Here is a 106,698-nt window from a genome sequence, read left to right on the forward strand (position 1 = left end):
TTTTATTTATTTTGTTCTTTCTCCATTTATTACCGCTAATAAACAATTTGTATAGGTAAATTAATGACTGAACACTTAATGCATACAACGTATTTATTGTATGATTCCCATAAGTTATGTTGTTGATTTATCCACAATCTGGAATCATGCTTTCGAAATACAGCCAATATGTAAATATAAAGCATAAAATTAATATTGGTATATATACCAAATAATGCTCTTAAAATGAGATTGCACATCACTTAAATAGAGCAGCCATAATAGATAGCCTTAGTAGTAAAAGTGCCTTCTTAGAAATACAGTACTAGTTTTTACAGTGCATTTTAGGGAATATGTTTTATTGGCTGAGAGTGAGAAATGTGCTTCATTTGGAACAGTCTGCTGCTTCACATACAGACATTCACTAACTTGTTTGTGAACAAATATTGATGCCTAGTGCTAGGCAGCTCTCTTATTTGTAACAAGAAAAATAAAACTATCACTCTGATGTACAGCATTATAAAGTTAATATAAAAACAGAATTCCCAAATCCTGCTGTTAAAAAGCCATTCATAGCAGTTTTTCCCCCAAGTTCCATATTTGTAAATTAATAATTACTGTTATTTATAGCAAAAAGATCTGAATATACGATATAAATTATGATCTTTTGAATGATCTGGTTAGTCTTCTTAATGAGATTAGGCAGGCAGAATCACATTATAGTGACTGATGGTTGTCAAAAAAAAAGGGAGAGGGAATTTATGCTGAGGAATATTCAAAAACAGATTGTCACTGTCCTTTGATTTTTATCAACCTAATGGTTAACATTTGGGTAATGTTGTTAACAACCTGATAGCCCTTGAGCAAGTAGAAGCTACTCCCCCTAGGAACCTTCAACAGACAGAATGGCAATGCAGCACCCAGAGGGGAAAGAAATTTTCTAAATGTTACCAATTGCCTTTTAGAAGAAATGAGGCCATGCTTACCAGTACAAATAGTAGAAGAATGAGAGGAGATAGAAAGCTAGTTTACACCAGGCTTCCCTTTGACAATAAATCAAGGTATCTGCATTCATCACTGCAGGTGGATCATAGGCTAGTTCTGTGCTGTCTGCTGGACAATGAAAATACCTGAAAGAAAAGAGAACATAAGAAAATCTTCAAGATTCTCACTAAAATCAAGCCACAAGAAGGTCTTTAATTGGGTGTTCTGTTCCCAAAGTGCTTCATATTTCATTCTTGTCACAACCTCACAGACCTCTATGCAATGAGGCTAAAGTACAGGGAAGAATCTTTTCTATTTGTGCAAAGCTCTTTGCAAAATTTAGAAAACTCTCTTCTCACAAGTTTCTAAGTCCAAAGGAGAGTCTACACCACAAGACCACAAGAAAATTAACTCCCTCTGGGAAAGCCTGTGAGGCCACAATGAGGGATAAGAATAAGGTCTCTTGCATGTCATAGAGTGTGCCTTCTTTCTCTTCATACATGGATGAAGGAGCACTAGAATAGAATTATGAAGTTGCCTTATAATTGTTTTATTTGTGTCTTGTGACTCAATTTCAATTCCTGACAACGGTATAATCAAGTCCATGCAGTTTTCTTGGAAACATTTTTAAAGCAGTTTGCTACTGCATCATTCCTACAGCTGAAGAAGATGGTCTCACCTAGCCAGACAAGATTAGAACCTAATTTTCTCCATACCTAGTCTAGTACCTTAATGACTAAACCAAAATGGCTCTTTTGTTTTATGAAATGCTAGAAAAAATATCTTTCTGGTCCATTACAGTCTATGCTGTAAGAGAGCCAGACAGTATCTTTTAGTCACTCCTGGTATCTTTAACATATAAGTATAACATGGACTTTGTCACCAAGTCATGAGGCCTGACCCTATTCTATGCATTGCTCACTACATCAGAAGACAATGCTTTACATGCTGGATGTACCCATGCCCTTGATGTCCCCATGTCAAGTAGAAAAATTAACACAATCTTACAGTTCACAGCAGATACAGTTTTCTCTTCACAGCATCATCTCCATGTAAGAAAATATATTTATTACATTTCTACCTGTCTGGCAGCTACTCACAACACAAAGTCCTCTGCCAGGGAGGTAAAGGAGACAAATCTGTGAACACAAAGGAATCAAAATAGAGTTAGATTTACCTCCAAAAATGATAGAAAAGCAGGGGAATATTCAAGCCCAGAGTTAACCATTGTTGAGCACACAGAAACATTATGCAGAAAAGGCTATGGATGGAATATTCTGGCAACACTAACTAAAGAGAAAGGAAACAAAGAGAGAATTATAAGGTTAAAGATAAATTACATAAATAATTACCTTGCCAGAAGATCAGTTATATTTGCAAATCTTTTAGTCTATTACATCAGTTGGTCTACATATATTTGAAGAGTCATTGTATAGTATTGTGATTCTGAACAACATAAATCCTGAATCCAAGCCACATCTATCCTTCTCTCTATAGGTCATCCTCAACTTATGACCATTAGTTCAGCATTCATCCAAAGTTATGACAGCGCTAAATGAATGATGGTTACAACCAGCCATCCCAGTACTCCCGAATCACATGATTGCAATCTGGGTGCTTGGCAACTGGCTTATACTTACGACTGGTTGCAGCACCCCACAATCACATGACTGCCATTTGCAAGCTACATTCTAGCTTCCTGATAAACTCAATGGGGAAATTGCCAGGAAAAGTTGCAAGTCACTGAGGAAAGTCTTCCCATCCATACAACCAAGTTCCTCTGCACTTGCACCAGCTACTTGCACACCCCTGCATAATCTCCCCAAGTCTCACTATGCCTACACACCACTCATGCACCCGCAACACCCTCCCTAAGCCTCCCTTCCTCTCACTCTCACACATTTAGACAATTAACTGCCTAAACGACTCCAGGCCTATCGCATTAACATCTGTAGTGATGAAATGCTCAAAATACTGGTTCTCCAACACCTTAGGACATGCCTCCTGCCGGACTTTGACAAACATCAGTTTGCCTACAGGGGGAATAGGTCGACAGACGACGCTATAGCTACTGCTTTACATTCTGTTCCGAACCATCTGGAGAAACCCGGAAACTATGTCAGGATGCTTTTCACTGGCTACAGCTCAGCCTTCAATACTATTCTGCCAAGCATCCTTATCGAAAAGCTGACTGACTTGGATTTTCCCTCTTCCATCTGCGACAGGATCAGAGACTTTCTGAGGGACCAGCCACAAACAGTAAGGGTCGGGTCTGTCACATCCACCTCCCTGAAGCTTTGCACTGGCTCGCCATAGGGCTGGGTGCTCAGTCCCTACCTTTATTCACTGTACACGCATGATTGTGTATCATCTGACCCATCCACTGCGATCATTAAGTTGACAGATGATACCACCGTATTGGGTCTCATTACAGGTGAAGATGAAACAGCGTATAGGGGGAAGGTTCAAAAATTATCCTCATGGTGCCTAGATAACAACCTGCACCTGAACATCAGCAAGACAAAGGAGATGGTGTTAGACTTCCAGAAGAAAAGAGAGGAACCCGCCCCACTTTACATCGAGGGGGACTGTGTGGAGAGAGTTTCCTCCTTTAAATTCTACCTCAGCGAAGATCTCACCTGGGAAATCAACACAACCCAGGTGGCCAGAAAGGCACAACAGAGACTCTACTTCCTTAGGGTCTTTCAAAATAACAAAGTGGAACAACGACTGATGAACTCCTTTTACCGGTCCACTATAGAAAGCACCCTCTCACATTTGCATTATGGTGTGGTATGCTGGCTTGACAGCTGAGGATAGAAAGACACTACAGAGGGTGGTGAGTACAGCTCAAAACATCATGGGCTGTCCCGATACCACTAGACAACAGGGCCCGCTGTCTTAGAAGAGTGAGGAAAATTCTCAGGAATGACTCACACCTTGGTCAGCACCTCTTCACTCTCCTACCATTGGATAGGAGATATAGAAGCATAGCCAGCCACACCAACAGGCTGAAGAACAGTTTCTACCATGGGCTGTAAGACTCCTGAATGGAAAATAACTTCATGTCAACATAGTATGATACACTTGTGGGGCCGGCGCGTTGTGCAATAAGTTCACATGGTGCAATAAGTTTATGTGTTTGTTAGTAGGATTCATTGTGTTGGGGGGGATGTGCACGAAGGGAGGCTCAGCTAATCTCATTGTACACATGTTGTACTCTGACAATAAAGGTTGATTTGATTTAAAATTTAAATTTAAATTTGGTTTAAACATTCTCCCTTAATTATGCCATGCCTTCCCCTCTTCATGTTATTCCTTCTCCCTCCTGGCAACAGCCACCCCAAATCTAGCTGCACTCACCCTTCACCACTCCAGCCACCTCTGCACCCCCACATGTTCTTCCCCCTAGCAGCAGTCAGTTACTTGAATGTTGGCCTGCTTGTGAGCCACCTATGACTTGCTACTTCTTCTGGCTTCCCCAATGTCTTTGGCTGTGAAAAGCTGGCAGGAATTGCAAAGAGGTCCTCACCTAACAACCACTGCAATTCAGTTAATGACAGCAATTGAGACTGCAGTTACTTAGCCATTGCTAAGGGATGTAGCTGTACTTTACGACCTCATTCATTAGTGATGGAAATTTTGGTCCCAGTTGCCATTGTAACTATATGTATTTAACCCTGTATTAAGCTTATCTGTATTTAAGGACTACCTGTATATAAGCTAGGGATTTTTTTTCACTATTTAGAAACACATTAAAATGTTTAATTTTGTCTGTTTTGTAAGTAAGAAATTTACAATTTGTGATTAAAAAATGACATGATATCTGGAGGATAATCAACACTAACTCTTTCTTAGTAAAAATTAATTCTTTCTGAGTTTTTAAAAACAAGAACCGGAACACATAAAGATGATTATATCTGCATCATAAGTTCATCAGTTACATATCTGGCCTATTCACAGAACATGTACAAGATGAGGAATTAGTATCAAAACCTGAAGAATTTTGAATATATTCACAGCTTAATTTTTGGCAACAGATGAGCAACAGTGAAGAGAAAATTGGTTGCAAGCATGATAAACTGTACAGTATAGTGCTAGAGAAGCATAGCATCGCCAAGTTAAAAGGGACTATTTAGACTACATCCTATTCAGAACAAGAACTCAGATATGAGCATTGCTGTTCAGCCTCTACTTCACGGCATCCAGTAATAGGGAGCTAAGTGTCTTCTGTGACTCTCCACTCTTATACCTCTCTTTTTGCTGCTCAGCCAACTGTCCAACTGCAGCCGAGGAAGCAGTCTGTTGAAGCCACAAGGTAAAAATCTTTTGAGACAGAAATTCCCACCACTTCTTCACCCTTCCCTTTTCCCATTAAGAAAGATGGAGCAAGGAAATGTGTTTGGGAACCAACAATTTGAGGTTGCTGTTTGTTAAAGGTACCCTTTCCTGAAGAAGTCCTTAGCCTGGTTTGCTTGGAGACAGAGAGTTGTTCTCTGATTCTGATTTGCTGGCATGAATCTCAGTTTTGCCTCCTAACTTATTCCATGGTTCTGAATTCCTCTCTTCTCTCTCAGTGACTGATTTTGCACCTCCTGGTCCAGCCTGACCCCATATCTTGTTCATTTGAAATATGTTTCTATAGCTTGCTATATCTGCAGCATTTGTTTATGTTTGGGACAGAAGTGTTTACTGTGAAGAAAATTGGGTCATCTGCCAAACACAACCCAGCAGTGATGCCTGCATAAACAGTGTGTGACTTCACTTGGCCCACCTGGCAGCACAGCAGGTAGCAAGCTTTGCAATCTCTCAACAGGTGGCTTGCCAGCAGTATGTTCTGTGAATCAGACACAAATAGAAGATTTTCTTTTTTTTCTTCCAGGGGACCTACAAAAATCTGAGCCTTAGCTCTGGCTTAAATGTAATATTTTATAACATATCTATATTTTAAACAGATCCTTGAAAACAAGTAGAAAGTAGGGAAAACACATGTGCGTTACACAGAAACATGACCTATGATAATAAAAATATTTTTGGCCCTAAGTCAAGCGGCTTTCCATACCAAGCTTAAGAAGTCTACTGAAAAATTTATGCAAAGTTCCTGGTGTTCTTTCTTTTATTTCTGGTTAATTTCATTTGTCAGATGCATAAAATTTTCTACAGGTCATACAAAGATGACAGAGAGGAAGAGATGATATGGAGTTAACAGAATAACAAGCGAATCCAAGCACTAATTGTTATAAAAATATATAAAGGCTTAAAAGCCAAATGAAAGAGCTACTGAAGCAAACCAGAAAGCAAGTGATCCTGCTTGCATCTGTTAGCATGAGAATGATTTGGCAGTCTCATTTTTCCTCCATCCAGAGTCAGCCTTCAGAGGAGATTCAAGAGATCTTCAATTCAGCCTAATGATTTTTAGATAAAGTAAAATATTGGATTACTTTTTCTCTAATTCTCACAAGTTGCATCCTGAACACTTTCTAATGTTATCCTTCCAACAATCAGGGAGAGATAATGGCTACAAACATACATTATGCAACGCGAACAACATAAAACAGCTGAACAGCCACAAACTAGGACCTCTTTGGTTAGAATCCAACAATCTTACCAATACATTACATTCAGTACAATTCCCATAGTTCCAAGCAGTGGCGTAGCGTGGGGGGTGCAGGGGGGGCCGGCCGCACCGGGCGCAACATCGGGGGGGGCACGCTCGGACTTGCAGCTCTCTGCCCCTGCCTGGCTCACTCACTCTTTCTCACTGCAGTGCTGGCTGTGCGAATCCGATCCGAGCCGCCGGGTCACCGCCCACTGTGGAGGGGGGTGCCAGGCGTGCGGTGCGATGTGGTGCGGAGAGAGAGCGAGGGACTATCTGGGGGAGGGACAGTGCAGCGGCCGGGTGCTTGCCCCGGGTGCTGACAACCCACGCTACGCCACTGGTTCCAAGAGACACTCCATCTTAGATTGCAATTTGTTGCAAAGCTATACCAGCTTCATTTTTCTTTCTTTCTAATATTTTTAACCACAACGAAAACTTTCTGAAAATTCAAGTTTGCCATGCCTCTTACAAATCTTTGGTAAACTTAATGAAAATATTACCCGTTCAGTCTGTAAACCTGAAGGCATAGTTTATAGACTATGGATTGTTTTGTTCCCCAAAACCATTAATAAAATTACCATCCAGCTTTAATCTTGTCCTGTATAATGTAACTGGTATTGTGTAGTGGGTCCGACGCAAGAGAGACGCCAGCCGGTGTGTGAGTTCAGCTCTTTATTGGAAGGGGAAGTGAACTGAGGAATGAGGGCTACCTGGCCTCCTTATATACCTGGCCAGGTAAGCTAACAGCCAATGGGGTTGGCCCTAGGTTTCCTGCCGAAACTGTCCAGGCCAACGCCCCCTGATGGCTGTTGCTATGCAGATGCCTGCATACATAACACCCCTCCCCCCTTAGAGAAGACTCACATAACAACAACAACATGCAACTACTATAACTATGAGTATATATATAAAAAAAACAGTGGTGTCCTTGTGTGAGGGTCACTTGCACACATAGTCCGACAGGTAGGCTGGTGTCCTGTGTGGACGGGTGGATCGTCTGGGTGTGCTTGGCCCCTGGGCTTGGACCGTGGGTTCCTGAGGCCTTTGTGCAGGGCTGCAAGGAGCCGGCATCAGGAAGTCCTCCTCCTCTGGTCCCTGCCCTGTGACGTCCTCAGCTGGGTTGACCCCTCCTGGAGTGTGGTCCTCCTGTTGATCGTGTGCGTTGAGTTCAGGGACGTGTGTGACGCGCTCAGGGGCGTGTGTGACGTGCTCAGGGACTCTTCCTCTGAGCTGATCGATGTGTCGCCTTATGCGTCTGTCCCCCTCCACCCCTACAATGTACGAAAGGGGTCCTGTTTTCCCGACCACTGTCCCCGGAACCCAAGGATGTCCAGCCCCATAGTTCCTTGCCCAGACCAGGTCCCCCAGGTTGAGGACCCTGTGTGTGGGTGATGATGGCAATGGTGATGGTAGTGATGCTGGTGGTGATGGTGATGATGGTGATGATGGTGATGTTGCCCTACCGGTTTCGGCTGCTACCTGGTCTGGGTGTAGGCGGTCCAGCTTGGTGATGAGGTGCCGTCCCCATCGCAGTTCTGCTGGGCTCTTGCCGGTAGCCACGCATGGTGTTGTGTGTTGGGCTAGTAAAAATTTGGCCAGTCTATGGTGCCAGTCCCCGCTGATGATGCGCCGGAGTGCGTCTTTGGTCGTCCTTACCATCCGTTCGGCCTGCCCGTTGGTAGATGGATGGAAAGGCGCAGAGGTGGCGTGTCTAATCCAGTTCGCCTTCAAGAACGCCTGGAAATCAGCAGCAGTAAACTGAGGCCCATTATCAGACACAATTACGTCGGGGAGGCCGTGTGTGGCAAAGAGAGCTCTGAGCACCTGGATTGTCCTCCCCGAGGTCATGTTGGGGACAGGGACTACCTCTAACCACTTGGAGTGACTGTCCACCACTACTAAAAATAGTTGACCCTGGAATGGCCCCACATAGTCAATGTGAATGCGGGACCATGGCGTGTGTGTGGCCTCCCACCGGTGTACTGGTGCATGTGGCACTTCTGGCCTGGATCTCTGTCACGTATAACAGGCCTTGACCCGATCCTCAACCTCCTTGTCCAACCCAGGCCACCAGAGGTAGCTCCTAGCCAGTGCCTTCATCCTGACCACCCCCGGGTGCCCTTCGTGTAAGGAGTCCAATACCCTGGCGCGTAGTGCGGGTGGAATGATGACCCTGCTACCCCAAAGGAGGCACCCTTTGTGTGTGGAGATTTCATCGCGTCTAATGAAATAGGCCTGAAACTCTGGTCCCGGAGATTTCTCCTGCCACCCTGTGCAAACCCATGAGTGCACCCTGCCCATGATGTTGTCTGTGGCTGTGTGGCTGGCAATGTCCTTGGCAAGAACTGGGCGCTCGGGTAGTTCCTGCAGGGCTAGGATCTGTGTGGCTGGTGCTGGGTCTGGGTCGTGTGCGTCTAGGGGGAGCCTACTTAGACCGTCTGCATGGCCCATCTCCTTCCCTGGCTTGTGTACCAGCTTGCAATTGTATGCTGCAAGGAAGATGGACCACCGGAGCATCCTGGGGGACAGAATCTGGGGGGTTTGCCTGTCTGTGGTGAACAGGCCCAGGAGTGGTTTGTGGTCCGTGAAGACAGTGAACTCCCTGCCATATAAGTAATCGTGGAATTTCTTGATTCCTGCCACGATTGCCAGGGCTTCTTTGTCTATTTGGGCGTAGTTTCTTTCTGCTCCAGACAGTGTCCTAGAATAGTATGCTATGGGGACTTGTGCCCCGTTGGGCTCAAGGTGGCTTAGGACAGCGCCCACACCATAAGGGGATGCATCGCAGGCGATACAAATGGGCTTGGACTCGATGAAATGGGTTACTGTGGACTTGTCCGACAGCAATGCCTTCAGGGCCTTGAAGCTCTGATCATGGGTGGCCGTCCAGGCCCATGTTGCCTGTTTGTCTAGCAGCCTGTGGAGCGGTTCAGCGATGGCTGCCTTGTGTGGGAGGAATGTATGGTAGAAATTCAGCAGACCCAGGAATGCCTGAAGCTCTGCTTTGTTCTTGGGTGTGGGTGCTAGTTTGATGGCCCTCACCTTGGATTCTGTGGGGTGGATTCCCCTGGCATCTACTCTGAACCCCAAAAATTCTGTGGAAGGAACGCCTATGCTGCATTTTTCCTTTTTGAGTTTGAGGCCAGCTGTGCACAGCCTTGCCAGCACTTCCCTAAGCCTCCCTGCCAGTTCCTCTGCTGATGCTCCTGCGATCAGGATGTCATCAAAATAGGGGCAGACTCCTGGAATGCCCTTGAGTGTCTTTTCCATAACCTCCTGGAAAATGCCGGGAGCAACGCTGACTCCAAACTGCAGCCTGTTCACCCGGAACGCCCCCCTATGGGTTACTATGGTTTGGATGTCAGCTATTTCCCTAGTGACCGTGAGTTGCTGGTACGCCTGTGCAAGATCGAGCCTTGCAAAAATGGCGCCGCCTTGGAGGGAAGCGAGAACGTGGCTGACCGCGGGAACCGGGTAAGCGTGCGGGTTTAGGGCGCGGTTCACCGAGCACTTATAGTCGGCGCAGATCCTTATTTCCCCGTTGGATTTGAGGGGGGTCACGATAGGGTTTTCCCACTCCCCTCCATCTACAAGCTGTAAGATTCCCTGGGCCACCAACTTGTCTAGTTCGCGCTCGATTTTGTGTTTGAGCGCAAACGGGACTCGCCGCGGCCGGACCCTAACGGGGGAGACGTTCGAGTTAAGCTTGAACGATATGGGGGCCCCGGTGTACTTGCCTAAAGACCCGTTGAAGACGTCGGCAAACTCCCGGCAAACGGTCTCAATGGAGTCCCCCTGGATCCGATGGATCCCGGATACTGAGATTCCCAGGGCCTCAAACCAGTCCAGCCCGACCAGGCTGGCTCTGCGGCCCTCTACCACTACAACGTCCAGGTGCCCTTCGCAACCCTTAAACCCCACTGAAATGGTGGCCTCCCCCTTCACCTTGACCGGCGAATTCTGAAAATCGGTCAGGGTTAATTTAGTAGGCCGTAATTTAATCCGTTGCTTGCTCCGGCTAATTATGTGGTTAAGGGTCTCGTCTGAAATAATCGAGACCGCTGATCCGGAGTCAAGCTCCATGCTGCAAGGGACACCTTGCAAACGGATTGTTAATCTAATTTTGGGTTTGAGCAGCCGGCGGCTACCCGTGTGGTTAATGGCCAGCCGGCTCTCGACATAGCCAATTTTTGTTTTGGTGGGGGCCCCAGTACCTTCGAACGGCAGTTCCTCTGGCTGCAGCTCGTGGATCTCCTCTCGGGGGTGGCGGCTACGGCAGACGGCGGCTATGTGGCCTGTTTTCTTGCAGGCCCGGCACGTGGTGGACCGGAACTTGCAGAGGCTGCGCATGTGGTTCCCACCACACCCTGCGCACCTCTGGGGAACGGCAGTGTTGCTGGGAGGCCTGGGCCTGTCTGGGCGTCTGGCTCGCTGGTCGGGGGTCGACTTCCGCTGGAGGAGGTCGATGCTCAGGTCGTCCTCCTCTGTGGCCCCTTGCCGGTGGACGCTGGTTGCCTGGTTGCCGGGCCGGGTTCCCTGGCAGGCTTGGACGGCCCCGCAGGCCGCTTCGTGGGCTAGGATGGCGTCCTCGGCTTCCTGGAGAGAGACCTCCTCTCTTTCGAACAGGCGCTCCTGCAACTACCTGTCGCATAGGCCGCAAATCAGCCGGTCCCGTAGTCGCTCCTCCAAATTTGTGAACCTGCAAGCGACAGCAGCTTCCCGTAGGGCGGCGAGGAAGTCGGCGCCGGTCTCGTCAGGGCGCTGGTCCCTTTTCTCGAATTGTGACCGTGCGGCCACCTTGGAGCGCCGGGGCCTGAAATGTGGGTTGAGCCTGGCCACGAGGTCTCGGTACGCGACGGTGTTGATGGCCTCCTGGGGGAACAGGCTCGTGGCGACTTCCAGCAGCGCTGGTCCCCCAAGGCAGAGGAGGGCGGCCACCTTTGCACCGTCCTCCGATATCTGATTGAACCGCATGTACAGTTCAACGTGAGCCAGGTAACGGGTCCAGGTTTCGGGGCGGCGGGTCTCGAATTCGCGGGGTTGTCCGGCTCTAGCCATGGCGGCAGTTGGTCGTGGATGTGGCGCTTGGCGTTGCCGGTTCGGCTGGTGGTCATGGGGGGAAGAAGGAAAAATGCCTTTCCCTTCAGCTCGCGGAGCGTTTCCCCAGTGACTTCAGCTCTTGGTCGGCAGCAATCCCACCTTCGTCGCCACTATTGTGTAGTGGGTCCGACGCAAGAGAGACGCCAGCCGGTGTGTGCGTTCAGCTCTTTATTGGAAGGGGAAGTGGACTGAGGAATGAGGGCTACCTGGCCTCCTTATATACCTGGCCAGGTAAGCTAACAGCCAATGGGGTTGGCCCTAGGTTTCCCGCCGAAACTGTCCAGGCCAACGCCCCCTGATGGCTGTTGCTATGCAGATGCCTGCATACATAACACCTGGCTTGTATGGAATGCTACACTTTGCAGTTCTAAGTCTAGGTTGCAAAAACCAAGCATCAACTGGGATCTCTCCGACTCTTTGCTGTCACCGTATCATTCTCTAGATTTTTGCAATATGGTACCCTTAGGGGATTTTTTGTTTAGCTTTTTGTTTCTTTTCATGCCTAATTATATAATTTACCTAGCTACCCTTTAAAATGAGCTTAATTTTTCAAATATCGTTTTCTAATTTTGCAACTCAGCATGCTGGAAGTATTGGTTGAAAAGAGATGAGGGAATCTCTTGAATGACCAATTGCTGCTTCATGTGATAATCGTATCAGGTGTTCAGTACTGAAATGGTTTTTGATTACAATTCTATTCTGCCATTTTCTGAAAGCCTTTATTTAAAACTGCATTTTAAATAAAGCATTATACTAAAAGACATTCTCGTCTTGCAATCACTTAGACACTGCTAAACAATTGGTGTAGTGTTTACATCAGTGTAGTGGTTAAGGCAGCAAGCTAGAAGGGAGTCAATGAGTTCTAGTCCCACAAAGCAAGTGGGTGACCTTGGGCCAGTCATTTTTCTCACCCCTAAACCACTTCTGAAAAACCTTGGCAAGAAAACTTCAGGCAGTCTCTGAGAATCGGACACAGCTGAATGGGAGGGGGGAAAAACATTCTTAGCTTAAATTGTTTTAAAGTTGAGTAGCTTAGTTTGATAAAACTTTATCATTTAAACACTTTTTAATAATTCTTTATTATTTAATTCATTAATATTTTATCTTTAAAGTAATTAGTTATTAAGTTAATAATTATTTAATAATTCTCTTCTATTGGTACCTTTTAATAAATTTGTGGTCATAATTATTTTTTTTGTTGAAAAAGTGGTAGTTGTGCTGTAAATCAGTGCTGAAAAGCAATGGCCAATTCTTATAAATTATTGCCAATGCTTGGCGCTCATGAAACTATTCACTGGTTTATGACCTCTAAAAACAGAACATACTGGAGATGCTCTCGCCAAAAACAAAAATAGAAAGACAAAGTACAGTGCTTTAATCATGGTGTCAGCCTAACACTATTAATAACACTTACAAAGTAATTTAGTTTGAGGTATATAGACACCTAAACATTAAAAATCTGGATTTCTTTGTACTTTTGTGTTAACCTAATATTTTGACACTTAAAATGCACCTGACATCCATCATTTTCCCCCAGTTTTGATACATAATTGAACTAATGCAAAATGTTCCTAAGCATTTATACATCTAGTAGGCACTTGTACTTGATTTGATCTGGCTAGAAAACCAGAAACCTATGGTTTTATTTACTACTGAAAACTGTAGGAAAACTAAGAGAAAAAGTTTTTTCAGCTCTGAGAAAGGAACAGGAGAAAGATTAAAAAAAACCACCTCCACCTCTGTTTAGCATTAAATGGGGAGAGAAAATGTTAAACAGACCTTCAAGATCTTATTCTATTCTACAAAAATAAAAAGCATTGCTGGAATCTCTGCCATGCCTGTTTCTGGAGCTTGCCTCATCTTGAAGGGCTGACACTAGCAAACACCAACACCATGCTACAGGAACTCAGCCTATAGATGGTGGGCAGAATATATGTTATCCTTGCAGGTTAAGTGTTATGTACTGGGCTCTTAAAGAATACCACTGGGTTGCTGGAGCAGCTAACAGCTCTCCAGCAACCCAGACTACAAGTCTCCTGTGCTGCAATTGGCTATCTACAGGCAGCAATGATTGATTCAAAACTATTGGCTGCCGCCTAGGGGCTAGACTATATATTGTGGCTAGTTGAAGCCTTTTCCCCAATACAGTTTCTGCATGAAATAAACTATGAGTTACCTTGTACCTTGTACTCCCCCTTCATGGATTACTGCCTTGTCGTGGCGAAGGGGCTTGCGTAATTCAATGAAGCTATGAGCTATGCCGTGCAGGGCCACCCAAGACGGACAGGTCATAGCAGAGAGTTCTGACAAAACGTGATCCACTGGAGAAGGAAATGGCAACCCACTCCAGTATCTTTGCCATGAAAACCCTATGGACAGTACCAAAAGGCAAAACGATATGACGCTGGAAGATGAGCCCCTCAGGTCGGAAGGCGTCCAATATGCTACTGGGGAAGAGCAGAGGGCTAGTACTAGTAGCACCAGAAAGAATGAAGCGACTGGGCCAAAGCCGAAAGGACGCTCAGCTGTGGATATGTCTGGTGGTGAAAGGAAAGTCCGATGCTGTAAAGATTTTTTCTCCATAGGAACCTGGAATGTAAGATCCATGAATCAAGGAAAGCTGGACGTGGTCAAACAAGAGATGACAAGACTAAACATTGACATCTTAGGTATCAGCGAACTAAAATGGACAGGAATGGGTGAATTTAATTCAGATGACCATCAGGTATACTACTGCGGGCAAGAATCCCTCAGAAGAAATGGAGTAGCCTTCATAGTCAATAAAAAATAGGAAAAGCAATACTGGGATACAATCCTCAAAATGACAGAATGATCTCAGTTCGAATCCAAGGCAAACCATTCAATATCACAGTAGTCCAAGTCTATGCCCCAACCACCGGTGCTGAAGAGGATGAAATTGACCGGTTCTATGAAGCCCTACAGCACCTTATAGAACTAACACCCAGAAATGATGTCCTTTTCATCATGGGGGATTGGAATGCTAAAGTAGGAAGCCAAAAGATAACTGGAATAACAGGCAAGTTTGGCCTTGGAGTACAAAATGAAGCAGGGCACAGGCTGATAGAATTTTGTCAAGAGAATACGATGGTCATAGCAAACACTCTTTTCCAACAACCCAAGAGACGGCTTTACACATGGACATCACCAGACGGTCAACACAGAAATTAGATTGACTATATGCTCTGCAGCCAAAGATGGAGAAGCTCTATACAGTCAGTAAAAACAAGACCAGGAGCTGACTGTGGCTCAGACCATGAGCTTCTTGTTGCAAAGTTTAGGCTTAAATTAAAGAAAGTAGGGAAAAGCGCTAGGCCAGTCAGGTATGAATTAAATCATATCCCTGTTCAATATACAGTAGAGGTGACAAATAGATTTAAGGAATTAGATCTGATAGACAGAGTGCCTGAAGAACTATGGACAGAGGTTCGCAACATTGTACAACAGGTAGCAACCAAAACCATCCCAAAGAAAAAGAAATGCAAGAAAGCAAAATGGCTGTCTGAGGAAGCTTTGCAAATAGCTGAGGAAAGGAGGGAAGCGAAAGGCAAGGGAGAAAAAGAAAGATATGCCCAATTAAATGCAGAATTCCAAAGAATAGCTAGAAGAGATAAGAATGCCTTCTTAAATGAACAATGCAAAGAAATAGAAGAAAACAATAGAATAGGGAGGACCAGAGATCTTTTCAAGAAAATTGGAGAGATGAAAGGAACGTTTCATGCAAAAATGGGCATGATAAAGGACCAAAATGGCAGGGACCTAACAGAGGCCGAAGAGATTAAGAAGAGGTGGCAAAATTACACAGAAGAACTATACAAGAATGAGCTTAACGTCCCCGATAATCACAATGAGGTGGTCACTGACCTCGAGCCAGACATCCTAGAATGTGAAGTGAAGTGGGCCTTAGAAAAGCTGAGCAACAACAAAGCTAGTGGAGGTGACAGTATTCCAGCTGAGCTATTCAAAATCTTAAAAGACGATGCAGTAAAAGTGCTACACTCAATTTGCCAGCAAATTTGGAAAACTCAACAGTGGCCACAGGATTGGAAAAGATCAGTTTACATTCCAATTCCAAAGAAAGGCAGTGCCAAAGAATGTTCAAACTATCGCACCACTGCACTCATTTCTCATGCTAGTAAAGTTATGCTTAAAATTCTACAAGCTAGACTCCAGCAGTATGTGGATCGAGAACTACCAGAAGTACAGGCAGGATTTCGAAGAGGCAGAGGAACTAGAGATCAAATTGCTAACATACGCTGGATCATGGAGAAAGCTAGAGAGTTCCAGAAAAACATCTACTTCTGCTTCATTGACTATGCTAAAGCCTTTGATTGTGTGGATCATAACAAACTCTGGCAAGTCCTTAAAGAGATGGGCATACCAGACCATCTTATTTGTCTCTTGAGAAATCTATATGCGGGCCAAGAAGCAACAGTGAGAACTGGACATGGAACCACTGATTGGTTCAAAATTGGGAAAGGAGTCCGGCAAGGCTGTATACTGTCGCCTTGCCTATTTAACTTATATGCAGAGCACATCATGAGAAAGGCAGGGCTAGATGAATCAAAAGTTGGAATTAAGATTGCTGGAAGAAACATCAACAACCTAAGATATGCAGATGATACCACTCTCATGGCAGAAAGTGAAGAAGAACTAAAGAGCCTCTTGTTGCGGGTGAAGAAGGAGAGTGCAAAACTTGGGTTGAAACTAAACATTAAGAAAACCAAGATCATGGCATCCAGACCTCTCAATTCCTGGCAAATAGATGGGGAAGAAATGGAGGTAGTGACAGATTTTATTTTCCTGGGCTCCAAGATCACTGCAGATGGGGACTGTAGTCAAGAAATTAAAAGACGCTTGCTCCTCGGGAGGAAAGCCATGGCAAATCTAGACAGCACACTAAAAAGCAGAGACATCACCCTGTCAACAAAAGTGCGTATAGTCAAGGCTATGGTCTTTCCAGCTGCAATGTATGGCAGTGAAAGTTGGACCATAAGAAAGGCTGAGTGCCAAAGAATTGAAGCCTTTGAACTATGGTGCTGGAGAAGACTCCTGCGAGTTCCTTGGACTGCAAGGCGATCAAACCGGTCAGTCCTAGAGGAGATCAACCCTGACTGCTCTTTAGAAGGTCAGATCCTGAAGCTAAAACTCAAATACTTTGGCCACCTAATGAGAAGGAAGGACTCACTGGAGAAGAGCCTAATGCTGGGAAAGATTGAGGGCAATAGAAGAAGGGGGCGACAGAGAATGAGGTGGCTGGATGGAGTCATTGAAGCAGTAGGCGTGAGTTTAGATGGACTCCAAAAGATGGTAGAGGACAGGAAGGCCTGGAGGAACATTGTCCATAGGGTCGCGATGGGTCGGACACGACTTCGCAACTAACAACAACAACACCTTGTACTCAGGTTCGCGTCTTCATTCCTGCGCCAAAGAACCCGCTATTTAACATTAAGCCTTTTCATTAAAGTTATTTTGAAGATTGATATGTGATTAAGTTTACTTGACGTGAAAAGTTTATTAGACAAAAAGCAAAAACTTCCCTTCAGACCATACATGGAGGATGATATACTTTCCTTAGCTTTTGGGGGGAGGCTGGCATTTTAATTTTTTTCCCCCAACTCACTTATAGTAAAAGTACAGAAAGACAAACTGTAAGGAACAATATTTAACTCTTTATCTCTTTTTGGAAAGCTGAAAAGAGCTGGAAAGCTCTGGGTAGATTTGTGTTCTACTATTATTTATTCTACATTAAAGGAAAGGAAGAAAAAAAGGAAGAATTACTTCACCCTTTTGTAGCCCTCAGACCCAACTTTACAATTCAGAAAGGAATCCTTGTTTTTTTAGAGCAAGGAAAGAACTGGATTTCACTTTCAGTTCCTCTAGCTGCAGCTCAAGGGCTGTTAGCCTGGGTTCACTGAGAAACATCAGCTCTGAAGGAACACCTCTGTGAGGATAACAGCCAATTACCCTATTTAACAGCTATTAAGTGGTGTTAATTGCAAGCTATAGAGTACAAGCAGGATGGTTTAGAGAAAACAAGGGGAAGCAAGAGGACAGGATGATACAAGCATGGAGAAGCATTTTCAGACATGTGCAATGAATTGGAATAAGCTTCCAGCTGGGATGCACATATGGTGGCAGCTTCCTCCCAATGCAGTAGATCTTAAAATGCTGCAGAATACATCTACAAGAAATAATAGAATAAAATACTAATCTACCCATCTCTATTTCTTATTGGCAAAAATCTGGCATAACAAACATAATAGGCACGTTTCATAACATATGAGCATTGAGAACATTATTTTCACAAAGTTACTGACAATATTTTCAAATTTGTATAGGCCCAAATTTTACTGGAGCTTTTGTCATACTGTGCTGTTGCAAATAAGTTCTGCATGGACAAATCACAAAGACATTAGCTACTTCTGAATATGGGGTAAGTTGCCGCAATGGTAATTCAGCAATGCCCCATTACCAAAAAAAAGACTTCTTGTCTTCTAGGCAAAGCTTAATATTTTGAAAGTGATATTTACATCTAAAATTCTTATTTATTTTGTACATCACAGATCCATCTCCAGGAACCCTTTAAACACTAATACAAATAATTTCTTCAAAATCTATTCAAATTGTATTGAACACACAGAAAACCTGATGTCCATGACAAAATGTGAGATAGTTTTTTTAGGCCAGATTAGACCAACGCCTTTCCTAAGAAGTGCTGCAAAGCCTTGTTAGAACTGCTTTGGGTTGCTTGGACTAAGCAGCTTAATACTGTGAACAATGATTATAGAACATAACTATTTTTCCTCAATATATTCAACAGAAAATGTTAGTGAATTTCATGTATTAGGGAAAATCATACATTGCACAATTAAAAGCATTTTAAAATATCACTGAATTAAGCAGAAGCTTCTGACATGTGAAATTGATATAGGCTAGATGGATATATGAGTTGTATATTCATTTCCTAATTATATAATATATATCAGCTGGAACAAAAAAAAGTAAACTAACATTAATGGAAAAAACTATCATAAGACATAATAATGGATGAAGAAATGCTGCATAGTCAAGAATAAATAAGAAAAGTCTTCATTTACAATCCAGAAATGTTATCCATCCATCCATTGAAAAGCCAATCTTTTAATGAAAAAAAGTCCATGTGGATGTACTCCAGGTTTAGACAATCACAAGAGTGGTAATATCCAACAATAATAATACAGTATAGTGTATAAAATACATAGTGTGGCTATGTATTGCTTCTTTGCATCTTTCTATAAAACTGGAGACTACAACAAGCATCACTTTAAGCTTTTCAAGGAAATGCAGAAAAGATATTTAACAACTTAAAGAGAGGGGGAAATATCATTAGCACAGAATTTAAAGTCCAAAGTCTCTTCTCTGAATTTGCCATGTTCAATGATTATGGCTAACTGAGAATGAAAGGACTGCAGTTCTTCACATCTGAAGGTACCATGTTGGAGACAGAATTTAACTTCCCTGAAAATACCTTTAATACTTTGTTTAATGAGCCAGTCTATAGTAACTTTTCTAATCTATTATACTTGCAAGTGATTGTTTGACCTCTTTATTTGTGCATAAAATCAATCACATTATTTGAGAAAATAAGGCTTTCTTTCATTAATGGGCTTTTTCTTTGGAAGGGCAGAAGGTACAAATAGCTTCTGGTAGTAAACATTCAAATTATTACCCTGTTGGTGATTATCAGCTTATTTCCGCTATCTCTTGCCAGTAACTCACATTAAGTCTAATCAGCTGTTTGGTATTAGTTTTTTATTCATATTTATTTTGATACTGTCTCCTTCCTATCAGCTAGCTATTATTCTTCATTCAGAGATCTTTAAGAGAAGAAGACTCAGAGTATAGTCTTAAGTTCCAGGTAGGAATATATAGAAAATAGTCATCATTTATGTAATTTGAGCCCAGAGGTTTAAAAGTTAATTAAACAGTAAGGTATCAGTAAAATATTTGAATATTGAGCCTTAAAAATGAATTCAGTAAAATAGTCAAATATTGTGATATTTCTATACATACAAGGATCGGAATTGCGCAAGCCATGTGACAGTCTATGGAAATGAACATTTATTAATTTTTTAAAAAAACATTTACACACCCACCCATCTTTCAACCAATTCTGGGTGGCTCCCAATCAAAAATTAAAACGACATATAAAATATTAATACTATAAAACTAAATAGGTTAAAGCATTAAAAGATGAAAAACAACAAAGACCTTGTGCCAGGTCAGTCTTCTAATGTGCAGTTATCCAATCTTATCCCAGCTCTTGGGGAGAAAGCCAAGTCTTCAAAGCTTTATGGAAGGCTAAGAGAATAGAGTGTTTCCCAGGGCTAGACTTGCTAAAATTGGACTTGAAGACGCAACACAAGAAAAATGTTGATGCTTTTGAACTTTGGTATTGGGGAAGACTCCTGTGAAAACCATGGGCAGCCAAGAAAACAAGCAAATGGTTCATTGAACAAATCAACCTAGAGTGCTCATGTGAGGCACAAACATCTAGCTCTCTGGAGATGGTTTTAATCATGGGAAAGGTGGAAGGAAAGAGAAGAAGATGGCAAGCTGGATAGTCACAGTAGCAATATGTGTACTGTTAGAAGACCAAAAGGACCATGTTCAGCATGTAAAAAATCTGTTTATGTGGTCATTAAGAGTTGACAATTATTTGAGTCCCTGTAAAAAGTCAGGTGACATAAATTATTACTATGGCATATAATCAAAAAACCTCTAAGAACCTAAAAACAGAAGGTAAGTAAGATGCCAAAGAAGTTGATAACCTGCTCCTGTTACCTCACTATTTTGAACCTAGTTTACAGACTATTTTTAAGTATAACAATCAAATTGGGAGTACAAAGCACAGATAATTGTAGCAAAACTATCTCAGTCCATAGCTAAGGCTCAATAGTTCTACAGCTCTGAGCAGTCCCTCACAATCTCATTCATCGGCCTTAGCTGATAAAAGATGTTCTGTGCAATTGTACTTCCAAAGCTGAATCCAAGAATGTTGCTAAACTACATATCTGAACGTTTGGAGAGGGTAGAAAATGCTTTCAAGTAAGACTGAAATTCTTCTTAGTAAAGTTCCATATTACCTATATTAAATCTTGGCAGGGTTCACATATGGTAAAAATTAAAGGTTTGCTAAATCTGGTTTGTTAACTATGCTATTTGTATACCATGGTAGTTTATAATGATATGATTTGTACATCATAATAGAGGGTTCACGTAATCTGCTAAACTTGGTGTCTCTTGCTAAACTCTATGTCTCTTCCAGCTTTATTGGGAAGTTTCTCAAGTTTGTCAAGACAAAAGAAACTTCCATAATCTACCAAACATATTTTGGAAAATAAATACTACTTCTAACACTGGAATTAATGCTTGTCCTAAAGAAAGTAAGAAAAGCATTAAAAAGGTAAAGGTTCCCCTGCACATGCATGCTAGTTGTTTCCAACTCTAGGGGCCGGTGCTCATCTCCGTTTCAAAGCCGAAGAGCCAGCGCTTGTCCGAGGACGTCTCCGTGGTCATGTGGCCGGCATGACTAGACGCCAAAGGCGCACGGAACGCTGTTACCTTCCCACCGTAGTGGTCCCTATTTTTCTACTTGCATTTTTACGTGCTTTCGAACTGCTAGGTTGGCAGAAGCTGGGACGAGTAACAGGCGCTCACTCTGTTACACGGCACTTGGGATTCGACCCGCCAAACTGCTGACCTTCTGATCGACAAGCTCAGTGTCCTAACCCACTGAGCCACCACGTCCCTTTGAAGAAAAGCATACAGTACAGCTTTTCACAGGGGAATTGTTATTGTTTTAGAAACATCTAAAAGCAAAGCCTCTCAAGAATGAATTGTTTCTCTTTCTTCACTGCCACCATCCATTTAACTAAGGGGGAAGGGGAAGAAAACTGTTCTAATGACTCACCCAACAGAGGCAGCAAAGTATTCCATTTCTTCTCTGACAAGCTGCAGGACATTTTTCCCCAAATAGGCTGAAAATAAATTATTCATGTAGGAGGGAAGGATTTCCAATAACCAGCAAAGAGTGAACTGCTTGAAATTGAATTTTCAGTGTGAACAAACTTTGGACTGGTTATGGAACAAAATCGAAATCTTGGTGGAACCTAAGTAATATTTAAAGTTCAAATGCAAAGAGCACAGAACTGTACATAATCTGGAAGCATTTAAAATAATATAAAGTTCATCCCAACTGATGATCAATCAGACCCAGTTGCAGCTTACTATATAGATTGTTTAATAGTAGAAGAAAATACTAGCATTTGTTTTCACGCGTCAGTTTCCAAGATGGTCTTTTCATTTAAACAGAAAATGACTGTTAGCTTTCCTGATGAGAAAAATGGTCTTGAATAGTATATAACCATATACTTTGACTCAAAAATAAGTACTACTTGATTATTCCAACAAAATTCTATTTTTTATTTAATACTGTTCGACTGTCTTTAATACCATTTCCCCAATTCATCCATATTAGGAGAAATGATGATATATAACACAGAATACAGTAATTGTATTTATCATTATATTATTCAAGCTTATGTCTCTCTGTTCCATATTCCTTTTTTGATAAGAATTATTTAAATACTAGTAGCAACAAAAAACATAGGAAAATAGCCACAGATAACACACAAGTATATTTCTGAAGAATAATGAAATAAGTGAATTTTATAAAACTGAGCACACATATCAAATTTTATAAGTAACATCGCCAACTTCTGTTGTTTACTGAACATTTGTTGTTTTCCCAAAGCAGCATTAAAAAAATAATAAACACCTTTCAAACTCACTTTTTAAAAACATTTCTGCTGGTCCTCTAGCTGTAAAGTACACAGAGAAAAAGCTTACTGTGAATGTTCTCAAGCTATTTCTAGGGCAAGTGAATCCAAGCAACAACATGTACACTCAGAAAGGGAGGAGGGATTATGAATAGGGAGAAAAGAAATATTTTCTGGGCCATCATTAAGAAAGAGTCTTGCTATTAGGATTTGGGTCTCACACCTGGATCTGCAATGCTCCAGGGAGATGCTCTATTTAATATGTCATCTAGGACCTATCTTTCTTGCCTCCTGCTCCCCTCCTTTTTAAAAAACAAACAAACAGAAACTTATCTATCACAAACTGTAGCACCAGAATAGTCTCAATATTATTCTGAATATTATGGGACATTTGATAAAAGAAGCAGATAAATATCTGATGATATTCAACTACACTGGACTGATTTTAATGCTGTTGTTGTTGTTGTGGAAATGTGCATTAAAGTCTGAATTTATGACTCAATGGTCTATAAAATAACTGGGACAAATGTGCTGAAGAACCTACTCAAAGATTATCTTTGAAGGTTCTTCCCCAATAGGGACGCAGTGGCTCAGTGGGTTAGGATGCTGAGCTTGTCGATCAGAAGGTCGGCAGTTTGGCGGGTCGAATCCCAAGTGCCGCGTAACAGAGTGAGCGCCTGTTACTCGTCCCAGCTTCTGCCAACCTAGCAGTTCGAAAGCATGTAAAAATGCAAGTAGAAAAATAGGGACCACTACGGTGGGAAGGTAACAGCGTTCCGTGCACCTTTGGCATCTAGTCATGCCGGCCACATGACCACGGAGACGTCTTCAGACAAGCACTGGCTCTTCGGCTTTGAAACGGAGATGAGCACCAGCCCCTAGGGTCAGAAATGACTAGCACGCATGTGCCGGGGAACCTTTACCTTTACCTTTACCCCAATAAGGAAAGAGGTGGATTTTAAAAAATGTCTCCCCTTTAGTGTAGTAGCTATCTTCTTAAAAAGGTGTTTATATTTCTGAAGAAAAGTCCCCTGCTGCTAGTTTCCCGCTGAGAACCTGAATTCTGGCAGGTTAGAAATTACTACACTATTCTCCTGACTAAATTGCTCTTGTCTATCACTGATTAAACCTTCAGCTACAGTCAATCTCTTATAAATCAAATTATTTCTGTTTAACTATTACTCCATGATACAAATGGAAGAGCAGCACGCAATATCTGTATGGTCTATTTTAGAATCCATGGGTTTACAAAAAGATTCAGAAACACATGTTAAATAGTCTTGCTGTGCTGGAGCAAACTGATATAACTTTTCCAGTATCACTGGAATTTAGGGAGAAAGTATTTCTGAAGTTCAAGTCAACGTTGTTGTAAAAGTTCTAGAAGATTTTCAGGGAGGCTGGATGAGTTGTTCATGGGGACTCAGACCTTTCTGTCCAAGAACAGCCTTGAGAAATACATTGTTATGAAATTGCATTGCAACCAATGGATATTCTCTTCCAGGATATTGGCCAGTTGGAATAGGCAGCTATGCCACTGCTTTGTTCAGCAGCATATTTTAATTTAATTTAATTTATTAATATTTCTATACCGCCCTTCTCCCGAAGGACTCAGGGCGGTGAACAGGGCAAGAATAAAAAGACAGAATTACAAAAGTTAAAAAATAATTAAATACATGCCCACTAAAAACAATTAATACATAATAAAAAACCCCAATAAAATACAATAAAAACCCCACCAATCCCCCATCAGGCCAGGCCGGCTTGTTCGAACAAATATGTTTTTAGATCGCGGCGAAATATCTTATTGGAGTGGATGGCAAACAAAACAGAAAATAAAGCAAGTTTTTTTTATTTAAGATTAAAAGGTATTCGATTTTTGTCCCACCTAATTCACTAAACACTTTACTCATCCAATCAATCAAAATTTGTCTTTAACTGGCATAAGATATATTTCATTTCTTGTCACAGGGAAAAAAAACTTCTATATAACAAAGTTTCTTCAATGTTCATGTCATTTTTCACTGAGAATTGTTACAAGACTTGCATAATTAACCATAAAGGACTTCTATTTTGAAAATGAGCACATATTTTCCTTTGCTGCAAAAACAAATGTTGGTATCCATGCATTCATTATTTGACAGGAGTTTTAAGTTATTAAAATATAAATTGAGCAAACACTTGAAAGATCATTGCAGCTTTTCTAAGTACTACTTATTAATTAACCTTTGCCTCTTGGATCAGATTTTTGGTACTAGCTCCTGTTGAAGAAGGCTTTAATAGGTTTTCTTCTTATCACAAAAGGCAGAATCTCCACTGTCTTAGAAGAAAGTTTCAAATATGAAAAGAGGACAGAGTGAAAACCATGAATCTCATATTTGGACTATGATGAGAGCAGGCAAACTTCACACACTCCACCTCTCTTACTCAACACTGTCAATTGAAAAGTCCTATAGAGAGCATTTTTTTCTATTCTCATTATGTCTTTTGTCAGAATTTATCAAACTAAGAATTTCTCCTATGCTGTGGTAAGTAAAATTGTGAAAACACATCTTTCTACTGCCACAGTTTCAAATTTCCTTACTTGCTACTAGCTGACAATTCAGGATTTATATCAAAATAATACTAGAAGAAAACCAAACGAACAACTCAGCCATGTATGCCTAGCATCGTCTTTAAATTTGGCCTTTGTTTCAACTTTAAAAGTGCCTCTCCACAGAGAGCAACAGAAAATATGGAGATTTATTTATTTATTTATTTATTAAATTTTTATACTGCCCTTCTCCCGAAGGACTCAGGGCGGTGTACAGGGCAATAAATATTAAAACACAAAGTACAAAAGTTAAAAAACAATTAAATAATTTATGCCCGATATATACAATAGTTAAAACCATATTAAAAACCCAACCCCAAACCCATCAGACCAGGCCGGATTGCTCAAATAAATAGGTTTTTAGATCCCACCGGAAGGAGCGAAGGTCGGGGGCCATCCGGAGCTCAACCGGCAAGTGGTTCCACAGGTCTGGCGCGCCCACAGAGAACGCCCTCCCCCTGGGGACCACCAGTTGACATTCTCTGATCGGAGGCACCCTGAGGAGGCCCTCTCTGTGGGAGCACATTGGACGGAGGGAAGTTGACGCCGGCAGCAGGTGCTGCTGTAGGTAATCCGGACCCATAATCATGTCATCTTGGATATGGGAGTAAGGAATCACATGCAGCCAATGCATGATCAAGAGGACCCTGCTTATTTGTAGTTTCAAAAGCTTTTGACAAAGTTTCTTACTAAACAAAATGTAAAAAAAAGCTTGACACGAGATACAAGTAAATATCTCTTCACTCCTTAACCAAGCATTACTGTCATTGGTTAAAGAACAAATAGCAGGGAATGAAAATAATACACCATTCTTGCAAAACGGATATAAAGTATGAAGCTTTTTGCATAGGCATCTGTACAAATGCTTTTTAACTTGTTCATAAATAATCTAGAATTTTTGTTAAGTTTGTAAAAACTATGCAACGGCCTTTCAGGACTTTGCTCAGTTCAAACTTTAAGAGCTTAATAGCCTCCTATGAAATCATGCACAAATAGCAAAAATTGTTGTTGCAGCAAAGTAAGTTTGCTAACAGGAAAAGAGACTCTCATGTTAACCCCACTCACTGTGGCATAGTAGTGGAGGAGCCTTTCAACAGTCAGATACAGTCAGGTCCAGAAATATTGGGACATCAACACAATTCTAACATCTTTGGCTCTATACACCACCACAATGGATTTGGAATGAAACAAACACAATGTGCTTTAACTGCAGACTGTCAGCTTTGATTTGAGGGTATTTACATCCAACTCAGGTGAACGGTGTAGGAATTACAACAGTTGGCATATGTGCCTCCCACTTGGTAAGGGACCAATAGTAATGGGACAGAATAATAATCATAAATCAAATTTTCCCTTTTTAATACTTGGTTGCAAATCCTTTGCAGACAATCTCAGCCTGAAGTCTGGAACGCATAGACATCACCAGACTCTGGGTTTCATCCCTGGTGATGCTCTGCCAGGCCTCTACTGCAACTATCTTCAGTTCCCGCATGTTCTTGGGGCATTTTCCCTTCAGTTTTGTCTTCAGCAAGTGAAATGCATGCTCAATGGGATTCAGGTCAGGTGATTGACTTGGCCATTGCATAACATTCCACTTCTGTCCCTTCATAAACTCTTTGGTTGCTTTTGCAGTATGCTTTGGGTCATTGTCCATCTGCACTGTGAAGCGCCGTCCAATGAGTTCTGTAGCATTTGGCTGAATGTGAGCAGATAATATTGCCCGAAACACGTCAGACTTCATCCTGCTGCTTTTGTCAGCAGTCACATCATCAATAGATACAAGAGAACCACTTCCATTGGCAGCCATACATGCCCACGCCATGACACTACCACCACCATGCTTCACTGATGAGGTGGTATGCTTAGGATCATGAGCAGTTCCTTTCCTTCTCCATACTCTTCTCTTCCCATCACTCTAGTACAAGTTGATCTTGGTCTCATCTGTCCATAGGATGTTGTTCCAGAACTGTGAAGGCTTTTTTAGATGTCGTTTGGCAAACTCTAATCTGGCCTTCCTATTTTTGAGGCTCACCAATGGTTTACATCTTGTGGTGAACCCTCTGTATTCACTCTGGTGAAGTCTTCTCTTGATTGTTGACTTTGACACACATACACCTACCTCCTGGAGAGTGTTCTTGATCTGGCCAACTGTTGTGAAGGGTGTTTTCTTCACCAGGGAAAGAATTCTTCGGTCATCCACCACAGTTGTTTTCCGTGGTCTCCCGGGTCTTTTGGTGTTGCTGAGCTCACCGGTGCGTTCCTTCTTTTTGAGAATGTTCCAAACAGTTGTTTTGGCCATGCCTAATGTTCTTGCTATCTCTCTGATGGGTTTGTTTTGTTCCTTCAGCCTAATGATGGCTTGCTTCACTGATAGTGACAGCTCTTTGGATCTCATCTTGAGAGTTGACAGCAACAGATTCCAAATGCAAATAGCACACTTGAAATGAACTCTGGGCCTTTTATCTGCGCATTGTAATTGGGGTAATGATGGAATATCACATACCTGGCCATGGAACACCTGAAAAGCCAATTGTCCCATTACTATTGGTCCCTTACCAAGTGGGAGGTACAGATGCAAACTGTTGTAATTCCTACACCGTTCACCCGAGTTGGATGTAAATACCCTCAAATTAAAGCTGACAGTCTGCAGTTAAAGCACATTGTGTTTGTTTCATTCCAAATCCATTGTGGTGGTGTATAGAGCCAAAGTTGTTAGAATTGTGTCGATGTCCCAATATTACTGGACCTGACTGTATGTGATCCTCCTAAGCAGCTATTGCATAGCTGAGCAAATGAAGAAGAGGTTTCCCAGAAGCAGGGACAGAAAAAGGGGAAGACCACAACTTTCTCCTAATCCCTATGCAGTAAACCAAAAACGACATACTTCTAGGAGAAGGTAGAGAATCACCCAGAAATTAATAGAGTGTTACACAAATGCTCTAGGGAACCATGGAGATGACCTTGGTGAAAGCAGAAACTTTAGGAAAACATCAGGAGCCGAGGAAGTGTGCATTAAGCCTAGGCAGGTGGGAGAGAATGAGAAAAGGATTCAGTTATCCCCACAACTCCCTGGTATAAAAGGAAGGCCAGGAAAAACACAGGCAGGCTTGAAAGATTCTACTACACGTAGTTTGCAAGACCGTTCACTTAACAATAGTGCAAAGTTATGACAGCATCAGAAAAAGAAATTTACAACCTGTAATTATGACCCTCTCTCTCCCTCCATCTCTCTCTCTCTCTCACACACACACACACACACACATACACACACACACAAACTCACAATCACTATAGTCACCTGATCGCAATTCAGGTGCTTGGCAACCAGTTTTCACTACAACTGATGCAGCATTCTGCAGTCATGTGATCATTATTTGCTATCTTTGCCAATTTTCAGCAAAAACTTCAAAAATCTTCATTAAGGAAGCTATTTTTATTTAATGACTGACATAAAAATTGTCATAAATTTGTGTCCAACTCAACTTATAACCACAATGTCTTTGGGTCCCAATTGTGGTCATAAGTCGAGGACTACCTGTACTACCTGCTTATGATTTCAAATAAACCAGCTCTTCAACAATTCCTCTCCGAAAAAGGAGAGGATTTGAGATCACCCACAAGTGCTCTGAAATTTGCTTCTCATGAGAAGACTGCAAGGTAGCATCTCTGGTGGGTTTAGAGCTCTAGGAAATAAGGGAATACCCACCTTGCTCAAATCACAGTCAATGCTTTAAGAGGACACTAAGTTCACTTATATCTTTTCTAATCACTTTTAGAAATTGCTTGTTAATTGCTTTTCAGCTATTACAAACCTTTGAATCAATACATTTTATAGCAGAAGTCCCCAACCCCCCGGGCTGCGGCCCACTACCAAGCACGGCCCATACAGAACCAGGCCACGGAAGCAGCAGGCAAGTATGCATGCCCATGCATCTACACTTGCACGAGCAGTATGTGAGCGTGCAAGGCTCCATTTCTGCAAGTGTGCTAGTGGCGAGTGTCTGAGCCCATTGCTCGAGCAAATGGAGCTGCACATGTGCATGCACTCACCAGATGCTCATGCAGAACCAGTCTGACTCCCTCCTCTCCCCCCCCCACCAGTTCTCAAAGTCAGAGAGGTTGGGGCCTGCTGTTTTACAGCACCAGGTGAGTTTTATACATTGGTTAGAAAAAGAAATTTTACAAGTTTAAGCACTTAAAAAATGCTTTGGGGAATAAACAGCAAAAGGATGTTTAAAAGTTAGTTTTAGAAAGTTATAAATGAACTAAGGGTTCACATAAATTTAAAATAAGATTTTGAAATTAATTACCATGTTTCCCCAAAAGTAAGACCTACCCCAAAAATAAGCCCTAGCTTGATTTTTTTTGAGGGGTGAACCTAATATAAGCCCTAGCCCAAATAAAAACCCTAGTTTTGGGGCAAGGTGTACACCTACAAATCAAGCTAGGGTGGGGGTAGGGGGTGGAGCTTACCTTTGTAGCCAGGTCTCCCATGGATCAATACTTGCCTTGCCAAAAAAGAGCAGCTTCATTCTGCAGCTGAGAATGGAACTTGGCCTGCATTTCAGAGTAAGAGGCCTTTCTGGAAGGAGTGTGTAGCCGAGAACCGAGATATGGATTGAATATAGAGCTCAGTTCTTGACTGCAGATGCCTTCCAGAAAGGTCTTTGACTGCAAAATGCAGGCCGAGCTCCATTCTCAGCTACATAAAAAGTGGGCCGGCTGGGTGGGGCTGTCGGTGTCACCGCTGTGAGGTGATTGGAAAAGACACACACACACACACACACACACACACACACACACTCCTGAAAATAAGACCTGGTGCCTCTTTTGTAGACGAAAATAATAATAATAAGACCGGGTCTTATTTTCGGGGAAATATGGTATATGCATTATACAATCTTTCTCATGGGCAATGGTTGTAGGAAACCCAATATCAAGCACCAGAGAAATCAGGAGTTCCAGATAGTTCAAATGGATATAAAGATTTATTGGAAGTTTAGGCTCTCTACAAGAATCTGAACTACTAACAGTCAAAGCAATTTGGTGGTAGATAAGGAATTCAAGGTGGGCTGGACTGAGATCTGTTGTGGACTCGAAGGGACTCATGACTGATGATGTGTCTGACCCCTCCTTCAGGCTTAGCCTGGTCATCTCCTACACCCAAGCAGGAACATTGCATGTTGTTATGTTGCAAAATCTATTTTTAGAACAGAATGACCAATCAAAGCAGAACTATCATTGCTCAGAGTCATTGCTCGTGTTTATAAAAGCAGACAGTTTTTCACTAAAAGGTTATTTTTATTAACAGTTGTTATCCTTCAGTAATTAAATGCTGATGAGAACTTCAGATAATTTATTAAACACCAGTCCACACAACCACTGTTTTCCATAGAAAGGATAGAAAGCCTCTGCCTTTGGGTTAGCTTTGGGTAAAACAGGTTAAGTTGGGATTTTAATTTTAATTTTGGATACTTCACATATTTTCAGTTTTGTTTATAAATGTATTAGTTTCCTGCAGAGTCTCAAACAGAGGTGGTTTCATGGATAAATAAGTCCCAATCCTAAATATATTTAAAAGTAATAAGATGCATTAAATTCTATAGGTGTTGATTTCTGAATAAGCGTGCTCACCTGGACATAATGAATTAAAGAAGCCCTTGAATCCCTAAGCCAGGGGTAGGCAACCTCGGCTCTTTTATGACTCATGGACTTCCAGAATTCCTGAGTCAGCTGACTCAGGAATTCTGGGAGTTGAAGTCCATGAGTCATAAAAGAGCCGAGGTTGCCTACCCCTACCCTAAGCAAACATTAGCAATTCAAATAGTGAGATTGGATTTCACATGTGAAAAAGAATATTTGTAGCTCAGGCTGAAATGAGAGGTCCTTGGTACTCTCTGAACTTGGTTGTTAGCTTGTACAAAAAGGAAATAGAGCATCTATAGAACATTTTCCAACAAAATAGATACCCACACAACTTTGTCAAAAAGGGCCTGATCACTCAACCCAGAATTGTACAGCCAACACAAGTTGTAAAAATAACACTGCCATCAAAAACATCTCAGAAACCACCAACAGATTATTACGACCACATGGAAAACCCTTCAAATCATCCTAAGTAAATCAAAAGACTCAGCAGCCTCAGAAGTCAAAAACAGGAGTCATCTACAACATAAAGTGCAAAGACTACAACATTCACTATGGTAGGACAAACTGTTAGAAGACTAGCAGAACACATTCATAAAACACCAACTAGTAGTCAGAAGACATGATAAAAAGTCCTTAATTTCAGAACATATGGACAAAATTAACCATAGTTTCAAATGGGAAATTGTGGCCATCCTTTGTTGTTGTTGTTGTTAGTTGCGAAGTCGTGTCCGACCCATCGCGACCCTATGGACAATGTTCCTCCAGGCCTTCCTGTCCTCTACCATCTTCTGGAGTCCATCTAAGCTCACGCCTACTGCTTCAGTGACTCCATCCAGCCACCTCATTCTCTGTCGTCCCCTTCTTCTATTGCCCTCAATCTTTCCCAGCATTAGGCTCTTCTCCAGTGAGTCCTTCCTTCTCATTAGGTGGCCAAAGTATTTGAGTTTTAGCTTCAGGATCTGGCCTTCTAAAGAGCAGTCAGGGTTGATCTCCTCTAGGACTGACCGGTTTGATCGCCTTGCAGTCCAAGGAACTCGCAGGAGTTGTTGTGTATGTAAATAGTTAGCAATAAGCCATAGAAGATATTGCAAACACTGTGCAGCTTTGCAAGGTTTAAAGCGGGAAAATAAGGTGCAATCATTGGACGCCACAACCAAGGAGCGGGAAAACAGACAGTTTGTATTGGTTACAGTTCAAACGCTTTCTCTATAAAAGGGTTGCAACATTTGACATTTGACAGTTGACTTTGTGTATTCAATAAACTCGTTCAGTGTTAACCACTCTGAGTCCTCGTCAATTCGAACCAAACAACTGGCGACGAGGGTGGGATTGACAGAAGACCAGAGATTAGGAAGAATTGTCGTGAAGGCGGCAAAGTCTGAGCGAGTCACAGTCAACCGAGTGGCCGCGGCAGAATAGGAAAAAAATTCTCCGAATGGCGCAAATCGGGTCATTGAAGGAATTTGACCCTAACTTCCCCGAAGATTGGGAAGAATATATTGGTCAGGTCGAAGGATTCCTGTTAGTGAACGGAATCACCGACGACCGAAAAAAAGCGGCGGCACTTTTGACAATTTGCGGCACACCGGTCTACAGAGTCGCTGTCGGGCTGTGCCAGCCACAACCAGTCTCCAGCGTGCCCTATGCCGACCTCCTTGCAAAACTAAAGGTGCACTTTACTCCCCGAAGGTCCGAACTTTTTTGGCGGCGCATCTTCGAGAAGAGAAATCAGAGACCGGGGGAATCCATACAGAAATTCGTCGCTGCCGTTAGGGAAGCCGCAGTTCGTTGCAAATACGATAATTTAGAAATTAGGATTCGGGACAGAGTTGTGCTAGGCTTACGCGATGAACAATTACAAAACAGAATAATCGCCAAACCTACTGGCGATTTACAGGAAGTGCTCGACGAACTCCTAACGTATGAGTCTACCGGGTATCGCGACCCCCCCCGCAGTAGCATGGCGACAGCACCTGAAATTAACCAAGAGGGCTATGTGGACTGCGGGGAGGTGGATCAGCAGTGGGAGGAAGAGATCGCCGAAGTCTCCAGGCGATTTGGGAAGATGGCACCCAGACAACTTAGAAGCGAAGGGCCCGAACCCGGCCGCCGGCAACAACCCGCAACACCGCAGAGACCACCGACCGGGGCACAACGACCGTGGCGGGACACCGCAACCAGACCGCGCGACAACGACACCCAGAACCGATGCGGCAGCTGTGGCGGCAACCATCCCCGCGCTTCCTGCCGATTCCGCACCGCCAAGTGCAGGGCTTGTGGCAAGACCGGCCACATCCAGGCCATCTGCAGAAACCGCGTCCGGGACTCCCGTCTGAATGAAGTCGATGTGTGGCCAGAGGGTAAGGTAACCCCCAATGCTAGTGGCAAGGAGACCCCTAGATCCCGGGCGAAATTTTCAAACCCAGGGGAGGTGGCCCGAGTCAATCGGAAAAGGCAGGGAAGGGGGCACAATTTTCCGGACGGAAAATTAAAAATCACAGTCCTTCTGCAAGGGGTTCCTTGCAGAATGGAAATCGACTCTGGGGCTTCAGTGTCGATAATTTCCACTGAAACCCTGAAAAAAATTGAACAACTAAGTGGAAAAAGAATTCCACTTAGCCCAACAAATATTCAATTAATGGACTTCCAAAAAAGTCCAATAATCGTAAAGGGAAAGACCAGCCTTAGAGTTAATTTTAAGGGATTTAAGGGGGTCTTAGATGTGGTAGTTACGGAGGGGAATAGGACTAGCTTAATAGGGCTTAATTGGTTTCCTGCCCTGGGAATTTGGATAGGGGGAATAAATTCTGTGATTAAAAATAAGACCCTCGAATCCGTCTGCAAAGAATTTGCAGACGTATTCGATGGATCTCTAGGCAAGTACAAAGGGCCCCCCATTAATTTTAACCTAGACCCCTCAGTAAATCCAATCAGGCTAAAGGCCCGGAGGGTACCTTTTGCCTTAAAAGAAAAAATCGAGGCCGAGCTCGACCGGCTTGTAGGCCTCGGAGTTTTAGAACCCGTTGAGGGCGGTTTATGGGAGACGCCGATCGTCACACCCCTCAAACCCAATGGGGATGTGAGGATCTGCGCCGACTATAAAGCGACCCTCAACATTGGAATGAAAAAGCATGCTTACCCGGTCCCGACGGTGAAGCAGGTCCTCGCCACGATCCAGGACGCCGCCATCTTCGCCAAGCTCGACTTGGCGCATGCGTACTTACAGTTGACTGTTTCCAAAGAGGCTGCAGAGGCGCAAACAATTGTTACCCACAAGGGGGCGTTCCGAGTCCACAGACTGCAATTTGGGATTGCAGCTGCTCCAGGCATCTTCCAAGAAGTGATGGAGAGGACCTTAAAGGGCATACCTGGAGTATGCCCTTACTTTGATGATGTCCTAATAGCTGGAAAAGATGAAGGAATGTTAGTAGAGCGGCTGGAACAGGTACTGGGTAGATTTAGAAAGGCTGGATTAAAATTAAAAAAGGAAAAATGTAGCATAGGGGTTAAATCCACTGATTTTTTGGGGTTCAGGATTGACAAAAGCGGGGTCCACCCTACCCCTGAAAAAATTAAAGCAATAAAAGGGGCTCCTGAACCAAGGAACAAGGCTGAGCTACAGGCCTTCCTAGGCTTGGTAAATTTTTATCACACTTTTGTGCCACATAAGGCTGCCATTGCAGAACCACTGCACAGGCTTTTAGATAAGAAGACCCCTTGGCATTGGCAAGACAAGCACAAAGTGAGTTTCCAGACCTTAAAAGATATCCTTTCCAGTAGCTCAACTGTAACCCACTTTATAGAAAATAGACCAATCTACCTGGCGTGCGATGCTTCGCCTTATGGCGTCGGGGCAGTAATCAGCCATTTAGACACCCAGGGAATGCAAAGACCCATTGCTTACTACTCCCGCACACTAACCAAGGCAGAGCGGAACTATGCTCAAATTGACCGGGAAGCTTTAGCCATAGTGGCAGGAGTTAAAAAGTTCCACGACTACCTGTATGGCAGGAACTTTACAATCCTGACAGACCACAAACCCCTGCTGGGACTGTTTACCACAGATAAACAGACTCCCCAAATTATGTCTCCCAGGATGCTGAGATGGTCCATTTTCCTCTCAGCATATTCATTTTCCCTCCAATACCGACCAGGTAAAGACATGGGTCATGCAGACGCTCTTAGCAGATTGCCCCTTAGCACAACAGAGGAGGACCCTGCCCCAGTGGGACAAGTAATGTCCCTACAAGATATTCCTGATCTGCCCCTAACTGCTAAAGACATAGCGGAGGCAACCAATAAGGACCCCATCTTAAGGAGAGTAATGGCCTGGGTCATGAGCGGTTGGCCCAACGCCAACCCAGACGTAAAATACAGTCCATTTTTCCGAAGGAAGGATGAACTATCAGTTCATATGGGTTGCTTACTTTGGGGAACTCGTGTAGTAATCCCAGGAATCCACAAATCAGCTATTCTATTTGAATTGCATGAAGGACACCCTGGAATAGTAAGGATGAAGGCCTTAGCTAGGAGTCACTTGTGGTGGCCAGGATTGGACCAAGACATTGAGGAATGCGTTGCCAATTGCCATCTGTGCCAACGTTCCAGGCCTGAACAACAACACATCCGCACACATAAATGGGAGTTAGCTAGGAATCCTTGGTCCAGGATTCATATTGACTTCGCTGGACCTTTCCAGGGGTTAACGTTCCTTGTAGTGGTCGACAGCTACTCTAGATGGCTAGAAGTAGTACCGGTCAGTTCAGTAACGGCAGGCAGAACAATACAGGCATTAAGGGGCCTCTTTGCCACTCATGGGTTGCCGGATTTAATAGTGTCTGATAACGGGCCACAATTCACATCTATTGAATTTCAGGATTTCCTCAAGGCCAACTCGATTAAGCATAAGACTTCTGCACCCTTCCACCCCTCCACCAACGGATTGGCTGAAAGGAACGTGAGGACCACGAAGGACGCGCTTAAAAGAATTATTCGAGGTGACTGGCATCAGAGACTAGCTGAGTTCTTGTTGGCCCAACACACAACCCCTTGTTCGGCTACAGGGAAAAGTCCAGCTGAAATGAGGTGGGGAAGAAAAATCTTGACCAAGTTGGACAGACTACACCCCGACCGACTCCAACCAAACATTGAATTTGACATTCCTAACAGAACATTTGAAGTGGGGGACTTGATTTGGGCCAGGAACTACGCCCAAGGGGATAAGTGGATTCCTGGGGTGGTAACTGAAATCTTAGGTCCCTTATCATACATCATTGAGGGGGAAGGGAATAGGGTCTGTAAAAGACACATAGACCAGCTGAGGAAAAGATCTAGTGGGTGTGTGCCAGCTGAGGGGGACCAAAGCTCAGTTAGGGCAAACAGTACAGATAACATTAGGCCTGAAAGTGGTGTAGTGGTGGGGCAAGATGACATATTTCCAGATGCCCATCAACAACAATTCAGTCCAATTGATTGGGAAATACCCCTGCGAAGTAGGCCAGTGACAACTGAATCCCAAACACAACCTAATACACAAGGCAGTACATCTGAAGCCAGTAACCCTGAGCCCAGGTCCAGTAGTAACCAGCATAGTAACCAGCAGCCAAGCAGTCAACCAGGAAAAGGGGCCCCTAGCAGCCAAAGTAACAGATACCCTTCTAGAATACATAGGCCACCAAAATACCTAAAGGACTTTGTAAAGAAATGACACCAACTGGGGGGTAAGGGGTGTTGTGTATGTAAATAGTTAGCAATAAGCCATAGAAGATATTGCAAACACTGTGCAGCTTTGCAAGGTTTAAAGCGGGAAAATAAGGTGCAATCATTGGACGCCACAACCAAGGAGCGGGAAAACAGACAGTTTGTATTGGTTACAGTTCAAACGCTTTCTCTATAAAAGGGTTGCAACATTTGACATTTGACAGTTGACTTTGTGTATTCAATAAACTCGTTCAGTGTTAACCACTCTGAGTCCTCGTCAATTCGAACCAAACAGGAGTCTTCTCCAGCACCATAGTTCAAAGGCTTCAATTCTTTGGCGCTCAGCCTTTCTTATGGTCCAGCTTTCACTGCCATACATTGCAACTGGGAAGACCATAGCCTTGACTATACTGATTTTTGTTGACAGGGTGATGTCTCTGCTTTTTAGTGTGCTGTCTAGATTTGCCATGGCTTTCCTCCCAAGGAACAAGCGTCTTTTAATTTCTTGGCTACAGTCCCCATCTGCAGTGATCTTGGAGCCAAGGAAAATAAAATCTGTCACTACCTCCATTTCTTCCCCATCTATTTGCCAGGAATTGAGAGGGCCAGATGCCATGATCTTGGTTTTCTTAATGTTTAGTTTCAACCCAAGTTTTGCACTCTCCTTCTTCACCCGCAACACCAGGCTCTTTAGTTCTTCTTCACTTTCTGCCATTAGAGTGGTATCATCTGCATATCTTAGGTTGTTGATGTTTCTTCCGGCAATCTTAATTCCAACTTTTGATTCATCTAGCCCTGCCTTTCTCATGATGTGCTCTGCATATAAGTTAAATAGGCAAGGCGACAGTATACAGCCTTGCCGGACTCCTTTCCCAATTTTGAACCAATCAGTGGTTCCGTGTCCAGTTCTCACTGTTGCTTCTTGGCCCGCATATAGATTTCTCAAGAGACAAATAAGATGGTCTGGTATGCCCATCTCTTTAAGGACTTGCCACAGTTTGTGGCCATCCTAGATCAAGCCAAATCCAAAAATGCTACAGACTTCCTGGAAGAGGGGCACTCTGACATCTTGGCCATCAATAGACACATAGACATAAACAACATCTACATACTGTGCAAAAGAGACAATCAACAAGCCCAAAAGGGAACAAAAATACCAAAACTCCCTGATGAGCACTGAGAGTGCAAATGCACTAATAAAGTGGGTGAGGGACTTGGAGCTAAATCCCATAAAGAACATTTTTAAAAGTTGGAATATTTAGCTAAAGAAGAAAAAATAAGGGAAGATGTGGTAACTGAAAGTATAGATTTATTTTCCATAATGCCCAAGAATATGATAAGAATTATTGTTGAAATCTTTACAGAGAGAGAGAAACTCGAAATAAGGAGTAATTTCCTGACCACAAGACCAGTTAAAAAGTAGAACAGCCTTCCTCATGGAATCATGAATGTTGCTTCCTTAGAGATATTCAAACAAAAATTGGACATCTGTTTGTCTGGAATGGGCTAGGAAGATCTCCAAGATCCTTTCCAAATCTATAATATTCTGAGTCAGGGAAAAGAAAAATAGCCGTGTTAAAAGTCTTGCAATTATGGAAGACAGACCAGACAGACTGACAGACAGACATTTTAAAAAGAAGAAAGGCACACAAATATCTGACTATTAGAGGTGGCATGAAGAGCCATATTATAATGAGGTCAGATACCTTCAGGAGTTGTTAAAAGCTGCACGTGCCCTAATTTTTGTTTTATTAGTAGTGTGTTCTAATTTTGCTCCCCAAAGCTCTGCTACCAAACCATGAATGCCTCACAATTGCTAAGGAGGCAAAAAGAATCCCATTCAATCACTTCTTGAATTATCCTGTTTTCCTTTCTTCCCAAAGCAAAAAATCTCCACTGAAAAGCAGCTTATCAGCAAAGACAAGCTGCATTAAGCAATGTGTTTATGAAATATATGCTATCCTTTATTCCTTTGAGCATGTTGTTTCTATAGTTTTAGTCTATTTTAGCCAAGAGCTGCCATTTCTGCTGTAAGGATATTTAGACTCGAAAGAAATTAAAGGCTGATGTCAGCAAGACATCTCCATGCCTTGTGCAAAAATTAATAAAAAGATCATGGACTGTTGCTAGCTTTATAAAAATTGGGTCACAGCTTAAAACCAAAAGGTGGCTGAGCAAATAACAGTTACATTATTTTTAGAAGAGCTTTTGACTTTATCTCAAAACTGAAGTGATTGGTGGCACTACCTACAAGGACAAGAAGCCGCTTGAAGCCCAATGTAGAATGTTAGGAATTGAATCTTGGAGTACAAGCCACTATGAGACTACATTTCTTCAATAATAAAATAATGTAGAAGACTACACTTCTACAGAATTGTAAAGATTATCAAGCATATTGTGCAACTCTAACAAGACCTTACTCTATTGATTAAACAGATATAAAAATGTTGAGCATATTTGAATATACCTGCCTAATTATAAAGAATAAAGCTAAGAGACATTCTAAAAACCAAACACATAAACATGGATAGAATCTCTACTCATTTAATACTGGGTCTGCCATTATTTATATATATATATATTTAATCCCATTTATATCCCGCCCTTCTCCGAAGACTCAGGGCGGCTTACAATTTAAGCACAAATCAATGTGCTTAGCAATATTGAAGGTAAAGCATCCAGCCAACCAGGGCATCTTATCCCCTTCAATCCACCCATGCAGAGAACAGAATATTTCAAAAATAGATTTATCTAAATCCAATAAATTCTTCCACAAGTAGCAAAAAATTAAAACCCATAATGGGGCATAAGGAGAATGGTCTGTGCCCAAGGCAAACATCTCAGTTGGGGCAAAGCACCAAGAGTCCTTTGCATTTTTTCCTACCATTGTGTAGTTGTCTTGATTTTTAAAACTCATATATGAGTTTTGTCATTTGTCATTTCTTTCCTCCCTTCACAAGCAAAAGGAGGAGGCATGATGAAAAGAGAATAGAGCCCACATACATCATGAAAGTATAAAAATCCTTATGGCTGTGTTTATATACCCAATTTTTTACCATTTCTTTTAAAGAATCCTGTAGAACAAATATAATCTGAAGAAAGGATATGTTTTGTGGAACAAGGAAATATTTGCAAGCATATAGCATAATATTTTCTTGCAGTTTCTAAAGGTAAAAAATGTTTCTGATATATAAAATGCTCAAAAAGAGGTGGAATAAGAGTGGAGGGCGTACCACTTATTTCCAGTCATATTTGCATAGAACCTGGGTTTCCTTTCTAGCATGTTTAGGACAAGACACATGTGAATAAGAAAAAAAATCTAATCAGTGATTTTTTTAAAAAACAATCCAATTTATTTTTGTATATTTTAAATGTGTTATGTATACGATATTTCCTCCAATTTCCACACATTTTTTTCTCAATTTGTTATTAGAAATTTGGCATGTCGGCCAAGACTGTCCAATCTGTCCAAGCAATATGTAAAAATGAATGCAAAGGCATTTTCAAAAGTGCGAAGGGAAAGAGCATTCTTATACTAATGACCAGTGCTTTTTTTGTAAAATAAAAAGGTGCCGGAACTCACACATGTCATACAACCCGCCTTACCTACCCTACAAGGTTCCATTCAAAAAAGGTGCCGGAACTCCGTTCTGAGCGTTCTATGACAAAAAAAGCCCTGCTAATGACTAATACAGAATGGAGTAAAGGTGGATTATTTAACCAAGGTTAAAATAGATCTGTTGTTATCTCTGGTAATTGTAATGGACTTTTTGGTGATATCAGGACTGAAATGATGAGGTTTTAAGGATTAGTTTATAGATGAGAGATGTGATATGGGAAGAAGAGATCATCTGTTATATTTTAAGGGGAGGAGATAAGTTGAAAATTGTTTCTACTATGTATTGTGATGAAGGGAAGTCATTTATATGTTTCTTTTATTTTTTATACTATAATTTTATTTTTTCTTTCTTTTCTATTTTTCCTTTTCTTTTTCTTTCTGTACCTTCTATTTTTATATATTTTTGGTGTATTAGTTTTTATCATAGTTATTGTAATTTTAATAAAATTACTGTTAAAAAAAGAAAATGTATTGCTGCTCATAAGAACATGATGGCTTGCTTCACTTCAAGAAAACCAATCTGGATTAATTTTTACCTTTCTCAGAAGAAAGCAGATCCTTTCAATGTTTCTCAACCGCTCTCTCTGTCAAAGGAAAGTGGGAAAAGATGGAGTGAAACGGTACAATTTAAGAGACCTAAAATTGATCAACTAGTGTGAATCAACATACATTTTATCTGGTCTCAGAAGAAAGTCTATAGCATACTAGCCTCTGGTACAATTTGCATGGTACTGCCTTAGTTATCTTCTGAGATCATCTAAACATATTTAAATTCAATTATATCAAATGTTTTCACTTTTGCCAAGGCAACTGAAGTTAGTCCCAAATCTGAACCACAACTCTCAGCATATTAGAAACTATTCAGCCGTGATTGGATGATTACAAATTTTCTGCTGCAACTTTAAAGATAGCAATTGATTCCTGGAAATTCATGCATGAGATAAAATAAGGAGCCTATAGTTTCATGATATATAAGATGAGCTTGCTGCCACAGAGTGGACAAACCATGGAAGACAGAAACAAATAATGCTACTAAAGAACATTATGAGACAGAAGCAAAGTGTGTGTTTTGTGCAGGCACACTTTACCTTATACTTTCTCCTTATACTCTGAAAGTCTCACCTTATTTTCTCAAAATATGGTACATATGTAACAACCATCATTCTTGCATGATCAGCTGGCATTTTCATGCTGCCTTGAATTAGCTAAGTTTTTATTGCAGAGTTTAAAGGTAAAAATGTTCTCTAAAAGGAAAAAAAATGCTTCCTTAGGATGTACAGTTGGCTAAATAAGAGATCAGCAAAAACTTGAATTGTGGGTACTTTTCTAGAAACAATAGAATTGGTGTTATAGTTAATTATAATTATCAGACTTAAGCATACAAGATCTACTATCAATTACATCTTAAACTGGGTCATCTTGGGGCTGAGGTTTTACAGAATTGTTTTCCCATTACACAATTTGAGCAGATGTTACATAGCAAAGTGCAGGCCCATATGGGGGGTGGGGTGGTTACCACATTTCATTCAGTTGAGAGGTATAGCCCTGTGCCCTTTGAGGAAAGTTGCAAACCAGGTCACTTGCTTCACTGTTTTAGATGCGAGTGTGATCTGTGGCAACTTACGTTTAAAAAAACCCGGCGACTGGATGACTAAACACTGGGACTGCACAAAGCATTTGAAAGAGAGTGCTTTGCTAAGCACATCAGAAATTGCAAGGCCCCCATCCTCAAAATGTTGTAGCAGGCATGTAATTTGGAAGGCTTGTTCAGCTTTTCCTTGGCTGTCAACAAGTGTGTATGCATGTGCAGCTGCTTCATTTCATTGGTAATTCCAGAGAAAGTGTAGTCAGCATATGTACACAAATATATAGCTGCACAAGCTTTCCAAAGAACACAGATGCTTTACTCAATGAAATTGTGGTGCTTCACACAGCTTTAATAAACATCTGTATCTGAAATATTTGAGTGCTGCTGTCAGTCAGTGAAAACAAAATTGGGACAAAGGGGAGAGATAATGATCAGTGCAAGGCAATTTACAAACCTCACTAGTTTGCCATTAAATTATTTAAGTACAATGAGAAAGACAGATTTCCAACTGCATGCAAAAACTATGGGAAGAATTAACCTCACATATTCCCGCTTCTCTTTTCATTTAGTGAATACTAGACAATATGTGCTCACATGTCAGAATAAAAAATATGATGAGAAGATGCCTGGGGAGAAGTCTTGCCTGATTATCATGCAACAGTTTGAACCTGTTAGACCTGAGGAATTAGACAGGTTTCTCAGTACTGTAAGCTCTGCCACCTGCTTTTTAGATCCATATCTCACCTTGTTTGGCAAAGTGGCCTGGGAGAACTCTGTGAATGGGTTCTGGTGAAGGTTGATTCTTTTTTGGATGAGAGAGTTGTTCTTTTATCTCTTAAGAAGGCCTTGGTTCATGCCTCCTCAAGAAACCATCATTGGATCCCATCGTATTGGACAATACCCTCCCTTTCTTGGGGAGGGTGGTGGAGAAAGTGGCTGTGCAACAGCTTCAGAGGCCTTGGGAAAGTGGATTACTTGGATGCTTTCCAATCAGGAAAGGAAGGCTGAGTCAACCTCAAGCCCCTCAGGATCAAACTCCAGGCTATTGGGAGAGTTAGTTATGGAATATCTTCTGTAGGAAATTATGTGCAGATACTATTACATCTCTTTGTATTTATAAGGTCAGCTAACATACATTTCTCCTTCAGGCATGCACATCTAAGATTATATTATTATAATACTATTATAGTGTGTTACTCTCTCATAATCAATATTATTTTGCCTTGTTTTTATCTTTTTAAAATTTTTATTTCTATATTTTTATATTGTTAGCCATTTGTCAACATTCAATATTCAGTAAATAAGAAGTTATTATTAAATAATTGTATCTAGTTCATCCTGCAAGAAACTATGGTTTTATCTGACCTTCAAAGGAATCTTTCTCAACATTTATTTATTTATTTAGCTGTTTCTCAGAGTCTACTGAAGACAGTGGGGCCACAAATCCTCCTTGAGAAGTGCACTTATAAATTATGTTTATTTATATCACTTCTATAGAAAGTGTGTCTCCCTGAAAAGAATTACAGAGCATTCAGCTGCAGCATGTAACCAGCATTAAATACCTTAGCCAATTATAGATTGCATGAATCAGACTTTAGTTTATGGGATTTTATTGCAGGAACTTTCATTTCTGAATCAGAACGAATTATGTCAAGATCAGGCTCATTACATTTACATATTAAAATAAAAATCACTTATAGAGGGTTGGACAGGGAAATCAAAGCAATGGCAATCAGCTTGCATATGGTTGCCAAGAAAACTATAAGGGCCTGTCCATGAAGGCACAAGGAATGGTATTTTTCAATGCTTATTGAAGATCATAAGATCACATTTAACACTATATTTTCAAAATATAATTTTCATTAAATATTAGTTATTACTAAACCAAAGAGCAGTACTTACCGCATGTGTTGGGTTGCACTGGTCTATAGGACTCTTGAAGTCTGTCTTTAGCTCATCAAATGCAATTATCTACAAAAAGCAAGATTCAAACCATTATACTACTTTCAAATTTGTGCTTTTAACAATTGTTTATTCTGTCCTGATGTGGTGAAAATTCTTCACAGCAGCACACATGATACTGTCTGAATAAGATATTTTTTAGCCATAAAAGTCTTACATATAAACAGAACTGCTATGATACCAGTTAATAGTTTAATATAATATCACTTTAGTTTGCTCAATATTTTTGTAACAATGATATTGGTTTATATATTATATATGTTTTATATTGGTTTATTGTGGTATTGATAATAGTTAGGGCAGGGGTGTCAAACTGCTGGCCCACGGGCCAAAGGCATCATAGCAAAACCAGGCTCACCCCATTGCCAGCAATGGAAAAAGTCGTGATACGTCATGACTCATCACGTGACATTGTGAGTTTGACAACCCTGATTTAAGATAATATCTAGAACTATATCTTATTTTTTTATTCACAATGCAAAAAGATTTGAATCCTGAGCATGTATTAGAATCCTCCATTTACGTTCCAGGCCTTAAAGCTCTTTTTAATATAATTTGCACAGATATCTGAGGTAAAACTTTGGTTGTACTTGTTGTTTATTGGTCAAAATGTAATAAAACTGACTGCTATGGCCCTCCTATTTACTAATCTATATGTGGCATCATTGTAACTAAGGCTGATACTCTAATCTACATCTTGTATATCTATCTAAAAATTGCACACAAAACCTCAAGTGACCATAGCCATGATGGGCAATGAGGATAGTACCAACTGGCAGTCTAGCACAGCTATCACATATGTAAGATTGTGATATGAAATGCAAGAGGTATACACAGTAAATAACAAAATTAAGATATACAATGTGTGAAAAGAAAATAGTTTCATTGTGTTATAAAAGTAACAAAAAAGAGGAATGATGTAACAAATTTAACTGATGTTGGTTTGATTTTGGGGAACAGGATTGATGAATATAGGTATATCAGTGAAGGTGTAGATTTAATTATGAGTGAAAGGGCTAAAATGTATATAAGAGAGTATGAAATAGTGTATTCAAGTCTTGCATATACATAAAAAATTATCCTAAAGCATGTTTGGTCATGCTAGAAAACTGAGGGAAATAATGAAAGATACAAAGAAAAGAAATTGTGAATGCAGACAGATTATTATTACTGGTTTTGGGGGTATAATGAATCTGACAGAAAAAGTAACTAATGTGAAAATTGAATGACTGCAGAAAAAGGAAATACAAGAATCTGTATAAAAAGGAAATAGAAGAAATATTAGAAGAAATTTCCACAGAATGTAACCAATTATACATTTTTATTTTCTCAAAATTCTTATAGGATTTATGTGAACTCTGCAGGCGTTGATGGAAAGAATAATGGAACTCATTCATTAGTTTGCATTGTGCCAAAATCTGCTTTATTTATTTTTTAATTAAAAGAAACAGAACAATTAAAAGTCAGGTGCTTAATGACATCACAAGAGATTTTAGCAGGAATATTAGTGCCTATCAGGATTCTGTTCCCTACTTATGTTCTAAACCTTTGCTAGAACATTCTCCATTTCTTGTGTTCCTCATATATGAGGAGGCAATGAAAAGAGAGATGAATTGACTATGTTTATTAACAACAGCTTAGACTCTGACAAAAGAAGTTTAACATATTGCAAGGAACATGTCATTATTTACCATAACTTTTAGTAGACTCTTTCCTAAATAGTTAGCTTCTTGATTACACATCTGCTACATATAATGTATAAAGTGGCATCTGGATATCCTATGTTATATGCTAAAGTCCAATAGCAGACAAATTGTTGCAGGTTAATGTCCCCAGGTTTGTTATTTGAGCCCAAGAGGAATAATTTTCAAGGCATGATTTACTATTTCCATGATCCTATGGACCTTTTTCTGACATCCTGGCTTTGGCTTACCTATAATTGCCTGTACTTTAGTTTTTCCTGGTTTAATTATATCCTTTATTAGTAATTTCCTAGATATTACAAACAGATAATTTTTATATTTGAGGAGCTGGCTGTTTCTGATGAAGATGATGTTGTTATCCATTTAGCTGAGTCTGACCTTTGGCAATTCTATGGGCCAAGTTTCTCCACATCTTCTGATCTTGTATTATTTCTTTGAGTTTTTCTATGCTGTGGCTAGTGTCAGCTACAATGGTGTCCAGCTACTGTGTTCTTTGATGGTCTGGTTTCCTTTTACGGCTAACAGGCCTTTTCTAATATCAGTTTTATTATTTGTTTGTTTAAATTTTATTTATATAGCCACTCCTGTCATAATAATGACTTTGTGTGACTTAACAACATTTAAAAGTAACATAAAACTATGTAAAATGCAGCAGATGAGGAACCAAACCAAACTAGAAGAACTGAAATGGGGATCAGGATTTTAGTCTTTTGTGGCTCACAAAAGAATGTCATCCATGGTTTATGGATGCCTTCTATTGATTGTTCCATGATGCAATGAAACACTTCAGGAACAGACGTATTTAAAGGTGCACCAAGGATACAGCATATTAAAAGTACATAGGCATGTGTTTTCTTCATCCAGCATCCAGACTGAGGGGTTTTAATTATTTATTAATGGGGTTTTAGTTTAAATTCTGGGACTTAATTTAATCTTAGTTTTAATCGATTTCAACTTTGTATGTTATGTATTTTTTTTTATTGAAAAGTTTTAAAATACAGTTTTCCTTTAAAAAGCCCCCCTTCCCCCTCCCTCCTCCCCCCCTACCTCCCCCCCACCCCCCCTCCCTCCTCCCCCCCTACCTCCCCCCTCCCCCCCTCCCTCCTCCCCCCCTACCTCCCCCCCTCCCCCCCTCCCCCCCCGACTTCCCAGAGCTAAATACAAGGTATATATATATAAAAAAAGCAATCATAAACAACCATATACTAACAACTATAAATTCTAAAATCCATCACTCTCTAACTTATATAGGATAAAACAAACCTTAGCAATATTAAATATATATAAAAAACTAAAATAGAAAAAGAAAAAAGAAAACGAAAGAAGACTTATTCGAATGCTACATAAAACTTCTTAACCCTATACTTGTTCTGGATAAACTCAATCCATTTTCTCCATTCCATAATGTAACGTTCTTGCGAATGATCTTTCAAATAGGCCGAAATCTTCGCCATCTCTGCCAAGTCGGAAACCTTTAAAGTCCACTCTTCTATGGTCGGCAGTTCCTCTTTCTTCCAATATTGACCTATCAAAAGTCTTGCTGCCGTAACTAAGTTCAACATCAACTTAGAGTCCACAACTGTAGCGTCAACAATTATTCCCAACAAAAAAAATTGCGGACAAAACTTTATCCTCCGTTTAAAAATCTTCTGCATATTCCACCAGACTTTTATCCAAAAAACCTTAACCTTCTTACATGTCCACCATATGTGAAAATATGTTGCATCTTCATCACCGCACCTCCAACATTTAGGCTGGTAATTCGGATACATACTTGCAAGCTTTTTAGGATCTAAATGCCATCTATAAAACATTTTATAAAAGTTCTCTCTTAGATTTTGAGCTTGAGTAAATTTTACGTTCCTCACCCAAATCTTTTCCCACGTGTCCATTGTAATAACTTCCTGAATGTTTTGGGCCCATTTTATCATACAGTCCTTAACAAGCTCTGTTTCTGAATCAATCTCTATCAATGCAAGATATATCCGTTTGATATGTGCTGGTCCCTGATTTCTAATTTGCTTTGTCAAGTTTTCATCAATCATTGCAAATCCACTTTTCTGGTCTTCTTTCCACCTGGCCTGTAACTGAATATATTGAAACCAAGTTTGAACAACCTTCTCTTCTCGCAAGAGGCTATATGATTTCAAACACCAAACATTCCTTTCCAAGCTTAAGATTTCCTTGTACGTAGTCACATCATGTTTGAAACCAGCATGTATATTTTCTATTGCGTGTTTTGGAATTGCCCACAATGGTATCTTGCAGCTTAACTTATGTCTATACTTCTTCCAAACTCTCAGCAATGCCTGTCTTAAAATATGCATCCTAAACACAGTATCTACCTTCTTATCATACAGCAAATATGCATGCCAGCCAAACAACAAATCATGGCCCTCAAGATTTAATAACCTCGGTTGCATCAAATTAATCCAGTCACTTATTCCTACTAATGCAGCAGCTTCATAATATAATTTAAAATTAGGCAATTTAAGGCCACCTCTCTCACGAGTATCCTGCATAATCTTAAGTTTAACTCGTGGCTTTTTCCCTGCCCACACAAATTTATTGATACCACGCTGCCATTCCTCCAAGTTAGAATCTTTCTTAAGAATCGGTATCATTTGAAATAAAAATAAAAATTTGGGCAGGACATTCATTTTCACTGCTGCAATCCGTCCCAACAAAGACAATTGCAATTTTTCCCAACTCTCCAATTCTTTTCGAATTTTCCCCCATAATTTTTCATAATTATTTTTATATAACTTTGTATTAGAGGGTGATAAAATCACCCCCAGATATTTAACCCTTTTAACAATCTCAAATCCAGTTAATCCTTCTAAGAGAACCTTCTGTGAAACTGTCATATTTCTAGCCAAAATTTTGGTTTTCTGTGTATTTACTTTAAATCCAGAAACCTTCCCATATTGTGTTATTATCTCCATCAGGTCCACAACAGAGTTCTCTGGCTGGGTCACTGTAACAACCAGATCATCTGCAAATGCTCTCAATCTATAATTCTGATCTCCAACTTGTATACCCTTAATTTTTTCCGAATTCCGTATTTTAACCAATAATATCTCTAATGTTAACACAAATAACAAGGGCGATAACGGACACCCTTGCCTTGTGCCCTTCTCAATATTACATGCTTCTGTCAGGCTATTATTAACTATAATTCGGGCAGTTTGTTTTTGATATAATGCCCTAATCGGTTGTAAAATTTTTTCCCCAAAATCCATTTTATCTAAAACTTTCATCAAAAATTGCCAATTCAGTTGATCAAAAGCTTTTTCAGCATCTAAAAAGATTAGCGCCGCAGGGATCTGGTTGTTCCTTTCCAAAAACTCTAACACATCAACTATATGTCTCACATTATTTTTCATTTGCCTACCACTAATAAACCCCGTTTGATCCCCATGAATCACCTGTTGCAGAACCCTCATCAGTCTATTAGCCAAAACCTTAGCAAATATCTTATAATCTGTATTTAAAAGCGATATCGGTCTGTAATTTTTAACTTGAGTAGCATCCTGGTCTTCCTTCGGAATCAAAAAGATAAAAGCTGTTCTCCAAGACGGTGGCACCTTTCCCCCCCTCTGGATTGTCTGGAACAGTTCCTTTAACGGTTTTATCATCTCTAATTGTAAATTTTTATAATAGGCCGCAGTCAAGCCATCCGTGCCTGGTGCTTTATCCACCTTCAGTTCCTTAATTGCTGTAAAAATTTCTTCTTCTGTAATCAGTTGATTAATCCCCTCTTTTTGTACTTGCGTAAGAACCGGGATGCTAGCATTCTCCAAGTATATATCAATATCTTTTGCATTAATTTCCTCTTTGGTATATAAGTTCGAATAAAAATCCACAAAAGCATCCTTAATAAGATTCTGTTGAAACACAACCCTTCCTTTATACTCAATCTTATCTATATTAGAGGCCCTTTGTTTTTTCCTCAGTCTATAAGCTAACCATCTGCCTGGTTTATTAGCGTTGCAAAAAGTATTATGCCTAGCAAACCGCAAATTGGTCGCCACTTGATCAGCCATTAATTTATCAAATTGTCCTCTTAGCAGTCTAATAGCCTCCTTGATCTTCACATCCTCTGGGTTCAAAATCAAAGCCTTTTCTTTTTCCTTTATTTCATTCTCCAGTTCCTTCCTTCTAGTTTCCACTGCACGTCTATGTCTATTATTCATATATATCAACACCCCTCTCATATAGGCCTTGCTAGCATCCCAAACCATATCCATAGAGGTACCCTTATTCATATTAATCTCAAAAAAATCCTTCATCGATTTCAACTTTGTATGTTATGTATTTTTAATTTTTCCCTGTAAACCGCCCTGAGTCCTACGGGAATAGGGCCGTATACAAGTTTAAATAATAAATAAATAAATAAATCTGTGTCGTAACCTGACTGCATCTCTCTTTGCATTTGGAATTCTGCTAAGCATTCTATTCGTGCTGGGATGTAGCAATGCTCTCTTTGAGTCTATGTGAAGCGTATGTGTCTGAAGTGACTATAATATATGATTTCAGATATGTAGTTACTAGATATAGTTCTGGCTTAGCCTTAAATCTGTTGTAATCACATACTTAATATTTTGGGTCCCAGGCAATACCTTGGACTTCCATTGTGACCAAAACCAATTAGTTCTTCAATTTGACAAAATATTTTTTTGTTTCTATTCAGTACAGTTTTGTTTTAATTCTTCAGTACTGATAATTTTTTCATAGCATGTGCTACTGGTTGTGCATCTTAATTAACAATAATGAAACAACTTACTGGGACTCTAGAACTATCACAGAAAAAAATCTTCATGGATAAGTAGATATGAAGATGTCTGTCTACACTGAATGAGAAACAGGATAGACAGTTTGTAATTTGTAACTTGTCAGATTGTAGCCCCAGGTTGTTTCTTTGTGAATTTAGTAGTATTAATGCATTTATATTAATGCATTTATATTCATAGCCACCCAATGTAGCTATTGGGTCCCATTACATGATTTCAGATACATGCATAATATGACATAGGCTTCAATTTGTTGTAGTCACACTTAGCAATTAGATTAACTTGTACACCAGCATCACTCTTATAAAACAAGAGGGATATTGTTTAAACCCAGACTTCTTTCTGTCATCTAATCTTATCCACATTGTTTTGTGCATATTAACCTTGTGGCTATACTTACAACTTGTGACTCTTATAGGTATGCTTCATTCCTCTTTGGCCACATTGTTTACATATACTTTGCCCTGTTTTCAAATGTTTTTGCCTGTTGCTAATACCTCTGCTAGGATCCATGTTTCAAACTAAAGTCAAAATATATTCATGTATCTGTTACAAAATCTTCAATTGTCTTAGTCTCCCTTTGGAGGCATAAACTGCAGGTCAATCTATAATATATTTCAGATATCTTCATAGTATATAGTATACCTCAAATTTTGGCAATAGGGCTTTAAAGTTATTTCTTTCTTCTTCAAGAATGTGACTGTATTATACATTACTATATTATACATTAAGGGCATCAGTTCCACCAAACACTGTTTCAGGAAGAGTGCCATTTTCTTCTTGAACTACTGCATGACAGAGAAATACAGCATAAAGCACAAATACAATATAAACGTTTGTTGAAAATATCTTGATTGGCTTTTCACATTGCCAGTAATATATACTTCAATTCATAGAATAGCTGAAATACTTTTGGGGTGGTTACTACTCAGCTAACATACAGTATCTGTAATAGCTCCTGAGAAATGCTCCAAGGGCCTGCTGACCTTGCAGTCTCTGTTATTTGACTGTGGAGTATAGGTAGTCCTTGGCTTATGATCACAGTTGCACCCAAAATTTCCATTACTAAGCAAGAGAGTTGCTAAGTGAGTTTTGCTCCATTTTACAACCCTTCTTGCCACAGTTGTTAAATGAATCACTGCAGTTGTTAAATTAGTAACTTTGCTTGTCAGAAGGTTGCAAAAGGTGATCACATGACCCTGGGATACTGTAACCATCATATATACCAATTGCCGAATGTCTGAATTTTGATCATGTGACCATGGGGATGCTGCAATTGCTGTAAGTGTGAAAAATGATCATAAGTTATTTTTTCCAGTGCCACTGTAATTTCAAACGGTCACTAAATGATTGGTTGTAAGTCAAGGACTACCCATAATATTACTATTTTCTTTATTTTTTAGCAAGATATCAGACGTTTTTGCCAGACCTGGGCATCTAGCACACTATTGTTGCTGAACAAAGATCCAGCTTCACTTCTGAAATCCTGCATTGTCATTTATGAGGAGGCAATTACATAATCTTTCCTGTGTTTTATGCTTCTCTCCTCTAGTCCCCTGATTTGAGGAACTCAGCAACGCTATTTATTCATCCTTTTAATTTCTAGCTCTTGACTTCTACTTGTCAGCTTCATATATAATTCCATCTCTTACTTAGCCAGCTCAATGGATTTTTGCAAAATTTCTGGTTTCCATAGTAACTAGATTGCTTCCCCCCCCCCATAGATTTTAGTTTGTAGGTGGACATGTATAACACCTATGAACTTTTGAGCTTTTTCATAAAAAGTATTATGAAAAATTGACAAACCCAAGCATGGTATAACTTAATCCCCCCTCCCATTTTCAGCACAATTCAGCCTTTTAACAGATCTACCAGAAAAGGCCTTGAATAGCATCCTTCATCTATTCAACTTTCTTCAATCTGTGCCCTCCCAACCGATTAAAAATTGCAGGTGTTGAAGACCAATGCAGCAATTATTTATATTTTTCCCAATCACACAGCCTGACAGCAGTTCATAAAAACAGACCAAACAAAATGCACAGCAGTCATTAAAAAAAAATCTCAGGCACCCTCTAATCTTTCGTACAATCAAAACACTCATTATGTAAACGCTATGAGCAGAATAAAATTTTAAAAAAACCAAAGTAACCTAACTGCCACTAGTGTCCCAAAAGGTACTATCTTAACATCTTCTAAAAAAACTAACAAGTTGGGGACCAAATCAACCATGGGGGCAAGCTTTTCCACAATGACAATACTACCGAAAAAGACCTACCTAGCTTGATTTCCTATGGCATGGGGATCCTCCTATGGCATGGGCAGATGTTCTTGAAGGTGGAAAGTCCTGGATGATGTCAAATGGGGAAATTTTCTTTTTTGTCAATGCAATTAATTAATTTGTTTTTTTAAAAACATGGTTGTGGATAAATATTAGTCTCAGGAATACGCAGATGAGGAACATAAATCTGTGATACTCTTGGCACTGTCCCAACAAAACTATGTCTCTGAACTGACCATTTGAATTTTATTTTCATTGTGGAAGAATAATGAAATGCTAGCTCAAGAAAAGAGATTGCTGAACATAAGCTATCATTCCACTTGAAATTCTGGCTTGAAATGAGGGTTTTATACAGCTATAATTTCTTCCTTGTATTAAAATCTCACAATCTGATTTAATTCATATAAAGCAAGCTTTACTAATGCTTAGTCTATTTCTAAACGTAATTCAGAATGTCTGGTTGTAAAGTTTTGAAATGCTACAAAATCTCATTTGATTTCAGGGTTTAAAACCGATAGAAGAACCTTTCTATTTGAGTTAACACAAGTTGGAAAAACTATTATTTTCTAAGAAGAAAAGATTGTGTGGATTGCTTTCCTAGCAGATTGAAGATGAATAAAGGATAATATGCATTCCAGTCCTTGAGGTAGGAATTGGTGGCTTGTACATGTGCTTGAGTAACCTGGTTGTATGTCTCAATTATGTTATGGAATTATACATCCTATAACCATGGAATTATACGTGAAGCTGACAAGCGAAGTCAAGAGCTAGCAAACATGTATGTTTTCAAGATAGAGGAAATACCAAGAGTTCCCCCCAATGGGAAAGTGCCTCTTCCAAAATTTTATACCATTTCATTTCTGAGAAGCAGATTGAGCCCTCTTCTAGTAGTTCACCATCAAAATAGGTCCAGCAAAGGAATATATTATTAAAAAAACAGCAAAGGCCACTGCACATTTGCTTCCCTAAATAAATAGCATCAGATTCTATGGTGTCATGGGATTATTTACAGCAGACATGTCAAACTCAAGGCCTGAGAGCCAGATTCAGGTTATAATGGGTTTAGATCAGACCCTGGAGATAGTGAGGAGCTGGCCCCCGCCACCTTGGCCCTGCCCCACCCCAGCCCGTCTGGGTACTCTGTCTGGGCATGCTCACTGGAGGCGGTGAGCACGTGGGGGCTGGCAGTGCCTGGCAGCAGCTGCAGCTCATTGCTGCAGCTCATTGGCCCCTCAGCCTCTCATTAGCTGGTAGCGATGGCCAGCTGGATATGAGCTGGGGCATCCAATAAGCTCTGCTCGGCCCTGCCCCACATGTACCGCACTTGTGCACCTCAAGGCCCTGCAGCCCATGCAGCGCAGGTGGGTTTGAATGCTGTGGCTGTTGGGCTGTCCATTTAAGTGGTGGGTGGAGGCAGAGGGGTGGGAAGGAGACATGTGATCTGGCTCGTCAGATGCACTAGGCAGCCACCCACCCACCCCATCCCAGCCGCAGTGGCAGTGGGCAAGTAAAGGTAGACAGTGGGGTCGCAGCAAGGCAGCCTAGCCAGTCATTGTCACGGCCACATTGCGGCCCCTGTCCGCTGGGCCTCTGCCATCCAACTTCATCCTCTAGTTCTGGCCGCACACATGGGATGTGCCTCCCACCCACCTCTGATGATCCCAGTGAAGGGGAAGAGCAGAAAGTTCCCATCCCCAAGAGGCAGCTGGGACTCCTTTCCCTGCTCTGCCCTGTCCTGCCCGAGCCCAGCCCCAGAGCTGCCCTCTGTCAGAATTGGGATGCCATTTGAGACTTGCCCTCTCATTCTGCCTTCTGTCCCTCACCCATTGTTTGACCACGCCCCACCTACACCACACTTGTGCACCTTAGGGCCCTGCAACTAGGCTGCTCCACCCTGCCACGTGCCTCGCCTTGCCTTACCCCATGGCAGCTGTATTACCACCAGCAGTGGTAGCCCCATCCAGCAGGAGCCCACCCCCCCTGCTCTCATCCAGCCTGGTGAAGCCCAGCCTTGCCAAGGAGAGCAAGCATAGCAGCAGCCTCAAGGAAGAGATAAGTGCAGCTGGACGCCCTTCAGACAAGCAGGGCTGGGCTGGGCTATGGGGTCCCGGTGCCCTAGAAGCTCAAGGGCCAGACTGGGCAATTGCCATCTGCTACCTAGGGCTCTGGGCAGCTGAACGGACTGTCAACACTAACCAGGCACCCAGATTCCCCTCTGGTTGAGTCTTCACCCGGCCTGCTCTCTGCTCAGGCCGTGGCATTCTGTCAGTCCTGTGCTCCAAGGCTCGAGACTCAGTTGTCCTTCATGGGGTGGCTCACACAGTCGACTCATGCTGCCCTGTGCTCCTATCTCATCGTCTTTTGTCCTATGGGCCAGCCAGTGGTAGGGCTGGAGAGGGAAACGCAGCACTCATGCCTGATGCAGAGCCACAGCTTGGAACAGCTGGGTGCCTGGAGAAGGATAACTGTCTTCCAAGCCCTGGGGTGCAGGGCCAATGGAACGTCACAACCTGAGCAGAGAGGAGGCAGGGTGTGGACCTACCTGGAGGAAGATTTGGATGCCCAGTTAGTGTTGACAGTCCCCCAGGCTTTCCAGAGCCCTGGGCAGTGGAGGGCAAGCACCCAGTCCAGCCCTCGAGTTCCTGGGGCACTGGGATCCCGCAGCCCAGCCCAGCTTGGCTGCCTCAAGGGGGTGCCCAGCCCCACTTACCTCCTCTTTGAGGCTACTGCTGCTGTGCTCACTCTCCTTGGGGGACAGCAAGGCTCCTCTGATGGATGACACTTTGGCGCTTGCCCTGGTCTCACTTTAACCAAACTAAGGCTGTCCTTTTGCTTGAAGAGGCAAAATTCTCATATGTATGTATAATAAACTTAGCTGTCCCCTCTCTGGCTATACCTGGTAAGCTTTCTTCAGCAGATGAAATTCTACCACCCTGCCACACTCACTGCACATTGCACACATCCTGCAACCACACTCTCCCCAGGATCCTCGACCAGCAGGAGGAGGAAGAAGACAGCAAAGGTCCTCTGGGGGTAGAGGGGCCACTTGAATGCTACTCACAGAACAGAAATCTGCATCCCTACTTTTTCTAGTGTTTGAAATTTTAATTCAGAAATCTGGTAACTAAAATGACATACTGTTTAGATTAGAATATGTAGGGCAGATGGTTAAAATAAGCAAGAAAAGAACAAGTAGTATTGTATTCATGCCATGCTTACAATAGAACAAACAATTCTTCTCTTTATCTATCTATAAGAGCTTCCAGATATCATTTAGTGGTCAGTGGTGGTCCTCAAAATACTAAATATGAAACACTGTGTTACCAATGTTAAACCCAGTATTTGATTCTCTAGGAATAAGCAGAATTCAAACTCTACCTAGTATCAGTACTGTTTTAATACAGCATGTAGAACCCAGCATAAATGTTCATGAAAAGCTTTTATACAACACATGTCTACTTAGAAATAAACCTTACTAAATTCCGTGCAGATTATTTCCAAATAGAAAATTATATGATGGTAGCCATAAACTGTGTCTTGACATTCATACTTTTCTCTATCTGTATTTTTTTACTGTCACAAATCATCTGAGTTGTTAAGCAATTAGACCCCAGCATTTTTTTTCCCTAGGCCACCAAGTCAATATGCCTGTCAAATATTTTAAATGAACTGTATTCTCTAGAACAGGGGTGTCAAACTCAAATTCATTGAGGGCCGCATCAGCATTGCGGTTGCCCTCAGGGGGCCAGGTGGGTATGGTCAGGGTGGGCGTGGCCTACTGGGTGGGCGTGGCTAGAGTGCGTATGGCCTACTGGGTGTGCGTGGCCAGCTCTACATCGTTCGCGTGAAGGGTGCCTATGGGGGCCTGGGCAGGAGTGGGACAGATCTGGGGGTCTCTGGCAGAAGGAGGGTCTCTGGGCCAGGGCCAAGGCAGTGGGGGCCGTTCCCTCACTGTTTCCAGGATGGCTTCGTGGGCCACATGAAACCACTTTGCGGGCCAGATCCGGCCCCCGGGCCTTGTGTTTGACATGTCTGCTCTAGAAGCACTGGTAAGTACATATCCCAGTTAGTAATTCTGTACCTTGTTTCGTGATTCAGAAATACTTACAATCCTCTGTGTGGACCAGGATGGATGCTTCATTTTTTTTTTGGTCAGGAGACCACTTATTCATGGGTAATCTGCCAGAAACTGAAAACTGGCAATGGATGGAACTGAAACCAGCTTTAAAAAGCTCTAGAGAGGCACAAATCCATCTATCCTCCACTACACACCAAAACCCATTATCTTATGCTTTCACTGATGCCTAGAACTTTTAAGTAAATTGCAGGAGAACTTGCATAGCTTTTGTATGAGCAGTGAATTTTACACATGACTAAGGATTAAAATGGAAAACAAATTAATATAGTAGAACTTATATTTCTATTTAGAACATTCCTCCTCCTCCAAGTCTAGTTTTTCTTCTTAACGGTTGTCTAATACAACATACAGTTTGGTGACCTATTTTAAAATGAAACCAAGGGAGTTTGTCTATTGTTACTTATCTGCACAGGAAGAAACTGATGGAGCCTTGGTGGAGCAGTGGGCTAATGCCTCCTTAAGTAACACCAGCTGCCTGCAATTAGTGCAGGTTCGCGTCCCACCAGGCTCAAGGTTGACTCAGCCTTCCATCCTTCCGAGGTGGGTAAAATGAGGACCCAGATTGTTGGGGGCAATTAAGCTTGACTTTGTAATAATGCCGCTTGGGGTGTGTGTGAAAGCCCTAATAAGCAGGCATATACATAGAATGAAGGCTACTGCTAAGCTTGTAAGCCGCCCTGAGTCTTCGGAGAAGGGCGGGATATAAATGGAATTTTAAAAAAATTAAAAAAAACTATTGATGATTACAGCCACAATAATGTTCATTGCTGCATTTTAATAATTTCAGGATATTTGTTTTTTATGGAAAATACAGAATACTTAAAAATATGAAATGCCCACAGACTGTGATAATTTGCTTTAATTTGGTCATTTCTAACTTGATAATTTTAACAAAATGGCAAGAAGCAGAATTTTTGAATGAACATTTTTAATTAAGAGTAGCTGGTCATGGTTGCATACACCCAACTCACTTTTACTCCTGTAGTTTATATTTTAGAGGAGTATTATTTTCCAATAGTAGAACAAAATCTGAACAACTAGACAGTAGGAGAAAATAAATATGCCTTATTAAAAATAAAACAACTAGTCATCATAGGAAATGAAACATCTCAAATCACTTCAAATTCTCGGCTATCTCTGGCCTTTCACTGGCTCCAATTGACTAGTCTTAACCCAGTCCAACTGAATCATAATCATATGATATTTTAAAAGGAAGAAGATTGCTTGAGTTCTACAGTTTCATTCATGTAACTTTTTCATCCTAACTATTTATTAATTCCAAATTTGCCAAAAAAATGAACATATAAGTATTTGTATTTATTTTTACCATTTACCATTTGCCTTAAATTTCTTCCAAAAATTTTTATTAACTCTCTTAGAGTTCCTAGCATTATAGTCTCTACTCTTTATAATTCAGATTTTTATCTATTCTCCCACCTACATCCATTACATTTCTGTTTAATGCCTACATTGATGTTACACATACATTTTGCTGACATGAGTAACCCGTGTGGGTAGAAGAAAGATGCAAAAAACCTATGGATACTTTTCTTAGCAGGAAATGATAAAGTGTTTATCTAGCTGAATGCATTAGTAATAATTGACCTACAGAAAATTAAAAAGGAAAGGAAACCTATTAGGAAATTAAAACATACAACTCGAGAATTTTACACAAAGGGTAACTAACATATGGAACAGCAGAAGAACTGTGGGTGGGACCAAGAAAAAAAATACTTAAAGAGAAAAACAAAAACTGCTAGGAAGTATATAAGGAAGTAGAACACAGTTCTCCCTAAACATGGGCCAATTTTGTTATCTACTTTCTCATCATATTACTTTGTGCTATTGGGATATAAAATTGAACAGCATGTTTCAATTTAATGAAGTATGTTGGTGGCTGCTTAGCTTTCTTCAAATGACAGTATTGCTCAATGCCCTGTTTTTTTATTACATTTACTTCTATGTAAATTTAAATGCCAGTGAATCTGGGTTGTTTAACATAAAGTATTAAAAGCATACATCAAATCCACAATATTAAAAACTTTATTTAAAACAAGCCTACTGCTATCTTCCAAATTCACCTGCAGATAATCCTCTGGAAGAGGAAGTTGCCTCCTAATAGATAAAAGGCTAGGGGACTAGCTCTTCCAGAGAGATCTGCCTACTAATGAGAACGATGTTTTCTAGCTCTCTTAAGAACAACTGGCTAAAATAAAATATAATGCTGCTTTTGCTTCAAGGCAGAAAGGAACAAGCTTTCTTGCCACCTTCCTCATATCGACAATCAGTGTCTGCAATGTACCGTAACACTTTATATGGAGTTCTCTGTGCAAATGCAGATTCTGGAAAATTAAGGTCTTCACCCAGAGTCTCCATTGCAGGAGAGGCACTAGTAGCTGGATCCCTCTCCCTGCTCCCTCCTTGTTTGTTTTAATCTCTCTAATCAGGAAGCCATGGGTTAAATCCACAGGTAGAAGACCTAAGATCACAGCAAACCTTCCTCCCTTGAGTGTTACAAGTTCAAAGCCATTTAGGAGATCCAGTCTAGCTTGGAGCCTGCCTTCTAGCTTGGAGAAACTATGAACATTTTTACCCAAGAAACTATCAGTTGGATGATAACAACTTGTACTGACCAGCTTTTCCAACCCATCACTCAAAGAAGAAAGGTCCTTTAAACAGTACATCTTTTTGACCTTCCACAGATGCAGTGAGAAATTGTTCTTTTTGCCACCCTAATCAATGCAGAGTTGTTGAACTTGAGCTTCTACCTATGTGCAATAATATGAATTTCTCCTATACTGCCAGGGTTGCTTAAAGTATTTCTTCGTATAGGTCCTTGGTGGTCCTTGAGCTTGTCTGATTGTTGTTGTTGTTTTGCATACTTTTCATTACCAAACTAGGTGACACTATCAGTGCACATTATATTTCTTTATCTGCGTCATTTACCAGAGGTCTTCAGAGAACCAAAGAGTGGCACAGGATGGGTGGGAAGAGATCAAGACCCATCAACCCCAGAAGAAAAAAACAGGAGTCATCTACAACATATAATGTAAGAACTGCAACAACCACCATGTAGGAGAAAAAGGAAGAAGACTGGCAAAACGCATCCATGAATACCAACTGGCAATGAAAAGGCATGATGAGAATTCTTTAATTTCACAACATATACAGTAGACAGATTTAACCATAGTTTCAATTGGGAAAATGTGACAATCCTAGATCAGGCCAAATCCAAAAACGGCAGGGAATTTCTAGAAGCCTGGCACTCTGACAAATCAGCCATCAATAGACAAATGGACATTACCAACATCTATAGGCTATGGAAAGAGACAACCAGCCCAAAAGAGAAAAAGATTCCAGCACCTCTCCACCAGTTATCAGCACTCAGATCAGCATAGATTAACTCCAAGGTCAATAACCCAATCAAGAAACTGCCAAAGAGCCATTAGTAAACAACCCAGCCAAAGTATCCCTAAGACCAACCCCACCCAAACAGACAGGCAAGGCAGCAGAATATAAACTGACAGCAAACTAATGATATCCCCTAGTTAGGATAACGTCTGCAAGAAAACAAGCAAGCAAGCTCAGAGAGCACCAAGGACCCATCATTTCAACCCTGAGCTATAAATATTTTTCTTCATGGGAAGAGATCATTCAGGAACAATCCTATCTTACACCCCACTTACCTCTGTATTCCAGAAGTTAATTAGACATTCAACCAAATTGCCTTTCAGATTGCTGAGAAATCTTCAGGTGCCACGTGGAAAATTTTTGAATTCACCAGGTGCCTGGGAAAGGCCATCCAAATTGGCCCAACCACTCTGCAGAGGCTACTGAGTTTCTCTGTAAACAAGACCTGGTCTTTTTTTGCCTCCAAAAGAGGCAGTAGGACTTATTTTCGGGGGAATGTCTTATTTTTTCCACAAAACCTGCCTCGCCCAATGGTGGCAGCACCAACAACCCCATCCAGCAGGAGCCCGCATGGCCGTCGGCCCACTTCTGCAGCTGCTCACAGCCACTTGCAGCAGGATGCTGTGTGGGGGAGGGGATGGAGCTGCCCCAAGCACCCCAAAGGAACCCAAACACTTTTTATCACACGGAGACCGGAAGCTTTGTCTTCTTGTAAATGGGGCGCTTGGAGACGGAACAAATCATTCGGTTTCTAAGTGCCCCTTTCGCAAGCAGACAAAGCTATCAGTCTCCTTGTGGGCGAAAAGTGCACAGGTGTCTAGATCACCTGCCTCCCCCCACCTCTGCCTCCACACTTAGACTTAACTGCCATGTGCCAAGGGGCCAATGGGCTGCGGCTGCTGCCGGACACCGTCAGGCCCCGCATGCTCACTGTCGCTTGTGCTGGCCACATCCAGCCTCCTGGATTTATTTTTGGGGTAGGGCTTATATTGAACCCACCCCAAAAATTCAAGCTAGGGCTTATATCTGGGATGGGTCTTATTTTGGTGGAAACATAGTAGTAGCTCTAAGCTACCAAGAGGTCATGTGGAAATTATCTCTCTATGACAAGTTGTTGTTGTTATCTGCGAAGTCATGTCCGACCCATCACGACCCCATGGACAATGTTCCTCCAGGCCTTCCTGTCCTCTACCATCTTCTGGAGTCCATTTAAGCTCATGCCTACTGCTTCAGTGACTTCATCCAGGCACCTCATTCTCTGTTGTCCCCTTCTTCTATTGCCCTCAATCTTTCCCAGCATTAGGTTCTTCTCCAGTGAGTCCTTCCATCTCATTAGGTGGCCAAAGTATTTGAGTTTCAACTTCAGGATATGGCCTTCTAAAGAGCAGTCAGGGTTGATTTCCTCTAGGACTGACCGGTTTGATCGCCTTGCAGTCCAAGGGACTCACAGGAGTCTTCTCCAGCACCATAGTTCAAAGGCCTCAATTCTTTGCCTCTTAGCTTTTCTTATTGTTCAACTTTCACTGCCATACATTGCAACTGGGAAGACCATAGCCTTGACTATACTCACTTTTGTTGATAGGGTGATGTCTCTGCTTTTTAGAGTGCTGTCTAGATTTGCCATGACTTTCCTCCCCAGGAGCAAGCATCTTTTAATTTCTTGGCTACAGTCCCCATCTGCAGTGATCTTGGAGCCCAGGAAAACAAAATCTGTCACTACCTCCGTTTCTTCCCCATCTATTTGCCCCATCTATTTCCCCATCTATGACAAGAGACAAATATAAATATTCCTTAATATCAAATATCTTTTAACGTCCTCCAGTTTATAATGCCAGATGCAATGTCCATTAACTCTGTGGCCTATGATGTCGTGGACAAGCACAAGGAAGGTATGGCAGCCCTAAATTCCCAAACCAAACACAGGAGGAGAAAAACGCTAAAATCATGCTCAGCTTGGGTAAATTCATAGCTATCCTAGCATACAGAACAAGCTGGTCAGGAATAGATGCTGTTATGTAACTAAGATAATACTTCAATAGTATCATGAAGTGGGACAGCTAACTGATACATGGAAAAAGAGCCCTCCATACTGTCTCCTTTTGTCATATGTTCCACTTCATATTCATCCTTTATTACCAGTTGCAGTAATTGCAAGTCAGCCTTGCAGTATCACCCTATATATGTCCAATTAAAAATAAATGTCACCAAGTTGAGGCTTACTAGCAAATGAATATAGGATTGCAATCTGAAGCACACTCAGCATCCAATCAGAATGTTTTGTGATGGGACATTTTCCATGTCTCTAAGTCTAGAGAAATGGAGAAAGCTAGAGAGTTCCAGAAAAACATCTACTTCTGCTTCATTGACTATGCTAAAGCCTTTGATTGTGTGGATCACAACAAACTGTGGCAAGTTCTTAAAGAGATGGGAGTACCAGACCATCCTATTTGTCTCTTGAGAAACCTATATGCGGGTCAAGTAGCAACAGTGAGAAGTGGACACGGAACCACTGATTGGTTCAAAATTGGGAAAGGATTCTGGCAAGGCTGTATACTTTCACCCTGCCTGTTTAACTTATATGCAGAGCACATCACGGGAAAGGCAGGGCTAGATGAATCAAAAGTTGGAATTAAAATTGCTGGGAGAAATATCAACAACCTAAGATATGCAGATGATACCACTCTAATGGCAGAAAGTGAAGATGAACTAAACAGCCTATTGTTACGAATGAAGAAGGAGAGTGCAAAAGTTGGGTTGAAACTAAACATTAAGAAAACCAAGATCATGGCATCCGGCCCTCTCAATTCCTGGCAAATAGATGGGGAAGAAATGGAGGTAGTGACAGATTTTATTTTCCTGGGCTCCAAGATCACTGCAGACGGGGACTGCAGCCAAGAAATTAAAAGATGCTTGCTCCTGGGGAGAAAAGCCATGGCAAATCTAGACAGCACTCTAAAAAGCAGAGACATCACCCTGCCAACAAAAGTGCGTATAGTCAAGGCTATAGTCTTCCCAGTTGCAATGTATGGCTGTGAAAGTTGGACCATAAGAAAGGCTGAGCGCCAAAGAATTGAAGCCTTTGAACTATGGTACTGGAGAAGACTCCTGTGAGTCCCTTGGACTGCAAGGCGATCGAACCGGTCAGTTCTAGAGGAGATCAACCCTGATTACTCTTTAGAAGGCCAGATCCTGAAGTTGAAACTCAAATACTTTGGCCACCTAATGAGAAGGAAGGACTCACTGGAGAAGAGCCTAATGCTGGGAAAGGTTGAGGGCAAGAGAAGGGGATGACAGAGAATGAGGTGGCTGGATGGGGTCACTGAAGCAGTAGCATAATCCTAAATGGACTCCAGAAGATGGTAGAGGACGGGAAGGCCTGGAGGAACGTTGTCCATGGGGTCACAATGAGTCAGACATGACTTCGCAACTAACAACAACAACAAAGGCTAGGTACCAATTTGTGAACACTATTTTGTTGGGAATCTGGGAAATATTTGTAGTAGGTACATTAAGCACTTTTTAACATTCTCATCTGTAAACAGCGGTAATTATATTGGCATTTGTTCTTTAACCTGATGAAGCCAAAATGACAGAACATGGGTTATACACCACGTCGCAAGTTCTTTCGATACTTGCTTTGTGACATTGCAATGCAAATATATGAAGGGCATAGTTTCCCTTGCCATGTTATGATGTATGTTTCATCACTGCCACCTTGCTTCTCAACCCCACACAGATTTCCATAAATAATTAAGAGGACCCCTCTCCAACCCTCTAAAGCTCCAGGAATGCTAGAATTCTTTAAATAGTAACCTTAGAAATACTGCATTGGACAATATTGAAAATAGCTTGAAAGAGTCAGAAGAAGCAAATGAGAGATACAATGATTTTATATAATTTCTGATAAAGATTAACCACAAGACCAGATGATAAAGCTGATTTAATTATAAAAGTGTTGTTTAAAATAAATATATGTTATATTATCTCATCCTCATGTTTCTTGTTTAAAATGGTAATTATAAATTATTTTTAAATTTACATGGACACAGCAGACAAAAATACAAGAATAATTAAACAAATCATGTTATTGAATTTATTTGCAAATTTAGATTTTACTTACTATACATCTATATATATACTGTATATTCAGAAATGATTACTTTTCTTTAAAAGTAGTTTTTTGGGGTAGCTCTCAGCAGTAAACACTTTTGCTGCTAACAAGGTAAAAGCAGTTGAACGAAATGTGTTGACTGATATTCAAAACCCATTTACAAAAGACTTCTGCAACAAAAGAGCACATAAGACTATAAGAAAATTCATGGTTCATTTCAAATGCAGAATTCAAAGACTTTTGGAACATCTGGAACTATTTTCAGACGAATGCAGAAATCTGTTTATGGTAGAGTTGTTCCCAAGGATACAAGGAACTTCATACACTACATAATAAGAAGTCATATACATACTTATCTTACTTAATAACTTATGGCAAATGGGGGCAAGATGAGGGAATTAGATATATTTCAGTAGAGCTCCGGTTGCTGAGCTTCAGAAACCCAGATTACCTCTATATAGCAAAGATAATATTTTCTGAATATGTTAACTGTCCTCTAGTGATTGTTCATATTCTGAAGCCTAGTAATCATACTCCTAATTTCCATACATCTTTTTGCAGTTATCATTGTAATAATCCTAATTCAATTGTGTCAAAAAAAATTGAACCTGTTTGTCCTCGTATACAATCCAGTAGATACTGTCTGATGTTTCTATTTTCAGTTCTGTAGTCAAGCAAATGATACTGGTACCACGAATAAATTATGGCTTACAAACAGTATATAGTAAATAGGAACCATTGTCTTGAATAACAAATAGTTCATTTCAAGATTATAGCCATAAAGTAAAGCTAAACAGGATTATGCCATAAAGTTTCAGAAAAATAACATTTCTGAAAAAAAGATGTACTTTATTACATTTTTAAAAAATACTGGTTTTTTGCAACAATAGCAAACAAGGTCTTTCTAAAAAATGTTTTGTTTTGTCTCCATTGAATATTATTATAGGGACTTGGAAATCAAGTACATGATGTATTAGACAGACAAAATGTTTGAGCCTTCAATGTTTGGGCCATTGGCTTCATCATGTTGAAGGCTTTTTTTCAATCGGTCAATGTATCATGATTTTTTTTACTAAATTTGTGTTTTATTTTCCTCGATAGGGCTCAAGCAGTACAGGGTAATATCTGAATCCAGCCCACTATTCCAGCTGTGTATCTAATGACTGGAATTGTCCAGGTGTTGACTTGATGGTAATTCTCTATTGAGTTTGGTTTTTAAGATCTTCTTCAGTCACCTGACATATTCACTACTAACCTTTTTCTTGACTTCCGTGTTTGATGTTGTCTGTATTTGTAATGCTTTTCTTTATCCAGACACCTGATGTTATTTCCATAGGGCATTTTGATTCTTTTAGTTTTCACTATTTTTCCCCTGATAATGATAAGGGTGGCACATTTATCCAGACCAAAGTCCACTGCAATATCCTGGCTGTCTATGTGAACAGTATTAAGCAGCGATTGTATTTCAGATCCTGTTTTTCCATATAGCTTCAGATCAACTATGTACAGATAATGGGATAGCCTCACAGAGTTTTTTGTTGCTTGATTGCAAGCATCTATCTATTTAACTTTTTTCTCCCAATTTGTTTATTTAACTTTTTTATTTTAACTTATGCATGAGGCATAAAGTACAATGTAATATGTGTCCTAAAGCATCCTGTGCCACTCAAAATCTCTGGAAATCAATCATATACTATAAGCTTAAATAATAAATATAAAACCAGTGTATTTTTATATCTAATTATTGGAAAATAATCTTCAAACTCTTTCTGTTTTCTAACAATGGATTATTTAATAATAGCATATTAAAATATTATGGTGCATGATTTAAAATATTATGATTTATGATATGATTTATCATTTACCTCAGAATACAAATAGCTTTGACAGAAACAGGTTGTCAAAAAGAACCTTAACTCAAATAGAGGATTACTTCCAGTATCTTTTGGGTATCATCTTCCAAATGCCTATATACAGTACATAAAGAAATACAGTTGAATATATTATGTGGCTGTAATCATTGTGTGATAAAAGTTTCTCTGTTCCCACATTGTTTTAGGCACCACAAGTAGAAGATGAAATTATAAATACAATTATTATGCATTTATTTTCCTGATTATAAGAGTACAGAAAGATTAGCATTTTCTTCTCCTGCACTGCAGTTTTTCCAGGCAGGGAAAAGGTGTGTGGGTGTGGTAATTTCTTAGTCTTCTCTATACAGAATACAGTTGACTCTGTGTGGTTCTAATAGCTTTTATTCTTATGATTTGTATGCCAATATTTTGTAATTAAAAGCTGAAATATTACTTAGATCTATGGTAACTTCATCAGATCTTTCCTTGCTCTTGAACTACAATAGTGAAAGTAAAGGAAAAGCAATTATTGACATTTAATAAGTTTACCATATACCCATCGTTATGGCATGTGTTTTGCTATTTGCATTCCTGTTTAAGATGCTATGTACAATATTTCAGCATGGGCAGTGCCATTTTAAAGGGGAGCAAACTGTTCCTTTACTGAAAGTCCTGTCTGCAACACATCTCATTTTTAGAATTTGGGAAGTAGTTCAACCTCAGTACAGATCTAGTCCAAATGTCTAAAGAATGAAAATAACATCAGGGATGAAATTCATTTCAGTATTGGAACACTTAATTTGTCAGATAGGCAGTTTAACTGGCAGCCAAAGGAAAAAAGTAGCAATGCAATAATCTCATGCCTTGAAACTAGTTATGGTTTCACCATCACTATCCATATATTCATGGCACACTCTCACCTAAGGGCTGTGAGAATAACCTTGTGAGACAGGAGGAAGAGTCAAAGTCTAGACAATGATCAGACAAAACATAACCAACAGAAGGAATTTGGGCATGGAAAGCACCTAAGGAAGATCCCTCCTTAGTTTTCTGGAAAGTACGGATAAGGAGGGAAGAAATTCTTTCAGGTTGTTAATGTGACCTTACATCAGTACACATAGTTTGGGTTTCTTCTGTAGTAGAAAAAGCAATCAGACGGAAGACATCTAATACTCATTCAAGCAGTTTTAACGTGTCCTAAAATTCTGAATGTATGACACCAAGTTAGCAAGAATAGCCAACACTCCAGAAGATAGGCTTAAGATATAGAAGGATCTTGACAGACTTGAACATTGAGCATTATCTAACAAAATGAAATTCAATGGTGAAAAAAGGTTCTACATTTAGGCAGGAAAAATTAAATGCACACGTATAGTATAGGTGGTACCTTGCTCCATAGGAGTAATTGTGAGAGGGATCTCAGAGTCCTAGCATACAATAATTTAAATATGAGCCAGCAGTCTGCTGCAGCTGCCAAAAAAACCAACACAATGCTAGGCTGCATTAACAGAGGGATAGAATCAAGATCATGTGAAGTGTTAATACCACTTTATAATGTCTTGATAAGACCACACTTGGAACACTGCATCCAGTTTTGGTTTGTCACAATATAAAAAAGATGTTGAGACTATTGAAAGAGTACAGATAAGAGCAACAGAGACAATTAGGGGACTGGAGGCTAAAACATATAAAGTAACGATTGCAGGACTTCTGGTTTTTGCGCCATAGCGCACCCGCAGAATTGCGGTGCTCCACACTCCACAGTTGATTTCGTCCTGCCAGGGGACCCTAGATGGAGTCTGAAGTTGTCCCAGAGAGGGGGCGAAGAAAGAGGGGTGCCCCGATGATCACGGAACATCGGAGGTCATTCTGTTTGATCTGGGGGAAGTCCTCTAACCAAACAGGAGAAAGGCTAGCTGCACACCAGCATCTAGCTCAAGCTACCTGCAGCCAAAGTCCAAGAGCACGAACCAGAACAATGGTGAACAGCATGGTTGAAACTGGTGAGAGTATCAGTCTTCTCTCCTCTATTCTGTAACTAAGTCCTTGAGAAAGATCCCCAAAGTAAGAAAACCTCCAAAAGTGAAGGGAGGGGACTACAGCCCCACTCCCTCATAGAAGGAAGCGGCGAAATAATCTTTAAGGGGGAAAGAAATATATTGAAATTGAAGTTAAAATACTACAGTCTGGATAAACCTAGATATTAAAAAATAACTGCTAAGATTATACCTTAAAAGGTTTTGATGAAATTATAAAAATAATAATAATAATTTTTTGTCTGAAAAAGCTGGAAAATAAACAACTACTGACACCTAGTGGAGAATTAGAGCATAGAACATTAACAGCACTGACTCAGAAAATGGCAAGACGCCCAGAAACAAAGAATAATCTGTTTCCTTGAACTTTGTTGTTGTTAGTTGCAAAGTCATGTCCGACCCATTGTGACCCCATGGACAACATTCCTCCAGGCCTTCCTGTCCTCTACCATCTTCTGGAGTCCATTTAGGCTCATGCCTACTGCTTCAGTGACTCCATCCAGCCACCTCATTCTCTGTCGTCCCCTTCTTCTATTGCCCTCAATCTTTCCCAGCATTAGGCTCTTCTCCAGTGAGTCCTTCCTTCTCATTAGGTGGCCAAAGTATTTGAGTTTCAACCTCAGGATCTGACCTTCTAAAAAGCAGTCAGGGTTGATCTCCTCTAGGACTGACCAGTTTAATCGCCTTGCAGTCCAAGGGACTCACAGGAGTCTTCTCCAGTACCATAGTTCAAAGGCTTCCATTCTTTGGTGCTCAGCCTTTCTTAAGGTCCAACTTTCACAGCCGTACATTACAACTGGGAAGACCATAGCCTTGACTATACAAACCTTTGTTGGCAGGGTGATGTCTCTGCTTTTTAGTGTGCTGTCTAGATTTGCCATGGCTTTCCTCCCCAGGAGCAAGCGTGTTTTAATTTCTTGGCTGCAGTCCCCATCTGTGGTGATCTTGGAGCCCAGGAAAATAAAATCTGTCACTACCTCCATATCTTCCCCATCTATTTGCCAGGAATTGAGAGGGCCAGATGCCATGATCTTGGTTGAACTTTAATAACCCCCAGAAGACAGCTGGTGGGAACAAAGAAAGAATACATACTGGGTGAGCCATAAGATCAAAAAGTGTCTGAAGGAAAATAAATACTCTGTTGTCTAAACTCAAAAATTGTTTACAGGAAAAGAAAAACTTTGACTCTGGGCTAATCTTTTAGGAGGGAATTTACAGGAAGGACTCAAGGTAACTAAGTATACTGAACTGCAATTTTGACTGCTTGACAACTGACCTCTGAATAAAGAACTCTTATAAAATACTGATTTTACTGATGCCTTGACAATTGGAAATACAGTGGATTATAAAAACTATATATAAAGATAAGAACTATACAAAATTGGGCTGCTTGGTTCCTGACTTTGGCTGGCTTGACATGGCTAATTATAGAGACTATGGGACTGATGAACAACCATTTGAAAGGGGGAGGCAACATGGATATTGCATACTTATCAAAAAAATGACAGAAAAGTACATTTAATACTTACTCCTGAAGGACCTAGCCTGGAATATCAAAGGCCTGCACAAGCCACATTTCAAGATAAGACAAATACTTTCCAGGAGGAAATGCATGTAATTCTATGACAGATACAAATGACAATAGCTTTAAACCACAAGAAGATCAAAACCAACTTTGATGACATAAATGAGCACATTTCTAATCTAAACCCACAATCAAAAAACACTCACAAAATGATAGTAAAGAATGAACAAACAAATCAGATAACAGAAGAAAATGACAATCAGTGAAGCTACAAATGAAGAGAATTATAATTTAACGCAAACAGGAAAAAACCTACAAGACTTGGACATAACAACAAAAATGGAAAAGATACTTTATTCATCAAAATGTTAAAATAAACCTGAGGATAAGAAAGAAGAGTTAACAAAATGGACTATAGAATTGCCAGGAGAACCATTAGATTAGATTTTGGGAGACAAAAAGCATATTTTACGCATTCTGTCTTCTGCACTCCCAACAACACTTACAAAAATACAAGAACTTCCTGGCAAGCAGAATATATCAATTTGGAAAGCTACTTGGCAAAACAAGAAGGCCAAGAGTTTTGACTCACCCTACCAGATGGATATTACATGAGCAAACACTTGCTTGAATACGGTTAAAAGAACAGATAACTTTGGATATAAAGGGGCCTTGCAATAAGAGGGATAAGAGATATAAGTAATATAGTATTTTTTATAATATAGGTAAAGGTAAAGGTTTCCCCGCACATGCGTGCTAGTCGTTTCCAACTCTAGGGGCCGGAGCTCATCTCCGTTTCAAAGCCGAAGAGCCAGCGCTTGTCCGAGGACGTCTCCGTGGTCATGTGGCCGGCATGACTAGACGCCAAAGGCGCACAGAACGCTGTTACCTTCCCACCGTAGTGGTCCCTATTTTTCTACTTGCATTTTTACGTGCATTCGAACTGCTAGGTTGGCAGACGCTGGGACGAGTAACAGGCGCTCACTCTGCTACATGGCACTCAGGATTCAACCCGCCAAACTGCCGACCTTCTGATCGACAAGCTCAGCGTCCTAACTCACTGAGCCACCGCGTCCCTGTTTTTATAATATATAAAATGTAAAAATCTTGGCATGATGTATGTGAATGAAAAGTTTGAAATTTAAAGGTAAATTAAGTTGAAGAGAATTAGGATTAAGGAATGACTGAAATACTGAGGGGAAATTAAGCTTAAATAACAACTTCAGAAATAGGATATATAGTGATTTAACAACTTAACTTTTACAAATATAAGTAAAATATAAACTGATCAGAAAAGATGTTATGAGTAGATGTCATAAAATAGATAAGCAGTATAGTATTTTTATAATGCATGAAATATGAAAACATTGGGATGGTGTACCTAAATGAAAATCTGGATATTTGGATGATAAATATTGAGAAAATCATGACTGATAAGAATTGTTTGAATATTAAGGAGAAATTAATCTTAAATAAGAATTATGAAAATAGGATATATGGTGAACTAATAAGATGATTTTTATAAAAGCAACACAAGTTGATAAGAAAAAATGTCATACATGAACGTTATTATTTGTGCAAACATGAAAAAATGTTTATATTTAACCATTTATGTATTGAAAATATTAAGAATTATATTTGTTTAAGATTGAAGAAGGAGAATACTATTGGAAGAATGGAAGATCAAAGAAATATACTATTAATTAATATACTAATTATGGAAGTACAAAAATCAATTATTATTGACTGTTAATTAACTTCTATTGATTGTTTTTCCAAAATTTATGAACCAAGACAACACGCTGTACACTAGGCACTAAGGATTGTCATTGTAAAAAAACAATAAAACATTTCTAAAAAAAAAGAAATTGGGTATGTCTAGTGTTATGTATTGGGCTCAGTTGTAACACCACATGGTAAGCTGGAGCAGCTAACAGCTCTCCAGCTACCCAGACTCCAGGTCTCCAGTGCTGCTATTGGCTGTCCCTAGGCGGCAATGGGTTCCTTTAAACCTATTGGCTGCCGCCTAGGGGCCAGGCTATAAATTGCTGCAAGCTGCAGCCCAATTCTCAGTTCAGATCCGGCAAGCAATAAACCATGAGCTTTGTTGAACTCACTTGCCTCGTCTCCTTTCCTGCGCGAAGAACTCACTACACAACATCTAGAATAATGAAAACAAGGACTAGGGGTGTCATTGTGGCAGTGTTCCAATATCTAAGAGGCTGCCACAAAGTAGAGGGGGTCAACCTATTCTCCAAAGCAGCTGAAGGCAGGACATGTAGCAATAGATGAAAACTAATCAATTAATCCAGGAGAGATTAAGGAGCAATTTCCTAAAAGTTAGAACAATTAATCAGTGAAACAACTTTCCTCCAGAAGTTGTAGGTGTTCTAACACTGGAAGTTTTCAAGAAGAGATTGGACGATTTGTCTGAAATAGAAGAGGGTTGGACTAGGAAAGGTAAAAGAATGAAGCTGTAAGATGTAAAAGAGAACTAAAATGTAGAAAGTCACCTATCACAGTCTAATGTAAATTTGATCAATCTTTTTTGTACAATGTATGCAATATTGTGATAAGTTGCAGCTTTTAAAACTCATAAAACCATAAAAAGGATATAATGTCTCTGTACTTGCTACATATTCAGAAATATGCTTCAGGTTATGCTAAATCTATACACCTAATGCCCTTAATATCAGTCTGGTACACAATCCTAGTAGCAAATTAAGAAGTAACAGAATATACAGTTCAAACAAATGAATGCTGGAACTTATTTTGCAGGTTTATTTCTTTACTTCTGATTCAATGCTGCTTCATGTTAGAGCAGGGGCCCCCAACCCCCGGTCTGTGGACCAGTACCGGGTCGCGACATGCCAGCAACCAGGCCGCAGAAACAAGCAAAGCCCCATCCGCGAGATGCAGGCAGCATACAAAATCACGCACCCTCCAGTCCATGGAAAAACCTCTCTCCACAGAACTGGTCCCTGGTGCCCAAAGGCTTGGGGATCTCTGTTAGAGGATAAAATTAAAAATTGCCAAACAAGAAAGATGGTGTTTTGAAGAAAAATGCATATAACGTGGGGAAGAGAAATCGATGTATTTGAACAGAAATACCAATTTCTCTTATTGTATAATCAGTTGTATCACACTGTAGGAGAGTCACATATACATAACAAATCATAGAAGTTACTCATCGTAATACAAGTAATCCTTGACTTAGGAACATAAGTGGGACTGAAATCTTAGTGATTGACTGTATAGGTTGTTATGCAAGAGGTTATACGAATGCTTTGCTCAACTACCGCATTCTTAGCACTCCCAAGAGCAGCCATTAAATGATGTTGCAGGTCGTTAAGCAGACAGAATCTCAAGGAAGGAGTGTGAAGTGCCCCAAAGGGCTGGGGGAAACCCTGGAAGGCCTGGCATAGGTTGCATGCTAGTGTCTCAGAACTGAAACTCTTCCTCATCAAAATCCAAACAGGATTTTCAGCCCCTGGACACTAACATGTAACTTGCACTGGGGCCCCCACTGACTCCCCCACTCTCCTGAGGCAGCCTGAGCTCCTCACATTATTGCATTGCCTCTCTGCTCAGGGGCTGAAAATTCTGCTTGCATTTCAGCTCCCTCTTGTCTTGGGGACTGAGTGAAAGAGCTCCTTGCTGAAGGATTTCAGCACCGTGCAAGCAGGCACAGAGTTATAATCCTTTGGCAGGAAGCTCTTTTAGCCAGCCCTTAGAGATGAGAGGGGCCGGTGGCAGCAGCTTGCAACCATTGATTTTCTGGGGAAACTGTTGAAGAAATTTGCAAATGGTGAGCATATTATTATGGGATGCTTGCCAAGCAATTGAAAACAAACAGGTTGCCAAGCACACAGATCACAACCACATGATTGCATGGGGAGGGAGGATTTGTGACATTTTGAAATGGTCAGGAGTGATTTACAAGCTGTAAAGGCTGTAAAGCACCCTTTGCAAAGCTGCTATTAATTCAAACTGTTGTTAAGAAAACGATCATAAGTCGAGGACTACCTGTAATGGGAAAGGGATACGTTTATGCTATAGTAAAAAGGTAAATGTTCCCCCGCACATGCGTGCTAGTCGTTTCCGACTCTAGGGGCCGGTGCTCATCTCCGTTTCAAAGCCGAAGAGCCAGCGCTTGTCCGAGGACGTCTCCGTGGTACAGAAGTGTAATTGGAATGTGTTAAAAGCTCAGAGGAGATGAGGAATTTGAAAGTGGAAGAGTTGAAGAGAATTTCAAAAATTAGGATAAATTGACAGTTAACAAATTAGGACATACAGCACTGCAAAACAAAGCTTAAGTTCTCTATGTTATTTCAATTATGCCTCCATACATAAAGGTCTAAGTCAGTCTCTCTCTCTCTCTCTCTCTCTCTCTCTCTCTCTCTCTCTCTCTCTCTCCCTCCCTCCCTCCCTCCCTCACACACAGAGCCTATATAATTATAAGCTATCTAAAGTGCCATTTTTTTTTCAAAAATACCTCTTTCCTTTGGTCCTGCATAAATAAACTAATATTTGCCTTAAAGCAGAACATATCTTCATTCACAGCACATGCATCTAGTTTTTATAAAACTAAAGTTATAAGGTCTAAGTGCAGTGTTTTAACTGCTATTGTTTGGTATTTATGGGTGACTGTATGAGTTTAATTGGGTCATTATAGTCCATATCTATAATTATTTTATGAGATCTTGCATACTGTCTCATTAGTACTAAAATTCAACTGTAAATAGGGGGTAGAAGTCGGGCAAAACAGTACTAAACAAAATTACTTAAAGCAAGTTAAGTGTTTACTATGTTTCAATTATCCCCATTTCAACAAGCAAATTATTTCAAGAGTACATTGATGTGTTTAAAATGTTATTCTGTACTATTTAGATGTCAAATGGTCACAATCATAGATTCTTTTTCAGAGCAATCCAAAAGCAGTAATGGAACATCTGCCCCATTATAAATTACATTATAAAACAAGTTTTCACTTTAAGAATTGATTTAGTGTTCCTACATTTTTACCTATTGTTCTTTAGCAATGTGCTTGCTTCTCCTTGGTAGCACACATGAATCAAATGGAGATCAAACAAGCGCATCTTCAAACTCTAGACCAGGGTTTTTCAACTGGCGGTACGCGTACCACCTGTGGTACATTGGCACCTGGCAGGTGGTACACAACCACTCTAGAAAAATGATAGCAAAGGAGGGCAATCAGCTGAACCGGTGGCAGCACCACACAAGCCTGAGCGAGAGACAGCTGGAGCTGCAGGGCTGTCAGGGCTCAGCAGAAGCGCCAGGATCAGCGTTGCTTTCCCGCTGATCGGCACTTCTTCAGGGCTGTCAGGGCTCAGCGGAAGCACCAGGATCAGCACCAGACTCCAGCTGAAGCTCGGTGCTGATCCCAGTGTGTCTGCCGAGCCCAGAAGAAGCGCTGATCAGCTGGAATGTTGCAGCATCTCCAGGGTTTTGTGATTTACATTCATATACTGCAGCTGATCGGCGTTTCTGCAGGGCTAGGGGGGCTGGGCAGAGCCCAGGATCACCGTGAGTGCCTACAGCTGATGGGCCTTTCTGCAGGGCTATGGGGGCTGAGCAATGCCCAGGATCGTCTTAAGCAGCTACAGCTGATCGGCATTTCTGCAGGGCTATGCGGACTGAGCAAAGCCCAGGATTGCCATGAGCAGCTACAGCTGATCGGTACTTCTGCAGGGCTATGGGGGCTGGGCAGGATCAGTGCGTATTTCTGCAGGGGTTGCAGGGCCGAGACAGAAGCCCCAGGATCAGTGCTTCTGGTGCACACAGAAGAAAAAAGGAGGGGAAAGAGAGGAGAGGGAAAGAAAAAAAGACAATGGGGGAAAGAGAAGGGGACTGCAAAAGAGACAAAGAGAAGTGCAGCCTTGAGAGGAATCAGCTGGAGGTGCATGGAACAGAAAAGGGGGAGGAAGAGAGAGGAGAGGCTATAAAAGAAGGGAAGAGCAGAGAGGATATAAAAGAGGGATGAGAGATGATATAAAAACAGAGGATCTGGCTTCTCCAGTGACTTTGTTTGTCAGAAGGTTGCAGAAGGGGATCTCATGATCCTGGGACACTATGACCATCATAAATATGAATCAGCTGCCAAGCATCCAAATGTAGATTGACCCTTGGGGTGCTGCAACGGTCATAAGTGTGAAAAATGGTCATAAGTCACTTTTTTCAGTGCTGTTGTAACTTTGAATAGTCACTAAGCAAACTGTTGTAAGTTGAGGACTACCTGTAATTTATCACTTTTTTCCTTTTTTTTTTTTTTTTGGTCATCAGGTTTTTGACACCTTGCTAGGCGACTGGTGGTACTCGAATACTGCCATATCCTAAAAGTGGTACAGTCTGTGAAAAGGTTGAAAAGCCCTGCCCTAGAACACCTCTTAAGAACACATCTTTTATTTATAAAGTTCTTACTGTACTCTTTTTGCTTACTCTCCACGATGCTCGTGTCTTTCCTATTATGTCCAGCTTTCATTCCCACAGATACTGTATAGTGGCATTTTGTAGCATTCATTTATTATAGTTACTTCCTTGACTGTAAGAAAAATTCAGTAGCTAAAAGAGGCAGAGCTTTTTTGTCATTCAAATTCCCTGAATTGCTATAATAGAAAACAGAATAGAATGGCTTCATTTGTAGGTCACTATACCCTTCCTATCATCAAAAGGAGAAATCTGTGTAGAGCCTACATTAATCTACTAGAATAGTTGGATACATATTCCACTAACTCTTGGTTACATTTTTACCATTTCAAGCAATTCCTAATTTCTTATCTGTCATATGTTTGCTCCTTTCCCCTTTGGAGATGACTTGAAGTATTTCAATATCTCAGATAGGACAATGAGTAAAAAATATTGTATTAAATAAATGATTTCCTGCCTTTAAATAATAAAGTTTGCTTTGAATCAAGCATGATGCCTGGTGATTACAGTACAGTATATGTAATTTGCTTGGCAACCAAGTCTACATTCTTGAGATTTCCAATAATCACTCATCCAAGCACTAATCAGATCTAACCCTGCTTCACTTTTTAAGACCAGCCAAAGTTGGCTAGGTGATGCTCAGCTCCTGTTGACTATATCTACACATCCATACAGATTTCTTGTCAACAATGTTGAAATAATTTTCCACTGCCTCCTTTCAAGATAGGCCTGCCCTTACTTAGAAGTTAGTGTGTTTTTTTTAATTTGCCAAAGTCTTTAGGTACTGACAAGTGATATAGCCCTGGTGACACAGTGGTTAGAATGCAGCACTGCAGACTAACTCTGCCCACAGCCAGGAGTTCAGTCCTGACAGACTCAAGGTTGACTCAGTCTTCCATCCTTCCAAAGTTAGTAAAATAAAGACCCAGGTTGTTGGGGGCAATATGCTGACATAAACTGCTCAGAGAGGGCTGTAAAGCATTATGGACGGTATATAAGTCTAAGTGCTATTGCTTCTGTCACCTGCTTTTCCAAATCTGTGGTTTTATAGTTGTTCATTTTCAGTAATAAATGTGAAATTGAAACTTTCGTCTAAAATTTTGAGTGGGCAATTGCTATTGAGTATGCTGAAGTATAACAGATCATGCTTAAAGCAGAAATTAAAAAATCATGACTTCATATTTGGGGACATGTTGCAATATACTTACAATGGAAGAGTATATAATTTTAGAAAAATAAGATTGGTCTCTGTTATGATTTTACTTTCAAATAAAATGATTTTTTTTAAAAGGTATTGTTTATTCTGAGAATTCTGCACCAATGCTAGAATTGGCAAAGGCAGAACATACTCAGCCTACCCACTGCTTGTATCAATTGTCAGAACAAGATGTTCCTATTCAAAGATATTTATAGGACTTAAGCAACATGTCAGTCAGAACACATAAATGCTTACTGTATGTGATAACATAAAGCAAGTACATTTAGTGTTTAGTCATTTCCTGATATGAAGAGCACCTTGTCCAACTTTCTATGTGAAAATAACAGTTGGCAGATAGCTAATTGAGAAATTGTTAATTACAATCCCATTAAACAAGATGAAAGCAGAATGGATGCAGTTTAGAATGTTTTGAGGAGAAACACCACTACAATGATGACCTAAGAGCTATTAACCTAACTAGCAATGTAAGTCAGCCATAGGTAAGCTGACTTACATCCAGCAGGAAAGAGAAAAGGCATTGTGACGCCATATTCAAAATAACAACAGTGTTTTATTTTCAGTAGTCTCTTGATAAATCTGAGTGGGCCTGATACCCCACACGGTCTTCTAAATGATAGTAATAATGTGTTCAGTAAAGATGGAGAAAGAACAATGTACCACACTTTTTCAGCTAGCACAACAGACATCAAACTAACTTCTCCTCATTTTGGAATTCAGAGGGGGAGAGAGAACATCCCTTCAAGACTATAGTAAAAGACTATTTTACTGATTGATGAGAATGTTTATAAATATGTTTATAAATGCCTTAAGCAGGTGGTTGGACTAGAAAGTCCCACCAAAGTCCCTTCCGACTCTGTTATTCTATGATTTGGCCCTTTCTCCTTAAGGAGACTTGTTTGAAGAGCCTCAAAAATTCAACTCTGGATAAGGTATTGCGAAGACATCCAAATTACCTTGACTGTTCAGTAACCATACCTTAAGGCCCTAATGCCCACTTTGAAATGAGAAAGGAAATATGGAGCTGCATTAGAAGTAAAAGAGAAGAAGAAAGGGGAACTGTTCTAGGTAATAACTGTTCTAGTCACCTAGTGTGACTACAAAGCTAGCCAAAATATATTTATTTATAAATAAGAGGTTGTTTCTTCACAAATGCATGGCACAACATAGGAGAACAAACCCATCAGGACAGGATTCAGCAATCGATCTGCATCTGAAAGACAAAGGTTACTTTTTTGAAGACAGCAAAGTTCACATTCTGGACAGAGAGGACCACTAGTTTGAAAGAGGGGTCAAAGAAGCCAGCTATGTTAAAATTGAACAGCCTTTTCTCAACAGAGGGGGAGGAATACGACATCACCTGTCTACGACCTACTCCTTTCAGCAGTTCCAAGAAGGCTCCACATCCATTTGCACTCTGATTTAGGTGAATCTGAAGTTACAGATAAACCCCCAAGTGACCTTAATGACTCTCAGAGTGCCAATGACCAAATGACAGCAAAGAATATAAATCCTTCCATTCCCCTCCATTCAGTCAAAACTGAGAAAGCTTCTTGGATGAGAAGTGAAACATTTTCAAAGAAAAAACCAAGAAAGTTCAGTTGCCTTTTGGAAAAGCACTTTTGGGGCAACCATGACATGGATGATTGAGAATCTCCATAGACATACCAAGAATGAATTTTTGACAAGTATAGTAGGATCATATGTAGCCTTTCATGCCAAAGTGTGTACTCAAGTAAAAAGAAACCATGCCCTTCCAGCATTTGCATGCACATGACAAGGAGAAATTCTATGTACATCTATGTGCCCATGCTCCTTCATGCTTCTGTTGTTCCAAATCAATACACAACCACTTAGATAGTGCAACTAGGATGCACTCTCTCATTGCCTGCTCTCATTTACTGAATAAGAGGGTGTGTTCTGAATTTGTAGCTGAAAATTGAGCTCCTCCACTGAAAAACATTTTTTTGGAGGAGTCCTATAATTTCTAACTGATCTATCTCATGCTTGAGTTGTCTAGCAATTAAAAGATTCCAGCTTGGTTAGATCCCATAACGATCTCTCAGACATATAACTATTGCATGTGAATGAAGTTCTGCATACAGTTCTGGTCACCACAATATAAAAAAGACACTGAGACTCTGGAAAGAGTGCAGAGAAGAGCAATAAAAATAATTAGGTGACTTGAGGCTAAACCATACAAAGAACGGTTACAGGAATTGGGTATGTCTGATTAATATAATGAAAAGAAGGGCTAGGGACGACATGATAGCAGTGCTCCAATATTTGAGGGGCTCCTACAAAGACGGGGAGGTCAAACTATTTTCCAAAGCACAAAAAGACAAGAAACAAAGATTGGAAATTAACCAAGGAGAGAAGCAACCTAGAACTAAGGAAAAAATTTTCCTAACAGCGAGAGCAATCCAACCAATGGAATAGCTTGCCTTCCATCACTGGAGGCTTTCAAAAAGATACTGAACCATCATTTGTCTACAAGGGTGTAAGATCTCCTGCTGGAGCAAGGGATTGGACTAGAAGACCCCAGAGGTCCCTTCCAACTCTTACTGTTCTATGTTCTGAGTGCGAAGGAAAGTTAAACGAAGGGAACTTGTAGAAACGATCTACTCACATGCCAGATGGCGAAGAAAATCAAAGCAGCGCACAATACCAGGGAGAGCATGTAGCAGAAGGCAGCAAATGTGAAGGCCATGCCGGGACCAGGAGAAGAAGAACCTCGTGGAAGTGGCGCGCCTCCCACCTAGTTTTGGGAAGCAAAGCGATTCTCCAAGCTAGGTGCGAAGAGCTTCTCGTTTGCCAATGAAAGGAGGGCTCAGGACACATTTGCTTCGCAAAACCGTCCTTATCGGAGCACGACGCGGTCCGCTTAGAGACGTACCACGGCGTCGTTCGGGCTTTTTTGCCTTTCTCTGTTAAATCTTCCGATAGGCAGCCCATGAAAATAGGACAGCTCCAGGCAATACTCCGGATCCAAATGGGCGACCCTTCGAAAGCATCCAAGGCGAGCGAGCTGTCAGGGCTAAAGAAACGGGGCGGGGTGATTCGGAAAGCAATCCCCAAAGCAAATTCTCCCCCAAAGGAAAAGCAACAGCCTGGGGAGCGGGAAGGTCCCGCGCAGCGAAGGTCTCTGAGCCGGCGAGGGAAGCCGGGAGAAAAGGCGACGACAGGAAAGGCGGCAAACCGCTCCGCTCCTGGCTTTTCTCTCCCGGAAGGAGCGCGCGCATTCTCCCTCAAGCCAGGAGCCTCTGGCGGGGGGGGCGGGGGGGGAGAGCCCCGGCTGGCTCCCTTTCCACCTTTTCTCCTTCAGCAGAGAAGTTCCTTTGTTCGACATTCGCGAGGGGAAGAGAGGTTCAGTGGCGTCGTCATCCTCCTCCTCCTCCTCCTCCCCCCCCTCGCCCCATTATCGCCTCCGCGACGGACGCGACGAAAAGGGAAGGGTGGGGGGCGAAGAGGGACTTCTCGCCTTCCCCGCGCTCGGCGGCGGATGCCCGTCTGTTCGGCCGGGAAGCCGTCCACCTGCTGCTCCCCTGATGCGCGAGCCTGCTTCTCGCGCCGCTCCGAAGGAGCAGCACCTCGCCTGCCTCCCCCCACCTCCTCCTGCAGCGGCGCAGGTAGAGACGCCGTAAAAAAAAAACAAAAAAAGTAGCCTGGCCCCGTTGGCGTCCCTTCCACAGTGGCGTAGCGTGGGGGGTGCAGGGGGGGCCGTTCGCACCGGGTGCAACATCTGGGGGGGGCGCACTTGCACTTACAGCTCTCTGCCCCTGCCTGGCTCACTCACTCTCTTTCACTGCAGTGCTGGCTGTGCGAATCCGATCCGAGCCACCGGGTTGCCGCCCACTGTGGAGGGGGTTAGGGGGCGCAAATTACTTGCCTTGCCCCGGGTGCTGACAACCCACGCTACGCCATTGCCTTTCCAGTTGGGCGCCTCTCTTCGCGGAAGTCCGAAAGAAGCAACAAGGGGTTTCCAGGCGACTCTCCGCTTGCGGTTCCGCTCGTTCTCTTCCGGAGGGGCCTCGTGGACCGACCCCCCCCTAAGTGGGGCTCGCGCCCTTTCTCTCGGGCACACGGATTTGGAAAGCTACGCCAGCCTAGACCAGCGTTTCCCAACCTTAGGAACTTGAAGATGCGTGGACTTCAACTCCCAGAATTCCCCAGCCAGCAAGTCCACGCATCTTCAAGTTCCTAAGGTTGGGAAACGCTGGCCTAGACGGGCTTCTCGGCCAAGTCGTTGATAAAAAGGTTCTTTCGTTTCTTAGCCACTCGAAGCTGTCTGCCTCCGTCCCTCGTTCAGAAAAGGAAACGGGGAAGGGGGTCGCGAGGGGTGGCTTGAAATGATGTTCCACACGTCCTTCTTGGCAGGCAAGAGTAGAAGCGGGGAACTTGCTTTTTGGGAAGGCTGCTCTTTTTCCTCCATAGAAAATCTTTGGTAGGCAAAAGAATGTCGAGACCCGCTGAGGCTGGTGTGGAATAAAGACATCTTGACATTTGATTTTACTGAGACTCTTGGTTTCCATGTTTTGAGGACCTTGGTTGCCTCTTTTTTTGGTTGTTTTTAGATTTTATTATTCATTTGATTGCACACCTTATTGATCCTAATGCACTTTGTAGTGTGATTTCAGCAAAAGTAGATTTTATTAAATTATTTGGTATTTATTCATCTTATTGCTAAGCAATGTTTTGTGTTTTTTAAACTTTCAGAAATACAGTCATGTAAAAAAGCATCTGTCACATAGAATGCTCAACTTTGCTCAGATGTACACCTTTGTCATCTAACGTTCACCTTTGGACTTCCCAAAAATACTGATGCCCCCAAATTCCTCCAGCTTTTTCAGACTTGAAACGGATTTTCATAAATGTTTGTCTACTTTGCTTATGCCTCTACAGAATCTATTTATCTTGGATACAGACATAATTTTGATTTTTCAGCTCTGACCGCATGGATTGTGAAGTTAGTGCATTTAATAATTTCACTATTTGATTTCCTCTCAGTCATCAAGATCCAAAAAATTAAAAGACATAAGATTTTCTATTATATACATTATACTCTAGAATTTAACATACAAGAACAATCAAATTGTGACAGCACTCAAGAGTTCATTCTCTGTTGTTCATTATTTATGTTAATTTATTTATTTTTATTTTAATTGGGGTTTTTTACTTTTTCAGGGACTGTTGTAATTATTTTTAATTGTTTAAATAAATATTTATTTATTTAATTGTTTTTTAACTTTTGTATTTCTTGTTTTAAATACCCTGTAAACCGCCCTGAGTCCTGCAGGAAAGGGCGGTATATAAATCCAATTAAATAAAAATAAATAAATAAAGATTTTCTAGTTTGAGAAAATTATGTCTTTAGTTACAGCTTATGTGCAGCAAACAAGCTACATAAATTTAAAACTAAATGAGATATACAATAACAACAAATTATGGCAGAGGATCAAATTGTTATATAAGCTCCTGAATTATGGTTTTTAATAGGACAAATTGTGCTGGAATCACCCTTCGACTGATACTAGTGGCAAAACTAGAACATAGGCCTGAGTGGCAGTAAAATATTCAAGTTCTCTAGGCTTATTCTAATTGTTTTATTCTTACTAAAGTTACACTTCTGTTAATTTCCTCAATATTGAACTATTTTGCAGTTAGATCTAAACTAGTATAGAGAAATCAGGTTCAGCCATTACATGGTAAGACCTGACTCTAAGATACATCCTTCTAACAGCTTTATTTATTTATTTATTTAGATTTATATACCGCCCTTTCCCGAAGGACTCAGGGCGGTTTACAAATAATCAAATTTGAGAGCATTTTTGTCTAATAGAATAGAGTTTATTTGAATTCATTAACAAGGTCAATTTATTAGTTCAGATGTATCAAACCAAAAGTAATGTTTAAACAATGTTAGTTACATTTTAACCAATTATATCTTATTTTCATCTCCAATTTTGCTGATCATAGATTGAATAAATATTGATTGATTCATTCATTGGTAGTCAACAAATTAATAATTACCCAGAGAACTTTGCTAAAAGCAGCATTATTAAACAACTCCGAATAACATGCTATTACTTTAATAATTATTCCAAATTTTGTGGTGACCATAAAATACGTGAGGTTCTTTTTGTTTCTTTATATCTGCAAACATCTTTACATCTTATTTCCTGCAAATTTGACATAAACTTGCATCACAATGCATTCTGACATAGTTCAAAAGAATTCCAATACAGCCTTCAAAGAAACAATCTTCATATGTTATCTGACATTTCCATCAGTTCCTAAACAATAATCATCCACATTAATATGGATAGAAAGCAACAGCTGGGCTGTAGATAAACATTCTGTTTGGATGTAAATCTATAGTACTTTTAAAAATATCATATACTAGGTTATGGTATCAACATAGATTCTCGTATATTCATCCTTTACAATAGTTCAGAACAATTTTTTTAAAGGAGTGAAAAAGGGAATCAGGCAGAGTTTGGTTTCATTTGTGCAAAAAAAAATGTCCTTACAATCTTATAATAGCTGCAGAAAGTTCTCTTTTTTTCTGTCAAAAAGTTTCCTCTCTTTGCCTTCCTTTTGGATAATAGCTTGGCAATAGTTACATGCCAACAACGAGATGGAACCAGATATTGTCCCATTTCTGAGGTCCCCCTGAAATTTCAAACACGTAAAAACAGCCAGACAGTCTTTATAGGAATGATTCTGTACTCTCAAACTACACTATGTCAGCTGTTCTATTTCTTTTTCCTGTCTTTGATTAAATTACCTCCTGGGCAATTAATGAGTCATTAAGTCAGAGTAGGCAGTTTTATTTCATTTCTTTTCACAACTTCTTTCCTTGCAAATGCACCTCTTTTAGGAAGGTGGAATCCTATTGAATGCTGATATTACATATCTTCTGTCCCTAAATCAGCCAGGCATATTGTGGGAACCCAGCTGCAGAGAGATTACCTTGCAGAAGCTGTGGAACACCAATTACAAAAACACATTACATATATTTTAAACCTGGTTAACAAAAAAAAAGAACTTTAGGAAGAAATTCTGATGGTTTGTGTGGTAATTTCAATAGAGTTCCAATCAAATTGGTGGAGTTGGTTTTCTGGTCTGGCTTTCCTCCAAACACTGAGTCCAGCCCTTGATGGGACCTCCAAGTCACTAGCTTCAATGTATGACACTTTCTATCTTTTCTTATACTTTACTTTTGCAGAGAAATAGTTCACTGATTTGAATTAAAGGAGATACTAAACAATCCACACATTACTTCTAACTCTTAGGAATGCAAGAAAAATATAACAACAAAAAGACTAGGGGTCTTAAAAATTAAAAAAAAATTGTGTAGCAGTGCTGAATTGTTTGTACATTAATATGAGTATTGCATATATGTGTTCTTTCCAGGCACTCTGGATTCCTGCTTCGACTAGTCCCCTACATTTTCTTGGCAAAGTTAGCAAGAAGTGGCTTGCCAGTTTCTTCTTCCTAGAGCTGAAAGAGAACAACTGGCCCAAAGTCAACCCAGCTGGTTTCATATCTAAGACAGAACTAGAATTTACAGTCTTGTAATTTCCAGCCTGGTGCTTTTAACTATGGTATTATACCAAATTGACTCACCACATAATGGCTTATAGATGCATGACATTTAATCAGAAACTGTTACTACTTGGTACACATAAGGAAATAACACTCTTTGCTGTTAGATGGAAAGGTTAATTCCAAGAAAATGGCTTTGTGTTAGTATGTTCTTTGCCATTTAATCAAACATTTTCTAACTTGATGCAAACAGCTTGGAGAGAAAAATTGGATAAATTACCCATAGCAGAAAAAAAAGAAACAAAGCCAGTGGCTCCCTGATATCCATATCACATCCATTGTGGACTGAAGCAGAAAATAAATTAAAATTTAAAATTTCTTTACATTCAGAACCATTATCTTCCATTCCAGTAGCCTGCCATGTCTTCTTGTTTAATGTTTAAACCAACAATGTTAAACCAAAGAGTGGAATCAAATGGAATGCCACATGGCTTGGTCTAGCCATGTCCTATTCAACATTTTTATTAATGACTGGATGAAGAGATTTACTAAAGTTGCAGATGACATAAAACTGGGTGGCCTGGCTAATACCATTGAAGACAAAATATAATTCAAAATGAATTTGTAAGTTAGGCAAGTGGACCAATATTAGACAATGAAGTTCAATAGATAAAATTGCAAAGTTCTTCATTAGGAAAAAGAAAGCAAGTGCAGTGGTTTAGAATGAGGGCTATTTGATCTGCTTGTACTACAGTACTTGTGAAAAGAATCTTGAAATACAACAGTGAAAGCCAGCTGCTAAAAAATAAATGCTATTTTAGGCTGTACCAGTAGAAGCACTATTTCCAAATCACAAAAACAGTTTCACTATTGATCATATTTCACTTTTAAGTTTTTTACCCAGTTTTACATACTGGATCTAAAGAAGGCTTTGGACAACCCTGGAACAGGTTCAATGATAGATGATCAAGGCACTGGAAATTAAGTCCTCTGAGGAGAGTTGGAAGTATCAGGAATACTTATCTCAAGAAAAGATAGTACTATAAACTTTAATAACATTAAAATATATTATTTACTATCTCATAATATTTTCTCTAGTGGAGGGCAAATGAGAACGCTTTTCAAGTTCTAAAAGGGTGTCAGAAAAACCAGATGTTCTCTGTTGTCTGTTCTCTGAAGTCCAAAAGGGTTACAGTAAACTTTCTACCAATCATTAATGTTATGCAATGTTTTGGATTTAGTTCCAGAAAAGTGCTTCAGAGCATGTGACAGCACAAACATAAACTCAAAGCAATCACATCTTTTCTTAAAATGCACAGATACCTACAAACATGTCTGTATGTAGCACAACCATCCCTTCCATGCAATTGGAATATGATTCTCTCCATGTCTTACATCAGTTTTGTTTTTAAATATCTTGAGTAAAACTATTAAATGACTAAATATTTTCATAAGTAAAGTTTAATAGTTTGTATGATTTTGTTTCATTTCTGTTGAAGAACAGTTCCTACTTTCATGATTTAAGTACCACGGACATATCATCACTTTTCATCATGTTCCTTTCCTCTGCATGTAGATTGAATACATTTCTGAAAGCATCTTAAAGAGTTTCTCCATTCTGAATTCTCAAGTAAGTGTTGATTGGAAGATCAATGGAATATCATTTCTGGAGAAATGAATATGCTAAATATAATTATAGCTATTCATTACCTCAATCAGAATAATAACGCTTGTCAGTTTGAAAAGTATGAAGAGTCAATAAATACCACTACCTGCAAAAATGTTATAAAGACTTGCATATGTAGGCTGTTATTTGAATTACATATCACCAAGAATTACATAATGATCACCCATAGGCTATTTTGTTCATTCAGATGAAGTGGTGCAATCTTCATGTTATTTTTAATCTCAAGATTTCTGCTTTAGCAAGGCCTGCCAAGACTTTGGACTAAAAATCAGCCTGAAAAAAACACAAGTCATGGGTCAGGACGTGGATTCACCTCCCTGCATTACAATCTCTGCACGAGAACTGGAGGTCGTCCATGACTTTGTGTACCTCGGCTCAACTATCTCTGACACTCTCTCTTTAGATACTGAGCTGAATAAACATATTGGTAAAGTGGCCACCACATTTTCCAGACTTACAAAGAGAGTATGGCTTAACAAGAAGCTGACAGAACATACAAAGATCCAGGTCTATAGAGCCTGCGTCTTGAGCACACGCTTGTACTGTAGTGAGTCTTGAACCCTTTACGCATGGCAGGAGAGAAAGCTGAATACCTTCCATATGCGCTGTCTTCAACGTATTCTCGGCATCATCTGGCATGACAAAGTTCCAAATAGCGCAGTCCTGAAACGTGCTGGAATTTCTAGCATGTATACACTATTGAAACAGTGTCATCTATGCTGGCTTGGGCATGTCATGAGAATGGCTGATGGTCGGACTCCGAAAGATCTCCTGTATGGAGAACTAGTGCAGGGAAAGCGCCCCAGAGGGAGACCAGAGCTGCAATATAAGGATATCTGCAAGAGGTATCTAAAGGCCTTGGGAATGGACATTAACAGCTGGGAAACCTTGACCTCTGATAGTTCAGCCTGGAGGCTAAAGATACAGCATGGCCTTCTCCAATTAGAAGAGACACTTGTGTGGCAGGCTGAGGCAAAGAGGCAGTCCCGGAACCAGCAAAATCTCGGGGCTGGACAGGGGACAGATTGTACCTGCCCTCAGTGTGGAAGGGACTGCCACTCTTGAATTGGCCTTTTTAGCCACACCAGATGCTGCTTTAGGACCTCTTTCCAGAACACAATACCATAGTCTGTCAAGACTGAAGGATGCCAATGAAGATTTCTGCCACTGGCCCCACCTATTGTTTAGCCAAGCATTAAGACTTCTTGAATTGCATTAGCCTTATTCATCAACTAAGCAAAAATACACCAGGCCTGAATTTACTCTTTACCATGAATAAAGAGTTGTTTCTAGGCACTGGACACAATTATAATCTTTGGAAATCATTCTAAAAAGAATTAACTCAGTACATACTTGTTAAAAAAAATAAGGTTTAATTATAAATCACCCTTTTAATGAAATCCAGGAATTTAAGACACACTTTTTAAATGAAGATGAATTTAATGTCAATTCCATTTTTAATGAAGATTTTAATTTCTACTATATGTTCTATATTATTTTGTGAAATTAAACATCCCCAAATATATTACTTTAGCTGTATTTAATCTTGAATGAAGTTTTGTTTTTTTAATTTTTCCTTATATAAGTAAACAATTTGTAAGCCCTTTTTCTAATATTATTTTCTTTTACAAACATAACTGGAAATAAACTCATATCTCAAAGGTATTGCAATGTAGTACTGGTGTCAGTTTGGGAATGAAGTAGAAAATATTAAACCTCACTTTTTTGCATTCATATAGTTCAGAAAATCAAGTCCTCAGATGTCTGCCTGTGTTGTTTAAATTTTTCCAAATTGATTCTGGTCCCTTGCCAGTAAAACATCTTTATGTGTAATTAGTACATGAAATAGTATATATCCAATAAATGAATTGCAAAAGCTTAGTTCATATAGTGACAAACCACTGTTGGTTTTAACAATAGCTTGTTTAATGCGGCCTAATGTCTAAGTAATACTAAATCATAATGGTAAAACATATATTTAAATCATCTGTTTAGTTTGAGAAAACAAATTGGCATATTACATCACTAACCCAACTGAGATAGACAAGTGTAGAATTAATTCAAAATCTTTCTATCTTAATTACAATTTTCTAGAACACTGGCTGCATTTATATCTTACAGAAAACCACGTGTAGTGTATTGTGTTTAACTGACTAATCTTGGCTTATCATAAGTAATCTCAGTAATGAAAAACAAAAGTTCAATATTATGTGCAATAAAGGATTTCCATATATATTTAGTTTATTATAGATATTTATTTAAGGTTCCTCTGATATTAAAATTCTAATGAAGATGCTTGAGCCTTGTATTTCTTAAAGTCTGGCTAGTCTATTAAATAGCCTATCAACAAGGGAAAAAAATAATCTACACATATTTATTCAGATGCTAGTTTCATTGACTCACTTGTTTTAAGTGGGCTTAAGACTGCAGTTTTAAATAATTCTGTGTACATAATTTAGATGATTGACTGATTAATAAATATGGAAAATGTGTATACAATGCTTCTAAAAGGATGCTTCTTATATACAAAGCATCCACTTCTACACCTCTGTATGGGACATTATTATTAATCTGTAAGTTAAAACTACAAATTGAATTATAACTAAAATAAAAAGAAATAAAGACTAAACAGCACTCACAAGTGCAGGCCTCTGGTAGCAGACAAATTAACTTAAATGTCAAATGTCTATAAGTTTAAGTACAAATTAAAAAGGTAAAGGTTCCCCCGCACATGCATGCTAGTTGTTTCCAACTCTAGGGGCCGGTGCTCATCTCCATTTCAAAGCCGAAGAGCCAGCGCTTGTCCGAGGATGTCTCCGTGGTCATGTGGCCGGCATGACTAGACGCCAAAGGCGCACGGAACGCTGTTACCTTCCCACCATAGTGGTCCCTATTTTTCTACTTGCATTTTTACATGCTTTCGAACTGCTAGGTTGGCAGAAGCTGGGACGAGTAACAGGCGCTCACTCTGCTACGCGGCACTCGGGATTCGACCCGCCAAACTGCCGACCTTCTGATCGACAAGCTCAGCGTCCTAACCCACTGAGCCACCGCATCCCTAAGTACAAATTACTGTATGTTAAAAATAGCATTCTTCCTGCTCTCTCACAGGAGAGCATACTTTTAAAACATTTTTATTTAAAAATATTTAAAATAAAAATGTGCAATTTTTATAACTAAAAATATAGATTTTTGTCAATCTGCTTAATGTAGTTTAAACTGTATTTTAAACTGTAAAGATATTAGGATTCTTGGTTGTATAAACATTTAATAATAAATAAAGATTATGTACATTTTAATTTTACTTGTAAATTTTTTGTTTTCTTCAAGTGGAAGCATATTTTCAATATAGCTCTTGTGGATTTTATCTAATCTTGTATAACAGAAAGAAGCATAATTTTATGCAAGACCTATTACAATATATTTTGTTTTTATAAAACTTTGATAATTTTGCATTCTTACAGCAAAGAAAGAAATAATGGAAGACAGAATCTTCTTAATGAAAATCAGTAGTGTATTTTTATTTCTTTAAATGTTAATATTTGTATTCAAAAGTGCAAGACTGGTGCTTTATAATATTAGATCCCCCTTTAAAAACATGTATAACTTTCCTCCTACATACAGTTTTCAATACATTAATATTTGAATAAAAATAATTGGCAATTTTTAGGTAGTGACTTTTGACTTTTATCAGTGCAACAGAATAAAAGAAAATTGCAACCTCAACCTTTTGCTTTACATTTCTAAATATTTCAAGTCATTTCTTTAATAACAAGATTGTTCTAGTCATCAAAGCCTAAAATCAAAAGGCTTTTTTTCCTGATTCGAGCAAAAAAAAATCTAGAAGCGACAATGCACTGCTATTAAATGATTGCTTTTTGTTCTGTGCCTATAAACAAAAATTTCTATAAACAAAATATAGAAAAAATGAACAGATTTGGTGCCCCCTGTTGCCCTTTAAAATTATCTAAAAGTGGAACAATTGGATATCATAAAAGATTTAGATCTAGAACACCCAACTGACAGATAAAAATAAATCACATGTAGCGTGTTGTGCTTTGGCATGGCATTCTTCAGGGTAGGAAGGACTAAGCACATTGTATGAACTAACTATTCTTATTAGTAAACTATGATAGCTTAATATAAGCCTATATCTTTGTTTCCTATGTTCTCTGAAACCAAGTTCTCTCTCTGTTTCTCTCATTCTGCCATTTCCCTGAAAACAAGTGAATATATTTTATCAATGGATAATTCCAGTTACTTTTAATTAGAATTCTTAAATGATCCATGATATAATTAAATTCCCTATCCTGCCTGTCACTTCTTTTTATATAATAATTTTACTGATGTTTTTAATAAACTTAATAAAAATAATAAAAACTAAACTAGAAGAAAAAAGAAAAAGTAAAATGTAGAAAAGAAAAAGAACAAAAACAATCATAAAGAATGGCTTTCAACCTTTAGCATACTAAGCATAAGTTAATATTGTAACTGTTTACATTTTTTTAAAGTAACAAGTAAACTAAACCTCTTCTCCCCATTTTTTTATCTATACACAATCCAGATATCGCTTTTTTCAAATCTACTTCAGCAAAAGATCCATTAGGAATTACCAGAAATATTGAACAAATTATCTCTTGTCAAATAATAATAATAATAATAATAATAATAATAATAATAATAATAATAATAATAATAATAATAATAATAATAAAGTTGGAAGGGACCTTGGAGGTCATCTAGTCCAACCCCCTGCTCAGGCAGGAAACCTTATACCATTTCAGGCAAATAGTCTTCCTTCTTTTTGCTCTGCTCAGGTCGATCTTTAAGTCTTTCCTATTTCATTATAGGATCTGATCTTTCATCACTCTGGCATCAAAACTTTCATCAGCCTACTTTAAATTCCATAAAGAGGCATCAACCTGGTTTTCTTGTTGTAACTGTTCCATATCCAGATTCTTTTCTTGATTTGTCTTTTGTATTCCCATTTTGGTAATCTCAATTTTGTTATCTTCCATGTCTTCAAACTCGATAAAGTTTGTGCAAGTTAAAAAAAACATTTAAATCTGTATTCCTTCTAAGATATTAGTTATTAATATTTCAGGTCAAAAACCAAAGATAGGTTATAACTGGATTAGTCATTTTTGCCTGGTTCTTTAGTTCCCTCTAGTGTCCATTTGCAATTTTCATCAAGCCTCTGTTCCTAATACAAGTTTAGTTCTATTTCAGTCATTTGTCATGGGTATATTATTTAATTATGTACTAATTTTTCGAATCTTACAACAAAATAACCAATATTACAATTTTTTCTAGTTTCCCAAACTATTTAAAACTTTGATAAATTTTGGGGGCTTTTTACCAATTGTATATTATTTTAAATTCTTGCCTCTATTTAAAATTTCTTAAATCCAAAGAAGGTAAAACTCACCAGATGTGAAATTATACTCGCTATTTTGAAGGTCCACTAAGAGATTAAATTAAACATTTCTGAATGTGACCAGAAAATGAGGATGGCTCCTTATAAAAGGCTTCACTGCTGCTGAGGCAGAAGACCTTGTCTTCCTTGTTTTGTGGTTCTCAAATCTGCAGGAGATGGTTGCTTTATGATCTCCACAGAGTACTTATGAGCAACCTCCCCTTTTCCAGGAAGATTTAAAGGACAGATCTACTCACCAGTCTTTTATCTTCACAGTGGTCATCATCTACATGTCTTCAATCAGCCATGACTCAAACCAGAAGTCCTCATTTTGTCATTTCCGACATAAATTGTTTCTGTTTGCTGCATTTACTTCAAACCAAGTTTGAAGAATGCTCTTCTTATTTTTCTTCCTTACACTAATTTTTCATAAATTATGTAGGAAGAATCACAAACACAGCTGTCTTTGTGAAGGTACTTTCTATATATTCAGAGTCTTCTTTAAATGCCCCAAAAGGGCTATACTTTGTGAACTGCAATGTAATCTCTTGTATCTAATGGTTTTTAATGGTTTTTTAATTTTTGTATCTGATTTTTATTGTGTATTGCCCTGTTCACCGCCCTGAGTCCTTCGGGAGAAGGGCGGTATAGAAATCAAATTATTAAATTAAATTAAATTAAATCTATGCATTGTCAGAGCTAACAGCTAAGCTCTTTTAATATATTGACAGTAGGAACTGTTTTTAAAACAGCATACAAGGTATAGCACTGTACTGCAAGTATGAAAATTCATAGTAAAATATGGATTTTATTATAACAATGTTGTTGTTATACTAATATAGATTCAGATATTGCCTAAGATCACATTCCCTTGTTTTGTAAGTAAAATTGCAGGCAACCCATCTGGCTTCTAATCTATTTTTTGAGTGTGGCCAAGTTCATTTTCATTCCAGCAACACTTTTCACCGAACGTGAATTCACTAAATATCTATCTGACTATCCCCAGGATGGCGCACAACAATAACTTCCGTACAGTTCCAGAGACATGATTTATTGTTTTGAGATGGGTTCTATTTTTACCAAATAAATCTGAATCCTGAGAGTGCTTCTTGGACTAGATATCCTCATGGATGTTGATTGTAGCTTTAGACAAGTGAGTTCTTTATATGTAACATAACAGTTGATATTTGTAAAACAATATGAACTATTGTCTTCTGTTCTTTGGTAAGATACCTTCTAACTGTCTAATGTCTACATACCCATGTGGTATAGCTATGGCATTATTATTTTGTTTTAGGCCCAGTACTACTACTACTACTACTACTACTACTACTAATAATAATAATAATAATAATAATAAATAATAAAACAATAATAATAATAACCGTGTCAACCATTAGTGCCAGTCAATTTGAGTGTTCAGTTGACTCAGTTTCATGTTTTATGAATAAAAGTTTTATATAATAATAATAATAAATAATTTTGACCTGGCCATTGAAACTGCACGATTATGGATGAAACGTGTAACAGTGATACCCATTGTCAACAGGGCACTGGGAACTAATGTCCAAAAACTTTGCAAAATACATCAAGAAATTGCATCTTCCTGCAATAACTGCAGCAAAGCTACAAAAAACTGTGCTACTCGGAACATCTTACATTTTAAGGAGATACCTGGTTGATACCTAGGATGCTGGCAGCAACTCGTGTCAACCATTAGTGACAGTCAATTTGAGTGTTCAGTTGACTGAGTTTCATGTTTTATGAATAAAAGTTTTATAATAATAATAATAAAGTTGGAAGGGACCTTGGAGGTCATCTAGTCCAACCCCCTGCTCAGGCAGGAAACCCTATACAATTTCGGACAAATGGCTGTCCAGTCTCTTCTTAAAAACTTCCAGTGTTGGAGCATTCACAGCTTCTGGAGGCAGGTTGTTCCACTGGTTAATTGTTCTAACTGTCAGGAAGTTTCTCCTTAGTTTTAGGTTGCTTCTCTCCTTGATTAGTTTCCATCCGTTGCTTCTTATTCTGCCTTCAGGCACTTTGGAAAATAGCTTGACTCCCTCCTCTTTGTGTTAGCCCCTGAGATATTGGAACACTGCTATCATGTCCCCCCTTGTCCTTCTCTTCGTTAAACTAGACATACCCAATTCCAGCAACCGTTCCTTATACAGTATATTTTAGCCTCCAGTTCAACATCTTAATGAATAGGGTGAGGGGATAGATGAGGAACTCATCAAATTTGCAGACCACACCAAGCTGGCAGGAATAGCCAATGCTCTAGAAGATAGGCTTAAGATTCAGAAGGATCTTGACAGACTTCAACACTGGGCACTATCTAACAAAATGAAATTCAATGGTGAAAAAATAAGGTTATACATTTAGGGAAGAAAAACCACATGTACAGAAACAGACTAGGTGGTACCTGGCTCCAACAATAGTAACAGTGAGAGGGATCTTGGAGTCCTAATGGACAATCACTTAAATATAAGCCAGCAGTGTGCTGCAGATGCCAAAAAAGCCAACAAAGTTCTAGGCTGCATTAACAGAGGGATAGAATCAAGATCACATGAAGTGTTAATTGTTGTTGATAATTGTGTTAATACCACTTTATAATGCCTTGGTAAAGTCACACTTGGAATACTGCATCCAGTTTTGGTCATCACAATGTAAAAAAGATGTTGAGACTGTAGAAAAAGAGCAACAAAGATGATCAGGGGACCAGAGGCTAAAACATATAAAGAATGGTTGCGAGATTTGGGTATGTCTAATTTAATGAAAGGGATGCGGTGGCTTAGTGGGTTAGGACGCTGAGCTTGTTGATCAGAAGGTCGGCAGTTTGGCGGGTCGAATCCCAAGTGCCACATAGCAGAGTGAGCGCCTGTTACTCGTCCCAGCTTCTACCAACCTAGCACTTCGAAAGTACGTAAAAAATGCAAGTAGAAAAATAGGAACCACTACGGTGGGAAGGTAACAGCGTTCTGTGCACCTTTGGCGTCTAGTCATGCCGGCCACATGACCACGGAGACGTCCTCGGACAAGCACTGGCTCTTCGGCTTCAAAACGGAGATGAGCATCGGTCCCTAGAGTTGGAAACGACTAGCACGCATGTGCAGGGGAACCTTTACCTTTACCTTGCCTAATTTAATGAAAAGAAAGACTAGGGGTGACACGATAGCAGTGTTCCAATATCTCTGGGGTTGGCACAAAGAAGAGGGAGTCAAGTTATTCTTCAAAGCACATGAAGGCAGGACAAGAAGTAATGGATGGAAACTAATCAAGGAGAGAACTAAGGAAAAAAAATCCTGACATAACAATTAATCAGTGGAACGACTTACCTCCAGAAGTTGTGGGTGCTCCAACACTGGAAGTTTTTAAGAAGAAATTGGATAACCATTTGTCTGAAATGGTATAGGGTTTCCTGCCTAAGCAGGGGGTTGGACTAGAAGACCTCCAAGGTCCCTTCCAACTCTGTTATTCTATTCTATTCTATTCTATTCTATTCTATTCTATTCTATTCTATTCTATTCTATTCTATTCTATTCTATTCTATTCTATTCTATTCTATTCTATTCTATTCCAGTTGGAGGTGTGAATCCAATAGTATTGATTCTTCAACCTTGTCCTAGTGACTGTAAGGGGACAGAATGGTATTTATAGAGAGCTAAGAATTTCTCTGAGCCCCTTTTTGACTGTCATTCTGCTCTTTCGTTTCACAAGATTGATGATTCCACCACTTTCTGCTTTTCTTCCCAGAAATACACAGACGCACATAGAGCACATGCTCTTGGACTCTCCTCCTGGAGAATCACTATGTAGTTTACCCTAAGTGCTAGGTTCTTCCATTCTTATTATCCATTGCCTGTAAATAAATCATCTTCTGTTATAGTTATAAAAAGTTTCCGATTCCCGCTCCCAATAATGTTCATGTACACATTTAGAAATTTCCGTTTCCACAGTTAGGAGGCATAAGCTTTTTCTTTTCCCATAAGTATAATCCATTTCTCTCTACTAGCATTATGTGTGCTAGGTTCTTTCCAGCCCTGTCATCTGCCCAACTCCTCTTTTTGATACCAATTTTTCTGCAGGGCTCCACTAAAGTACTGGAAAGGTAAGCATAGCCCTCAACTTTATCTGTGGAAGAAAAGCGATTGTATTACTCATATACTATTTAAACTATATTCTGAAATGACCTCCACTGTTATGTCAGGGAAGTGAGGATGTTTTTACACTATTCCATTTAATCACATTCCCAAATCTATATTTACTTTTAGATACCATAGCCTATTTTTTATTTACAAAATAATGAGGGATACCAAACTGAGCTTGTGACTTTAGCCAGTTTCTCAATTTTTCACAGAATATTTTGCCAATTTCAATCATTTTCTCCCTATTCCTAGTGAAATAAGTGATCTGATTGCCCAACTATTATTCAGTTTTAATTATTTCAGGATCATGAGAGCATATAATGATGGCAGGATTTGCAATCCTCTCTCTTACACTATTTCTGCTTTGGTATCTTTCCATATCTTTGTTTATTTCATATTATTTTTAATTCAACAGTGGATAAAGGCCATAATGTGGAGCAATAATCAGCCATCCTAAGCGTAGGAGAAACTGCTCCCCATTATTAGAGAGATATATCTTGTTCAATATGAGATAGACCGGAAGTTACACTTAAGGAGTAACGCTCCTCCACCTCCCCCCCTTTTTTTTCAATTGTGGAACAACTGGCACTGAGTAACGTTTGCTGTTGGATGCTAGAACCTGAAATTTTGTGATAGGTTAAGCATTAGGAATATAGTTATGGAATTTTTAAGCTGACTGGGGACAAATTCCTTTGTGTACAGGTTACATTTTCCTTGTTTTCTGTCATGAACATTTTCTTTTCTCCCACATGTACCTCTATATCAGGGGTGTCAAACTCAATTTCATTGAGGGCCGCATCAGCATTGCGGTTGCCCTCAGGGGGCAGGGTGGGCGTGGCCTACTGGGTGGGCGTGGCTAGAGTGTGTATGGCCTACTGGGTGGGCGTGGCCAGCTCTACATCGTTGGCATCAAGGGTTCCTATGGGGGCCTGGGCAGGAGTGGGACAGATCTGAGGGTCTCTGGCAGAAGGAGGGTCTCTGGGCCAGGGCCAAGGCAATGGGGGCCGTTCCCTCACTGTTTCCAGGATGGCTTCGCGGGCCACATAAAACCACTTAGCGGGCCGCATCCGGCCCCCGGGCCTTGTGTTTGACATGTCTGCTCTATATGGTATAGCCTTTAGAAAACCAAAACTCTTTAGTCTTCAGTTTGGAGTTTTCTTAGTGATGAAACCATTAACAACTGTGTTCTCGTGATACCATCTTTGTAATTTAAATCATGTGCTAAATATTTTCTTCCCAAAATTTACACACATAGGCTTCTCTTTAGAGGTATGGGCCAGGCATCTCAGCTTCAGACAGTTCTCTGGAACCAATGGAACAAATGCCTCTTCCACATACCATGTATTTTAGTTTGCAGCCTCTGTTTTCTATTCCCCACAGAACATAAGGCTGAGTACATGGTACACTAAATTTTCATGTAGCTTAACAAAAAAGGGATCCTCCAAGTGCCCTGCATCCATTTCACCATTCCCAGAGAGGAGCAAGTGGGACAGGCAGGTAGTGAGTCAGATATGTTTACTGCCAAGCCGTATATGGCTAAGTGTGTCATTTGAAAAAGCCAAGGTATCACTGCTGTACTTTAGTATTAAATCAAGCAATGTTTCACATTTTGGATTCTGTTTTTTGATAGCTGTATGTTCCTCTGAACAGAAAATGAACTGCAAATAATTATTAAATTATTAAAAATAACAACTGGGTGAAGATTGGGTGATTATTGAAGAAGTCGAAGTGTGAGGGCCACTCAGTGCAGGAAGAGAACCTTCAGAGGATATTTTGGCAAAGGTTCCCAGAGGTCAAGAAAAAAGTCTCTTTCTGTAATACTTGGATGAAAATACATTAGTGTCCAAGAAAAGACTGATAGAAATACTCATAAATACTATGAGAATGTGGAAAAAAAGATAAGGCTGTAGGGAAGAGGGTGTCAGTGATCTTTAAGCATTAAAATATGGATGTGATTTGCTTATTGGAATGGTTGTTGAACTTGTTTAACAGGTTTGGGAAGACTACATTTCTGCCCAGAACTGTGATTGAAAGGATACATAACAAAACAAAGAATAAAATGTGCAAGTTTATACCAAGCAGTCTATTCTGTCTCTTTGGTAGACCCTGAGAAATGTATTAAAATGAAAAAGAAAGCTAATTGCATGTTCATTGATTCAGAAAAAGAATGTGACAAAATGAATAATTTTGAATTATAGAATGTTTTACATGAATATGGAGTTGAGGATCAATGAATGTGGTAAAAATTGTGCAGGATGACACTCCCCATGTCACTAGCTAAGTGATTCTGTAATCATGAACCATTAAAATATATAAAAGAAACAGAATTTTTTTAAAAAACAGAATTAAAGTGTGAAATAAAATAACAAAAGAATTTAACAGGCAAGTTAAAAGATAAAGGGAGCATCTCAAGCCACCAACCAACCGCAGAGTTATGTGCTACTCTTCAATTCCATGCCAGTTGCCAAAGCTAGGTCTTCATGCTCTTCCAAAAGGCCAGAGTGGGGGCCAACTTCACCTCTGGGGGCAAAATATTCCATAGGGCAGGAGCAACATCAAGGCTCTTTTCTTAGATCCTGCCAGACAAAATTCTTTAACTGACAAGGTCCATAATATACCCTCTCTCCTTGACGGGTTGAGACAGGTTGATGTAATTGTGACCTCAAGTAACCTAGCCGTGAAGGGTTTTAAAGATAATACCCAACATCCTGAATTTAACACAGAAGCAAACTGAGAGCCAATGCAACTCATACAGCAGAGATGTTACATGCGTAGTCCTCAGAGCACTCAAACCTGCTTCTGTGGCCACATTCTGCACCAGCTGAAGCTTCTGGATACTCTTCAAGGATAGCCCCATGTAGACCACATTGCACAATCTATATGGTTGATGACCAGGGCATGAGTGACTTGAGAGGAAGGCCTCTTGAAGCAGGAAGGGGCACAACTGCACACAACACAAAATTGTGTTCTAAGACCTCACACAAGTTCCAATTATCAATCATTTAGGCCCAGCAAAAGAAATTTATTCTCATTTGTCCTGTATGCTTGAATAAGGCCTTGCTCAGAACTTAATTTATTCTTCATATTGCCCTGTGTTTTGGATCCAATTATATAGTTTGTTATGCTTGGCTTGAGCCTGTCCTTCAAACTCAGAATTCTACATGTTGGAAAAGTCCAAATCTTTGTTTTTGCCAAATTAGGTTACTTAACCCAGCATATAAAATATAGGAAGTAATGTATAGCAACCAAATATTGACGTAAATAATATCTGATTGGTTTTATTTTTGTTTTTTTCCCATATTTCATCCCTTAAATTCCTTATTGTTATCTGAAAAAAAATATTACAAGTATTAAAACTTTTGAAAGCCTAGGACAATAGGTTTTGCTTACTGCTTAAAATATTTAATTATTCAGACCACATTAGTCTCCTATAAAGAGCAATGCTATTCTCACAGAGAATTTTCATAATGTTTAATAAACCAAAAGAATATACTATTATATGAAGTTTTGTAAAATGTTCTGTTTTTAGTTTCAGGGGAAAAAAAGTTCATATCAACAGTCCTTAAATAAAGATTATCTGCCTTCCTCAGTGTCTATTTAACAAGGTTTACATTAATTGAAAATATTTACAAAGTTACTTTTCAATTTTCATATGAATATAAATAAATACAATTAGTTACTTTATGGAGGCTTTCATAGAAAAATATTAATTTTATTACATATGACCAGGTGAGATAATGCTGTTACCGTTCTGGGCATAATTGTATGTCATGCATATTCAACGTAAGAACACTATTTTTTTAAAAAAATGTGGTCAGTGAATGATGAAATCTGGTTAGCGGAGGATATCATACTTCTCAGCAGTATCTTTTTCTAATCTGTTTCTGACTCCTCTACATATAATTTTTCTGCCTTCTTGCATCCTCCTTTCTTTTCACTAGTACATCACAACTATTTTTAATGAAAGAAGAACAATGTAATGGTTAAAAATACAGGTAGTCCTTGAGTTATGACTGTAATGGAGCAGTTGCATTTCATCGGGTTTTATATGGCAGTCTTTAAACAAATGTGGTGGTCCTTAAGCAAACGCTGCAGTTGTTAGGCAAACCCATTTGTTTGCTTTGGTGTGGCTCTGCCAAAAACCAGAAATAAATGCTGATTTGGGGCTATCTCCACTTCTCTCATGCACGCATTCATACATTTACACTCACAGGCATTCAGGCTAGCATTGCAGCTGCCTTTGTGACAATTGAGCCACACCCTGGAGCTTTCAAGCACATGCAGGTGTCCAGAGGCACCCTCACCCCACCGAGGCCCTTCGCTTACAAAAAGAAATGCAAAGACTGAGTGGGAAAGAGAGGAAAGAGGATAAACAAATGGCATACAGATGGGGAAGCGAAGGTGCTCTCTGAAGATTGACAGCTATTACATGCAGGCAAGGGGACTATCGTTCAACTGCCGGAATCACAAACTATGGCGACCAGCATATCCTGATGGGAGTTCTACCTGGAGCTTGGAGCTTTGCCAAGAGATGGGTAGCAACTGGGAAAAGAGCAACCATACTGAGACTGTATCTCATCCTAACTAGTGTAAGAACATTTGGAGAAAGACAAAAGTTGTGTGTAGACTTTGAGACTTGTTTGAACTGAATATTGAAATACTGAGTATAAAGGATTGAGTATTAAAAACATATTTATGTGGTAACATCACCTTGCCAAATCTAAAAGGATGGAGTTGACCTAGAGCAGGGGTAGGCAACCTCGGCTCTTTTATGACTCAAGTCCATGAGTCATAAAAGAGCCGAGGTTGCCTACCCCTGACCTAGAGCAATAGCCTGTTGTTGGTTAAGTTGTGTGCTGCAATAAAGCATTGTGTACGGATTTGCTATGTTGTGATGTGTCCTGTCCTTGGAAAGCAAAGAACTTTACACAATGCAGTCCCCTTGTTAATCTTTGAAAAAAAGTAAATGAAAGGAAAGGAAGTTCCAACTATATGAATAAGATTGTGAGAAAGAGGAGGAGAAAGGGAGTATGTGTGCATGAACAGCAGTTCTATGAGAAAAGAAGGGAAAAATGCTGTCCATTCTTTGCTTCTGGTTTAGAAGATAGATAAATAGCATGTATCCATTAGTCTTAAATCTAGGACAACACCTTGAACACTTGCTTTCCCCCCCTAGCTTCTTCATATGCAAACTAGTTCCTAATCTAGCCATTTCGTAGACCTGGTTACAGTATGTAATGGCCAAGAGAAAGTTCCTTTCCTTGATTTTTATGGTGTTATTCCCACTAACAGCCATTTGTGAATTTAATCTAATGTTTTAGTTTTTTTATTTTTTTATTAGCTCTCTTTTTAAATATTGGAGATACTTGGAGATTAATGAGATGTTTTCTTTATGAAGCTGAAAAAACGTAGTTATTCAAAACCAGAGGTTCTAAATACATACAGTAAACAGAGTGCAATGAAGCATTATAATACCAGACAAACAAGTCGTTATAATTGAACTTAATTGACGCTTTTAGACGATGCAGCATTACAACTAGTTTACATATCATACCAAAGAATTAGGCATGCTTCCTTTTCTTTGAAAATACACCTTCCAAATATATTTTAACAATTTTTTTTCTAAGTCCTAGCTGAACATAATTGAAATTAGCTTTCAAAATAAAACATGCAGTAAATGTGTGACTTCCCTGATTGATGTGTAATATTTTGTGATTCAAATTTAAAAAAATGAAAATATAAACCCTATGAACAATTCTGCGTGATGGTTATGCACCATCAAGTTAATGTCTTAGTGATCACCTAGACAGATTTTCTCCAGGATAATCTGTCCCAGCCTAGACCTTCAGATCTTTCAATAGTGCACTATATCTGAATCCATCCATTTTGCTGGAGTCTTTCTCCTTCCACCTTTCTCAGTTTTATAGACTTCTCAAGGGAGCCATTTGATAATTTGAATATGGTCATTTGTGCCTTGAATGAGAACATTGATTTGTTCTACATGAATTTGTTCTTTTCTTGTCTAGCCATGAGCAGGGAATTGGATTAGAATACCTTCTAGTCCCTTCCAACTCTTTTATTCCATTATTCTCAGGAATCTTCTCCAAAATCAAAGCTGAAAGAATAAATACTCTTCCCATCCTGCTTCTTCATGTCCATATTTCGTTTCCAAAAATTGTCACAGGGAATATCGTTACCTATGCAATACTGTGACACCACAGTATGACTAAAGAGAAAATACTGTCTAGAAAGCTGAAATGTCCCAAACTCTTTTAGTGGTATGGTGCAAATATAGTGCAGTGTGACTAGTGATACACATAGCAACTCTCTGAATATATTTTAATTTGTGCTTATGATATCAATGACATCATAACTCACACTCTTATCTCATAGTACCTACTATCTCACTAATATTAAACAAACATCAAATTAAAAAATTTGTAGCACAAATAATCAATTAAACAGAAAGCTACTTTGGTGAAGATTAATGATGTATCCAACAATAAATGGAACATTTTTTAAAAGAGTAATGGATGCATTATTCATTGTATATCTGCCTGTCTGCCTACATATTATTATATATTAAAGGTAAAGGTTCCCCTGCACATGCGTGCTAGTCATTTCCAACTCTAGGGGCCAGTGCTCATCTCCGTTTCAAAGCCGAAGAGCCAGCACTTGTCCGAGGACATCTCCATGGTCATGTGGCCGGCATGACTAGACGCCAAAGGCGCACGGAACACTGTTACCTTCCCACCGTAGTGGTCCCGATTTTTCTACTTGCATTTTTATGTGCTTTCGAACTCCTAGGTTGGCAGAAGCTGGAACGAGTAACAGGCACTCACTCTGTTATGCAGCACTCGGGATTCGACCTGCCAAACTGCCGGCCTTCTGATCGACAAGCTCAGCGTCCTAACCCACTGAGCCACTACGTCCCTTTATTATATATTATTGTGATTAAAATACAGATACAGCTCTTGTATCTGCCAATGTGATACAAGACATAGTCTTATATTTATAATGTTCCAATCTGAAGACAAATCTTTTTTATGTTGTAGACAACACATGATGGCTGTGATTGCTACCCACAATAACAGATTGGTGGAAGTGAGAAAGACAACTGCACTCCATTGAGAATTGAAAGCATTATTTAAGTGTGTGTATGTTTGAGTCAGTTTTTGATTCCTGGCAACTGCCTGGACTAGTCCCTGAAGTTCTATTATTTAAGGAGTCTGCAAGTAATCATATTTTATAAAGTGGGATTAGACAAAGCACAGTGAATAACACATATATCTTATAAAAATGTAGAGGTAGAGGACCTGGCTCACATCCTATTTGACTGTTGTTTGTATAAGAGGGTGAGAGACAGGTATCTTGGTCTATATACCAAACGAATGACCCATTGGGATCCCCATATCAAAATAACTTACCTTATGTCCGGCCAGAACTTGAAAATAACATCCAATGTAGCACAGTATTTGAACAAAATGATCCAGTTAAGATCTGCATATGTGGGACTGATTGGGGTAGATTGTAAGGGCGACTCCGAAATATAATGTTTCCATATTTTATCTATATCTTAAATTTGCATTTTATTACTATTTTAAATTGTATTTTAATTCCATTTTAAATTGTATTTTATCAAATTCCATTTCGGATTGCTTTTATCTAGTTTTGGTGACGGTTTGTTGCTGGAACTTTGTACTTTGATATGGCCCAAGGGCTAATCAATAAAAGTTGTTGTTGACTTATAAAAATGTATTAGAATTTTTGCTGAAGAGAAATAATATGTTTCGTCAAAACTCTCTGCTATAACCTGTCCGTCCTGGGTGGCCTTGCATGGCATAGCTCATAGCTTCATCGAATTATGTAAGCCCCTTCACCACAACAAGGCAGTAATCCATGAAGGGGTTCAGCATTATATTCCTATCTTAATATTGGTTAGAACTGATAATCTGCTGATACACCCAAACACACATCCCAAAGCCATTGCCAGAACTTCCAATATTGCATACAGGTATACAGGAAATTAGCAGATGATAAAATTGCTGATATACTATATTTTTACCTTCACAACTTAGCTAGGCTCTTAAACATAGAGAAATGATAGCAAAGCAGCTGGGAAGCCTTACTGGTTTTTGTTATAAATAAAATCTTTCCTTGTGTAACTTCTCATTGTAGCCCTTCTCAGCCGCCAAATTCATGCGAATACATATACTGGAAAGCATGAGAGAAGAGAGTCCTAGTCCTGTTTTGTTTTCCCTTTTTTATGGGATAGAAGTGACAATGGAGCAGGAGTCTGATCAGATTAATTTCCTTTCATGTAGTTTCAAACTGCTTTGTTGGGAATTAAAGTGTGGAAATGCTGGTGATGTGCCAGTGCTTGTAGTCTTTTGGAAATTAGAACAACTAAGGATTACACAAGAATTTAAAGGCATTTTGTCACTGTTCCTTTTTTCTTCTTTCTTAACAGATCATTTCTGGTATGGAGAAAGAATGGGAATGTGGTAGGAAAATACAAAAGACTTACAAATAGGAGACATTATTGTCTACACATCCTGTATAATTCTGAACTTTTAGCTAGGCATGGTATTTCAAGCATCATTTAGCAGCACACACAGCAGAAGACATTTACTATATATTCTGTGGAATTTACATATTTTATATTCTTATTTTTCACTCAATAAACAGTCAGCAAATCATTAATACTTTGTTGGAGAGGACATGTTTTGTATGGAGAATGACCATAAACTCGATAATGTCTGGGATTATAATAATTAATTATTCCTTCTTGTGTACACCATTATATCACATATGAAATTGTTTAACATTTTGCTGCATTTTCCAGGCATAATGGTACTTTTAAAAATATAAACAAATTAATAAAGAAGCTATCAATGGCAACTTATCTTATATAATCAATCATTATATGTCAAGTATTGGAAACTGTATGCCTCTCAATACTAGTTGTAAGGAAATACATTAAGAGGCTGTGCACATACTCATGGTCTACTGTAAACTTCCAAAGGCATTCAATCAATCTCAGTAGGGAAAGAATGCTAGACAGACTACAGATTGTTCCAGACAGGGGTACAAATCTAATAATGGGTGACCACAATAAGTCGTATCTGATTGTGATTATTACTGAATTATTCCTGTATTCATGGTGTTCCATTCACTGATGATGAAATAACATTTTAAGCAGAAATGGCACCTATGGAAGCTATAGCATATGACTACATTGTGTTTTAAGGAGCTGTCTGTGTTCCCATTGGTGGTTGGTTACCAGACCTGCATTGCAAAAAACTGGAATGATCCTAATTTTTATAACTGTATTATAAGGGATGCTTAGTTTGATGTTTTTTCCCAGGCCCTCCTATAACTTTACTATGGTGGGATGATGGCATGGGACTAACATAAAGAGTAGTATTTAAATCAGCCTAAGGAGCTTGAAAGGGAAATGAGGTTTTGTCACATAAATGCTAGCAATTTTCTCCCTGTGTATGTTTGTGTTTAAGAAGGGATGTATTTTTAAGTGCAATACTCAGGAACAGGATGATATTCTGAGTAATTGGCAGTTAAGTGAGTACTGATTGGCTCATGATTCTCTGTGTTCAGTTACAGGCCTGAAAAGGCAAGTACTAACTGGCTTTAATTTTTAGTGTGCTCTGTTATACTTAAAAAGGATAAACATTCCCATGCTCTAAGCCTCTCAGTGTCTACAATCAAACCAACCTGGATCAGCTAGCTTGGAATGGAATCAGAGAACTTGGAAGACAAGAGAGGGTTGGTTCCTGAGTACTGTAATATGATCTAGCACTGCTTGTCCTACTGTAGTTGGCAGGACAAACTGAGCAAATCAACCTGATGAATAAAAACATACATGCAGTTTCTTATCCCCACTCCGTGGTTAAAAAGCATACCTTAGGCTAATGGTGTTAAGTAAATCTAGAATGGATGCCATCTATTAATTTATTGAATTTATATTCTGTCTTTCCTCTAGGAACTCAAGGCCAAATGTTCCACAACTGGCAGCTTTTGAATTTACACAACGCAGTATGTATTAAGTAAGCTTTTTACCCTATTTAAAGAACAGAGTGATTTTGTAGGGGTTGACAGTAGCACAAAGTAGTGTCTGTGTGTGTAGGGGGGGAAAATATGGTACTATATTATGCTTTAATATGTGTGCAAACTGTCCTATTATAGAACTATTTAATTTTTAAAGAGAAAGTAAACATAGCTGAGGCTGCCTATCTGCCCTACAAAAAGGTCCATATTGTTAAGGGTCCATATTGTTAAGCTTTTACCAATGTGTTTTAAATATTGTTATTTTTTTCTTAAAGATTACAATAATTCTCCAATACCCCACGCCCTGATTTTTTTTCTCTTTGAAAATAAATGGTTAAAGTTGTTTTCTACAGCTACGCCAGGCTTGATAAGAGCTTGCCCTATCTAACCTGTCAAATGAGTAGTACTGTTTTGATTGTACGGATGGTGACAAAGGGGGGGGGGGAGTTTGTCTTCTGCTACTTTGGAAAGCTACGTAACCCACATTCTTTTACAAACATCACCGCATAACATCTCGATATTTTATCTACCGAGTACAAAAGAACGGGCTGAGGCCATTTTTAAGAGAGGAGCATGTCAGTCTGGGCTAGTAAAAAAAACAAAGGAGTTGAACCACGGGACTTTTTATTAGTCAGGAAAGAGATCTTCAGTTGATCTGGATAATACAGAAGGACGTTCAAAATCTGAAACCACGCAGCCTCAGACAGAAAAA

At 39.8% G+C, this 106,698-nt stretch overlaps 1 protein-coding gene across 1 annotated transcript; it reads right to left on the reverse strand.

Moving 5' to 3' along the window:
- Positions 1-961: 961 nt before the first annotated feature.
- Positions 962-79,832, reverse strand: CNIH3 (cornichon family AMPA receptor auxiliary protein 3; the record flags this gene model as incomplete). Its single annotated transcript, XM_083351802.1, has 5 exons — positions 962-1,109; positions 2,141-2,253; positions 40,598-40,645; positions 43,552-43,620; positions 79,752-79,832. The coding sequence occupies 5 exons, from the start codon at positions 79,830-79,832 to the stop codon at positions 962-964; spliced, it is 459 nt and encodes a 152-aa protein (XP_083207928.1).
- Between the last annotated feature and the right edge of the window lie 26,866 nt (positions 79,833-106,698).

This window comes from Vipera ursinii (genome assembly GCF_947247035.1).
Source record: "Vipera ursinii genome assembly, chromosome: 1".
Taxonomy (NCBI): Eukaryota; Metazoa; Chordata; class Lepidosauria; order Squamata; family Viperidae; genus Vipera; species Vipera ursinii.